Source organism: Chlamydotis macqueenii, chromosome 22, assembly GCF_036417535.1.
Source record: "Chlamydotis macqueenii isolate bChlMac1 chromosome 22, bChlMac1.mat, whole genome shotgun sequence".
Classification (NCBI taxonomy): Eukaryota; Metazoa; Chordata; class Aves; order Otidiformes; family Otididae; genus Chlamydotis; species Chlamydotis macqueenii.
In genome coordinates this window covers 6,727,301-6,852,152 of record NC_141577.1, presented here as the reverse complement: position 1 = coordinate 6,852,152, position 124,852 = coordinate 6,727,301, and the positions used below count along the sequence as shown (strand labels likewise).

General features: G+C 57.9%; 6 protein-coding genes and 1 long non-coding RNA gene across 9 annotated transcripts; 2 read left to right on the top strand and 5 right to left on the bottom strand.

Annotated features, from left to right (window-relative positions):
- Positions 1-3,665: 3,665 nt before the first annotated feature.
- NKAIN1 (sodium/potassium transporting ATPase interacting 1) lies at positions 3,666-36,972 on the bottom strand. Of its 2 annotated transcripts, XM_086765001.1 has the most exons (7): positions 36,720-36,972; positions 13,604-13,741; positions 13,333-13,413; positions 10,978-11,175; positions 10,131-10,191; positions 7,053-7,134; positions 3,666-4,797 (listed from the first exon to the last, which is right to left on the bottom strand). In XM_086765001.1, exons 1-7 carry the CDS (start codon positions 36,771-36,773, stop codon positions 4,788-4,790), a joined length of 624 nt encoding a protein of 207 aa, XP_086621127.1. In that variant the 5' UTR covers positions 36,774-36,972; the 3' UTR covers positions 3,666-4,787. The 2 variants fall into 2 exon arrangements, with proteins under 2 accessions (XP_086621127.1, XP_086621128.1); XM_086765002.1 differs by lacking the exon at positions 13,333-13,413.
- A 2,010-nt stretch (positions 36,973-38,982) lies between these two features.
- Positions 38,983-44,233, bottom strand: LOC147598112 (uncharacterized). The gene is made up of 2 exons (XR_015260928.1): positions 44,111-44,233; positions 38,983-39,117 (listed from the first exon to the last, which is right to left on the bottom strand). It is a non-coding gene; the product is annotated as an uncharacterized LOC147598112 (long non-coding RNA).
- An 825-nt stretch (positions 44,234-45,058) lies between these two features.
- Positions 45,059-55,658, bottom strand: SNRNP40 (small nuclear ribonucleoprotein U5 subunit 40). Its single transcript, XM_086765045.1, has 10 exons — positions 55,380-55,658; positions 54,996-55,125; positions 54,363-54,456; positions 53,575-53,740; positions 52,953-53,075; positions 51,864-51,984; positions 51,042-51,124; positions 50,556-50,617; positions 47,243-47,346; positions 45,059-45,504 (listed from the first exon to the last, which is right to left on the bottom strand). Exons 1-10 carry the CDS (start codon positions 55,644-55,646, stop codon positions 45,455-45,457), a joined length of 1,200 nt encoding a protein of 399 aa, XP_086621171.1. The 5' UTR covers positions 55,647-55,658; the 3' UTR covers positions 45,059-45,454.
- A 297-nt stretch (positions 55,659-55,955) lies between these two features.
- Positions 55,956-72,309, top strand: ZCCHC17 (zinc finger CCHC-type containing 17). Of its 2 annotated transcripts, XM_010121390.2 has the most exons (7): positions 55,956-56,256; positions 56,719-56,776; positions 58,192-58,292; positions 59,876-59,967; positions 60,711-60,811; positions 62,516-62,664; positions 71,513-72,309. In XM_010121390.2, the coding sequence occupies exons 1-7, from the start codon at positions 56,215-56,217 to the stop codon at positions 71,690-71,692; spliced, it is 723 nt and encodes a 240-aa protein (XP_010119692.2). In that variant the 5' UTR covers positions 55,956-56,214; the 3' UTR covers positions 71,693-72,309. The 2 variants fall into 2 exon arrangements, with proteins under 2 accessions (XP_010119692.2, XP_086621285.1); XM_086765159.1 differs by lacking the exons at positions 55,956-56,256; positions 56,719-56,776 and adding an exon at positions 57,163-57,402.
- Positions 72,310-73,225: 916 nt separating this feature from the next.
- Positions 73,226-76,854, bottom strand: FABP3 (fatty acid binding protein 3). Its single transcript, XM_086764919.1, has 4 exons — positions 76,675-76,854; positions 75,785-75,957; positions 73,649-73,750; positions 73,226-73,533 (listed from the first exon to the last, which is right to left on the bottom strand). Exons 1-4 carry the CDS (start codon positions 76,745-76,747, stop codon positions 73,480-73,482), a joined length of 402 nt encoding a protein of 133 aa, XP_086621045.1. The 5' UTR covers positions 76,748-76,854; the 3' UTR covers positions 73,226-73,479.
- A 2,895-nt stretch (positions 76,855-79,749) lies between these two features.
- On the bottom strand, positions 79,750-80,893 carry LOC147598111 (cAMP-dependent protein kinase inhibitor beta-like). Its single transcript, XM_086765124.1, has 3 exons — positions 80,759-80,893; positions 80,302-80,453; positions 79,750-80,223 (listed from the first exon to the last, which is right to left on the bottom strand). Exons 2-3 carry the CDS (start codon positions 80,444-80,446, stop codon positions 80,141-80,143), a joined length of 228 nt encoding a protein of 75 aa, XP_086621250.1. The 5' UTR covers positions 80,447-80,453; positions 80,759-80,893; the 3' UTR covers positions 79,750-80,140.
- Positions 80,894-102,389: 21,496 nt separating this feature from the next.
- SERINC2 (serine incorporator 2) lies at positions 102,390-112,720 on the top strand. The gene is made up of 10 exons (XM_086764998.1): positions 102,390-102,476; positions 108,923-109,084; positions 109,557-109,744; positions 109,846-109,925; positions 110,091-110,228; positions 110,334-110,503; positions 110,594-110,684; positions 110,802-110,937; positions 111,248-111,457; positions 111,949-112,720. The coding sequence occupies exons 1-10, from the start codon at positions 102,438-102,440 to the stop codon at positions 112,085-112,087; spliced, it is 1,353 nt and encodes a 450-aa protein (XP_086621124.1). The 5' UTR covers positions 102,390-102,437; the 3' UTR covers positions 112,088-112,720.
- The last annotated feature ends 12,132 nt before the right edge of the window (positions 112,721-124,852 follow it).

Genomic DNA, 124,852 nt, shown 5'->3' with positions numbered 1-124,852 from the left:
CTTGGGAACGCTGGGAAATAAGGCACTGCCCCCAGCCAGGATGGGTGTTTTGTTTTTTTTTTGCTTTTAAAACAGATTCCCAAGTATTTGTCTTTCTTTTTCTGTGCCGTGGGGATGTTTTGGAGCTGGGGAGCCTCTCCCTCGTGGGGGCTGTGGGCGGGTGGCGGTGGCCGTGGCTTCTGGAGGGGCTGCTAGAAACAACCCCATCCCAGCGCCAGCGAGCCCAGGGCCGCGGGGAGCCATCGCCTTGGGGTCACTTTAGTAACCGCAATAAAATCCCCCCCAGCAAGGTTCCAGAGCCACCCCTCGTGTTTCCCAGTCCCACCAGTGCCACCTTCCCAGTGTGCCCAGATCCCTGCTGGGAGGCAGCTCACCAGCCGTGCCATGGCAGCGTCTGCAGGAAAAACCCCGACACCGGTTCCAGACCCGTTTCTGAATTACTGCCCGTCGCAATCCTCACCCAGCCAGCGTGCGCACGTGAAGCGCTTTTATTTCCCGTACCTGGGGGATGGCTCCCAGCCCCGCAACCGCGTTTCACAGCAACGGCTGCCTCCTCCCCACCCGTGTTGGACAAAGGACAACAAATTTAATGGCCACAAATGCTGGGCCATAAACTGGAAGATGCTTCCCAAAATTAAAGATTTTAGTTGACGAACACTTTAAGATCCCTATTTCAGCCTCCAGTTTGGTGCTCACCTCCCCTTACCAGCCTCCTCCAAGGTGCAGGAGGCAGAACACGGGCGTGGCGAGGCCGAAGGCTGGAGCGCTGTGACCGCCGGAGATTTCCCGGCGCGCTTGGGCGGGCGGCCAGAGCTGGGACGGGGCTGGGTGACAGGAGGGTGTTTTACAAGAGGTAAATCAACGGCTGTGGGCAGGCAAACAGGTTTCCTCCTTCATCCCCAGATGAGGAGGAGTGTGGTGGGATGCTCCAGTAGCATGGCCACCAATGCTCCAGCAGCGTGGCCATGGGATGCTCCGGTGGGACTGTGGGGATGCTGACCCACTTCCCTAGTCCACAGCCATGGGGTCCGATTGGCCTGACTGCTGTCACCCACGGAGGCCTCCATCCCTGCTCACCACCCAAAAAATCCTCCCCCCTTCCTGGGTACCTACAAGGCATGGGATGGCTCTTGTTTGATGGCGCTTCACCGAAACACACGTCACTGCCCACGGAGGTACTGGGTGCCCGTCCCAGCGACTGCACCCACGCTGAGGGGTCCTTTGGGTCCCTTCCCTACGGACTCACTGGAGGCCAAGGGCCGGTCATCTCCCCCCACACTGGGGGAATCCCCCGCGAGCCATTGGGGGTCACCTTCACCCCCCGCACCCCCTGCTTTGGGTGCTGGGACACCCCACCATCCCCATGGCCAGGGATGGCCATGCGCCTGCTCCATCCCTGGACGCCCCCCTAAAATCCATGGATTTTAGGTCTGGAACCCTGCTTTTAGCCTTTTTTAATGAAAAACAGACCACTGGGATGGGGTCCCGCAGCGGAGCTGAGCCAGCAGGGCCTGCGGGTGCCCTGGTGACATCCGCTCAGGGCCACCCACCCTGGCCCAGGGACACCCAGGGCTGCCGGGGCCGGCACCACCACGCTGGGGACAGGAGCATTTGTCCCGGCTGGGGACAGGAGAACCCTTACAGAGACGAAGGCTCGCTTCCCACAGGGACAGAGATTTGGGAACAAATCAAATTGGACACTGTCCCCCGAAAAGCTGGTGACAAAACACCCCGGTTGGAGCTGCTGAGCAGAAGCATTGCGAGGAGCTCAGCCTGGGGCAGAAGGAGCATCCGGCCGCTCTGGTCCTCGACGTCACCGCAGACATCTTATTTGCTGCCCTGGCCTCACCACATTTCCATTTTGATTTGAAAAACAAAATCCAGTTCCATGTTGTTGCCCCCCTCCGTCTCCTGTTTGGCCGGAAAAGGCAGCGAAGGGGGGAAGAACCACAGGCCGAGGTTGGGAGCAGAAGGTGGCCGCCTCTCATTTGGCATCAATTAAAAACAGGGCAAACGAGACGGCTTCAGATGCTTCAAATGGAAGCGCGTGCACAGCAAGCAGTACCCCGAAGGGGCGGTGTTGAACCGAATTAGAATTGTTGCTTTGGTGATGGAAAACGGGAATATCTGGAGGGAGAAGGAAACTTTTCCCACGGGGCTGCGGCCACAACCTGGCACCTCCTGCCAGGGAATCCCTGCTCTCGCCCCTGGCACAGCTGGAAAACTTTGTTTCAGGAGCTCAGTCTGAAAAATACACTCCAGGGGGTCTTCATATTTTTCTTGGGGATTTCTTACTGTTTCTCTTAGGAGAAGGGGGGCTGCAGACCCCGCCGGCTGCCCCCGTGCCCAGGGATGGGATGTGCTGGGCACTGACGCATCCCCCATCGTGGGGTGGGTGGTACCCTCACCCGGCCCGCAGGATGCTGCTTCTCTGAATTTCTGCTTTTTAATTTTTTTTTTTTTCTGTTATTTTGCTACCAGGGAGGAAATCACCTGTGTGGGCAGAGAGGCAGGAGGCAGAATCTCACCCGGGCACCACGGAAAAGCGCTGGGTTATAAGGCAGAGCAAAGCTGGGGGATGCTGAGCCCACGGGAGAGAGCAGGCAGCATGAAGGAGGGGGAAAAAAAGAGCAAAATAAAAATCCCACCACTTTTTAATCGATTCAACTGCACAAGGAAGGGAAATGCCCCAAAACCAGAGTAGCCATCGGATGAAACTTTCCTTCAACTTTTATAATTACAGAATAGAAAAGAAATCCTCAGTTCACGTTACAAATACAGTCTTATATAAAAACAAGCCAACAGAAAAGAAAAAAACAGGTCGCAGAGCGCCGGTGCCTGGCTCCTGCCGAGCTCAGGAGGGAGGGAAGCTCTTTGCAATGAGTTTTAGATGACGGCAAGCTTTTCCTTCTGCTTCCCGCTGGGGTGGAGAACGGCTTCGAGCAGGGGAGTGCCTGCCCATCCCATCCCATCCCATCCCATCCCACGGTGGGTCAGCAAGAGCATCCTTGGTCCTGGAGGAGAAAATAAACCCGGGAGATGCTACTGTCCCCAGGGCTAAGCAGCGTTGGGGGAATTTGTCTGGGGGCACAGCGGGGGATCTGTTGCTTGAAAAACACTGTTTTCCTCGGAAAAAAAAAAGAGTGGAAAGGGTGGAAAAATTATTGCCTGTAAAGTTCGCAGCTTGGCTGGAGGCAGCGGAGGGGCTGGCGGGGGACGCAGCCCGTCCCCCCCGGGGTTTGGGCTCGGGTAGCTTCTGTCGTTGGCACTTCTCGGCGGCTTGATGGGAAGGAGAAAAAAAAAAACCAACAAACAAACACTCAAGGTTGCAAAAAAGATCCCCAAATAACCCCCAGGACTGGAGGAAGAACCCCTGGGAGGCAAAAAATTGCTGCCACCCCAGCCCTGCTCCCAGATGGAAAGGGTGGGCTTGATGCTGACCCAGGAGAAACCGCATCCCACCTCCGGGCAAAAAAAGGAGAAAAAGGAGGCTGGGGGGAGCTGGGATGCTTCGTGACACTGCTTTTTCTCCTTCCAGTTTCTTCCAAGGCTTTCAACGCCCTTGCTCATCTTCGTTTTGCAACGTGATTGCTGCCCAACGGACCTTACGCATCCTCCCACCCCAAAATAATCATTCCCCCCGTGCCGCTGTCACCCCTCCTCTGCCACCGATCCTGGTGGATGGATTTGCCACCGAGACCCCCCATGGATGGAGGGGCTGGGGTGTGTGGGGGGTGAGAGCTGGGTCCCCCCGGGTGAGGGGTTGGGGGGCACCAGGCAGCCCCCAGAGTGAGCAAAGCATTGGGGGGGCGAAGGGCGTGCTCAGCCAGAGTCTACTCAGGCACTTTAAATTAAAAAAAAAAAACAAAACCCCAATAATTTAAAATTAAAAAACAAAAAACCCAACCCAAAACATTCATGAGATTCATTAAAACAGCCAGAAAGGGGCTGTGTCGAAAGCAGCGTCAGTATTGCCAAATTTGAGCAAGACCTCCCCAAAATGTGGGAGGGATGGGGGGGGGGGCTTGCAGGCGGATTTTGGGGTGTTCTGTCCCCTCCATGTCCCCAGATTTGGAGGGGGGGGTCGAGGCAAGATGCTGATGGCCAGATTCAGCTCCTCGAGGGAAGGGGGGCATCCCGGACACTGTCTCATCCAACCAGAGGGGCTGGAAAATTCCTTCTGGGAGCAAAACCCCCATATCTGGGGCCAGCCCGACTCCCAGCCCTGGCGTTTTGGGACGTTGTCCCAGCCCCGTGGAGGAAAAAGCTGCTCTCCGTGCCCTGTTCATCCCCACTCCAGTTCCAGTTTGCTCCAAATCAGCTGGTTTTTGCCCCAGTCTTGCTCCGGGCCCCCACTCCTGTGTGGCACGCTAGGAAAGGCTCCACTGCTCCAAGGAAAAACCAGGCTGGGAGAAACAGAAGAAAACGGTGTCTGGTGAGCGATGCCACCTCCCCGTGCGTCCCCACGTCCCCATCCTGGGGAGGGTGTGGGAGCCCAGGGGGCTGGCACGGCTTGGGGGGGGTCCCGCCATATCCAACCCCCCTGGGTCGGTGGTTTGGCCTTGGAGACATCCAGGGATCCAGGGTGGGAGGGACACGCAGCTTTTGGCTCCGTTTTCAGGGTCTTGTGGGGTACGGGGAGGCAGGAGGGGACCAGGCGGCTCGGCGTTGCATCCCCCACCGTCGCCGGGGGTTGTGTCATCGGGTGTGGGACAGTTCCTTCTAAGGGGGTCCGGTGGCCTCTGGGTCCCACGGCGGGCTGGGGCGGGATCCAGGGCGGGAGGAGGTTATCCGGATCTGGGGAGAGATGGGAGAGGTGAGGCCGAGGTCCGGGCAGCCGTCCCCACCACGTGTCCCCACGTGGGGATAAGGAGCTCACACCCAGATCTAGAAACAAGCCCCCCATCCTCGCAGGACCAAGCATGCAGACCCCCTGCAGACCCCCTGCCACTGCACACTCCTGTCACAACTGCCCAGGTCTCAGCGGCTGGCTCCCAACCTGCATTTCCCACCTTCCTGATGTGCTGCGGGAGGGATTTTGGAGGCGAGGGTCCTCACCGCGGCGTGGGGAACGGTGTGGGTGCCACGGCAGGAGGGACCCAAGGGGAGGAGGAGCGGGCGCTAGCATGGCACATCCTCGTCCTTCCGCTGGGTGGAAACCCTCCCCCGCCCCCGCCGTTAATGCAATTACAGCTAATTGCTGACTGCAGAACAAGCTGTCATTTCTCAGGGTAGGACGGCAGCCCCGCGTGCCCCCTGCCCGGGTGTCCCCTGGGGACATGAGTGGCCCGCTCCGCTCCACCGAGGCAGGACAGCACCCTGTACGTTCTCTCCTGGGTGCCGGGTGGCAGCGAGACCCCTGTGTCCCCCACTGCGATGGCCTTACCGCTGTCCCCCCTGGGTGTCACCGTGCCACTCTGGGACCCAGCGTCTCCCACCTTGGGGCCAGGCTGTGTCCCCCCAGCTCCGTGAACCTGTCCTGCCACCGCCGACAGGGTGACGGAGGCGCCCTGATATAAATTACAGCTGCGTTAATTGGGTGCTGGGTTATTAACAAGCTGCCAGGGTAGGACAGAGGGGGCTGTGGGCAGGGGGGAGCTGGCAGCGCGGTGGCAGGATGCTGGTCGGGACCCTCCCAGGCCCTGCCTGTGGCAGCCCCAGCGAGATTGATTAATTAGGAAGCAATCTAAGGACAAGGAGGGCAGCACCACGGGGTCGTTGCAGGCAGGGAGCGAGGCAGGAGGCTGGACGTGTGCCGGGGAGCCAGGCAGAGCGTCCCCAGCATCACCTCGGGTCGGGATGCTCCGGGTACCTTTACACAGCACACCCCCAGGCGTGCAACTCCAACCCCCCACCCAATCACCCTGAAACAGGGCCTGGGCGGCCGGGGAGCACTGGGTTTTGCAGAGGAGACAGGGCTTGGGTTAAACATCTCCCAGAAAGGCAGGAGAGGGATTTTCCCAGCACCTCTGCACCCACTGGTGTCTCCCCATCCCGGCATCTCAGCGCCAGTTTCTCCACCATCAGCTTCTGGGTCCCCTGTACAGTTAAAACAGATATTCCCCCCACCTGACGTTCCCACTGGTATTCCCAAATGCCCGCAGCAGCCCCCTGTGCCCCCCATGCCGCTGGAGGCCACAGGCAGGAGGGGGTCAGCAGGGCTCCCCCCGCTCCCTGCCTTTCCTGTGGTGGCTTTGCACTGTCCCACCAAGGCAGGTCTGAAGGGGTTCCCTGGGGGACACCATCCATGGGATGTGTCCCACCTGTGGGACAGCGCTCTCCTGGGTCCCCCCAAGGGTGGGCACCTGGGCACCTGGGCACTGTGCCCACCCCACGTCCCTGGGATGTGGGTCCCAGCATCGCACCCACCCTGGAGTGAAATGCCGGTGCCACCCACTGCATCCCCATCCCGGGAAGCTCCCGTCCTGCCAGGGCCCGCTCTCACCTGGGAGGCTCCTGGGGAAGGACCAGCTTGATGCAGGGGGGCACAGCACCCATGGGTGCTCACCGGCACCCGTGCTCCAGCATGGGCACAGGAGGGATGGTGTGTGCCCAAACACCCGGGGAGGGCCGAGCAATAGCGCAAAGCGTTTGTTACACCGCAGCCCCCTCTTTGCATCTCTAATTGCGTGGCGTGCCCTTGAATTTGCATAGACGGCTTAAAATATAATTAATTTTTGGCACCCGGCAAAGCCCGCACGAGGCTAATCCCTTTAGATTCTGCAGCCTTATCTCATTTGAGTGTTTATCTAGTTAAGCTTAATGGCTAAGGGAGAGGGAAAAAAACCTCAGCAGCACTTATCTGGAGAGCTGCTGCTCCCCCCGGGCAGCCCCTGCGCACTGAGGCTCCGCAACAAAAAACAGCAAACAGCAAACCAAGGGCACGATCCCCCTGAAAACTGCCCTGCCTGAGGAAGCCTCTGGGCTTTATATTGAGGCCAAGTGGACCCCCAGCCCCAAATCTTTTGGGTTACGATGGAGCGGTGGGGCACCTTAGAGGGGCTCCTGTGCCCCTGAGCACCCAAGGCTCCCCCGGCCCGGCGCGGACTCACGTGTAGAGCGGCTGTAGCTGTAGGTGTGAGGTCTTCTGTGGCGCCTGGTAGCCGTAGGAGTCAAACCCGCCGATGAAGTCAACTGGAGAGAGTGGGGAGAGCAGCGAGGTGAGCTGGGGAGGGCAGCAGGGCCATTTCCCTGCCTCCCACCACCCCGATGGCACCCGTGGCTCCTGCAGCATCCCAGGTTGGAGCAGCATCATGGGGAGACACAGCATCCTGGGACACCCCAGCAACCCAGGGAAGCGCAGCAACCCAGAGATGTACAGCACAGAATCACAGAGTGGTTTGGGTGGGAAGGGAACTTTCAGGGCCACCCAGTCCACCCCCCCTGCAAGGAGCAGGGACATCTCCAACCAGATCAGGTTGCTCAGAGCCCCGGCCAACCTGGCCTGGAATGTTTCCAGGGATGGGGCACCACCGCCTCTCTGGGCAACCTGGGACAGTGTCCCACCACCCTCAGTGCAAAAATTTTTTTCCTAATGTCTAATCTGAATCTGTCTCCCTCTATCTTAAAACCATGACCCCTCATCCTGTCCCAGCAGGCCCTGCTGAAGCGTCTCTCCCCACCTTTCCTGCAGCCCCCTTTGGGCACTGGGAGCCGCTCTCAGGTCTCCCCAGAGCCTCCTCTTCTCCAGGCTGAACAGCCCCAGCTCTCTCAGCCTGGCCTCACAGCAGAGCTGCTCCAGCCCTCTCAGCATCTGCGTGGCCTCCTCTGGACCCTCTCCAGCAGCTCCACGTCCTTCTGATGTTGGGGGCTCCACAACTGGTTGCTGCAACATCCTGGGACACCATAACATCCCGGGTCATCGCAGCATCCTGGGTTGCCACAGCATCCTGGCTTGCAGCAACATCCCAAGGAAGTGCAGCATCCCAGGTCATGGCAGCATCCCAGGGAAATCCAGCATCCCAGGGCAGTGCAGCATCCCAGGTTGCAGCAGCACCCTGGATTGCTCCAACCTCCCGGGTCCCGGCGGCACCCTGGGCCAGCACAGCGTCCCAGGTTCTCTAGCATCCCAGGAAAGCGCTGGTGAGAAATGGAGGAAAGGAGCTGGTCCGACTGGCAGAGATCCCTACGGCTCTCTTCTCCCCACTGCAACAGCCCTTGAGCTGCAGGTTGTTCAAAGTGGGTAAAATTACCCTGTTATTGTCTCCGGAGTGGGCATTTAAGGAGAATTACGGGGGAATTACATCTCGTTTAAGGCCTGTCATTTAGGGGAATTGCAGACACCAATATATCAGGTTTCACGACTGCGATTTCCATCCGGGCAGTTCCTCCTTCTGTGGCCAGCAGAGCCCTGGGCGCTTGCTGGAGGAACCACGGGGGCAGATCCCAGCCCTGCACCCCGGCTGGAGGCAGCGGGAGTGATGGGTGCCTGGGGTACCCCAGCTTCTCCCACTATCATCCCGCATGCCCCCAGACTGGGACCCTCAGCGGCTGCGCGGCCAGCCCACAAACGGGTGCTGCGCGCAGCCAGGCTGGGGTATCCGAGCCGTTACAGGAGCCGCAGCGCCGCCCGCCTCCCCCAAACCGATGTATCCATCCCCACGGAGCGCGACCCGGGTGGGTTCACACACGGGTGTCCAAGAAACAGCGGGAAGCTCGAAGGGGGAGCCCAGTTTTCCCAGCATATCTATCCTCCTGACTTAATATTGAGCCAGCTCTCAATGTTGACACCATCCACCCATTTCCCAATCTAATAAGATATTCCATTAAAACAGCCGCATCGGAATCTCGGGCTCCAGCAGCATTAATATTGAAAGTATTGAATGCGGAGTTTGTTTGAATGCAAACACGCTTCAAAGCCACCGGCGGGAGATAAACCCCTTTGCCAGCTTCTCGGGTGCAGAAACAAGTTATTACCACAGGCAGCGTCCAATTTCACACGGAGATTTTCCTTTTCCGCTACACCGCTTCCCAGCAGCGGAGGAGGAAAAACGCGGGGATGCTGAACCCCGGCATCTCCTGGGCCGGGCTGTGGCCGTGCCTGCGTGCAGGGACGCTGATCTTGACGCCGCGGGGGGAAGAGCCCGATGCCAAGCGCATGGCGGTGGCTTTCGCCACGCCGGCGGCTGCAGCACATCCCTGCCTGCGGTCGGCTGCCAGGAGCTGCCAGCTGGCACCAATTAATTAACGGCAGATGAACATTTCATGCGGTTGGATGGCTACAGCCTTAACCGCCTGGTGAACTGGGGCCGGGATGCTCAGCGCTTCCGGAGGGGTGTTCGCAGGGATCGCCGTGGGATCGGAAAACACAATGCAGACTGTGTAAAAATTACCCTGGAACTTCGCTGAAATCGCTGGGTTTCCCCCTGCTTTGGCGTGAAAAACCCGGAGGTGGGGAGGAAGACCCTGCCGCCTCGCTGGCCGTGGGGGTGCCGGCCAAGGGGACACAACATTTCCCATCTCATCGTCCCCAAGCTGTGGGCGGCAGGCGATGGCTGGCTCCGGGAGACGTGAGCCGGGGAGGACAGCTCTCCCGCAGCCCCCGCGGGGCCGGATCCGCACCAGCAGGAACATTCGCCGTGAATTTACCAGGGCCTCTGCCCCAGAGGAGATGCTCTGGATTGGGATCAGAGCGGGGAGAGCGGGGAGAGCGATGCTGGCCGCAAATCCTCCCCAAGCATCCCGGCTTCGACGGGAGCCAGGCTAGGTGCCGTGATGCTGGTGCGGGGACTGGGAACTGGGAACCATCTCAGCCGCTTTGTGGGCTGGTGCGGGGACGAATCCCCACCCTGTGCGTTGGATGAAACCGGTCCCGTTCCTGCACCGGGAGGTTGCGAGCGCTGCGGTCCCGTGGGTGAGCTTCGCTGTCCCCGTCCTCATCGTTTCCCAGCCCTGGCCGGGGTGCAGCACTGAGGCTGGAAGAGGGGGACCACGGCTGGCACCGGGTGCCACATTGCACCCCAGCGCATCCGCCTTATTGGGGATGGAAAAATGGGCCAAAAACCCCAACTAAAGGGATCTCTTCACCGGCCTGCAGCCCAGGCATTGCTCCCTCGTCCCCTGCCGTGCCGGGAAGGTGCTGGCCGGCGTCAGGCGAGGCACTGACAGCAACTGACAGCAAAAGCACTTACAGCTGTCTTCTTCCTCCAGGAACACTTTGCTGACGTAGCAGGCGTAGACGAAGCCAAAGAGCTGAGAAGCAAAAAGCAGAGAAATGGGTTATCGAGGCGATGGGCACCACAACCGGCACGGTGTCGGTGGGGGGACGGAGGTGGGCGCTGCAAGGTGGGTGCCGGGGAGCATCCACGGGGGACCCTGGGCAGGATCAGAGCTGCCGCGGTGCTGGAGCCCATCTCCAGTGGGGCCAGGGGCTGCTTTGGGGTGCAGCGGGGTTGGGTGATTTCAGCTGTGCTGGAGGAACAGGGGTGGTGGCTCCAGGGGGGACAGGCTGGCACCACACTGGGATGGCAGCGCAGAGGCGCTGGGTGCCTCTTTGGTGGGTGCATGGCAGCTGCTCTGGACCCCAATTCTCTTTAAAGCCTTGTTTTCTTACAGGCCCTCAAGGCTCCCTAGGAGCTCTGCATCCAGGTATGTCCCCTCCGCACCTTCCCATGGGGTGAGACAGCCGCCAGGAAGGGAGGAGCCCCCTTTCCAGTAAAAGCAGCACATCCCGCCAGCTCACACTCTGGCAACGCAGCGCCTGGGTGCGTTACACCGAGAAATCCACGATTCCTGCAGCACCCAGCCCACGGCCTGCCAGGTTTTGGGGTGGGCAGCACCCCCAGGAGCTCCATCTGCTCCTCTCTCCCCAGCCCTGAGCCAACGCCGCCCTCAATGCTATAACATGGATGTGTGATGGCACGGCGGGACATCTCCAGCTGGACCACGGCAGCTCTGCTGACCCCGGTCCCTGCTGTTGTCCCCTCTCTCACTTCGCAATTTGGGATGGGGAGGAAAGGCACCGGCGGCTGCCCTTACCGCCAGGAATATCTGCGTGGCGCTGCTCACCACCTCGATGTACTGGTAGTCGAGCAGGCAGCCGCTGACGGTGATGACGTGATGGTCCTCGGGCGCCAGGTTGGAGTTCATCACCGGCGTCACCAGGCAGCCTGGCCCGTTCTCCATCCACCACGAGCGGTGCAGTGAGGTATTGAAGGTCATGATGAAGTCTCGGTCCTGCGGGAGGGGACCAGAGGAGGAGGCGAGACCATGGAGAGGGGGCTCTTTGCAGAGCAGGTGGATAGAACATGGGCTTTTCCAACCCAAGGATGCTCCACAAGCATCGCACGCACCCGGACCACGCGGATGCAGTGCAGCCGCCGCCAGCATTCCCGAAGCTTTGCGGCTTCCTCTCACACCAGTGTCATGGACTATTTGGTCAAACAGCACCCAGGTGTGCCACGATGCTCGGGTGACATCACCGATGTCACGGAGCGGTCACCAGTGCGGCAACTTGGCCTTGACGCAGGGAAGCCCTCACTTGCGATGCTGCCAGCCGCGCCCAGCCATCCGAGAGACGGGGCCATGGCATCACCCTGCCAGCGCGGCCCAGGGATGCAGGGCAATCCCCTCTGCCTCCCCCGCTGTTTCGGGCTGTCGGCCCCCGGCCCCGCGGAGCCTTGCGGGGGCCTCGCTCATGCGCGTCCCCTCCTCGCAAGCCCGCTGCCAGGCTGGGGGGCTCTCCCTCTTTCATCTCCGGCAGTTTTTAGGTGGCAGTGCGACAACTTTTAAAGGTCCCTTCCCACCCAAACCATTCTGTGATTCTGTTCTGTGATCCCGGGCGGCACCGCGGCACAAGCGGTGCCAATGCCCCTGCCCGTGGATCCGGCGGAGATGGCAACCGCACGGGTTGGGATGCGGCTGGGTGAGCACCCACCCAGCCCTGGGGTCTGCAGGGAGCTGGGAAACCCGCTGAGCAGCCCTTGTAGGGAATCACAGAGCTGGGATTAAAACAATTTTGTGGGCGGGGGAGAGAAAAATAGAAAGCAAGTGGGTTTTGGTTTCTAAAACCGAAGGATGTGGGTTTAGATGCTGGGAAGCACAAAGAGGGGGTGTCCCGGCACGGCAGCATCACGGAGAGATAGGGATTTCCACTGAAAACCCTTAGTGGGAGCAGATCCTCCGTGCCTGCTGCACATCTCTGGCATTTCAGCTTTTTAGAAAAGCCTCAACCAACCTGCAACAACACGGGAAGGTGATTTTGGCCTTGTGAACCCCGCCGAGAAGCCCTCCTCCCTGCTGCGGGCAGCCACAGAGCGAGCTGGGCCCCGTGTCCCCGAGCACAAGGGAACAGCATCCGCAGCACCCTGGCAGCGGGTGCCCCAGCCGTGGCTGAGGGTGCTCAGACCACCTGGCGATGCTGCATCATTATGTTCGGTTTTGCTCTTTTTTTGTGTAATAATTTAACAGCCCGGGGTAGGGCAGAGAGGCGCGGCCCAGCTCACATCCTCACCCCATCGCCACGGGTGGGTTTCCCAAGCCATTAACGATGTTCAGCTGCTCTTCTGCCACTGCTGGGTGCTCCAGGGCCAAGCGGCACTTGCAGAGCTCTGGGAGACCCCAGAAAATTGGGAATCTGCAGCAGGGGGGTGTCCTCCTCCCACCCCGCTGCCTTGCCCATCCCTGCACCGCCAGCTGAGCTGCTGGAGACCCTGCCCCAAACCCTCCCCTCGTTGCTCATCCCTGGTCCCTGTGTCCCTTCTCCACGTTGTCTCTTTGCCAGCACGTTAGGAACCGGTGCCGTCCCGTTTCTGCACCCTATAAACCCTGGCAGCGCCAGTGACTAACGAGCACTCTGCAATTCCTCGCTTATCAATCAGCCTCATTAATCTGGCTCTTCTGCTTCCCAGCCTCCCCGCCCCGCCTTGACCTGGACTGTCCCTCTGTCCGTCCCCCACACCCCTGGGTGCTCAGTGCTGCAGCCGGGACATACCCCCAGCACCCAAGTGGGTGCTTTGCTGCCAGGGTGGGGATACCCACAGGCTCTAAGTCCCTTTTTGGGGGGCTGAGCTGTGGGGCAGGGGATGGAGGAGGAGGAGGGCAAGCAACAGGAGAGCAGGGAGGATGGAGATGGAGGGAAGGAGGATGGAGGTGGAGGGAGGGAGGATGGAGATGGAGGGAAGGAGGATGGAAATGGAGGGAAGGAGGATGGAGATGGAGGGAAGGACGATGGAGAGATGGAGGGAGGGAGGATGGAGATGGAGGGAAGGAGGATGGAGATGGAGGGAAGGAAGACGGAGAGAGGGAAGGAGGATGGAGATGGAGGGAAGGAGGATGGAGATGGAGGGAAGGAAGGATGGAGGGAGGAAGAAGAGGCAGGCTGGGGGGGTTTACCTGCGACAAGCGTCCGACCTCCAGGTAGAAGCAGATGATGAAGGCATTCCAGCCAACCCACAGCACCAGCCACACCGCGTACTGCCAGGAAGAGAGCAGGTCAGGGCACGCCGTGCCGAACTGACACCCCCCGGTCCATCCCCTCTCTGCCCCATTTGCCAGATCCCACCGGATCCACGGGGATTTGGGTGTGGGTACGGAAGGGGACCTGGGGCTGAGCCATCCCCGGGGGCGGCGATGCACGCGGCACGGCAGCCGTGGCGGTACCTACCATCATGAGGTATTTGGATCTGTACTGGATGGTCCCAAAAATACCCAGAATAACGGCCATGATGTGCAAAAAGTTAGCCAGGATAGGTGCCCACTGGTAGCCCAGGAAATCAAAGATCTGCCTCTCCAGCGCCGCTACCTGCAACAGAGCAAAGGAGGGGAGGCACGGGTCACCGCAGTGGCTCCCGGGACGCTAAAGGCAAAAAGCAGTCGGTAATTAATGGGAAACCCCAGGGATAACGAGTCACAACAGGCTGAAACGGCTGCGGGACGCGTGGGCCAGCGGTGGGCGAACGCGTGGCGGCGAGCGGGGTGTTATCCGAAATAACGGGGGCTGAGAAAGGGAGCGGGGAGGTGCCAGCTTGCTGCCCCACCAGCACCCGCCGTGCCTCAGTTTCCCCAACGCTTAGATCTTGGGCCCTGCCAAAAATCACCCTCAGGCTGGGTTTATCCCTGAGCTCAACTTCTTCAGGGAAAACCTCCCGCTCAGGCCGTGCGTGGGGTCCCCCAGCATCTTGCGAGTGATTTTTCTGCCCGTCCACACCAGCTCGTCGCGTGCCTTCCTATTTAATGCCGTTAGGTTTTGATCGTCGGTATCTTTTGTCGTTCATCGACAAGGACGTGACGCGGCTTAACAAATGGCACAGCGCACAAAACCGGGGATGGCAGCCGGCGTGGTCTGCCCGTTACCTCAGCGCTCATTTACGGCTCCATTTGCCACCGGCCCGGGGTTTGTTCCTCTTCATTCCAGAATCAGCTTAAAGAAAGGGGGTAGCAGAGGTAAGACAGGAGCGCTGGAGGGTTCGCTGATGGTTTTAGGTTAAAAAATGGAGATTTGATGAGGCAATGGTTTTACAGGGAACTTTCAGGGAACTTTGGTGTGCGTTGGACGCCACACTCCCCAAAGGTGCGGGGACAGGGCTGCACCAAGATGTGTCTCCAGCAGCCTTGCAAACAAAAAAAGAACTCTTTACATTTACCTTTTGGACAGCACAGCCCTGTCCCGTTGCTCTCAGATGCCCCAGATTCACCCCATAGACCCTGCGAGCTCCGCGGCCCCACGTCCTCCCCGCGGCACTGTGCCTCAGTTTCCCCTCCTGGCGTAGTGACTCTCATCCTGGCAGAGAAGTGAGAGTTCATCCCGACAAGTGCAGGAGAAAAGGGGCTTTGCATCCCCTCTCCGTTCACCAGCAGCTCCCCCAGTGATCTGGATTTCGGGGAGCTCCCTCCTGGCATTCCCTGAAGCTCCCACGGGTGTAACGGCCGTGGGGCAGCCCCACAGCATCCCTGCCCATCCAGCCTGGCTTAATGTGTCCTAATCACAGGGGGGAAATAAATGAGGTGGCAGAAGTCCTTCCCTAAGTGTTCTGTGAGGATGAGGCACAGCTAACGCATCCGTGTGCGCAACCGCCAGCCGTGTCTCAGTTTCCCCGTCCATAAAGCATCACTCATAGAACTGGCTTAGCGAGGGCTCTAATTAACGCTGGCTTTAGCCCAGCTCTGTCCTGCCAGCTGCAGGAAAGCCAGAGGCAGAGCTGAGGATGAGGATGGTGCTATCCCACCTCCTACCCTGCCCCCTGTGGGGGGGACAGGATCAGCTGGATCCATGCCGGCAGGACCCCAGTTTCAATTAAAGGCAACGGAGCAGCCGAGCCCCTGGACCAAGGCTGTTTGCACTGCAGCTTAATTCACTTCCACGCTGTTTAAACTCTCCGAGGAAACAGCCTTTGGAAATACTTACAAGCGGGCCGTAAATCTCCTAAATTGAGGAATGTAAATAATAAATGATGCAAGGAGCGTGGTGCTCGGGGTTTTGCAGCCACCCATCGATCCGGCGGCTGTTGACAGAGCTGCTCAGCGGGAGCTGGATGCGAAGGTTGCGTGTTTTGGGTACCGGGGAGTCTCCGAGTCGAGGGACGGGGCTGGGAAGAGCCTCCAGGAGCATCCCATGGAGCAGGAGCGACGCGCGTCCACCCGCACGGCTCCTTCATTCCAGTCTGTCAAGCCAGGGCAGGCTGAAGGGGAAGGAGCTGGGAAAAGCCTGGTGGAAATGAATCCTTCATCCCAAGGAGAGGCGAAATTAGGTGCAAACACCGCAGTCTCCCCGCAGATGAGCGAGGGCTGCTAACCGCACCGGAAAGCTTTGCTGGAGCCATCCTGGAAGGATGCCATCCTGTGGGCACCGTTATTCCAGCAAATCCTGGGTTTTTTCAGCCCCATCAGGTCCTGCCTAAGGTTAAGGAAAATTTGGAAACCCAGCACAAAGGCAGTGAGGCTGCGACGCAGCTCCCCCTGCAAAGCGCCAAGGACGGGACGGGAACCTTACGCCCGGTATCACGAGTGGGGAAACTGAGGCACAGCCGCGCTGCAGGGCGAGCCGGGGGCAGAGGCTCCGCAGTCCTGGCGCGGGGCATGGCGGGGCTGGGACAGCGCTGTCTTCGGCTCCGAGTGACGCTCCTGGCTTGCTCCAAGCACTTCTCAGCGCTCGCTCGCTGCCCACCTCAGGCTGGTCCAGCACCCAGAGCATCCCTGCCCACTTCTCTGGGTGTGAGATGTCCCCCAGCAGCAAACTTGGAGACACCCAGGCTTTTCCGCAGCCACCCCAGCCGTTCTTCGTCAACGGTGGCCCTAACGAAACAAGAGCCACGAGCAAGCCCGGCCGCGGCCAAGCGGCTCTGTGAGCTCCCAGCACACTCTGCAAAAAAACCTCCACACAACGTGGGGACCAGCAGCACCCAGCCTCCCCAAATCCAGGTGCCTTGTGGCGCTTCAGAGCGTCCTCCCCAGGCTGTCCTCCTCCTGCCTGGGATATTTCCCATGCTCATAGCAGCTTGTTAGCGACTCACCCTCATTAACACCCTGCTCCCCCCTTTCAGCCCTTACTGCCGCTCTGCCGTCGAAGCCTTGATGCTCCCGGGGCGTGGGGCCGGGAGCAACGCACCACCCCGCTGCTAACGAAGATAAACCCACGGCCAATCAACGCAACGAGTTGTAGGGCTCCCTCTTAATTAAACACGCGCTGGTTTATCGACCGGCCCCAAAAGTTCCCTTTGCAGCAAATCATATCAATTAGTCGGGGCGGCCGCGTGCCAGAGTCCTGCTAATCGGAACGTGGCGCCTGCAATGATTTTATTTTAATCAAGAGATTGAAGTGGGCGAGAGGCGGGGGCCGGGCCGCGGCGGCGCGCGGCAGCCCCAGGGACGGCGGCAGGAGGGGACGGGGAGCTGCGGGGCTCAGCCTGCGGGCTCTGGGCAGGCAGAACCGGTGAGGCAGAGCTGGGGGAAAATGGGAATTTTTAGGAGCGCTGGCAGCAAGTTCGAGTGGGAAGGAGCTCACCTGTCCCCAGATCACCTCTCGGATACAGCACCTTCACCTTCCAGGGACCCATCCCAGTACTCAGTGGGGTGTTCCCAGTCCCTTTTAATCCCCACACCGAGGACAGGAGAGACAAACCCCGCTCCGCCTGTGCCGGGAGGACTGTGCAGACACCAGGGACCACTTTCCCCCTTGTCCCATCCCCACCAAATTTCGTATTTTAAGGTTGGAATTCCCTTCTGCGACCTAGCGAGGCAGCGCTGGGCCCCAGGAAGGGCATTCCCGACCCAGCACCCTCCGGCCCGCTGCAGTATGAAACCAGAAATCTTGCCCAGCAACTGCCACTTTTGCTCTCTTGGAATCAGAGAACCACAGGATGGGGTGGGTTGGCAGGACCTTCAAAGACCATCTAGTCCAGCCCCCCTGCCATGGGTGGGGACATCATCCACTCCATCTGGTTGCTCAAAACCTTGTCCAACCTAACCCCGAACGCTTCCAATACAGAATCATGGAATGGTTTAGGTTGGAAGGGACCTTCAAAGATCATCTAATCCCCCCTCCCCGCCATGGGCACAGACATCTTTTGAACATCTTTCAGGTTGCTCAGAGCCCTGTCCAACCTGACTTTGAGCACTTCCAGGGATGGGGCATCCACAACTTCTCCATAACACCCTCACCATACAGCATTTCTTCCCTCTCCAGCCTAACCCTACCCTCTTTCAGCTTGAAACCATCGCCCTTTGTCTTGTCACCACAGGTCCTGGTAAAAAGACTCTCCATCGTTGTGTAGGCCCCCTTTATATACAGAAAGGCTGCAAGAAGGTCTCCCCGGAGCCTCCTCTTCTCCAGGCTGAACAGCCCCAGCTCTCTCAGCCTGGCCTCACAGCAGAGCTGCTCCAGCCCTCTCAGCATCTGCGTGGCCTCCTCTGGACCCTCTCCAACAGCCCCACGTCCTTCTGATGCTGGGGGCTCCAGAGCTGGACGCAGTGCTGCAGGGGGGTCTCACCAGAGTGGAGCAGAGGGGCAGAATCCCCTCCCTCGCCCTGCTGCCCACGCTGCTGGGGGTGCAGCCCAGGATGCGGTTGGCTTTCTGGGCTGCAAGTGCACATTGCCGGCTCATGTTGAGCTTCTTGTCCACCAGCATTCCCAAGTGCTCAGGCCTGCTCTCAATCCCATTCATCCCCCAGTCTGTACTGGTACTGGGGATTGCTCTGTTCCAGGTGCAGGACCTTGCACTGGGCCTGGTTGAACTTCAGCCCACTCCTCCAGCCTGTCCAGGTCTCTCTGGATGTCATCCTGTCCCTCCAGCGCATCAGCTGCCCCACACAGCTTGGTGCCACCTGCAGACTCGCTGAGGGTGCACTCCACCCCACGGTCCGTGTCAGTGACAAAGACATTAAACAGCACTGGTCCCAGCATGGACCCTTAAGGGAGACCACTCGTTTCCCATCTCCACTCGGACACGGAGCCGCTGACCACAGCTCTTCGGAAGCAGCCATCCAGCCAATTCTTTATCCTTCTAACAGTCCCGCCAAACCCCCCTCTTTCCAATTTAGAGTCCGGGATGTTGGGGGGTGGATGTCTTATTGCATCCCATCATGTGTTTCTGAGATCAAACCAACCCTGCTCCTCTCAGCAACACGGCAGCGAACAGGTTACCTGTGGGGACCAAGGCCTCCCTCTGCCCAGCGAGATGGACACCACGTCCGCAGGGTGGCCGTGAGGTCCCAGCATGGCCCAGGGCCATCCCTCATCCCACCATCCCCACCAGTGAAAGCTGGAGTCCCCCTACTAGCCACGACCCTGTCTGGGATTCATGGAAACGGGATTTGGCAGCGGATCCTCCCATTGTATCTGTCACACCTGATGGCTCTTCGAGTCTTCTCCAAAACTCGCTTAATTGCCACTGAAACCAAGGGGACGCAACAACACGGCCACCTGTGGACACGCGTGACCCCGGGGCACACACGTCCCGGCGCTCAGCACTGGCGGGCGCAGGGATGATTCATCCTCCTCCTCGCGCGGTGACCAGGGGAGGTGACGCTTGCATCACCAGGGCGAGGCCGTTGGCCCGGCTGTGGCCCCCGGTCCCCCCGGGCTCTGTGGGGGAGGCGACGCTGCCCCGTCCCTGCGCTCCATCCTCTCGCCTCGGCGGCGACGGGGGTGACATGTTTGCCGACACAGAACGTTAATATATGATGGTGTTCCCAGAGCCTCACTAATTAACGGGTGGAGAGGGACAGGAGCTCGCTGCGGTGCCGGGGAGGGGGACGATCCCTCCTGCTCCCTCCCGTCTCTCCCTGACCCCCCCAGAGGCGTAGAGCCGCGGCGGCTGGGTGCTGGGTGATGCTCCCGGTGTCGGCGAGGCCGGCTGCTCCTCCGGCTGCCTGCTGCCCTTCATCTCCGTGGCAGCATCTGCACGTCGGGCTGAAATACCCGCCCCGCGCTCCCTCCCGCGCCGCGGGGCTGCGGTACCCCCCGACGGGTTATTATCCGTCAGCTGGGCAATTCCCTCCCGCACACCATATGCCTCGGGCTCGTGGGGATTGAACTTCTCATTTCGCTGCATTTTGCAGAGATTTGGGGGTTCGTACGCCGCCTCGCATTCCCCTCTGGGCTGCGTCCGAAGACGCTGCGGGAGCATCGCGCCCCCTCCGCTGAGCTCACCCTGGCTGTTTGGTGCCAAATGTCCCATTTTGAGGCATTTTGGCCAAAAAACGTCGGGCTTTAGGGAGAAAACATCCCCCGGGCAGGGCGGCAGGGCAGGATCCGGCCCGCTGACGCTGTCAGTCCCCAGAAGCGGAGGGGGTGCAGATGTTTCCCGCAGCAGATGGAGCATTGCTGGGGCTAGCGAAGCGTACTGGGCTCCCAGCATCCAGCACATCCTAGCCCCATTACCAGGAGGGAAAGCCAAGCCCTCTCCCAGCCCAAAAGATGCTACAGGACCCCACATCCCCACCCTAAGCCCCCCACCTAGCACCCACGACCCCCCCTTGGAGGCTCACCCACCCCCCACAGCCTCTCTTTCCGAAGCGATTTCAGGCATTTTGCGGATTTTCCCTCTTCCAGTGCCATCGCTCGCTCCTGGGGAGCCATCAGAGCCACCGGAGGAGTTTTCATCATGCGGCACCTGCGAGGCGCCCAGCTCCACTCGGGGAGATTGGCCGCGATTTAACTGAACAGCGAGCGAGCGCATTGGCTATTAAGAAGGTGCAAACACCGCTGCGAACCCAGGGACTTCATTTAATGACTTGGAAACAAGTTCTTGACCTACTTCCAACTTGCAAAAAGCCTTCGTGAAATCGCAGAGGAAAAGAAATTAAAGGTGCCGGAGCCTTGATCGCTCCCCAGTATCGGGCGGCGATGAGCAGGATGCGGCCCTTGGCCAAGGAGATGCTCTGGAATAAGCAGGAGCAAAAAGGGGGGTGAAAGAGGAACAAATTGGGTCCTTCCCCAGCTGTGGCAACCCCTCCTCAACGCCAGTGGGTTTTGGGGGGCTCCTGGCTTCTGCGCAGCCCCTTTCTGCCCCTCAGCGCCGGCACCGCTGGGTTTAGGAGCTCCCAGCATCCCAGATCTCCAGGATGCAGCTGCGGGTGCTGGGGGCACAGGGAGAGCCTTGGGCGTGCACACCTCCCCATCACCCACCGCCCATCCAATGGGCTTTCCTTCCTCTCGCCTATTCCCCCCCCACCCCCCCACTATTCCCAGTTATTTATTTCATTTCGCCGCATCCGCCGGCGTTGCCATGGGAACGCGGTGGCAGCCCCGGCTGGATGCGCTTGTCTAGACGCTGCGCCCCAGGAGCGCCCCGCCGGCAACCTGCTCCACGGGCTGGATACGGCCCTGGGGGGGGGTGGGTCTGCACCCCTGGGCGCAAGATCCCGCGTGGCACCCATCGCCAGGACCCCCGGGAGCCCACCAGCACCCAGGCGGCTGCGTCCCCTCCAAGTCCTGCAGCCCGGATCCGTGCTCCTGGCTCCATCCAGCCCTGGGGGGCTCCGCTGCTGGGAATGTGGCCTCGGGGCAGCCAATGGCAATAATAATAATAATAATAATAATAATAACAATAATAATAACAACAACAATAATGAAATCCCAGTAACACAGCCCAAGGGTTGCAAAGTGCCCTTTGCACAGGGCAGATCAAACCCAGCCCCCTCCCATTTTGACTCTATTGTGGGGAAGGGAAACTGAGGCACGGCACGGGGAGCCACCCTCAAATCTCTGCTGGGAAAGCCGAAACCCAGGGTGTGCCCCATGGAGAGGGACGCTCCGTCACTGCCCCGGGCTCCTCCTGATTTACACCTCCTATAACAAAGCCCAGAGCCACCGCTGGGCCCGTCGGCTCCCAGAACTGCAGGTTTGGGTGGGTTTGGCTCCCGCCGGCCCTGGTGTCCCCAGCAAGGAGCTGCCGCAGGTCACTACCCCCAGAGGGATTCCAACAGAGTTTTCTTTTCAGGGAAGCATTCCAAATTTCCAATTTCCCCACAAGCAGGACGGTTTAGCCCTAATACAGCATAACATCTCTTTGACCCCAACACAATATCACATCTCTATAACTCGAATTCAGGATCACATCTGTGACCTGCGCCATCCTGTAACCGCTGAGCGAAGCCCTTTTTCCAGCACGGAACCATTTCGATGCTGAGGGAAAGCCGAGGACGTGGAAGCAGCTCGCTCCCCACCTCGCCCATCAGAGACCGGCTCTGGAGCGATGCCCTTCCGCTTTATTCCTGGGAGGAATTGCTTCATCCCCTCCAGAATTGCTCAGGAGCCACAAACCTATGTCAGCATCCTCGCAAATGGAGCTGGGACGATCCCGTTAAACCCCGAGGCCGTGCCGCTCCGCATCCCCCCAGCCTGACCATGCCAATGACCTTGAAAGGGGCCAGGACTCTGGGGTCCCCTCGGTGGGGAGGACACAGGGTGGTGGCACCCGTCAGATGGAGTGCAGAGGTGCCAGCAGTGTCCCTGGGGGAATGTGCACCGGGGACGGCAGCGGTGCCCGAGGAGGCGCTTGTCGTGGAAGGGAAACTGAGGCACGGGGCTGCAACCTCAGCAGGACCCAGCCACCCATTGCCATGGGCTTGAGCAGGGCTGGGGAGGGGCTGATCCTGCACCGCCCGCGTGCTGTGCTCTGCTTTGCCGTGCCTCAGTTTACCTGGAAAATGGGCCAAGTCTTGCCCGGCACCACCCAGGGCAGCGACCTCTTGGTCAGGGTGACCAGTTCCATCAGAGCAGGTCTAACGGGGAAACTGAGGTACGGAGGGATGGGGGAGAAAACACCTCTGAATTACAACTTTCAGCTGAAGTTGTCTCCAAGGGGAGACGTGGGCCACAGCCATTGGCACGGGGCTGCAGGAGGAACGGGCACTGGGGAGCGACAGGAGCCAGGGCAGAGCCTGACCCCGCTGCCTCGGGCAGCCACAAACAGAGCAGTTAGGCTGCAGGCTGGAGCAAATCCATCTGGAAACAGAGGGGGAAGTGAAGGCGCCGTACAGCCCCGTGCCGTGCCCAAGTAACCCAGCTGTGGCTGGGCTGGAGCATCAACGGGGGAGCCTGCTGTCCCACCAGTCCTCTCCATCCCACCCCACCCCATCCGTCCTATCCCTTCCATCCTATCCATCAATTCCATCCATCCCATGCATCCCGTTCATCCCATTGCATCCATTCCATCCCATCCCATTGCATCCATCCCATCCCATCCCATTCATCCAACTTATCCCACCCCATCCAACTCACCATCCATCCAACTCACCATCCATCCCATCCCATCCCATCCCATCCCATCCCATCCCATCCCGTTCCACAGAAAATAACCCCCTGTTCTGGTCCGACACAGATCCCCAGTTGCTGGCTCAGCCTTGAAGGCATTTACTGTCTCCAAACCATTGGCACCATCGCCCCGTGAAAGCCAGCTCCAACCAAACAGCCTTTGGGATAAAGCAAACCGGGATTAATCAAGCCCCTCAATTAGCCACAATGAGCTGTGGCTCATCATCACGCCCGAGACTCGCAGCGGATAGCACATGAGCAGCATGGTCACTGGGAGGCTGAGAATTAATTTAAATGGAGCAAAAAACTAAAAAAAAAAAAACCTCAAAATGAGGAATTGCTCAGAGCGGGGACTTCCTCCCTGCAAGTCTGGAGATGCCAAGCGGAGCCACATCCCTGACCTGGGCAGAGCACCCAGACCGGTCGGCATCTCCTCCGGTGCTGGTTCGCCCGTGGGACGCAGCGAGGAAAGGGACATCCCCCACCGCGCACAGAGACCTCGCCGCCTGCCCAAGCCCGCATCCTGCGGCCGATGGGCGAGGAGGAGCCTTGTAACGCGCGATGCTCAACGGTGATGGAGCCACCAACACACTGCAGGGGAGGACTGGTCCTGCCCCGCATGGCTTGGGTGGGGAGCTGGGGCTTAAACCTGGGGGATCTTGGGTTTTAAATCTGGGGACTCTTGGGTTTCAACCTGGGGGATCTTAGGCTTAAGTTTGAGATATCTTGGGCTTAAATTTGGAGGATGTTGGGCTTAGATCTGGGGGATTAGGGGCTTACATCTGGACGATCTTGGGCTTAAATTTAGGGATCTAGGGCTTAAATCCAGGCAATACCAAGCGTAAATCTGGGGGATCTTTGGCTTAAATCAGGGGATCTTGTTCTTAAATTTGGAGGATTTGGGGCTTAAATTTGGGAGATCTTGGGCTTAAATTTGGGAGATCTTGGGCTTATATTTGGGGGATCTTGGGCTTAAATTTGGGGGGCACACAGGGATGGCAAACAAGATGGGGAACCAGGAGAGATACGGGGAGCCTGACCTCCTAAATAACAAATTCTAGGGATGAAATGCAGACAAACACTGGGGACGGACCGGGATGGGGAGCGAGCAGGAGACGTTCGCTCCAGGAAAAGCAGCTTTGGGCCACGGGAAAAAGGAGAAGTGAGACAACCTGGTCTCCAAAAATTTGCAAAAAAACCCACCAGACGCTGTGCTGGGTGGGACGGGATGGATCCTGGCCGAGATGTCCCTACCAGCCGGCAGTGGCCGAGCCCGTTTGGAGAAGGATTAAGCCCCAGGCAATTTCGATGCTAATTCTCCCGGTTAAGTTCTTTAGCCTGACATCTGCGAGAAGCAAGAGGTAATTTCCCCCGGATCTCAAACGGCGCCTTGAAGACACCGTTAATATAATCCGATAGAGGGGAGGAAAAAAAAATATTAAAAAAAATCCAATTTACTGACTTATTTAGTGACACCTTTCATAATCAATTCTCCTAGGAAAGAAACACTGATTAAAGCCAAGCGCATCGCTATGGCAACTGGCAGTCCCTCCTCCCACGACCCGCAGGCTGGGAAGGAGAAAATCGGGTGAGGAAATCTGCCTGGTAACAACCCCGTTAATGAGCTGGGGAGCAAAAATAATCCCTCAGAGCGAAGCCGCCGTGAAAGGAGCAGCCGGCGGCAGCCGGTGGGGAGGCGAAACCGTGCAAGGCTCCCAAAATATTGATTTTTATGGGAGGGTAGAGCTGTTTCGGAGGAGAAGGGGATGCTCCTGCATCGTGGAGGGATGAAGGAGGCATCTGGAGGTGGTATCCACGGGCGACTGGGTGCACCGACCGAGCCCTGCGAGCGTAGGTGTTTCTTCCAGCACTTATCCAATTTTTTAGCCTTAAAATACAAGATAAAACTGCCCTGAGACGCAGGTTTAAGAGATTCAGCTGCCCAGCAGCCCGTGAGGAGGTAGCTGCCAGCACAAAAGAGATTTACACGACAAACTCGGGGGGTTTCCCTCTCCTCGGGGCGATTCCCCAGCCCACGGGAGCCACGGCACCTGGCGGGTGAGTGATACCCTCATGGGCCAGAGTTTCTTGGAAAATGGGAGATTTATTCTTATTTCTACCCTGAATAACGGCCTAGGGCTCCTGGAGGGGTCGGGGGTCTCCTGCTGGCTCGACGCGTCCCTCACCCCAGCACCCTGCAAGGAGAAGACACTCAGAGCACCCATGGGTGCTGGTGGGACAAAGATAAATCTTCCCATGGGCCGAACACAAAAGGACCCGGACAGGGGGAAGCAGCCGGGGCCAGCAGCCGGGGCCAGCAGCAAGCGGCACAGAAGGGACCCGGCTGTTTCCTCAAGGACCCCACGCTGGTTTTTGGGGTGCTTCACGGAGTGAAGGTCTGTGCAGGGCGTCATTATTGCCACGCGGTATTTACTGAGGGATTTAATACCAATCGCATCCGGCATTTTCCTTAAATTCCCTCCACCAGCCACCATCGCTGTGAGCAGGGGTGGGAGCAGAGCCCCACTGCTCCGGCACCGGGACCGTGGTCCAGCCCAGGGCTGCGATCCCGCGGGAGCGGAGCATCCGCCCGCTCCCACCCCCCTGCATCCCAGGACCATTGCAGACCAGAGTATCGGAGCCAGAGAGGCATCCGAAGGGAGGCACCGGCCTCATAAAACCAGAAACCGGAATATTTTTAACAATTCCTTCAGCGAAAGAGCTGGTGCTGTTAAACCTGCCGACACCTCTCACATTCAGTGTGGCGAGGATTTCATCAGGCGCCGGAGCAGAGCGTGCCGTGACCACCGGCTCATTATTAAACGCAGCGATTAGCAGCTGCTGCGGATGGGAGCTCATTAGAGATTTCTTAAACAGTCATAAAAATTGCTTTTATTAATTGGTTCGGCCTCGTTTGATACCCACTGTGTGTGGGAGAGGGTTGGGGTGGGTTTTCCGAACCCCTTTTTTGCACGGTGGTGGGTGGGGAGCTCCCGTGGCCAGACCCAGCCCTGCCCCGGGGCCGTCCCGCTCTGCTCGGCCGCGCCCTTCGACGCCAGGGCGTGACACCGGGCTGCTGCGACGTGTGACAACGCCGCGGTGGAGCAGGGGCTACAATGCCGGCCCGCACGGCCGTCAGCCCCTCGCATCCCACGGGGATGGGAGCCCATCCCCTTGGTGTCGGGGCTAGCCCAAACCAACATTTTCCCTCAAAATCTGGGGTTTTTTCCCCCTAAAGCACATAGGATGGCTTTGCCAGCTGGGTGATGGGTGCTGCCCCCAAATTCAACACCCACGGGGTGCTGCCCCAAGCCATCTCCCCTTCTGGGTGCACCCACAGGAGGGATGAGGATTTCCGTACCAAAATTTGGGGGAAAAAAATGAGCCCAGCAGCACCCGTGGTGTGCACACATGACTGGGGGGACCCTTGGGGTCCCACCACGGGTCCGGCCATGGAGAATGGGGCTCTGGGGCTCCTCCTGTGTCCTCCTGCTCCATCCCCTCCTCCTTTGGTGGGGGGGCACCAACCCCACCATCCACCCTGCTAACGAGAGCGTCGCTAATTGCAGGGCAGGCGGCGAGCCCGCGCCCCATGTATAATTCAAGCCCGTTCGTTAGGGCTGGGTTTGCTTTGTCTGCCAAGTGTCACCTCTGCCACGCAGCTCCTCCTTTTGAGGGGGGCTTGATTAAAAATAATTAGGGCCTGGAGCTGCCGCGAGGCGGGAGGCGGCAGCGCTAGCGAGGTCGGGGGCGTTAGTGGGGTCGGCATCCCCATCCCGCAGAGGAGGAGATGGAGCAGGGGGACACGGGGAGAGCCCCGGAGCCCCATTTCCCACAAGGGGACCCACATGGGGACTCCAGGCCTATGTCCAGGCCATGGCTGCTGCTGGGATGAGTTTTCCCCCCAAATTTTGGTATGGAAATCCTCACCCCTCCCGTGGGTGCACCCAGAATGGGGTGGGGGTTTAGGGCAGCAGCACCCATCTCTGGGCTGGTAGAGTGAGAGTGCTTGTGGGGTGACAGGGAGGACCTACACCTGATGGGCTGTAAACCAGCCCAAAAATGGGTGAGAGTGTCCCTAAACACCGCCCCTGACACCCACCAGAGACGCAGGCGGACAGCCCGAGTTTACCGCAGCATCGCTGGCCCGCACTTCCCGGACCAGGGGTCCCCAGCACCCTGCCCATCACCCGTCCCGGGCTCAGCCCTGCACCCAGAGCCGACTGCAGGCTGGGCGTGGGGGGCAGCAGCCCTGGGAGGGGCTGCCTCAAAATCCAGCGAGACGCGGCCCAAGGAAGGTGGTGGCCCCGGGGATGGGACAGGGGTGTCCCGGCAGGGATGGCGGGGACCTGCCCAAGCCCAGCCAGCCTCCGCTTGCTGGCACACACGCATCCCGTTGAGCTTCAGGGAAGAAAAAAAAATAAAAAAAAATATATAAATAAAGCCTTTCAGAATCAATCGGTGTTTATCAAGTGGGTCGTAACAATACCAGCCTCCTGTTGGCAAATTAAACCCTGGTTTGGAGTCACCGGGACGTGATGCGAATGCCCAGGAGGGAGTAAAACAGGTCCCAGCACGGATCCTGCTCCCCCGTCCCTCCGGGCCCTGTCCCGTGTCCCTCCCAGGGGAAAGGAGGGGGGGGTGGCACCCTGGGTGGCCCCCAGGAGCAAAGGTGGAGGGGATGTCATCACGTCCAGGGCTGCGGTGGCACGGCCAGGCTGGGCACGGGGACCCCCAGCCCCTGGGACTGTCCCCACCGCCTGCACCCGCTCCCAGCCCCGCAGCGTCGTCCCCACGATGTCCCCACTGCAGCCCGGCTGCGGTACCCCCATTTATGGGGCCCCCAGTGCCAGGGGGATGCTGCCACCGATACGCACGTGCCACCCTCTAGCAAACCCCTAGTGCCACCTCCAGCCCTGGGGAGCGAACAGGCACCCCCAGACCCCCCCAAACCTCACTGCACTCCGACTGCCTCACCAGCTGCCACGTCAGTGGTCCCCGCGCCACTGCAGGGGCTCCATGCCACCCCAGTGCCCCTCACACGGCCCTTGCTCTGTGTGTCCCCCCACCTCCCCGAGCTGAGGGAAAATTGCAGCAGATGCTCCAAAAAAGGGGCCAGGGAAGGACAGCTTCGCCTGAGCGTCTCGGCAGCTGGCGAGGGGAATTGGCAACCGGCCTCCGACGGACTGGGAGTGGCGGCAGAGGAGGGGACAGGAGCGGGACTGGGGGGTCCCTGGAGGCACAGATGGGGACGCCGTGCCCCCAGAGTGGGGAAGGGGGACAGGGCTGGTTCCTGAGTCGAAGTCGGGGGGGGGGAGGAAGACAAAACACAAATTGGAGCCTGCAAAGGGTTTGTGCAAAGCTGCTCACCCCGCGCCCGGCTGCCGCACCCGCAGGATGGGTGCTGGGTCCCTTCTCTGGGGCTGGGGGGCGCGGTTCAAGGCAGCGGGGACCCCACGGCCACGCCAGCACCTCCACACCGCCCGGCCTCCCGCAGGTCCCGGCCGTTTGGTGCAGTGGAGGAGGAGGGGGATGTGTGTGGGGAAGAGATTAGAGGGGACTGGGCCAAGGACGCCCAGCCGGCCGTTTGCGGGCGATAGCTGCGCACCACCGTTCATCTGAGCTGTTAGAGAGTGGGCAGGTTTTCCCATGGGGTCTCGTTAGCCTCCGCGTCCCTCGCTGGGCTGCCCAAGCATCCTCCACTTGCACCCCGAGCATCTTCCTCTCCCACCCCAGCTGTCCTCCACTCTTGCCTCAAGCATCCTCCAGTCCCCCAGCATCCTCAACGATCACCCTGTGCATCCTCCACGGTCACCCTGTGCGTCCCCCACGATCACCCTGTGCCTCCTCCATGGTCACCCTGTGCGTCCCCAACAATCACCCTGTGCGTCCTCCACGATCACCCTGTGTGTCCCCAATGATCACGCTGTGTGTCCTCCATGGTCACCCTGTGCATCCTCAACGATCACCCTGTGTGTCCCCAATGATCACCCTGTGCGTCCTCCACGGTCACCCTGTGTGTCCCCAATGATCACCCTGTGCGTCCTCCATGATGACCCCGAGCACCCTCTGCTCCCACCCTGAGCACCCCCCTCCCCTGGGACGTTTCCCAGTTCGGGGCTTTGTACCTGGGTGTCCCTGGGGCTGGCAGGAGCGTGCCCAGGGGACGAGGTGCCAGGCAGAGATGGACCCCTCCAGTGACACATCCCAGGTTCCCAGCAACCCTCCCCAGCCCCAAACTGGGACAATCTCCAGTGCAGAGCCAGGCCACCCCCAGCGCTTCGGCCTCCCAAATCCCTGCCACCAAAGGCCTTCACGTTGTTCTCCTCCACCAAGAGACCAAGCACGGCTCCTCTCCGGCTCCCCGTGTCCCCGGGACACTGGCTCTGCCCCCTGCACCCGCGGTGACAAAGGGCTGTGCTATTAATCTGGTTATGGGAAGGGACCAGAGTGACCCAGAGTGCTAATTAGCCCTAATCAAGGTAATTGGCCTGAGAGTAAAGCAGCAGGCCAGCCCTGAGCTTGCCCCCTGCCCTGCCTCTGGTTGTGTCCCCTGGCTGCGACCCTCGGCCAGGCACGGTGGCCGTGTCCCCTGCTTGGACAGCACCCAGCCTGGGCAGGGAGGATGATGAGGGTGCTGGGACACGGCCAGGCCACCAGCTTGGCCAGTGCCGGTGGCTTTGCCAGGCCATTGTTGGCACCGCTGGCCCGCTGGGGTGCCCGAGGATGCTCAGGACTGCCGTGCCACCCCCCCGGTGTCCCCCCAAGGGGATGAGCCCCTGCTGACAGGCTGGTGGCCGAGGCGCGTGTGACAAAGGGCTGCATGGGAAGTCCCCTGCTCGGACGATTCCTGAAGCGTCCCCGCCACGGGCTGCAAACAGCCCCCAGCCCAGCCTGGGGGTCCCGCCAGCCCCGGATTCACCGCGGCCCCCCAGATACTTGTGTTTTCTCGCACGCTTTTGGGCGTCTGGGAGGTACACCCCCACAGCCACCCCGTGCCCGCCTGCACCCCTCCTGCTTCCTAAGGCCTCCGCAGCATCGCCAGGACACACCGAGCCCCCCAGCACCCATGCTGAGCCTCCCGGCACCTGTGCCGAACCCCCCGACTGCCCGTGGGCTCCCAGCAGCCGATCCCTGATGGAGGAGGGCTGAGGGTGGTGGGGACGATTTTATTTTGGCGGGGGAGTAGCCCCTGGAAAGCTCTGTGCCCCCACAACTCCATCCAGGCAAAGCAGCGCTCAGGCAATTGGCTTTTTCTCCCCCAAATCTCCTTCTGCTGCAGAGCAAGAACCAAAGACGGGTGAAATTTCCCAGCCCGGCACACGGGAGCCGTTATTAATGTTAGTAATAAGCCGCACAGGGTTTCACGTCCTGTTTAAATACGAGCGGGGCTGTTCTCTGCCAACTTTGCCTTTCCAGTTTTCCAGGCCGTTACGTATATCTTTTGAAAATTGAAACAAATAGCCGCTTTCAAATGGAGGGAATTAAAAAAAGACACCACGGGGCCCACTCTGAGCCCCCCCGCCTCTCCGAGCATCCCCCGGGATTCGGGCAGGATATATTCTCCCCACTCAACCCCAACGCTCCAGCACTTCCAGCCCAAACCTGCGGCAGCTCCCCGATGCGACGGGGACAAGGACATCCCCCGGGAGGACGAGGGATGGGGACACAGCCTGGCCCGCCGGGACGAGAGGGGTCGGAAGCCGCCCACGCCTGCCGCTGGCCCTGGCCGGGCGCCGCAGCGATCAATACGCAATAACCCGCAGCTCGCCGGCTGCCGCCGCAGGAGCTGTTAAGCCGTGCGGGCAGCGTTGATGAGAACGTTTGGGTTTTGGGGGTTTTTCATCCCTGCCGCGTGCCCCTGGCCATTTTCTCCCCTTTCCACAGGGACATCCCCAAGCCTTGGTACCCAGCGACGGCTGCTGCGTCCCAGCGGGGCCCCAGAGCATCAGGAGGATGCCGGTTCCCCTTTGCTGGCACCCAGCATCCTCCCAACAGCCATAACCCACTGCTGTACCCACATTTGGGGGTGAAGCAGGACCAGTGCAGAGCTGGCAGCACTGTGGGCTCAGCACCGGCTCCGAGTCCCACAGAGGAATTGAGTTTTGAACTGTTTGAGCCCCGAACCCTTCCCCCTGCTAAATCACTCAGCCCCTCCACGTCCTCCCTGTGCTTTCTCTCTGGAGAAACTGGGGGGAGAGGAGCCAACAGCTCCACTGTGGGGAGGAGAAAGTGGTGGCAGCCACGGGTGCCTACAGGCCGGGGGGGAGCATCCCCTGGGGCTCCCAGTCTGCAAACAAATAAAGCAGCCAGGAGCTCGGCCGAGATGTCCATCGATCCATGAGCAGCCGGTTCCTGCAGCAAAACCAACCGGTTCGCTGCCGATACGCAACCCAGGGCGCTCGGCACCTCCCGAACGCGGCCGCTCGTCACCGGCGTGGGGACGTTCCCACGGTCCCCTGCGTCCCTCACGGCTGCACAGAGCTGACCGCCGGCATCAAGGCTGGGACAAGCGGGGAGAAGCCATCACATCCAGAGGTTAATCACCCTGGGGGCTAAAAAGCTGCTTTTCTCCCCAAACCCCACTCTCTCTGCCTTATTTCTCCAGCTTTAAGGACTGGGAATCTCTCCCACCTCCCCACCCTCCCTTGGCCCAGCCACAGAGACCCAGCTGCTCAAGAGGCCGCTTTGCCGCACCTTCCAACCTCGGATCTCTTTTCCCGGTCCCCTCCTGACGTCTTGGCAATGTATTTTGGGATGGGAGACCCACGGGCCGGCAGGGACGCGGTACCTGTCCCCGACCCACCTGCCGCTGCCGCTGTCCCGTCAATCCGCGCGTTTTCTCTGGCGATGATTTTATTCCTTCACTTCTCTCTATTACTGAAACGAGCATCATCGATTTTTTATAGTGCTAATTTTGTTCCTAACTGAAAGCCACCTGGGACTAAATCAAACCACTCATCGGCACCTAAACACTGTTGTGGCCGCTGGGTCCCTTCCAGCAGCCAGACCTGGGGTTCAATAGCAGACACGATCCAGTTTGGCCGGACGCGGCTCCTTTCCCGTGAGGCCACTGGCCCCTCGGCTTTGCTCGTCACTCCGTGCATCAGCCTTTCCTCCCCGCGCTGCCACGGCTTCGCTGTGGGGCCAGGCTGCTTTCCAGCTCATCCTCTATTTTCCCTACGACCCAGCCCCCCGAGACATTTATTTTCCGGACCCCATCGCTCCCAGTTCTGTTACAAACCGGTGTGAATGATTTAGAGAGTTCTTCAACCGCGCTCGTTAATACTCTCGGGTGCACATTGGCTGGCCCTGCAAATTTAGACGTACTGCACTTTAATCACGGATTTAATTGCGAGCTGTACGGCTCTGCCTTCCCAAACGCGCACCGACAAACCTTTACAGTGGCTGTCAGGCGGAGCTCTGAGGGGAATGATGCGGATGGGATGCACCGGGGGACGCGCGGTGCTCCGGCCGGGCTGGGACGCTTCCCCACGGCCACCCGCACGCACGGTCCCTCCTGCGGCTCTCGGGGTGCCCACCCGGGGAGGTGACAAGCAGGGCTGGGGTTTTTCAGCCTCTCACACACGCAGTGCACCCCACCCCGGGGCTGCCTCTGGCTGCTGGGCGCACCTCCATCCCTCCACCACAGGCACCCACTGCTCCCACCGCGTCCCCGGGGCGCGGGGGCATCACCACACCCATCGCGCCCCAGCCCCGGAGATGGGGTGCGGGGAGATGGGGTGCGGGGAGACGAGGGGCTCGCCATCCCCGATGCCGCCGCCAGCCCCCCATTTCCATGGCAACCATGCAAATGTGAAAGCTTTCCATAATCATTAGGGAGCGGAGCAGAGCAGCACAAACAGTGCCTGCAGTAGATTACATGCCCATTACGAGCAGTCGCGCCTTCTGAGCGCGGGTAATTACACCTAATTGTGCATTTAATTGTGTAATTGAAAACCCCCACCCAGAGTTCAGCCCGGGCTCCTTCCCCCTTCCCCGGCGGTGGGAAGGCGGCCAGGGGCAGCTCTGGCCCCGCTGTCCCCGCGTTGTCCCCGCACCAGGGCTTGGCCACGATGGGAACCGCACGAGGACAAAAGATGCTGCAGATGTTGGAGGCAGCTGACTTGGTGCCAGAGTCGGAGGGCTGGTGGCCAAAATCAGGCCAACGGGGCTGGGCAGGGCCATGAAGAGCCCAAGGGTGCAGTGGGGTCTTGCTGGGGAAGGAGACGTCACACAGGGCTGGTGGGTCGCTGAGGGACACAGGGGATAGGGCTGTCCTCTCCCTTCGCCCATCCTTCGTGAAGCCAACCCTGTTAGCTCCTTCTCCAGGCTCGGTGACGGGGAAGTCACATCCCAGAGGTTCTCAGTGTCCCGTGCGAACCCCATAGCTCGGGTGGGCAGGATGGGATGGCCCCACAGCCCCTCTCCCTGCACCCCAGCCCCAGGGGGCTGCAAGAGGAAGGATGCCAGTGTGGGTGTGGTGTGGCACTGGTGTGGTGCAGCACAACGTGGCATGGCATGGCATGGCACCGCACGCCAGGCCGGCAGGCTCCGGTAGGCTCAGCCAGGCGGGAGGTGCCAACTGAGCTTTGCTTTTCCAGCCAATTAAAGGAGAGGAGAGGAACAAAGAAGGAAATGAAATCCTGGTTTGGAGTGACAGTGAGCTCTGCCAGGTGGAGGTGGGAGCGCTGAGCGTCTCCTGTCCCCATCCAGCTCTGGGGCTGGAGCCGCATCCCACCCTGTGAGCCCCGTGGCGCAGGGGAAAGCGATGGGGTGACCACTTTCGGATGGAGAAGGAGCCCGCTATGCAAGCCTGTCCTGCGCCAGCGCCTGAGCACGGCCCCAGGGTACAGAGCGGGACGGCTGAGGGGTGTGTGACAGCAGCCAGAGCCCAGCTTCCAGCAGTCCACATCCCAATATCCCATACTGGGATATCCCATACATGCAACCTCTGCCTGCAGCAGCATGGCTGTCCTAATCTGCAACTGACATCACTAGGCTTCAGAGTTAACAAGAGTCGCGGCTCGTGGCTCTCGCAGCCCCGTGCCCGTGCTAGCAGTGGCAAGAGGGGCGGCATCACCTCTGCGTTCATTTCCCATCCACCCACCTCAGCAGCTCCCATCTGCGCGTAAAGAAAAGACAAATCCTCCCGACAGCAGCCATCCTGGAGAAAGGTTTACTAGGCCACCCCAGACAGTTATTCCATTCCCCAGAGGATGGGGAAGACCAGTTTAAACCCAAGAGCTTTGATTTCACCCCACCTCAGCAGCGTAAACACCTCCCGGCTGCCCCTCGCGAGGTGGGGCAGGGCCAGTGGGTGGCAACTGGATCCTGCGGTTTTTCTGGAGAAAAAAAAAAATGGAGGCCAAATTTGGTGGGTGCTGGGTGTCCCCTGGGAACAGAGACACCCAGCCCCGGCAGCACTGCCTCGCCAAGCTGCGGAGGAGCCTGCAGGATATTCGGATGCTCCAAAGAGGCTGCCCAGGCTCCCCACTGTGTCGTGGCCCGAAAACCAGTTTCTCAAACCAGTTTAGGTGCAACCACTGCCACGAGACCCGGGCTCTGTGGGGTGGGGGACTCACCCTAGTACGGGGGACCTTGTGCCCAGCGGGTGCCAGCAGCACCCCGGCACCCCACAGCCGTGGAGCATCCTCTGCCACCGCGAGCATCCCTTGTGTCCGGAGGGGACAAGGGACAGGGGTACATCCCCCAGGACCAGGCTGCAAATATCGGGGGTGTGAGAAGGCACCCATGGGGTGACGGTGGCACCCAGGGAGCTGCGGGAAGGTGGCCCAGCAGCAAGGAACAGCTGGAGATGGTGGCATCACTCCAGGGCAGGCTGCATCTCAGCCACGCTGCTTCAATTAAGGGAAACTGAGGCACGGGCTAGCCGGTGAGGGTCAGCGAGCCAGTGCGCTCGCCGGGTCGCCCCGCTATCGGCACAAGCTGACCCCGCAGCAATAGGGCACGGCTTCCCAGGTGGCCCCAGCACACACCACTCCAATCTCAGCCCCAGTGGCTGGGGTCAGTGGGAGCAGGGCTGTCCCCCCGCCACAGTACAGAGGGCCCAGGACTGGAGCTACCTGGGCAGGGGCACACGAGCCCCGCGGTGCTGTCCCCGTGTCGGGGGTGGCACAGAGCAGCTGAAGAGGAGCAGAGCCTGGATCCGGCGTTATCGCTGCTCTGCATCGTCCCCTCCCAAACCTCCGCACCACCTGACCCAGCCATGCCACCTCGGGGACGTCACCCAAGGGGACACCCTGATGGTACCCAGGGCTGCGGGTGGGCACCCAGACCCCCCCAACCCCCAGGCAGGGCACCCAGTGGCACCTTTTCCCAGTGGGGCGGGTGGGTGCCACCGCTACAGGATGGGGTGCTGGGGGTGGGGGGCAAGCTGCTGTCCACGGAGCTGGGAATGAGCTTGGGAGAGCATCCAGTAGGCTGGGAGAGGATGGGCTGGGACACGAGGTGAGCCTGGGGTGGAAAGGCCACCGGTAAGGGACAGTTTTGGAGCCAAGCCTCTGGAGATGCCAGCAGCACCAGGACACACGGGCAGCGGGGGAGAGGAAAGCCTGACCCCAGTCTGCAGCACAAAGTTTCTCTGGGAGCGAGCAGGAGCTGCTCTCCCAGCCCGGGAGCTCACGTTGATTCAGTTCTTCCCCGAAAATAAAGAGATTAAAACCTCTTGGATATGGGATATCTTCGGGAATAAACACCAACAAACCTTTTTGGGAGCTGAGTGCTAAAAAAATAAAAGCGACCGAAAGCCAGGAAACTCCTACACACCCGGAAAACACCCATCAGGTTTATCCTGGATACGGGGAAAGATGAGCCAAACGCAAAGCAAGACTTTACGGACAGAACTGGGGGACAGCTGGGGACACAACAGGCCATTCCCGCTGGGAACAGTGGGACCTCAGCCTGGGGATGAGCCTCCCGAGGGCTCGGCGGGCCGGCTTCAAAGCGTCCCACTGGGGAAGCCCAGTCCCCCCATCTCTACCCAAAGCTGGGGACCTCTCCGCGCTCGCCGCCTTCCGAAGGACGGTGAATGAAGGAGAGCACCGCTGGGAGGAAAGCGCCCATCGGCAGGATGGCAGCACCAGCTCCCGAGCGGATCCGGAGCCCGTTTCCATCGCTGCCTCCATCGGCCCCATCGCTCCCTCCCCAGGCCCCGAGGACGTACGAGCTGACCGCCGCGCATTTCAGCAACCCCCTCCTCGTCTTCCTCGCCGTGACGAGCCCCGGCATGGACGCAGGGGCAAGTTGTAAGATGCCAATTCTCCGTTATCGAACCACCCGGCCGGGATAATTAATTGCGACCCCGTCGGTGCTGGTTTTAGCAGCAAACCCACTGAATACCCCACGCGCTCCCTTCTCCTGCTCCTCTGGCAGCAGCCTGATGAAGATTGATTCGCGGGCGGAGGCAAACGTGGCACATAATTATTACAAAGACCGACAATCCTATCAAAATTAAACCTCTCCCTCCTCTCTGCCCCAACACCCCGGCGTCCCCACGTCTGCGGGCGGACGGGTCCCGCTCCAAAGCAGGAGAGTTAACAAAGTGCTGGCAGCGGCTGCAAGTTTCCCTCCTGCCCCGATTCGGGGGACTGGTACCCCAAGAAACAGGCACTGGGATGGGAAAGGGCTGGCGGGAGCGAAGTCAGAGGGACGAGCTGGCAGTCGGGAACAAAGCTCACACCTGCTGGAGACGCATCCCCAGGCGCGGACAGCACAGGGAGCTGGTTCGCATCCATCTCCCCCGCCGCAACTCCGGCCAGCGCTGGATTGACTGGATTGAGGCAGGGGATGAGGGTGGCGTTTCGTTCCTCATTGATTATTATTTGTTCTTTTTTTTCCTTTTTTTTTTTTTTTTTTTTTTTAGGGTGGCAGTGAAGCATCCCCGAGCTGGTCGCACAGCAAGGTCACCGCCGAGACGGAGCGGGAGCGGGTAGCGGCCGCAGCCGACGTTTCGCACAAAGCACGACCCGGCATGCTGATGAGCGCAGACGGCCCCTCGCCTTACCAGCTGCAGGCAGCAGAATCCCACCAGCGTACATCTCCCGCTGCATCTCCCCATGGTTTCCCCGCCGGAGCCTCGGATTCGCCCCCACCGTGGCCTCGCGTCGCCGTCCTCCAGCTCCTCACCGGCCTCCCCTTCGCCACCCGGGGAGCATCAGGGGGGGACCAGCAACATGTCCCGCTCTCCAGCCTCCGGCCAGCCCCGGCACTTTCTTCACAGCAGCCCCGCCGGCCCCCGCATCCTGCCAGGTTAGCACAGAGGCGGGCTGGGCTCAGAAAGGGGCATCGCCCCCCTTCTCCGCCTTCCCCGCACCCCGAGCCCCGCTCCCCCCCAGCTCGCTACAGCCCCGTCCCCCGCTGCAGGGACCCCGGGGCCGCGCACACCTCCCCATCCATCCCCGGGGCGCGCAGCTTTGCGCGGAGCCCGCCCGGCCCCTCTATTGTCTCTCCCGCACAGCCGCGCTCCGCGCCCCGGGGGCGGGCGGGGAGGAGGCGGCGGGTGGGGTCGGGGGCGCGCCGGGCAGGGCGGGCCGCGGTTGCCGGAACAAGGCGAGACGCGCTCCCGGCGGGGCCCGGCGGGCGGCGCGGCCGGGGGGGGCGGAGGCGAGGCCGGGGAGGCCGCTCCGCGCCGAGCCCTTGGCGGCTTCCGGGGGCGCCGGGCAGCGCGGCCCCTGCGCCGCAGCCGGGCTCCTGATCGCGCCCGCCTTTCCTTATTGTCAGAATTTGTCTTTTTAATCGCAGGTTTATTATTATTATTATCGTTATCATTATTATTATTGTTGTTGTTGTTATTTTCCCCGCCGGACTGCAGCCAGCCCACCCGGCTTTGAGCTCGCAGGCTGGAATCCAGCGGGCCTGGGCAAGGAGGTGGGTGCAGACAGAGCTGGCAGGGTATGGCCCCTAACCGCCACGCACCCGCCTCGCCTTTGTTCTTTTTTTTTTTTTCACAGCGCACCTTCAGGGGGATCAGCGGGAGCACATCTGCCCAGGAACAACGGGAACGCTGCTTTTCCAGCGCTTGAGAAACCTCCTCCTGAAATGCCACCCAGCAGAAGCACTCGGGAACGGTTCACTGCTTTTCGGATCTGTGATTTCTCAATCCTCAGCCCTGATTTTTCTAAGGAAGCGGCTCCTAAACCAGCCCCGCGCGCTCTTAGGTGTCAGAGCAGCTCTGCACGGGATCCGAGGGGCTGCGACTGTACCGATGCGTTCGTGTGCAAGTGTCCGTCTGGCCGTGGTCTAACCTGGCCCATCCAAGGTTGCAAGGGCCCAGCCAGATCCCACATCCCCACGCGCTGCTGGAAGCAGCACCGACCGCACCTGGAGCTCTTCCTTCGTCCTCCGTGGTGGGAATTTCTCTCCCTCCCAGCTGTTCCCTGCTCCCAAGAGCGTTTTGGGAGGCCCACACGTGGATTAAGGATGGAGCTTTGCAGAAAACGCTTGGCTTCCGTGAATGCAAACCCCAGGGAATTTAGGCACAGCAGAAACATGGAGCAGAGGGACTGGTTTTACCCCACGGGTCAAAAAAAGATGAGGACCCAACTGCCCCATAGCATCTCATTGGCAATGGCCGGGCAAATCCACGTGGGTCAGCCCTTCCCATCAGCTCCAAAAACACCAGAGCAAGGTGAAACGCCCCGATATGAAATCATGAAAACCAATACGATGGTGCCGAGATCCTGCCTGGCTCTCAACCAGGTGGAGTTTCACGAGGAATCAATTTTAGATTAAAAAAGGTCAATATAGCATGTCAAGCGCTTCCCGAGAAGGCGAGGAGATGACTTTATTTCCGAGTGGATGGGAAATGAGCCCAACATTTTGTCTTTTGCTCCGCTCGCAACCCGCCACCCTCCACACCCCACAACCCTTGGCTTTTTTTTTTTTTTCCACCCAAGAAAAAACCCAAATGACCAAAACTACAAAGGAAATATTAAGAGGGAATTAAATCGGGGACACATGATTTTTTTCGTGAGGATGAGAGGGAGCTGTGAAGATCCCTGCTTTGATGGGCACCCGGAGTTGCCACCAAGCCCTGGTGGGCCTCAGTTTCCCCAACACCCACTGCGATGGCAATCGCTTCCCCAGGTACACAAAATCATCACCTTGCACAAGAAAGGGATGTTTTCACTCAAAAAAAATGCCTGGATCCTTATGCTGGGGAGAGATCCCTCTGCCAGGGCTATAAACAGAACACATGGAAATAGGGTTTTTTTCTCTAAACTGATATGTCTATTTTTTTTCTCAAGGAAACCAACACAGAGATTGGGTGGTGGTTTTTTTTTTTTATTTTCTTCCCCTTTTTTCTCTCAAAAAAATTCTGGAACAGAAAGAAGTCACACCACCAGCAAGTTCTGCTCCCTTCCTCGGCCACAGGCAGGGACGTGCCGTGCAGAGCCAGGTACCTGTCGGGACACAGGGACTTTGGACACTTAAATCTGTCACCAGAATTATTCAGTATTTCCAAATGGAGCCCAAAAATAAAATAGACCCTCTCTGGGATGAGCCTCAGCAACGCTCCCAGTGCAGCCAGCAAAGCATTATCTGGGAGAAGGAGAAGCAAAGCGGTGCAGGGCAAACCAGCCTCAAAAAAGGCAAAACCAGGAAAAAAAAGGAGGTTTTGGGTGAATAGAAAACACTCAGGGGACATCACCGTTTCGCAGCCCCGAGCCTTGGCATTGAGGTTGGCTGCTTTTTTTTTTTTTTCCCCTTCTTTTCCTCCTGAGCTCTTGGGGTTGATTTTTTTTTTTGCCTTCTTTTGGGCTGAAACCATTGTCCAGGCCTGGTGATGATTCAGAATGTGAGTTTTTGGGGCAAATTCATAGCGAATCTCTGCTCGGGGATGTCCCCAGGAGAGGCCGGCGGGGATGCGGCAGCCCACAGGAGCTGCGTCGGAGACAAAGCCAAGGGGGCTGGTGAGCCTCTCGCCCGCTCAGGCGGTAATTAACGGCACTATGTAATCAGAACAGGACAAAATGATGATTTTTGGGAAAGAAGTCTTCAAAGGGGCCCCATCGATCTGGGTAACGGTGACAGGGAAAAGATATTTATTTGGATGCATGATGTAAATCAGTGCGGGGTAAACACATGCGAATCATCGGCACGGGTTGCGTGTAATTAAGCCGGTTGGGTAATTCCCCTTAACGGGGAGCAGGGACGGGGTTTGCACTTGGCTCAGGCTGAGTCCCTCCAGAGGCTGATGGGTGGCTGGATTTTGGCTGAAGAGCTGTGGTACGCACACATTTGCTGCTCAAGGGATGAAGGTCTCTGGGATTCATGCTAACGAGCCCCTAATTAACCAGTGGCTGGTGTGGCAGAGCAGTATCAGTGCGAGGGAGAAGGTGAGGAGGTGCAGCCCAGCACCTTGCGATGGGACAGGTGGACACGGCTCCCCTGGGCTGTGCTGGGACAGCCTGGGGACAGGGACAGCCTGGTCCCAGGGTCAGGGACGCTTCGGCTCTGGGTCCAGGGATGTCCGAGCCCTGGGGTCAGGGGTGCTCCATCCCTAGGGTCACAGGTGCTGTGGTCCTGGGGTCAGGGACACTCTGGCCCTGGGATCAGAGATGCTCCAGCCCTGGGGTCAGGGCCATCCTCGGGATGAGGGATGCTTTCTGCAATGGGGAGCCCAAATCTGGGCATCAGGCTGGTGCTGGGGGTGCCCCTCTGCCGCTGGCCTGGACCCTGAGGCCACCCCTCCTCGCTTCCCCTGGGAATGGCCCCAAAGCCCAGCGACTCCCGAGGGACAGCTCGTGTCACCCCCCCGGGCATCCTCCGCCCCCCCAGCCCCGCAGGGACCAAGGGAAGGGCCCCAGCCAAGCAAACCAAACCGAAGCGATTCCCCAACCACCTCCAGCAATAACCACCCATCTATTTAACCAACCTTTCCCCAATTTTAACATAATTAGCCGCCAGCCTGCCAATCAACGTCAGCGCCCGCGGATCGCCGTTAACGGATCGCTGTTCAGCCGGCTGGTATTGAGTCGATACAGAAATTAAAATGCGTTCACGCCATTCTTCCCCAGTTGTCATCTTATCTCGGCGTCTAGCAAGTAGCGCAGCAGATTACGGAATCCATCATCATTTAGCCTTTGTAGCTTGCAAAATTCATAATTAACAAAAAATTCCTATTCACTTGCTCATGTAATTTAATTAGTTTTCCATTAAATAGAGACTAAATATCATCTAATCCCCCAACAGAGCAAATAATTGTTTTCCATTCTTTCAGAAATTATCACTTGCTTATTGTAACTATCAAAATTCATTAGAAGCCTCGGAGCAGCAGTGGGAAAAGGTGGGAAAAGCGCTGGAGGAAGGACAGAGAGGTAATCAGAGGGGTGGCAGGGCCAGGGCGGCTGAGGCGGGCTCTCCCAGTGACACCCCCGTTGTGCCCAGTGCAGGGATCACCAGCACCCAGCGCAGGATCTGGCCCACTGCACCACGCTGGGTACCGCGCCTGCCTCTGGCCGGGATGGCTTGCCGATGCTGGCGTTGCCAAAGGGTCAAGGACCGGGATGGGGACAGCGGTGGGCACAGCCACCCAGGGCCACAGCAGAGGGTCTCTGCCAGCCCCCCCGGTCCCCACCGAGAGACGAGGAAGCAGCCGGCAGCCTCCTGCCAGAGCGGCTCGGTTGCACAGAGGCCATTTATCGGAAGCCCAGGACAGATTTAATTTATAGCGGAAATCTCCGAAGCAAATACGTCCCTCCGAGGAACAACCCTGTTTAAGAAAGCGATTTTCTCTGCGCTTGGATTATGCTTTTGAGGGTTTGCTGCAGCGATGCCCCTGCATCGGACCTGGTGCAGCTTCGGCGCAGGACGGGAGCCAAGAGGGGCCCAGGCTTGTCCGGGTGCAGCCGGGAACCAGGACAGTGTGGGGACAGGTGGATGCGTGTGTGCCTGTGCGTGTGTGCATGTATAAATGCATGTTTGCACCTGTGTGCACGTGAGTGCGTTTGCGTGCGCGCATGTGAGCACGTGGATGCGTGTGTGCATGGGCTTGTGCATACACCCACGCTTGCGTGTGCATGTACGTACACGTATGTACATGCAGGGTGCAGCCTTGCAGTACTCACTTTGCAAGCAAGGACTTGCCACAGTCCTGCGCCAGCCAGCCCCACGGCAGGTGCCAGCCCCACGGCAGGTGCCAGCCCCACAGCGGGTGCCAGCCCCACAGCGGGTGCTAGCCCCACAGCGGGTGCCCCGCTCTCCCGGCAGCCCCCCGGCGCAGCAGCGAGCCCGGGGGAAGGCATGCAGGGCCGGGTGTGCTCTCTCATACCCTGGCTGGGCTCTGCAGAGCACTAAAACTACTCAGCTCCAACGAAGCCCCGTAATAAATGACGTTAAATCCACATTTTCTCCCGACAGGGCCAGTTAGGATCCACCGAACACGTCGCCCGTGAGGAGCAGGTAGGCGCTTCTCCTAAATCACCCTGCAGCTCTCCCTAAGGGCCGGGACATCAGCACAGGGTCCCATCCATCGCCCACTTCCCCAAAACGCAGGCGGGTGGGCATGGATCCGGCCCTACTCGCAGACGGTAATTGGCAGTGGTGACTCAGAGCTGCCCCAGCCCGTGTCTCCCTCCTCACCCTCCATCAGTATCAAACGCTTATTTGATCCGCAAGTTCCTCGGCGCTGAGGAACAGAGATTTCCCTCGCAGCCCTGGCATGGGCACAAGAACTGCCTGGGAAGCGGGGCTGGGTGCTTACTGCTGCGGTGAGTTTGCTAGTGCTCGGGGGGCAGCGGTGCCTGCAGCAGGGAGATGCTCTGGAAGCAAACTGGCCACCTGCCCTGGCGCCGGGCTCGCTCTGCCCCGCTGCTCCCTCTGGACGAGGGGATTTAGCGTTAATCCGGATCAGTTCCCCGATCTGGGTCACAGCTCCACGGACACCCGTGCTGACATGACGGAGGGGTGTCTGGGGGCATAGGGGGTGGCACCTGCTCGCCCCTGGGTGGGCTGCGGATCCATCCAGCCCCCGCTGCCCCATGCTGGGAGCTGCCGGCTGCCGAGCGTCCTGCATGGAACCCCCAGGCTCCGCAGGACCCCCAGGCGCAGCAACCGCTGCCCAACAAAACCCTCCAGGACTCGGAGTAGGGGGAGAGAGACGCCCCTCCCTGGCTTCCCTGCAGGTTCCTGGCCCGGGAATCAGGAAAAAAAAACAAAAACCACCAACTTTTTTTCCTTCTTTTAAACAAGCGAGATTCAGTAAACTGCAGGGCTATCAGCCTGGCACTGCCTGCTGAGCCCTAGAGCCTCTCTTCCCTCTGGCACTTGGCATATATTCAAATAAAACCATAACCCCTCGAGGATTGTAACGGGGTCTAATTAAGCCCTAAATCCACGTGCCGGCACCCTCCTTGCCCGACAGCCCTCAGTGAGGGCACGGGGCTCCCACGCCAGCGGCTCTGGGGAGGGCCATCCTGAATCGCGGCCTCTCGGCTGGAGTCCCAGCTCTCATTTACATGCGTTCCAGGGCACGGTATTTAATACTCTGCGAAGTTAAAAATAAATCTTCCCCCTGTCTCCAAGCTCTCTCCACCTGCCTCTTCAGCGGAAGGGTGATTTGTTTGCGTTCGCATTCATTCATTCACCGTGATGTGGTGATGGGTCTTCTCGTGTCTTCGCAATCGCATCCCCAGTGCCTCGCTCCAGCCGTGCACGGGTCCCCGTGTGGGGACAGATGGCTGTCGGGGGCAGCGACAGCGTCACAGGGATGACCGGGGCTGCAGCAGCCGTTCCTGCAGGCTCCTGCCTGCCGTTCCCACTGGGAACTGGAGGAATGATGGGAGGTGGATGTTGGCAGTAGACCAGGACCAGATCTGCTCTGGTGAAGCTGATCTTCCCTGGCTCTGAACCAGGAGCTCTGCTGAGTGTGAGCACTCAGACCTGATGCTGGCATCCATCAACCCATGGATGGAGGGCATCAGCGAAGGAGGCACAGCTGGGGTCGATGGTTTCCTGACAGTTAAACGCATTCGTGCTCTCCAGCCCGCCCTGTCTGCACCCAAAGTCACTTTGCGATCACCGAGACCAGCTCTGCTCCAGCCCCAAGGGCTCTGAGAGAAACACGTGCTGAGCAAGCTTCCGTGTCCCCGAGGGGTGTGGGCAGCCTGCAGCCATCTGCTGCCAGAAGGACACGGTGCCTGGACAGGAACCATCCCGGGTGATGGGGAGCAGGGACAGTGGCACTCCCCATGCCCAGGAGACAGCACTTTGCCTCCCGGGGAACACGCAGCCACGTTTCCCTGCTGATGAATCTGTGTTGGCCCAAAGTAAGCGTTCTCCACCTTTTCTCTTCTGCCCACAGCAGGGAAAGCATGGACAAGACTCACTCTCAGCTCCCTGCGCTTCTTCCCCTTTCACTGCACAAATTGTACCCATTTCCCAGCTCGTAAGTACCTGGGGGCTGCAGCCAGATTCCTCCTGGTCAAACGCTGGCCAAGACTGCGCAGGACAGCCCTACGGCACGGCACTGCTGGGGTGGGAGCGTCGTGTGTCCGTGCTCCATCGTCCCGGCTGAACTGCAGCCCTGCGATGGGGCAGAAAGGCAGTGAGAGGTGAGAAACGCCCGATACCATTCGAGCCAAGGCAGCAAATGGGGGACAAAAAGCCGGGGGGGGGGAGGGCGGGAAAAAGGATGGAAGCCGAGGTGGACGCATTCAGAAGAGAAATGCAGCACATAGTCTTCATGGCAAGTTAATTAGCGTCAGACAGCGACCTGCGGCATAGGGAATCTCCCCTGGTGTTCTCACAGATCACCTGAGGCTCAGCCTCCAGTCAAGGGCTTGAGGCTCGTTTCAGCAGCCCGTTCCCTTCTGGCCTGAACCCTGGGGCTGGGGCGCCGCAAGCAGAGTCCAGGGCTGCAGGGCAAGATCTGCCATCAAGCATCCCCATAAATCCTCCCCTGAAGCTAAGGCAGGGTGCAAGGACCCTTGCGCTGTCCCAGCAGCTGGCCAGAGGTGTACGAGGTACGGATCTGACCTGCTCAGGGACCTGCCACCACCTCGTGCCACCCTTCCGCCAGCCTAGCGCGGGAGTGGGGACATGCAGGCGGTCCGGTTCCCTCACTGCTGAGCACCCAGTACACGGTGCCTATCACAGAAAACTCACTCCCTTTGCATTTATTTATAGCAGAAGGTTGGATTTTACTCAAAACATGAAAACAGGATTCGGCAGTAGCCCAATAATTATTTCAAGTGTGGTCATTTTTATTGCCATGAATAAAAAATAAAGCTGCTCTTCTGAAGTGAACGTCTACGGTTTCCCCAGGTTATGTACGAGTCAGGGCGCTGATTTAGTACTGTACCATAGAAAAGTAAAACAGAACAATAAATCCCAACCACACAGTTCTTGTAAAAAGCCATCTATTTCAGATTTGACCGTATAAAAAAAACAAAGAGAAACTTGACAGGGAACATACAAGCCACATATGGAATTTAACCAAATTTTACCAATTTCAAGTGACCTGGGTAAGGGTTTAATAGTTGGTGGTACAGCCAAAACCAATTCCTTTCAATCACAAATTTTCCTTCCTCCCCGAGGAGGGGGGCTGGAAAAAAGCTGTACAGCGAGACCACGCAGACATGTCAGCCTGCAAGAGGGCGGCTTGTCACATCAAGCTGCTTCAACCTTTTCCCACCGCCACGAGTGTGAGGGGGGCTGGCACTGGTGAGAAGAAAGTCAACCCGACTTCTGTAAACCAAAGACTGCGCGGGCACGAATCCCACCATCTCCCGGCCGGCGTCACTGGATCTCCCCCATGTACAGTCTTTTGTCGCTGGATGCGGATAGGACTGTGGGAGAGAGAGGGGAGGAAGGATGTGAAAATTAAACACAACGGTTTGAGACCTCCACTAACAACACTCCGTTTGAACTGAACTACTCCTTTTGCTCGCTGTAAGTGATCTAGAAAGCCAGATTTCATTTGCTCCCCAAAAACACTTCACAGAATTACTGCTCTGTCCCCTAATCACACCTATGCGTCGTGGCTGCTGTTCCCCTGTCCCAAGGCAGGCATAAGGGCGTGCTGCCTGTAACGTCTAAGCATTAAAATGGTGAAGGGAGGCACATAAACACGCTGCTAACGCTCTCGAGCATCCTGAAGCGTTATTTTCATTGCAAGCGGCGTTCAAACTGCGAACTGGCTGCCGCTGGCGGGGCTGCACGCCGCTAGAGGGCACAGGCTGGCCGGGAAAGCCTTGCTGGGTCGTTATTATTTCATCAGAACAGGCAAAACGCAGCTGGCACCCGGCTGCAACGCGTCACTGACCCACCTTCACCCAGAAAAGGCTTTCTGGTGGATTCAAGACACAGGGTGCCAAAAGAATGGCCCAGAAGCACTGCTCGTGACACTGACAGCAGTTTCATTCGAGTCTAGGAGAGATGTGAAGGATTTCCACACGAACTCGCAGACTGGTGTCTGTCACCTTGCCACATTTTGGCTGCCCGTGCACCCTCCCGTGCAGGTGAGCATTGTGCAGCGGGTGCAGCGATGTACAACGTTAACCTTCCCAGATGTTAACAGAAATTAGTTGCATAATTCGCATGCAGCGCCTGCGTAGGTTTTTCATTTTTATTTTAAGCCGAGTGATGGATTCACAAAGAGGAGCTCAGCAGAACACAATTGCAAACAAGCCGCTCCAAACTGGAGAGGAGAGAGCGCTCTGCTCTTCCAGCACAGCCTCTGATCTCAAGACACGGCAATGAATAACGAAGGAACAAACTCATAACTCACTGCCCTGCTGCAGAGACCGTCATCCTCGGCACAACCCAGCTCTTGGCTTCACTTCGGAGCTGACTCGTGTCAATTTTTGGCCGGAGCAATGCAGTGACCTGGCCAACGCTGCAAGCGTTTCCATAGGAACAAACAGCACCCTGCAGTCCTGCCGGGGCCGCACGCTGCGCCGAGAAACTGGTCTGAAACCTGCTCCCAGCTAACGCGTGGTGGTTAAACTGGCTCTGCAAAAGCCACCAGTGCGGATACGCGGTGCCATGTGCAGGACACTTCTATAATGGGGACAAAACCCACCGCGCAAAGGGCTGCCTCTGCTTCCTACAGCTTTTGGGTAAGTGAAGAGACCTCAGGCTGGAGATGTGCTCCCAGGTGCTCGCTGTCCGCACGTGACAAACGCGTGGTGATATCGCTGATGTCTGAACTGAGGTACCTCAAAACCTTCTGGCACAGCCTTTGGGAAGCCTGGACAAGCCCTAGGCAGCGGCGGCCAAGCCACAGCTCACGGCCACCCACAGCCCAGACCACCAGCCACCCTGCTGCTGTACGGGTGCCCTCACCGAGGTCTCCCCCCAGGCAGGACACAGAAACAGAGCCCCTGCACTCAGCCCAAGACCCAGGGGCACACCCAACCCAACCCCTGTCTGCAGGAGAGGAGCAGGAAGGAGTTTGCTAGCCCCAAATTTGGCTCTGATACTCAGGACTCTGGGACACAGACAATTTTGGGGCTGTTCACAGATCAGCAGTTCAGCCAGCCTTGAAACTATTTCTCCAGTTGACGTGAGGTGGGGAGGACTTACTAATGGGTTCCTCTGGATGGAAAGCCAGTTCGTTCACCGACCCGGCATGGCCTGGCAGCTTGTACAAAATCCTCCTGGATGTGGTGTCCCACACGTAGACAAACCTACAAGAGAGGCATTATGAGTGCAGGCATCTGAGAAGGGAAAGCAGCTGCCCCCGACACCAACGGCTTCTTCCGGCAGCAGCTCACCGCACGGGCTGGAATAGATGCAGCTCTCGGTGTGGATAAACAAGGAGCTTCTCAGGAGCAAAACGGGACACTGCCAAATCCAGAAGAGCAAACATCTGAGCAGGTAGGAGCTAACGTGTCAGTTCTGTGCCAAAAGCCTCGCTGCCGTCGCAGCACAGCAGCCATTTCACTCCTTGTGGCACGGAGAGGGATTTGGAAGCGTGAGGCCATACAGACCCTCAATGCGGCAGCCACACAGGAGTCTAAGGGAGAAAATCAGCGTTGGGAGTGGAGGGTTCTCACCCTCGCAACCCCTGCCTGCAAGCCCAGCGGTCACCTTTGGTTTGGGCTGGCTGGCAAGCAGCGCGGAGCCCAGGAGCTCCCCCAGCCCCCGCTACGGTGTAATCCCTCACAGCCAACAGCTTTACACATGGATTTCTTCCTGCTGGGCCATTAAAGTCATGACCCACTTCTCAGCATTTACCAGGGGGCCGATCAGATTGCGCTGAGCCCTTTCATTAACCTCCCGCAGGCCTCGCCGCGGGCTCCCACCGCTGGCCGGGTCCTGCCCGAGCACCACACCTTGGCTGAGGGGCAGAAACAAACTGCGGGCACCAGGCATGGTCCCAGAGGGCAGGGGAAACGGTGCCTTGCTGTAAATGACACCGTGCCCAAGATCGCTGCTTGTCCCTCACGCTGTGGACGCTGCCTGCGTGGTGTGGTGGCTGCGCACAAGCTCCACTGGGAAGCAGAGCGACACTTTGACCCCGGTGATGGTGAGCATCTGCAGGAGTGAGTGGGATGTTTTAACATGTCAAAACGGGAAGAGCCCTGAGGAACATCCTACAACCCAGGCAAGGCGATGCTGTACCCCACCTGGACAGGAATGCTGCATCCCTCCCTTCCAAACACCATGGCCCCGCCACACGAAATGGCATTTGTTACAAGGCTCACAGCTCCAGAAAAAAAATGGTGGCTGGGGGGAAGCTGCTAGTTCTGGATTATACTCGCTCTGCCTTCTCATTTTGCTCTTTAGGGAGGTGACTGGCAGCTAAAATGAAATCTCCTGGGGCAGAAAAGGGAAGCTACAGGGCAATAATTGTCCGAGTGTGGTGTGAAGGGCAGCTCTGCTGCCCGCACGCCCCTGGGGCAGCACTATGGCTGTTTACATGGGACTGCAGAGGGTGAGCACATGGGGAACAGCTCGTAAAACATGTGTAAAATCAATCTATTGCATCACACTCCTCCAAAGGAAGGTCGCGGTAAATGCCACTGTGCATCCCCACGTCTCGCCTGCATGAATTCAAACACGCTGGGGATCCACAGCCCTCCCACCAGCCCCGCTCGCAGCCCGAGCTCTGTATGCTAAGGCTGGACCGATCCAGGATATGGCAATGCTACCAACAGTGGGTTCCCCAGCTTCACATTTTCACCTTGCCATTTGTCAGGGCTTTGCAGACCAGATGAAGAACAAGATTTGCTTGTACAATTAGCCTGTCTTTTAGCTGAAATAGAACTGAGCTTCCTTTCCTCCCAAAAAAGCCCTGAATCATTTCTAAACCTTGCTAGGTAGACAGAGAAGACACCGGATACCAACCCAGCGCAGACCTGCTCTGTTAGGAGCATTCATTTTCAGGCTGGTGCTGTTCTTGACTTACTTTCTTGAAACACTTAAACAGAAAAATTCAAGCCTGCAATTTAAGTCACGAATGCTACTTAAAGCAGCATTTCTTCACGCACAACTATTTTATCTAGCAGGCAAGAACTGTATTGAATGCTTTCTCAAAGCAGCCTGATGTTGTGTTTTTCATGTGGTATTGCAAAGCAGGCAAGCACTTTAGGTAGTTGATTTTACTATAACCCTTCTGAAAGGCTCAAGAGCAAAAAAAAATTCTGGGGTTATTGTCCCTCCAACACGCACACACATTCCGCATAATGCGGGAGGAGAGAGCAATCATTGGGGAACTATTCTGTACTCAGACAAATGAAACGTTTGTTTAATCTTGCTCTGCTTTCCCAACAGATCCTCCTCAAAAAAAAATTTAAAAGCTCAGAGACAGCAGAAAGGTTTGAGCGGCCTTGTCTAAGCTGCCCTGGGAGCTGACAGCGTGCTCTTCCCCACCAATGTCACAGGGAAGTCGCTGTCAGACCGGAGTTACATCAGCATCTGCAGAACTAACCTAACAGCCTCAGACCTCCAGCCACGCTCCGCTGCCCAGCGGATCTGGCACACCCTTGCAGGCGTTCCTCCACCATGTGCGCTGCCGTCACGGCCCAGCAGGACTGGAAAGGAGCGTCACCACACAGCCACTTGCTGTGACAGCTGGTCCCACTATATCTGGACAGTGAGAGCTAAAGTTCTCCCTATCCTCTATCAGAAACTCATTAATTTGCTGATTACTACTGCTCCATGCCTTGGACTCCGGCCTGCAGGAATTCCTGTCTCAATGTCACTGAGAGCGCGTTGGTATTTGCTCCAGCGTGGTATCCTTCACGGTGCCCTTCACCGTCTGGCACGGACCCTCTGCTGGCTTCCTCCTGCTACCCGTTCCACTCCTCAGTTGCCTTAGTTTACAGAATATCTCATTTAGAAGTCCAATATCTGCTAATTTAGTCAGATCTTTATTTCTTCTTACTCATTAATTAAAGGAAGGATCAAGAATGATCCTTGGAACACCACTAGTGCCTCCTGCAAGCCGCCATGCAGCAATTTAACGGTATTTGTGGTCCTTGTCAGTATAACCCGTCACTACACATACCTCCCCAGACTCCCTGCTCCTAGAAGGCTCTCACAAGCATCTGGTCCCCCACCAAGCCTGCTCCTGTCATCGGCCGGTCCTAGTGCTGGATCCCGTGATTGAACATCAGCAGTAATGCAGATCTCTACTCAGCTTTTGACAATAATAATAGTATTTTACAACTCTATGGTGCTCCTCTGCTGACACACAGGTAATATAAAGTCAGCACTGTTGTAATCAGGGCAGACCACGCTCACAGAAGGGGGCTGTTCGGGTTTTCACACCTCTACACACAACTCTGAGTCTTCAGATCAGTTTCAGACACGATCCAACACATCTCAGGAGCGCTTGCAAAACTGTTTGGGATTGATGGCAACAGAGAAACACAGCAACAGAAAAACCCACCTGTCAGCTGATCCCCCTGCGATTTTACTCCCATCCGGGGACCACGAGCACCTCAGAAGATTCTAAAATAAAAAAAAAGTGCACAGATCTATTTCCAAAGGAAGATTTAGGTTTCCCCTCTACTGCAATTAAAATCACCATGAGACTTTAAATACCATGAGCACCACTTTAATGATCTCCCTTCAGAAGATGAGATGGTAATTACCGATTTTATTTTGTCACTGGAAACATCCAGTGCCTTGTTATTTTGCACAAAGCAGATAGTAAACGTAGAAAATATTTAATTTACAGCTAATTACAGCTGAGCCGAGCAAAGAAATCTTGTTACTGCAGCTTTAATCGGAATCCCACTTTGTGCATTAATCTTTCTCCGAGTTCTTATTAAAGCTTTTCTGGTTCAAACTTTAATTTAAAAAACAACTTACAGAGAAGTTGAGAGTAGCAGCATTTTACAAACAATCACATTTCAGTCTGCAGTACACTCACCTTTTCAAAATTATGGACGTTCCCCTGGAAAATCTTTACACATCTCTCTTTAGGGGCAAACGGTCGCACATCCCAGATGCGAACTGCAACAGAGAGCTCACAGTAATTAGCTGAAGATGGCAGAGACAAGGGGGCAAAGTCAGCTTCTGGAAACCTTCCTTTTCCTAAGACATGATGCTACTGAGCAAAGGTCATGCTCCCGGTTCTCCTCATGTCTAGGTTTCTCCAGAAGCAAAAGGAAACCAGCAGCTTTCCTCTGTAGAAAGCTTTGATATGAAAATTCAAATGCAGACATTTATAATTACCCCAAGACCACTGCTAACAGGAGGGGAAAAACACAACACAACTATTACACAACCAAGTCACCATCTTCTTACAGGAGCATTGGTGTTATTCTAACACACTCTTCCAATCTACTCTAACACACGCTTCCAATCAGATCAGCGTCGCTGAGCGCCCTCCCACAGGAGACAGGCAGTTTGGAAACTGTGTCATCACTCCCTGCTGCGGGGAGACAGCCAAACCACCCTGACAAGAGCCAGAGCCTTCAACCATCTGGGCAAATAATGTGCGCCACGGCTTGTGTCCTCGCTGCCCTCCGGGAGACGTGACAAACCCTACTGATGCAGCTGCTCCCCCCTGCAAAGGACACAACTGTACCAACAAGAACTCAAGCGTCGCCTCTGGAACCAAACTCCAGCCCAGCCCCACGTCTGGCTCTTGTTTTTCTACGCCGAACAATCTGAGCTATTCTTTTCATGATGCCGTGCAAAGCAAAGAGCAGCACCTGGCAGCTGCGCTCTGGCATCAGGTAGGACCTACCTGTGTTGTCCATCGCATTGGAAAGCAGGTAGGAGCCTTCCGAACTCAGACTGAGGCCCGTCACCGAGTCCGCGTGTCCTCTCATCGTGTAAGTGAGCTTGTTCTGGCGAAGGTCCCACACCTTGCAGACACAACATTGCAATTTATCAAAGGGACAGCCAAGACTGTCAGAACTGCTGCTTCCAAACCACTTCATACTGGTAGCCATCAGTCAACTGGTGACATCAGCTTTTTATTCCAGTTGGCGGGGTCTGAATGGCTAAAACACAATGCTAGAATTTTATGTATGTTGTAGGAAAAATTTGCCCCTTAGAAGACTTCTAACTGAATGTGTTCAGCTACCAAGGAGTTAAATGTCAGCAGCCGCACGCTGCTCCCTCTCTATCTGGCTATAGCTCCCCCAGCTCCCAAATTCCACTGACTGATGGCACACAGCAGCAGTTGTCCAGGCCCCAAAATTTCACGCTGTTCTTTCCCAATTACAGCCCTTCAAGCGGCAGTTGGAAAAGATCTCATGTCAGCGCTACACTTAGCGATGGCCTGCTGACAAGCACATGCTGCCCACACCTAGATAAAGCTGGAGCCGAACCAGCATTATCGTACAGCTACGAGGAGAATCCCAGTTACCTGCTGAATGAAACATGGAGCTCGCTCTTAAATAAGAACTTTCCACACTAGCAGGTGACAAAGTAGGTTGCAAACTGGAGCAGAGGGCAGAGAGTGTGGATGTGTCACCACATTTTCTTTAGTTTACCTCATACGTGGCTCTAGAGCCTCCGGGACAGGCAAAATGCCAAACAAGCCAGCATACCGACTCGGCTCCAGCAGTGAGAGCAGTGCTGAGCGCCTGGCCAGGAACGCCAGGGCGGCCCAGGCAGGCTGTCACACGGCAAACAGCCCTGGAGCAGTTCCCTCAGAGTTTATTGGCCCTGTATCAACAGCGAGGTCGGACACAGCAGGTCCACGTGGTTCTTGCGACTGTAAAATTAACCAGCAGGCTTCCGCATTTGTCCTTCACCAACGCAAGATGTGACGGGATGGAAAAGGTGTGCGTGGTCGGAAAGGCACACGAGGACACCGGCGTCCTACCTTAATATCGTTGTCGATGCCTCCGGATATGATCTGGTCACTGGTGTCATTGAAAGTCACAGCCAAGACCTGGTACGTGTTCTGAAAGGTCTGGACGGCAGCTTTCTTCCTGATATCCCACAGCTGAAAAGACAAGACAGGGCAGTTGTAAAAGTTGCACAGAAATATTTAATGATAAAATTACAGGAAGTTGCACAGATACTTGGCAGAGACTGAGAACACCATCTGAAACCCCCTCTGAGATCTCAGGAGATCTCTATAAAAACACAGTAAGAGGCTGGTGTGGCTGGACCACAGGAGAGTGGGGGAGGGAAGAAGGGGCGAGCATGCAAGATTTCGGTAACAGCTCGCCCTTCTCCTCTTGGTTAATGCAGTTCAGTGGAAAAAGTACAATGAGGCAGATGAATCTTCTTCATCCCCTCCAAAGAACTACAGAAAAACAAGGAGCAGCCAAATTGTATTTCAATTTTTTTTATTTCTGAAATCGAAGTTATTGGATAATGAAATTGTAAGAGTAAGGAAAGGCTGAATTTAGCCCACTTAACTGGGGAGACCCCAAGAATTCTTTGCAAGATCCTATCTTACTTTCACTCCAGACTCTCTCCTTACACAACATACTGACCTTCACTGTCCCATCATCACTGCCCGTACAGACCAGCTGGGGCCCTCGCCTCGCTGGGTAGCAGGAGTTAACGAACGAAGTATGGCCCTTCAGCCTCTTCACTCTCTCTCCGGTCTCGCTGTCCCACACAGCCACGGTTTTGTCTGTGGATGCTGAGAAGAGCATGCTGTGGAGAAAAATTCCAGTGAGGTTTTCAATTTTCGAAACATTTCTCCCCTCCCATCTTTTTTACTCTCAACTTCTGTGATCAAAGCTGGAATATTCAGTGGGAATATGCCACGGAGAACAATCTCCCCCATCTGTCAAGACAGAGGAGGTGTTTCCAAGCAGGGTGGCTGACAGTGGCGCAGCGACACTGGAGGCACTCCCATTAAACCCCATTTCTAGATACATACAGATTGGTTTTATGCCTCCTCAAACACTACTTGGGATGAACGGAGGAAGGAAAACTCCGTGTCAACAGCTCAGATGCAATAGCGGAACGGCCTTTTAAATCAGCAAGTATCTGACTTGTTTTCTTTCCCTCCCCAGTGTCTCCCAGATGATCGACACAAACTTTCCTCTGTTCCTCAAGACTGAAATGAACGGCACTGGTGGGTCACGGGCAACCCCAGATCCTTTTTCTTCATCTCAAGCGCTCCTTATCTGGGAAAGCCACCCTACAAGGATTCGCTGTACGTGGACTGAGCAGGGGCAAAGAGGTGCTCTGAGGGGCTGTGGCCAGCAGAAAGCACCTTCCTTCAGAAAGAGCCGGGTCCGAGGCTGAACGCCGCCCGCACGCCACGCACCTGCCGTCTGTGTTATAGTGCAGCTCCATAACTGCCCCGCTGTGTCCCTTCAGGGTGGCGTAGTTATCGCAGTCACCGTAGACGTTCCACAGCACTGGGGGAAAGGAAGGGAGAGGTAAATGCAGGAAATACAGAAACACCTCCCTGCTGGGGACAGAGCCATCTGCAGGGAATTCAGCAAAACAGTGTACCGTCAACACGATCATCTCCAGTCCGGGATGATGTGTAGCAATAAAGCAGCACTGCATGAGGCCCAGAAGGACACAGAGTTGGTTTGAGCTGATTCACGGTTTTAGATGAAGCTAAGTTTATTAAGAAAAGCAATAACCTTCACCTCAGCAAGCCAAAGCATTAAAAACTGCTTCTGCAGACCGCTGCAGTCGAATGCAGACCGCCGGTAACCTGCGCGAGGGGCCTGGGAGCGCAGGCTGTGACCCTCACCAGCCCGGTCTGAAGGCCAGCAGGCCAGCGACCTGCCAGAGGGGCTGCAAGAAATTTCTTGCTCCCCTCCTGGTGAAGCACTTCACCCTTGGGACCCCCCTGAGACAAAACCCCATCACAGCACAACGGCCTGAAATCGGACGCGCCCCAGCCCCGCGCAGCGCGGCTGGGCCAGCGGCGCGCGGCACTCACGGATGAGCCTGTCGAAGCCAGCGGAGGCGAGGGTGTTGCCGTTGGGGTGGAACTTGCAGCAGTACACCTCTCCTTCGTGCCCCGAGAGCAGCATGATGGGGGCCTGCAGGGAGGAGCAGCGCGGCGGGCCCTGCGGGAGGAAACGGTGCAGCCGGGTGAGGGGACACCACGGAGGGGAGCAAGGGGCAGCCCCGGGGCAGGCCAGCGCGCCAGGACCCCCCCGCGCCCCGCCATCCCCTCCCGGGCCTCTGCCCTCACCCCTTCACCCCCCCCCACTCCTTCCCCCCGTTAAACTCCTCACGGGCCCTCCTCCCGCCGCCCCCTCACGGGCCCTCCCCCGGCCCGGAACCGCGCCGTCCCCTCACGGCCTGGCCCCCCCCGTACCGCCTGCAGCAGGGCCCCTGCGGGGGGCTGCCCGCCGCCCCCGCCGCCCGGCGCCCCCGGCAGCTCATGGCGGGGCCGCTTGGCCGCCACGGGCACAAGCGGGAGGTCGGGACCGGGAGGGGCGGCGGCGGCGGCGGCGGCGGCACCGGGGGCGGGGGCGGCACCGGGGGCGGGGGCGGCGCCGGGGGCGGGGCCGGGAGCGGGGCCGGGGCCGGGGCCGGGAGCGGGGCCGCCGCCCGGGGCCTTCCGCTTCTGCTGCTCGATCATCCCCGCCGGCCGCGCGCGCCCGCCCGCTCCGCCCCGCCCTCCCGCTCCCTCATTGGTCGGTCGCGCCGCTTCCTGCCGCGCCGACTGGCGGAGCGCGGCCGGATGACCCGCCCCCTTTCCCCTTACTTCCGGCGCGTGGGTGACGGAAGAGAGGGGCGGAATGTTGGCGGGCGCGTGGATTGGCTGATGGCGCCGGAGGGAGGGCGCGGTCTAACACGGCTAACGCTTATTGGCTAGAAGCTGCTGCGCGCAACCATTGCACGCGGCGATTGGCGGAGGGAAGAGGCGCCTCAGGGTGAAGGGGGCGTGTGGCGGGAGCAAAATGGCGGCGGCCGGAGGGAGGGAGTGATGGCGGCGGCCGGGTGGTGCCGCGCCGGGCGCTGAGGGGCCCTGGCTTCTCCGCGGCCTCCGGGCAGGGCCCGCTCCGCCTCTCCCGTCCGGGTCGGGTACCGGCACCGCGGCCTCCGGCGCGGGTCCGGCCCAGCCGCCCCCCGCAGCCGGCGGGAGCCGCTGAGCCCCGCGCTGTGAGGGCACAGACCGGGGCGTCCCTCGCCGGGCCCCCGCCGCGATGGAGGCGCTGCCCGAGCTCTACGCCATCTTCCAGGGAGAGGTGTGCGGCCGCGGCCCGGGGACGCGTTCTGGCGTGCAGCGCGCTGCCTCGGCTGTGTTGTGTCGGTTTAGGCGCCGCTTGGTCCAGCAGCGCTCTGGGCAGCTGGCGGCTCCGTTCCGCACACCTACGCGCCTCTCTGTGTGCGTTTGCGCGTTGTGTGCACGCGTACAGGCACATACGCGTGTCGGTGTAGGTGGTGTGTGCGCAGAGGTGAATAACAGCGGAGCGATCCCGCGCTGCCGGGTCTGACCTGCCTTGAAATCTAAAACTGCGGGAAAGCGAGGAGAACCGTGTAGCGCATTTTTCGTGCTAGCTGGGGATGTCCCTGCTCGCCGCAGGGGAGTTGGACTAGATGACCTTTAAAGGTCCGTTCCAACCCAGTCTGTTCTGCCATTCTGTATTCTAATCTGTGGTTTGCAAACGGGTGTTGTGCCTTAGGTGTTGTGTTGATTTTTTTCACAGGTTGCTGCAGTGACAGAATACGGGGCGTTTATCAAAATCCCGGGCTGCAGGAGGCAAGGTTTGTTTCTCTTATTTTGTTCAGGTGTAGTTTCATGTTGGTATTTTTGAGCTAAGCAGTCTTCCTTGAAATCAAAGGCTTGCTGGCTCTTAGAAAGAGCTCAGAAAATGTTGGTGTGTTTTTTTTTTTTTTCTAAATTAGGAAGAAACTGAGGTGCTCGGAAAGTATTTAGAATATAATGGTATGTTTGCACAAATACAAAAAAAAAAAAGATTCAGAGGCCTTTTTGTTAACATCAGGATATTTTAGAGAATCATCTTAAGGTACTGGACAAACTGTAGAAACTTTCTACAGTTAGACAGTTTCCCCAATTTGTTTCTTTTACAGCCAATACAAGTGAATTAAAAAAAAAATAAACTGGAAAAGCTGACTTAAAGCTCTGTCTGTGTCTGTGGGGAAACCTGCAAAGTCAAACTCACTCCTTTTTCAAAAGCAGCAGCTTACAGTGGATGTCCTGGCAGGTGCTGGTAGGCCCAGAAATAACCCTTTCCTGCTCCGCTCCGCTCTGCCGTGCCCAGTCACTGCAGTGCCAGTTGTAATAAAAGTTCTGGGACAGAAGTGTGGCTGCTGGAGGGAAGCCACTTTGAGGCGCGGGAGGGCCCTGGAATCTGAGCTGGAACGGCAAGGTGTGTGTGTATTTATCCTCCCTGGTGTAACCCTGCAGCCCACGTGCCTTTTGTGCAAATTAAAGATGGGATTTTGGGGCTGCGTGACCTTGCAGGGACGGGAGATTGGGGCCGCCGTGGCGTTTCATGCCTTTGATTTTGCCAGCGAGGCATTGTGCCGCTGATGCGTGAAATGGGCTCTTTGTGTTCTGGTCCGTGGAGGACAGGTGGGGAGGGAGACGTGTTCGTGCCTGCTACAGTTTTCTGTACGGTCGCCTGACGTTTTTGAGTCCAAAGACCTTGCTTTGGGACTTGGAGCAGGTCCTGATGAGCTTTTGTGTGTTTGATTGGTGCGAGTAATTGATTCTCACCTGCATAATGTGCTGGAAGAAAGAAGCGCTTAATTCCGCTCAGGGCAGCCGCTGAATCTGTGCCCTGTGTCCCAGAGCAGTGGTCTCCAGGAGTTTTTTTGATTGGGTGCCCCCAGTGCATAATCAGTTAAAACCAGTTAAAAAATTTTTGAGCGCGCATTCCTAATATATGTGTAATTATGTATAAATTATAGACATGTACTGCTGAACTAATGTTCAGTCATTATAAAACATACTCCAAAATAGAAGTTACAAAAGGATGAGCTAGAGATGAAATGAGCACTACTAATTATCTTTAAATTTTATTTGTGAACGGTACAAAAAGAATCGTCCGTCATCCACCTCGCTTTGGAGACTGCTGCACTACAGGGCCAAACTGAGTTCCAGTGGAGACTTATCTGTATTTTTTCCCTTTCTTCTCTTCCAAAATCACGACCAGGCCTTGTTCATAGGACTCACATGTCCTCCTGCCGCGTGGATAAACCCTCAGAGATGGTAGATGTTGGAGACAAAGTGTGGGTGAAGCTTATCGGAAAAGAGGTAACGTTGGTTCCTGTTTCTGTGTGCTGCAAGAGCTCCTGGGCAGAGGCTGTGTCCCTGCGGCTTTGTAGGGATGCGGCCGGTTCTGTGTTACAGCCGGGTGAATTCTCTCTACCTCCAGAGGGGACTTTGGATGCAGGCCTTCCGTGGCTCGCAACACTGCGGTTCAGGAAAAGGGACTTCATAAAAGCAACGAAGCGCTTCCCTTTCCCTGTGCAGCTGTTGGCAGCTTCTGCCCCCTTAGCTGTGTGATTTGGTGGGTGAACGAGGGGTTTGAGAGGAACTCGGGACAAGAGTTGATACAAACACTGTTCATTAGCTGTTTCAGGAGACGAGCCCGTTCTAAGCAGCAGCAGAGATCGTTGGTTGGTTGTTTTCAGGAAGGCAGCAGTGATTTGTCTCGAGGAAATAAAGGGTTTGTTTGTTTTGAAGTAAGAGCATTATATATTTTTTCCGTAGCCGTCTACATGGCTTTTCCTTGTGCAGAAGGTGTGACAGTAGATGTATCTTCTGTACTTAAAGATTACTTGGAGCAGAGACTGAAGACTTTTGCTGTGGTGAGCTGACTGTGTTTTCTTGAGTGAGGTGGAAGCATCCAGTTCAAGGTTGCACAGTATTTGGAGTTTTTGGAGTTAAAAGCTTTTTTTTTTTTTTAAGACGATAATTGGATTGAAGTATAAAACAAGAGTTTTAATTTTGTGTGACGTAAGCGAAATAGATTGAGAAAATTGCTTTTATTTACACAGTATGGAAAAGCAATGTGGAAGTCTATGCATTCTTTTTAGCTGTTTGTGGTGTGTGCTTTTTTAATATCTGTTCTTTGTATAGGTTTTTATTAAGTTTTCTTTACCAGAACACAGTTATTGGGTTCCTGGCTTCTGTGCTGTAGAGGCAAGGGGCAGAAGTGTGTTGGAGAGGTGAACGGTGGAAGAGTTCGCTGTCAGATTGCCTGCAAATAACTGCACAGATGTCAGAAAGAGATAAAACAGAAACACCTTCAGTAGCAGCGTTGGTGAAAATGCAGACAGCCATAAGAAAGGCTTAAAGTAGAGCCTAAACATGCAGCTTCTGCTCTTGCTTCTGAAGTGGTAATGTAGCAATTGAGGACTTACTAGGATTCAGAAAAAAGTAAGCCCCTAATAGAGAAACTTAAAACATTTTTAGTCTTGTAAGAGGGTCAAAATGGGGAAAAAGGGTATAAAGTTTTATTTCTCAAGAGGCAAGCTGGGGGAAGTACTGGTCCAGCAGGAACTCCCTTGGCGGTGGATGACTGGAGAGTTACAGGAAAGCTTCCAAACACACACTTTCTTCTACAGCTCTTGGGTTTGGTCATACTGAAGGCAGAATGTTAACCTGATAGGACCTGTAGTTTGATCTTGCCGTATTAATGAGCTGGATTATTAGCTAGAATACTGTAAATGCAGCTACAAAATAATGTAACACAAGCATTTCCATGTAGTTTCTTTTGTGGTGCCATTCTTTGCTAACCAACAATTTCCTTCCTCCTCTACAGGCCTCCAGACACAATGTTGATTAACATCATTGTCGTTTATTCTTCTCGTTCCCCTGTCTTCCTCTTTCAGATGAAAGATGACAAATTGAAACTCTCCCTCTCCATGAAGGTTGTCAACCAAGGCACAGGAAAAGACCTTGATCCAAACAATGTTTCCCTTGAGTAGGTAAATCTACTGAGCAGAATATAACGCGTCAGACAGGTTGCTACTGCCTGCTTTTCCCTGCCTTGCACTCCTGACTTTCCTGCCATACTTATTCTCTAGGTCCCCCCTCCTTTGGAGGGTGGGGGGGGTCCTTCCTGAGCCCCCCAGCGGTGCGCTGGCTGGATGTTGACTGAGGGCACTCCCCTGGTTATGCTGCCTGGAGGGCTGCAGGGGGTTCCAGCCCTTCCCACCACGGAAGGATTTTCATTCCCATGTTGTGATGGCCGTGCGCTTCTGCTGGAAGGGCTGTTCGTTCCAGCCGGGCGTTTGCCTCACTTTCACATACTGCACAATCAAATCTTAATTGCTCAGATATTGCAGAGCTTCCTTGTCCACCTTTTTTGTGACCCCTCTTGCAGGTCAAATAGAATTGCTTTATTTTCATACTGCGCGAGTACGTATGTGTTTCTATGTTCATGTACGTAACACAGATGTTAGTATAAAGGATGTAACTGCAGCTCCCTGCGTTTGTCCGCTTTGTTAGAGAGCGCTGGGTTAATCTCAAATAGATGCTGAGAGGTAATATGCTGTTAACAGTGTGGTTTGTTCTAACGAGCAGTTGGTCAGCTCTGTTCTTTGGTTTAGCGAAGTGGTGCTTTTAGAACAAAATTTGAAAAAACTTGTTTAGATTGTGCCCATATCAATGTACAGGGTTAAAGAGGAGAGTGGATTGAAAATGCAACTGTCCTTCTCTTTCCAGTCAGGATGAGAGGAAAAAGCGCACGTTCAGAGACTATACCAGTCAGAAGATCACGCTTGAAGCCGTCTTGAACACTGTGTGCAAGAAATGCGGTTGCAAAGGTATGTTCGTGCAGCATTGGCTTGTTCTTTCAGTCTAGCCTGGTTCTAACCAGGTGGTGACCTGTAGGTAGAATTGTATCAACATCCGTCTCATGGTTGTGTGTAGGGACTGAATTTTACTTCCAGATGTCCCTTTTAAAGGAGAACTACATTTTCTATCACTTGTTACGTAAAGGAAGGACTTACCTGAATTCCTTCTGTAAAGGTTTGTTTCTTAAGTCACATCCCTTTGAGCTTCCTGTAAAGAACTGTTGAAGAACCTGTTGGGAACATGACCTTAGCTTGTGAGCAGTGTCTTAGAGCTGAAAACAAGTGTTTGGTTTCTTTTTTTTTTTTTTAACCTGGTGAGATTTTTGTGTTTGCCTACTTTAGCAGTAGGAAGTTGCTTATGTGATGCCTTTTTGCAGGTTGCTGAGGCATAAAGTAGTTTTTTGTGCATTGAATTTCTGCTGCACCCTACTTGTCTTAAGTTATTTAGTCATAGTGTAAATAGTTACCTTGGAGTTAGTGCTGTTCTGGAGGAGGTTAGTAACAGATACAGTCCTCTGTAGTGGTAGATAACTATCTTTAAAATATCATTTAGATAACTATCTTTAAGATGCCATTTTAAAGAACTCCCAAAACTTTAAACTGGATTCTGCGTATTTCCAATCTGCTTTTTAATGATGATGTCTGCTCATAACTGGCAGGCAGATGATATCTGTCTGCAGTTCCCACTACAACTGTTAGTAGGTCAGCTTTGATGCCTCCAGAGTAGAAAGGGTCGAACCAGAGTGGACAGATGTCCTCTATATTTGAGGCTTTGGGCTCATTTACCAGCTGCCTATCTCACCAATTTGCTCCCTTTCCCATGCTGCTTAAGCACTTGTACAGACACATTTCTACCAGTTGCCCTGTTCAGACAAGAGCGTCTTGATTTTTTTGCCTGACTAATCTTTCCAGAATTACCTGACTTGTTTAATCAGGGCATGTTAAACTAGCTGAAATGCTAAGACAAAAAAGGTACAGGGTAGATTCTTTTATTGTGACTAATAATCAGGATATCATTGGCAGCACTTCAGGTATCTGAAATTGTCGTGGTTTAGCCCTAGTCACCACACAGTTGCTCGCTCACCCTCCCCAGTGGGATGGGGGAGAGAACTGGGCAGAAAGGAAAACTCTTGGGTCGAGATGAAGACAGTTTTCTAGAATAGCAAAGGGAAATGACAATAACAACAGAATATAAGGATACTAAAATATACGAAGTGGACAACGTACGATCTCTCACCAGCCGACATCCCAATGACCGATGGAGCCCGTCCTGAGCAGCGGTCATGGAAATGAAACGGAGCAGCAAGCAAAGGAGTGAGAGGGAGAGATCTGTGCCCTGTGCTCCAGGCAACCCCCCCTTATATAGTGAGCACGATGTTTCTGGCACGGAACGCTCTCTCTGGCCAGTTTGGGTCAATTATTCCGGCTGTATCCCTCCCAGCTCCCTGCACCTGCACGTTAGCGAGACCTGGAAAGCCGGACAGTGTCCTTGGTCTCATTCACAACAACTCATAACATCAGGGTGTTTATCAGCGTTCTTCACACATGAAATCCAAAACACAGCAGCTACTGAGAGGAAAATTAACCCCATCCCTGCCAAAACCAGGACAGAAAGGCAGTTATTTAAAAAAAAAAAAAAAAAGGTGGGTTGCTCCTTCAAACACTGTTTTACAGGTCATTTTGCCAAGGAGTGTTTCATGCAGCCTGGAGGTACCAAATATAGCCTCATCCCAGAAGAGGAGGAAGAGGAGGTGGCAGCAGCAGGATATGAAAGAGATAAAAAGACCAGCCTGGCTGACGAGTCTTCAAAAAAAGGGAAAAAGGTATGAAGTGCCCTACTGCTGCCCTGAAAAGTGAGCCAGATAATTTGTTCAGTATGGTTACAGCTGTGATTTACTGCAGTGATGTGGTTATGAGTAGCCAGTTCTGGACTGGGAAAACGGCTCGGTTTTGTGCGCATTCTGTAGCAAAACAGGAACCTCCTCTGCAGACTTGTTAGTAATTCTTATACTTCCTCCCTTTATTCTTGTTAAACTGTCTCTAGGATGGTTTTGTGCTGTAATGCACAGTCCTCAAAAGACACTTCATATACTGAGAAAAGGATTATTCTTTTTTCCTGGTCTTTGTGAGACTCTATAGAAACTGCTTCGGTTTCCTGAATTTCTGTGATTCTTGCCAATAACCCTGTTTCCCCTCCTTTCTCGCTTCTCTTGCCCTAACACCTTTCTCTAATCTGAACTGACCGGCCCGCTGCCTTGCTTTAGCAGGTGTCCTGACCCAGCCAGCGTGATGTGAACTCAGCTTATCCGCACGTGCTGGGGAAGATGGCTGGTTTTATTTGCACAGGGAGTGTACGCCGTTTCCAGGCTCTAAAGCAATTTTTGTCTATGTGAAAATGTCAGGAGATAAGAGACCTTTTATGTCCAGTGTTTGAACTCTGGCTTCTGCGCACACTGGCGTTAAACGCAGGGGAGACCTGAACCCCAAACGGGAACGTTTGGTGGTCAGTCTGTTTATACAGCGATGAGTATTCCAGTTCTGGACTTCAGTCAATAAATTATTTCACCAGCCCCTTCACAAATGGAGTCCCAACTTTTAATTACATTTGCAAAGCCCCCTTTTTTTTTTCCTTTTTCTTTCTCTTTCCAACCCTGTGGCCTGTCTGTATCCCTGGAGAGGGGCAATGGGCAGGAAAGGTGGTGGGTTTCCTTTTACAGGAGAGGGACAAGGATGGTGTAGCAGTTGTGTAGCGAGAACTTAACTTCTGAGAGCTGAGTTCTCCCAGGCTCACTGTGGAGCTAGACTCTCCTACTGTGCTAGTAGGAGAGACTGCAGATGCTGGTGACAGGGAAAAGAGGAGTGTGTTTTGATGGCAGCACTCAGACCAGTCCAGGGTGACCCTAGTAGCTGAAGTCTCTCTTCCAGTCACATTTTTCACTGGTACTGTGGCTTCTGGCACCTCGGTACACTCTTACTTGAGAGAGGAGTAGCTGGGGCTGCTTGTGAGGTTGTCGGTGGTGCCTGCAGAAGAGCCAGGTTTGTCCTGACTTCCCTTGTGTCAGTCCCTGCCCTGGGGCATACCTGTTTCTGCCCTGCAGTCAGTACAAAACCAAGTTAGTGTTAATTGGATGCCTAATTAGCCGTTCTTGCTTGCCCATTAGCACTCTGGGAAGCTCATCCAGTAGCAGGAAGAGGATCTCTCTTGGCTGTAGATCCTGTTGCCTTGTTACATCATGAGATGTGCTTTGCTTCCCCGCTATGTAGGCTCCTATTCAAGAATGCCATGGACTTGTCTGCAGGGTGTTGTTATGCTGTAATAGAAAATGCAAATACTCTTCTTTCTATTCTGATCTCGGAAGCACATGATTGAACTGAGCCGTCTCTCGGATCCCAGGCTAACTGCGACTCTGACCTTTTACAGGTGCCAGATGTCTGACTTCTCTCTTGCCGTGATGTGTGAGCAGCACGTGGGTTATACCTCAGCGGGGCTGGCTTCTCTCTCTCCCCCCCTCTGGCAGTGATGATGGGTTGTCTGGTAAAGGCTCATCTAACTGTTACTTTAATGCTGCGGGAAAAATTACGCTAAGAGATGCGCAAATAGCTCATTATCTTATTAGTGCCCATCCACCAGCTTGGGGACTCCCTGCGAAATCTTGCCCTGCTGCGACTACAGGGTGCGTGGGTCTCTGTCCTGAATTTGTTACTAATTTTTATAGGGTCTGTGGATTAACAGCCTTCCTTTACATCTTGCATGCTCCTTTGATCCTCCTCTCTTCTCAAGGAGGAGATCAAAAGGTTTCAGATCTTTTCCAGTGCTGGAAAAGAAAACTTTGAGCCTTTTGGAGGCAGGATGTGGGATCCTCGAAGTGAATAGCTCCCTTGTCTCGAGTGCCTGCTGTGATCTTGTCTGGGAGCCACCATGTGCTTCCCTGCTTGACTGGAACCCCGGGGGGATTTACACGACGAAGAAGTAGCTCAGTCTACCTAGTAACAGTTGCCTTGCTGACCCCATCCTGTCCGTTGTTTGTAACATAAACGTAGAGTTTATGTTTTTAAATGAGTAGACAGGGAACTACTATCTACCAAGCATCCGTTTAGTGACATAGCAATGGTGTTAACATTTTTGGTTGTTCATGAGCATCACTTTCTGTTTCCTTGATCTGATGCTTCCTTGCAGTTTCTGGGTGCTCTTCACTCTCCCCCAGAGACTGCTCTCCTTACAGAGGTATGCCAGGGTCCTCACCCCCTTGTTTTTCTCTGCTTGCCTTCCCAGTGGTTCCTCAGTTCCTCACTTTCCTCCTGCCTGAGCCCTACAGCGTTTACAGGAGTAAGAGACAGCTGGGGGCTTCAGGTCCCTGCGCTGGCCCGGGCTTCTGGTACGACCGAGGGCACAAGTCTCTCTAGTGACAGATCACCTTGTTAGTACTCTGCACATGAGAGCGCTGTCCTGCCTCCCGTAATCCCTGAGAAAATAAGTGACTTGAGGGAGAAGCGGAGATATTCTGAGGAGCCACTGACAGCTGTGCAGGCACTTGGCTGTGTCCCTTTCACTTTTACTCTTTGGGTCGCAGGGTGAAGGAGCTCCTATGGGAACGCGGCAGTGTGCCTGTGCTGAGCCTGCGTGGGAGGGAGGCGTGCTGAGAATAAATGAACCCTTCTGGTTCTTCTCTCCCATCTGTCTTTCAAGAAAAGATCAGCTGTTTCGACACTGGGAGTAACCCCTTTAATTTGAATTCTACAAAAGCGTCTTGTCTTCTGCTCAGATACGCTACTGACTCGTCCCTGGGATACATTTGTGACACTCATTGGAATTGCATAGCAAATGTGACCTGCGTCGGCTTTTTGGCTGGCTTTGCTCTTTCTCTCACTGTGTAAAAGGTTTCCAGGCAATCTGCTTGCAGATGTTGTCTCTTCATGTAAAAACCACACCTTCCTAATTGTTGTTTTAGTCACCTGTAGTTCATCAAGCCTTAGTCTATCCTCACTTGTAGCTAATACTGGTTTTACTAGTTCTTAAATGGGATTATCTTAGGGCACAGCTCTTCCCACACTATGCTGTTCTCTTACTGTCCTCGTCTGTGCTTTTCTGACCTTTGTTATATTTATTTATTGCCCATAGACTGGATTCTTCTCATTGGATTAATTCTGACTGGCTGTCAAACAAGGCAGGCAACAATACCTTTAGGTTTATGTAATAGATCTCGTTTGGAATTAAACTGGATGGTGGGGTTTAGCCCCCGCCCCGTTGAGAATTAAAAAAGCCCAGAAGAAGTACCAGCACCTCTCTGGACATGTGGAAAGACGCGTATCTGGAAATCCATTCTAATTTTTCATAAGGACAGACATAAAGTCTCTGAATGACACCATAACTTCACAAAATGGTCTGGCAAAAAATATTTAAACCTCTTGGAGAGTTCTGGACACTCCCCTCTTATCTCAAAATCAAATCCCATTAGAAGGAATGCAGAGTTGTAACTTTCTTAAAGCACAGCCCCAAGCACTTTTCCTTGCAGAGGACAGGAGGGAGCCTGGTGTGCTCATGTGGTCCCCTCTTAGTGCCAGCTTTTTAAAAACACAGAGCAGAAGGAGAACTGGCTCTGTCGGGCTGTAGCCGGCCTATTGCTCTTCTGCAGGCCAGCTCCCAACACAAGGTTTTGTAGATGAGAGAGTTTGAAGCAAATTTGTTCTGTTTTGGTAGGGTTGTAATTGTTGAGTAAATAGGGCAGGGCATGCAAGGAACCGTAACGTGCTGCTCTTCTGACTTGTTGGGCCTCTCTGCATCTTCACACTGGGAGCCTGCTTGGGCAAAATCCACTCAAAATGTTTACACAGATGCAGCGTTTGCAGTTCTGGAGTGCTTGGGTGTGCCTGAGAGCGGAGCCAATTGCAGCCATTGGCTCTGGAGCAGTTTAGAGCTCTGGGTGCGGCAGGGCTTTGCTGCTGTCGCTGGAGGCAGAAATCCGGCCTTTGCTTTGGCGCTGCCCTCTGCGATACATAAACTGGAGAGGTGCTCCTGCTTGCACAACTGGTGAGCTGACTGGTAACCAGCTGAGTGCTTGTCTTCCAGCACTGGAATGCTGGAGTTGGAAGGCGTCTGTGGTTTGATAGGAGATTGCTGCTCCTGTGGGGTGATTTCACAGCAGCACTGCCTCCTGCTACAGAATATGTTAAGCTCTTCTGTTGCTGTTTTGCTCCCAGCAGTATTTGCAGTCCAGGACGTGCTTATGCCGTGGTGCTTGCAGTACGGCACTGGAAGTACTCTCTGTGTTGGTGTGAGCAGTTTGGCTTTTAGAAGTCCCCAAAAAGGGAGACTGAGTGGTTTGGTTTATTTTTTTTCAGCCAGCACAATGTCCACATGTGTACTTTTATTTCCCTTGTAGTCCTGAAGGAACGTGTGTGATATCCTGTCCTTTCTTCAGCCTTCACATGCTGAGAAAGTTTCCCAAGCTCTGGAATGAAACTCTGTTGTTAAGGTCCTGTCAAACTTTCTCACCATGTGCACAGGCAGGAAAAGCTTGAGAAAGTTCTCTTTGCTGCATCCCTTTCTCAAGAAGATTTAACTCTTTACTGTCTTCCTCTTCTAAAGACTCTTAGGGTTTGCTTTTGCCCTTCCTCTCTCTGTAGGGGACTTTGTAGTGAGTCTGGTGGTGTCCTACAGAAGAACTTAGCCTGTCAAATTTGGGGTGACACCAATGATCATAGTGCTGTTGTGGAGCTACAAAAAACTGGTAGGTGCCAAGGGTCTGCTAGGTGTGGAGTGAACTCAATCGTTGTTCTCTGTGGAGTCCAGAGGATTCTTTGCTTGATGTTCAGCATTGTCTTTGCTCTTCCACCTCCCTAAAATGGATGTGCTATTTCACATCAAATAAGCTCCCTCCCTTCCATGTCCCTGACTGATAGCTGGTGCTATGACACGCAGTCCCTGCTAAATTGATGTCTTTAGCTGGGCCTTTTGTGGGAGAATATGTGGTTTGTAAATGAAATGTAGACAAACTCAACTTGTCTTCCTGAAGCTGCTTTGCTTTGTTAACCTTCATATGGAAACTGTGCGTGTCTGGAAGTGGCTGAAGCTAATGGAAGAAATGTCTCATGGGGAGGAGGGAGGAACTCAACCTTCTCTCCGCTCTCCACGTTGGGGTCCTTCTTTTCCCCCAGGCAATTTTAAGACAATCAGCCCTTCAGAGGAAGATTGTGGGCTTGGCTGTAACATGCTTGCGTGCCTTGGTGAGCTTACCTGAGCACCTCCAAGCCTACAGCAGAGTGCAGAGACAGGATGTAAAAGTCAGTTACTGCAGGGTTGGTTTTTTTTTTTCCTCCTTCTTTACCTCATTTTTCATGCTGGGCTCAGCAGCTCCTTCTGGTTTTTGTTTTGAACAGACGAGTGCTGGTTTCTTAGCTTGGTGTCCTCTGGGTGAATATGCACAGGCTGCTGTGTGTCCAGCTTCCTTCTGTAAAGCGAGTTTTCTTTACGCGGATGCTTTGCAATCCATTCCCAGCCAGGGTTGTTCTTTTCCCCTGGGTGAGGTGGGTGTGTAACAGGCCTAAGGCAGCACCTGTGGGTGCCTGAGGGAGGAGGGACTATCTCATGCTAGACCTGCAAAACCAGTGTCAGCACTGGGTTCAGATGCTTAGCCCTCATGGCCAGCCCTGTGCAATGCCTGGTTGTGTTGAAGCAGGTGGAAATACTTACCCACACCAATCACTCTGATTTTGTACAGGTATCTCCTGTGTATCTGTGCCTGATGGTCGCTGTTCCCTTCATCCCGTCATGCATTCATTTCCTCTCCCTTGGCTTAGCTTCTAGAGTGGCTGTGGATGTCCGCGGCAGCTGGCCGAGGGGAGTGGCCTCCCCGAGGACGTGTGCTGCCTGCAGTCCTGTCACTAACACAACCGTGCCCTTGGGCTTGCTGCTGCTTTCTGCTTACTCATGAGATGAGTGGGTGGCACTACCAGCCCTGCGCAGGCAAGGGTGGCTTACAGCTGAACCTCTCCCGGTAGAACTCCCTGCAAGCCCAGGGGTGGCCTTGAAGTCATTTGGAATGCTCTTGGCAGAGAAAATAAGTGGAACTGTTGGCCTGGGGGCTCCAGGCTTCTCCCATTACACTCCTTTCCATAGTGGAATGTAAAACCGGTTGGGGTTGTGTTTGGGACTGTCGCTTCACTGCCGTCCATCTCCCATTGTGCTGCTCCCCAGAGCCTGTGCGCAGCCAAGCCATCGTCCAACCTCTTCAAATTGGAGGTGGTGGTGTGGGGAGCCATGGCTTTTTGTCTGGCTTGCCAAGAGTCCTTTTCCTGGGCTGGTGATGCCTGGAAGTGAACGCCCTGGGCTCCCAGCCGTTGGTGCAGGCTCAGCAGACTCCCTGCTGCTGCTAACAGAGTGCTCAGCCCTGCGGAGCTGGTGGCCAGCGTGGGAGGCAGGGCCGTGGCTCCCTGCTCGCACTCTGCTTTGAGAGCTCGCTTTGACCCCAGCTGCAGTGCTGCTGTGCCATCTCAGCGGTGGGGCTTGTTTCTTACAAGCCCAGAATGGCACCAGTTTAAAGCAGAGGCATCCAGCGGAGATAAAGTACGTGTGGAGGGAAAGGAGCTGGGCTACGACTGGGGGATAAAAAAAAAACCCCTAGTTTTAGTCTAGTGCAGCTAGCAGTAGCACGTGTATTGCTGGTGCCTGGCTGCGCAGTTAAATCGTGGAAGAGAATAGGATGCTGGTGTGCAGGAAGTTTGGGAAGGATTGTGCCCTCTCTTATGAGTGCACCATTTCCAGAGCAGCGAGCACAGGTGGATCACCCGGGAAGGTGTAGCTTGCATTCGGGACAGATGTTTAAAAAATGGCTTAGTCACAGCAGCCTCTGCTTGCTTGCACTGCTCGCTGGTGTTGTCCAAGTCTGTTGCAGGCCATCGCATGGGCTTGGGTTGTTTTGCTGGGCAATCTCTGCTTCATGAAACCCCGTTTTGCTTCTTTCCTCAACTCCTCTTTGTGTCCTTGAACAGAATGAGAATCCGTGATAGCCATTTTCACAGGAAGGTCTCTTTGTTGCTGTGACCGTGGATGAGATTGGTGGATCTCCCTTGGAGGCCAGTGCTGCTGGATGTGGATAGAAGGCTGGAACCCTTACTGATTGTAGCAGTCTTCTGCTTATTAAACATGTGCAAAATATTAAAATTACTTTTCTTTTTATGGGCCCTCTTGCCTGCATGCTACTTTCCTTTACTTCCTGGAACTGAAGGATATTGGAGAAAATACCTCACTTTTGCAGGACAGCCATTTATTTTTCAGAGCATCTTCCAAAAATACACTTGAAAAAAAAAATCTTCCGTCTTGTTCTGAGAGTTTTTGCAGGTATTCAGGGAATTAGAAAGGTGAATTGTGCTGGGAGCAGATCTGGGTATTTGTTTATTTGTGCACAAAAGCCAGCCACGCCAGCTGATGCCTCCTGAGCCACTTGCGTTCCTGGCACAGGGGCTGCTAGGGCTGATGGTGGCTGCCCAGTCCGCCTCTGACGTGGGCCCGCTCTGGCTGGAGGGCGGCGGTTTACTGAGCCGTTAGGCTGCCCGGCGCGGGGAGGGCACGGCCGGCTCCTGAGAGCTGCAGTCAGCATTTCTCTTCCGTCTTGCTGGAAGGAGGGTGAAGCAACGGGCGGAGCTGGGCTGTGCACGCTGGCAGCGCAGGCAGATCAGATCCTCTGTCCAGTACCATTGTCTAATTAAATATATACAGATTGCTGTAGTGCAGCGTTAAATAATATTTATCTGCTTTGGGATGCCCTGCCTGATGTGATTCCAGTGGAAAATGTACTGATTTCAGGGTGATCTCTGCCTGCTAGATGCGCCAAAATGGAGGGTTTAGATCCCTTTTGGAGTTCCTCACCAGCTTATTCCAGCACCAGCTGTTCTTATTCCCCGTCTAAATGTCGGGTTCTGGAGCGCTGCGGAGCTGCTGCCTCAGGGCTCTGCAGAAACACAGCCTGGGGGGCTCAGTGCTGCCCCTGGACTCGGCTTGTGCGCGGGGGGAGAGCGTGGGGAGCTGCGAGGGCAGGAGGGTGTGCAATCTGCTTGGAGATTGCGCAAAGAGTTGCTGCTTGCAAAAGGCACTTTCCTCACCCCGGCTCCCCTCCAGGGGCGGCTGCAAGAAACTCTGACTGACGTTTCTAGGGCTTAGGCTCCTGCGAGGAGGAGGGCGTGTTGTCACTGGTGCTCCAGCACGTCAGCGATGGTTTCCTGGCAGTCCGTGGGCTGGTGATGATGCGGGGCCGTGGCGATGGTGCTCGCATCCAGCTGTTTTAGAAACCTGTTTCACTGGCGAAAAGGCTTCATCCTGACAGCCTGGACTGGTAAGGAGTAGCCTTGAATAACGGAGTAGGCTCTGACCGTGGAGGGGTGGCAAGGACTCTCTTCTTGTGATTTCACCAACGGTTTTCAGGCTTGGGCTTCACCCCCTCGCTCTGCTCTGGTGCTGCCGTACCCTGCCCAGTGCAGCTGTGGTGTTTAACTGCTGGCAGCACTGGTTAAATCCTGACTCACTGGGGCAGCAGCTACGCACACCTTCCCTGTCCGAACAGGCTCGTCCCTGTCACGACGTGTAAGGCGCTCATTGTGGAAATTGCCTTGCTCCCCTGGTGAGCACAGTTTTCCCATGTGCAAGGTTTTTTATTATTTTTTTTCTTCATTTGCTAGGAGAAGAAGAAGAAAAAGAAGCACAAGAGTAAGCAGTCCTCTGAGTCGGACTCGGACAGCTCAGACGCGGACAGTGAAGGGGCTCAGCCAGCCAGCAAGAGGACCAAGCATTCGGGGAAGCCCAGCAAGGCTCAGAAGAAGAAGAAGAAAAAGAAGCATAAGAAGAAGCCCCGGGATTGAGCAGGCGGGTGGGGGTACCAGCATTGTGGGGCCCCAGTGCACACCACAAGGAGCGAACGGAACTGAATCAGCGCACCCCATGCTCCAGGGAGAAGGAGTTTCCTTCTAAGAATAACTCTTGGCGTGTGATGTTACAGGTCTTGACTGTTGATACAAGCTGTCCTCTGTTACCTTAGGCGTGGGCTGCCGTTTTTTCCCACTCCTGGCTAATTGCGCCCCTGCATCGGCACCTCTCCCATCCTGTACCCTTGTGTTTTGCTCGATAAGCTGCCCACGCTCGGCGTCTCCCCTGGCCAGTGTGGCCAGTGCTCGGAGCCTGCCTGCCATCAGCCCACATCCAGTTGTCTGTAGAAGGTGGAGCCACGCGGCCACGCTCTCCCTGCCCGTCCGCACTCTGGGACAGGAGTGGGTGGTGCTGGGCCCTGCGGTGGGGCTCTGTCCTCCCAGCCGGTAACAGTGCGGGGCGGCTTTGGTACAAACCCTCCCCAGCCTCATTCCTTTTGTCTGCAAACACTGGGAGTGGAAGAGTAAGAAGCAAAGAGGGGAGTGGAGATATTTTAAGTAAATATTAACTGCAGTGTTGGTAAGTGATGGAAAATAAATCTCTCCGGTCTCCAGTTGTACTTTGTACTGGGTCTTTTCTTTTATATGCTCCGCACTTCACCTTGGTCAGTTAACAGATAGGGCTGGCTGTGTGGGAGGGGATGAGACCTTCAGTAAAGGATTGGGTTTGGTTTTTTTTTTTTTTAAGTCCTGGCTGTTTTCAAAGGTTTCCCGGGGTGGGAAGTGTGTATGTGATGAGGTGGCCCCTATGAGAAACCTGGTGCCTTCTGGTGAGGAGCAACTGGAGCATAAATCTTGTAAGTGGAGCTGAAGGTCAAGGGCGAAGGGATGGCAGAGGGCTGGGCCAGCCAGCGCCGGCTCTGTGGTCATTCTGGGCTGTGGTGACCGCGGAGGAAGTCTGTGGGGAGCAGCTTCTCCCTGCCGGGGTAGATGTGCTGAACGAGGGGAGCTGAGTCCCTGCTGCTCCCTCTGACTACGGGGAAGCGAGTGGGGCTGGCGTGTTGGTGTAGCAGGAGGAGGGCTCGGGGGCTCACTGGGGGCACCCTGCCCCTTCTCCCTGTGCTTTGTCCTTTCCACTGCTTCTTGCTCTGGTTCCCCGTGATTGTCTCCCCAAACCCAGCCGTGATGTTCTCGTGACCTTGATTGCCAGCTCTGCTTGGCCGCTGCCAGCGGATGCTTTGGCAGAGAGCGCCTGCTTACTGGGAGAGATGGCTCCCGCCGGCATGCAGTGTGCCTGGATGCTGGGCGGTTGACGATGTGGTGGGCAGAAAGAAATATTCCCCCTGGAAAAGGGGGGACAACAGCTCAGGGGACCAGCTGAGACAGACTACTGGGATCACTGGTCACTGCCAGGTGTCCCAGCTTTGCCCATCTTGCTGCTTCGCACAGCCTGGCTGAGAGACGCGTGGCTCAACGCTACGAGTGAGCATGTGCCAAAAAAGCCTTTTCCAAATAAACTGATCACAGAGCTGTAACAACATTGCCTTTATTATTTTTCCATGTGGCTTTTCCCATTATTAATAAAAAAAAACCAAACCCATGAAACCAGCACCCAAGCCCCAGGCAGCCCCCTGCGGTGATGGGGACGGGGACAGCCCACGGCCCCGGCGGGTGCAGCGGGCTCCGTGGCCACGGCGAGCTGTGCCCAGCGTGGGGCTGGGATGGAGGCGATGCGAGGGACGAATGTGGCACCAGGTGACGGACGGGGGAGCTGGAGACGGCGTCTATGTCGCCTTCTCGTAGGTGCGGGTGGAGACAACATTGCCCATGGTGAGAGTCTGGTGCAGAAATGGCAGCGGGGGGGTCAGCTGTGCTGAGCCAGCGCAGCCCCCAGCTCGCCCAGTCCTGGGCTGAGCCCCCCCTGCAGTCTAAAAATCTTTTCTCTTTCCTTACCAGAATTAATTTCCCATCCTTCAGCTCCCGGACCAGCAGTGTCTCCTTCCCTTCCCACTTCTGCACATGGGTGAGTTTGCCTCCATCCAGCGTGACCATGGACTGCGGGAGAGAGCAAGACACCGTTATCCTCTCTGGGGTGTCTCAGGTCTGGGGGTAATGCTGCCCTGTGCCCCTCCAATGGAAGGGTGCTGAGCGTCCTTGCGCTCACCCTGGATCCCTGTGGGGCTCAGGGACCAGCTATGGGTGCCCTCCTTGGCTCTGTCAGCCCAGTTCAGCATGGGCCAGATCCTGCTCTGGCCACTGGCTGGGTCACGGCCCCAGCTGCCCCCCAATAACCCCACCGTGGGCACCGTCAGGAGGACCCTGCCCTCCCTGCCCGGGGCCGCATCCTGCTCCGGGGCTGCCGGGACCGGATCCCAGCCGCTCCCACGCGCGGCTTGCTGGCCCTGGTGCCGGAGGGCATCGAAGAGGTGGGGCAGGTGTCGAGGCAGGTATCGGCGCTTTGAACCGGAGCCTTCCTCCATGCCAGAGGGCCCGGCAAGGGCTTTGCGAGGGGCTGATCTGGCAAACACGCCTCTGCTCGCCGGGGCCGCTGTTTGCACAGCCGCTGCTGTTGACTCAGCCCGAAAAGCCCGACTGGTGCCAGGGTTGGTGTGACAGCCGCTGGGCGCGGCCGTGGGGCAGCACGGCGTGGGGTTGTGCTGGGACAGGCAGCTCTGTGCCCCCACCCAGCTCTGAGAGCCGGGTGCTGCCCGGGTTGGGTCTCCCTGCAGCTTGGGTGCCCCTGTGACTTTGCCCTCCCCATGGCTCAGATGCCCCACAGAGCTCAGGTCTCTCCACAGCTGGGATGTCCCCACCACTCAGGTGCCCCAATAGCTTGGGTCCCTGTGTGGTTTGGGTGCTCCACAACCAGGGACTCCGCACACCTTGGGTTCCCCCCACAACTTGGTTTCCTTGCACAGCTCGGGCGCCCCACAGCCCTGCACCCCACACATCTTGGGGTTGGGTGCCCCACGACACTGCGTACCCCACAGCGTGACAGACCCCGCTTGCCCCGTCGTGCAGCCCCGAAGGTTGGGCACCTGCAGGCAGCTGTCCCTGTCCCCTGCCCTGTCGCGTGCCCTCTGGCCAGCAGCCGAGAGCCGCCTGAAGGGCATGTCCCCGGGCTGCGGGCAGGAGCTGGCGGCAGGTCGCACGTCTCTGCTGCTTCAAACATAGTTTCCACCAGCTCCAGCGCGTCCCAGCAGCGGCAGCGCTGCGAGCAGGGATGTGCCCGGCACTGTCACTTTGCTCACACTCATCCCATTTCAGCCCATCCTCGCTTTGCGCCCAGCCCTTGTGCTTGCTGCTTCAGTGCCGGGAAGGGATTTTGTGTCCAAGGAGCCCCAGGGTCCCCCCTGAGGTGCCCTCCGGGCTGGGTGGGGAGCACAGGGCTGCTGGCTGCTCCGTGCACAGCACAGATAATGGTGCATGGGAGCAGCAGCTGGGAAACGAGGAAAAAGCAAGGGCTGGATCAGTCCTGTGAGGGAAAATGTCTCTGCAGGGTGGGAGAGGCCACGAAAGCAGCTCTGACCCGTCTCGAGGTGTTTTTTTGCCTTGCTCTTACGGGGAGGAACAGCCTGACCTAGGTACCAACCACTCCAGGGACCCCCGGGGACGCACAGCCCCTGGAGAGCCCTTGGCCAGGCAAGGTTGCCCAGCAGCTCCGTCCCTGCCTGCAGAGCTGCCTGCGTTGCCGAGCAAGCAAAGAGGGGACTCCAAAGTGGGTCCCGTTCTTCTCCTCACCAGGGAGTGGGGACCACACTGGCCACCACCCCGGCACGTCCCCTCACCGCCTCTTGAGCAAGGCCCAGGGCAGCGGCGTTGGCAAGCCTGGCTCTTGCACAACCTTCCGGCAGCGCCGCAGCCCCGTGCTTCTCCCTGGGGGAAAACCCAGCTGCAAACTGGGGCGAGCAGGGGGGATCGACTGGGTGAGACTGGGCTCGAGCACCAGCCCCGGCGGGCAAAGCGATTTTACCCTTCCAAAGGCAAAAAGGATGGAGGCCCAGAGCTGAGCGCTGATGGCCGGATCCGGCAGAGCCCCCAGACCCATTTTGGGGGATCTGATGTGGGGGGGCAGAGCTGGGAGCTCACCTTGACATGCCTGTCGTCCGCTGTGGTCTCGTCAAATTCCTCGCCCAGCTTGAAGCTGATCTCTGTGTTCTTGAAGGTGCTTTGGGTCTTCACCGTGATCTTGTCGCCCTGCACCTCGATGATGGTGGTGGGTTTGGTGAGGCTGGCCACCTGCCGGGTGGCGAAGCCCACGCCTGCGGGGGGCAAAGTTTTTGGGGGGCTGAGGGTGTGTGGAGGCACAGGATGTGGCCGTCAGCTTCCAGTCCCTGCTGGCATCACCCCATAGCCCTTTCTGCCCAGATGTTGGGGGTTGAACCCCAAAACTGCTCCCCACCCGTGGTCCTGGGGGGTCCTGTGTGTGCCCGCCATGCTTGGGGGGGCCTGGGAATGCTGCCATCGCTTGGGGACAGATCCTGCACCAGCACCCACCAGCTCCGGGGCTGGGCGGGGTCGGGGGGGCATCGGTGTCACCCACCCACCCCTCCCCAGACCGCTCCTGAGCAGGGACCCGCCCTTTCCTGGAGCTGTGCAGGGGCTGGGTGCTGGGGGGCTCGGGCTGAGGGGTAGTGAACGCTGGAGAGGTCCCGGACGGGTGGCTCCCTGCATCCCGGGGGGGGCGGGGGTCATCCCCACCCTCTTCATCCCCACCCTCTGCCAAGGGCTGTCCCCCAGGGGTGCAGGAGAAGGACGAGACCCCCTTAGCCAGCCCAAGCTCCCGGGAACAAAGGTCCAGAGCCCCCCAGAAACCCCCCCGCCCCAGCAGCAGCGAGCCCCCACCGCCTGCAGCCCCCCCTCAGCCAGCGCCCCGCCACGGGGGGGGGGGGCTCTGCTAGGTAAATTGGGGAGGGGGAGAGAAAAAAACCAAGAGGTGATGTCCTGCCCCCAGCCCCCTCCGCAGCCCCCCGGCTTACCCAGCGCCTTCATGTATTCATCAAAATTGGCCGAATCCACCAGCTTCCAGGTGCCCGCGAAAGCATCAACCATGATGAGGGGGTGCGGGGGGGCGGGGGACACCCAGCGACACGCGTGTACGGGGAGGCCTGCGGGTCCGGCTGGCTGTGAGCGTGGCACTGCGCCGCCCAGCTCGCAGCTGCCTGCCGGCCTCGCAGCCTCCTTAAATAATGTCCTCATCACATGATTGGAAAGAGCACCACCGCGCTCCAGAAATACTCCTCGGCAGCGCTGCCAGCGGCCACCTCGGCCCCAGGGCCACCCGTCACCCTGTCACCGGCCACCAAACCTCTTCTCGGACCCCCCCGCTCGTGGAGGGTCAGGCTGGGTCGGGTCAAAGATGGGGAGAGCAGAGTGGGTCAACGGTGTTGTGAGTTGTGTCCGGTCTCTGCGCTGGCCGTGCTGAGTGGCCAAAGGGTGTGGGATGTGGGGAAACTGAGGCAGGGCAGAGCTGGGCATGGCATATGTGTGTCCCCTCTGGCAGCGCCCAGGTGTGGGGGGTGCTGCCCACGGTCTGCAGACAGGGGGGCACAGCCAGGACGCGGGGACACCAGCAGTGGCAGTGTCCTTCAGGGTAACGTGTACTGGGGACAGGGAAATGGAGCTGGGAAACTGAGGCACGGGGAGCAGCGAGAACCAAGGTGGGGAGGTCAGGCATCTGGGGGAGTGTGGGGACACATGTGGCCCTGTCCTGGCCCCATAGGTGTAGGAGGGGGACACACACATGTGTGACCCTGTCCCTGCACCGTGTGTAGGGACATGCATGCGTGTCCCCAGAGATGCTCTGTGTGTGGGACGCTGGGGACAAGGTCAGCCGTGGGGCTGTGGGACCCATGGGGCCGTGTCAAAACCGTGCCTCCACTCGCTTTGGGCTTTGGTGGCAGTGAGGTCAGGGCCAGCACGTCCCCTGCTCCCCTCCCCATGTGCCGGGGTCACCCGCGGCCGTGGGATTCGGTGTCCCCACCCTGGCTCCCTGGGGCTGCACCGTCTCCTGCCCCTGTCCCCGAGCAGCTGAGGGGATCGAGTGTCCCTGAGCCCCATGGCCACAGTGCATCCCCCCATCTTGGGGACATCGGGGTGAAAGTGACCAGGTCTGGGAGGGACACGGGGACACTTTCTCCCTCTCCCTGGCCCCAAGATGTCATCTCAGACACCCAAAAATAGCCGGGAGCTCGTGTTCAGCCTCCTCCGCCGGCACTGCCTCCAGCAGGACCCCCTCGCCTCATGTGCCGGGGGGACGGACAGGCACCCCCCACGTGGGCTGGGTGTCCCCCCGCCCCGGCTGGGATGCCCCACGGGGAGCGGCTCCCCAGGGAAGGTGGATGAGTTGTTCCCCACACAAGGCCCTGGGGAGCCAGAGCCCCCACCCACACCCAGCCCCACGGCGTTCATGTGTACAGCCGCCCATGCACACACATGGTCACGCACACACGTGGGCATCCACACACATGGACATCCATGCTGACAGACACCTGCCATGCACATGGGTACCAATGTACATGAGCACCCATGTGCATGAACACACGTGCACACAACTGTCCATGGACACGGACACCCATGCACAGGAGCACCCACACGCATGGACAGCCACCCGCAGAAGCTCCCATACGTGTGGACACGTATGGTCACAGAGACCCACCATGCACATGGTCACCCACCCACAGGTGCACGTGGACACCCACCCACAGGACCACCCACACATGGACACCCGTGCTGACAGAAACTCACCCACACGCGTGGGTACCGATGCACACAATCATCCATGCACATGCACATGCCTGCAAACACACGGACACCCACGCGCACAGACACCCATGCACAAGAACACGCGTGCAGACAACTGCCTGTACGCACATACAGCCACACACGCAGAGACCCACTCACACGGACACTCACGCACACGGACACTCACATACATGGCCACCCACGCTAACAGACACTTGCCACGCTCATGGCTGGCCATGCACATGAGCAGGTGTGTGCAGGGACACGCATGCACACGGCTGCCCGTGCACACAGACACCCACAGGAGCACCCATGCACGTGGCCACCCGTGTGCACAACACACGCACACAGATGCACAAAGGTGCCTGCACGTGTGGGTGCTCCACGCACACAGACACCCACGCGCATGGATGCCCTCGCACACGCGTGCCCACACATGCGCACATGTCCTGGCCGGGGCTGGCCTCCACGCCAAGGGACGGGCAGCCGGTGAGCCCGGGGACGGTCGGGGCCACCCTGGGGTGCTGGGGACGGGCGCTGCTGGGCGCGGTGGCCCCGCGTGTGGCCCCACGAAGCTCTCCCAGATGCGGCCACCACCCGGCCGGTGGCCAGAGTGGCCCCGGGCTCCGGGATTTCTTAGCTGGTCCCACAGCGACAGCTACGGGTGACCATCGGGGATGGAGCTGGGCCCAGCACGACGTCCGACCGCCCTGCCCCGCTCCAGCCTCCGGCCGGCAAAGCCCAGCCTGGGAAACCAGCCCCCGGCCTGGGCGGGACCTGGGCGGCCCGGAGTCCTTCCCGGCCCCTCGGTGCCTGGGCGGGAGCGCAGGTTTTGGGGAGGGTGGCCAGAACGCGGAAAAGCCCCTTTCCTTTTCCCACACATCCCCAAAGCGCTGCAGGACCCGGCCGGCCCCCTTTGCCGCTGCTTCCCTCTCCCTGGGGCTTCTCCAGGGACGTGGGGGGATCCCAGGGCTGCGGGAGGGGAGCCGGCACGGGGACCCATGGGTGGTCCCAGCGTCGGGGGCTGGGGATGCCCAAAGCAGCGTTGCCCTGCTCACCCCATCCAAAATTACCAGCGTCCCCGCAAGAGGCCGAGCTGCCTCCCTCCCGTGGGGACCTGGGGCCAGCACAGAGGGTGACCCGGGACGAGGAGCCAAGACCCCTGCGCTCCGGGGGCAGGGACCACCCTGGGTCCTCCAGTCCCAGACCCCAGGGCTGGGGGGGGCTGTTGGGGTTGTGCGGTGCTTCCCCCCCAACTTCCTGAAGAAGGCTCCTGGCTCACCCAGGAAGAAAAGGCCGGGAGACGGAGGTGGTACCCAAAACATCACAGTGAACACCACGCTCGGCCAGCAACACCCGCGGGGCTGCTCCTGTGGCCAGGAGAGAGCCCACTCCGGCAAACCCCCTGCGCTCGGCTCTGCCAGATGCCCCAGAAAAAAAATATCCCTCCCTCCGGGGAGGCAAAAATATCCCCCGCCCCGAGTCCTCGCCTGGGGCGCGGGTGGCGATCGCCCCTCCGTCACGGCAGGCCCCCGCCACGCGATGCTCCCCCATGGCGGCGGGGATGCCGCCCGATGTTCTCGCTGCGGTAGCACCGAGGAAGACCCAGCGGACTCCGGCCGTGCCGGGAAAGCTGGGCCGCTGCCTCATGGCCTCCTCTTCCCTCCGCTGGTGAGCAACGTCCCCCGCCGAGGAGCGCGGTTAGGACGTGTCCTTCAGCTCGGGGCTGGGGGGCTGCGGAGGGGGCACCTCCGCCGAGGGCGACTGCATCTCCTGGGCGCTGCCTGTGAGGAGACAGGAGGACGTGAGCAACCCCGCATCCTGCCCGCCCCGCACCAGCCGCCGTCTTCCTCCTCGCCTACCTGCGCTCAGGGACATCTCGGCCAGCTTGAGGGGCAGGTCGGAGGGGCTGACGCCGGCCGGCGAGCCCAGGATGTCAGGCAGGGCATTGCGTCGGCCCGTTCTCCCGGAGGATGCGAAATCCAGGACGGGTTCCACCTCAGTCATGCTAACCCTGGAGAGACACGGTCCCCCATCGCCATCGGCACCAAAGTGGCACCCAGCCCCTGAGCGCCCAGGGTGGCTCTGGTTCGGGGCAGCGCCCCGGGGAGCAGGGCTGAGCCCTCTCCAGCCCCCTCTGCCCACCCCGACCACAGGCTCTCCAGCAGCGAAGGCGGGGGCCATCCTACCCAGGAGATTCCCCCCGTCCCCAGGGCTGGCACCTTTAGGTGCCGTGATCTCTGCTAGGAACCACATTCCCGGAGGAAGGGAGGTCCTCAGGGGTCCCACGACCCCCACTGCCACCCCCAGCAGCCTTACCGGGTGCCCTCCAGCCTGGCCTGGTGCCGCGTCTCCCCCGTGCCTGGGGTCCCACTCTGCTCCCCGGCCTAGAAGTTCCCCCTCTCGAAGTCTCCCAGCCAGGGAGGGACCCCACGGGAGGTGGGGGCTGCGGACTGGGTCCCCTCCGGCTCTGACCTGGGGAGGAGGCAGAGGAGGGGGTCAGCGGTGGCTCCTGGGGCTGCTGCCAGCGGGGTGGGAAGGAGGGAGCGGGAGCAAGCCCAGGGCTGGCAGAGGCCGTGTCCCCGTGCAGGGCACCCCAGAGCACTCAGCACCCAGGGTGGGCTGCGAAGGGCAGGGCCCCCTCGTCCCTGGTGGGCAGGCAGGAGGGGATGGCAGCGCGGGACGGATGGAGAGCAGGGACGGGGACATGGAGGTGACACCCAGCCGAGAGGTGGGACAGCGAGGGAGGCTGAGAGGGCGCAGCAGGACTGACTGCAGCGCCAGGGGACAAGGACACTTCGTCCCCAACCTGGGGACCGCACCGCGTCCCTTGGAGAGCGGCTCAGGCTGAGCCAGGGCAGGCAGCGGTGATGCTGGGGTCCCCCTGGGCGGGTGGGGGGCTCTCCCGGGAAGCCCCCAGCACCGTGCAGATCCCACTGGTGCGGATCCGACCTCGGTGCACGCCGCTGCCGGGACCTCACCGGGCTGTCCACTCAGCTGCGGGCTGGGGTGGCACAGGGCCCCCCCAAACCATTCCCCCAGTAGCCCCAAGTTGGTGGGAGCTGGTCCCGTGGCGGGGCCGTGAACTCACCGGCGTCCCCGTGGGAATCCCTCTGGGACGGAGGACGAGCCCAGGACCCCGCGTCCCTGGGCGCAGGCGCTGTGCGGAGCAGGATGGGTGACCCCGGCTGCGAGGAGGAGAGGTGAATGATTAACTGGGGAGGCGATCGGTCACGGGGCGGCCGCCCTGCCCGCGGCAGCGCCCGGCCCCTTTCAGGTGGGGAAACTGAGGCACAGAGTGAGGCTTGCGGGGGTGGCGAGGGCAGGGTCTGCGGCCCCGTGAGCGGTGGCCGTGCTGCTGAGAGACGCGGTGGAGGCGGAATGCTCCCTGTGCCGGTGAACATGCACCATCCGTGGCACTCTGGGGCTGTGCGCGCTTGTCTGTGCATAGGCACACATGTGTGCATTGGCACATGTACGTGCATGTTTGCGTGCATCACTTCTGGCTGGGCTGTTGTGTGTGAGTGTTCGAGCTGAGCCCCAGGCTGTGCACGCGTGGTGTCCTCTGATGCACATGCGCATGCATGGTGTCCCATGGCACACATATGTGCATGCTTGGCATCCCTTGGCACATGTATGTGTATGCATGCTGCATTGCAGCACATGTGTGTGAATGCATGGCATCCTCTGGCACATGTATGTGCATGTGTGGTGTCCCATGGCACATTTATGTGCACTCATGGCATCCCCTGGCACACATATAGAATGGTTAGGGTTGGAAGGGACCTTCAAAGGTCATCTAGTCCAACCCCCCTGCACAGAGCAGGGACATATGTACATGCATGGTGCATTGTGGCACATGCGTGTTCACGCATGGCACCTCTACGTTGGCGTGCGGGCTGCTGCCAACCCGTGTTAGTGCTGGAGCCGTGTCACCTCCCGGTCACACCCCACACGTTCCAGTTCCCGTCCCTCATCCGGCACCAAGTGCCCCGCAGCAACGCCTGCTCGCCTGGCGGGAGCCCTCGGCCCTCAGCCCCCGCTCTGGGCACCGGGACACGGGCAGGCGGCGTACAGCATCCGTGACGGCACCGCAGCGCCCGCCGGGTCACCCTGGCAACCGGCTGCGAACAGGGACCGGGCAGGGCTCACACGCCAGACCTGCGCGATGGTGTGAGTCTGGGAGCGTGCACAAGCACATGCATGCACGCCCGTGTGAACACTCACGTTCACACACGTGCACGCATGCGTGCAACCATGCGTGTGTGCAGATACACACATAGATGCAGGCGTGCAGGCACGCGTGCACATGTGCATGTCCACATGGATGTACACACGTGCTGCGCACACACGCACACACACGCACGCTTCACGCAGCCCGGCGAGACGGGAGCCCCGCGGGGCTGGATCAAAGCTGCCTGCCCCGCAGCCCCGGCAGCTCCCGCTGCCTCCAGCGCTGGAAAACCAGGCCACAAACAGCCCCTGCTCCTGCTCCTCGCTGTCCCGCAGCCGAGCATCTCCAGGGGCGCTGGGGACCGGGTGCACAGGATGGGGGCAGGGGTTCCACCCCGTACCCTCACCCAGCGCGCCAAAAAGCTGCGCAGAGCCATCGTGCTGGCGCAGCCCGAGAAGCCACTGGGACCCCCCGAGGGGACCTAAACCCCTGGGGCCGGAGGAGCCCTGAGCGCCGCTGGGCCGGGGCATCGCTGTTGCGGGGAGCCCGTCGGGCGTCCCCATCCCTGCGCCCCTGGACTCCCGTGGGAGCAAAGGTTCAAGGTGCCAACGCCTGCCCCGTGCCGAGCGCTGCCGCTTCCTCCCAGTCCCACAGGCAGCAAACCCAACCCCTCACTGGGCAAATAACATTGCGTAAACCCCAAGCCTCCGCCTGGCCAGCGGTGATTTTCCCCTCTAAGCAGGGCCCGTTTTTGGGAGGCTTAATGTGGTCTGAGCTTAGAAAAGCTCCTGGAGTCACACGGAAGGTCCCCGAGGTGGCCGGCTCCCGCTCTAATGCCCCTAATGGGATACAGGAGGGCAGGGCAGAAATAAACCTTAATCCCTCCTGGAGATGGGCTGTGCTGGCAGATACTGGGAAGAGGTGGAGGGAGGACATGGTGCTGGGATTTGTCCCGTCGCCTCAGTTGAGCCCCTCGGGAACTGAGCCAGCCCCACCACGGCAAAAGCTGCCTCTTGCACAGAGGCCACCGGGGGACCAGGTGGAAGGGAGGAAGGTGATGGCCCGGCTGAAGGCCGGCGGGTGAGCTGCAAAGAGATCACGAGATGAAAAAGAGAAAAGCGAGATTTTGCCGTCCCATCGCGGCCGGGATGTGGCGCTCCTCATCACGTCCTGCTGCAGATCCCCACCCCGTGGCCAGTGCCCAGGCTGTCCAGGCACAGGGTCAGGCCTCGCCTGCAGCATACAAGCTCCTTGCAGGATGACCTGCTGCAGGAAACATCTCCTGAGCCCTGTTTTGGGTGCTGCCCCACTGCTCATCTTCAGTGTTCGGAGCCTGGAGCAGCCCAGGGAGCTCCTGCACCTCAGTGGGAGGAAGGGCCCCTGTCCCAGCCCCCGCTCTCTGCTTTTTGCTCCAGACCTCCTCATCCAAGCCCAAAAAAGCCAAAATCCATGGCTTGTGAAGAGGGTGCTACAGCTGGATACTTCTGCTGAGACCCAGAGCGTCAGCCCTGGGAGGGAGAGCGGTGAGGAGCGCCCAACCTCCTTTTCCTCCTCCTTATTTATCATCCTCCTCTCCCAGCCTCGGGCCAGGGAAGCTGCAGGATGGACCCAGCCAAGGGACTGAGCTGTGTTGGAAGTGGCCACCCCCTTCCCTACCACCCGCAGGCAGTGACAGCAGGCGCGGGCTGGATGTGGGCTTTGCCATCAACGGGAAGAAACCAGTCAAGGGCATGAGGAGGAACTGGGTCCTGTGCCGCGAGGGTTTGGGTAGGATGGGCAGCAGGGTTTGGTGGTGGAGGTCTCCCCTTTGACGCGGCATCATTCCTGCTCAAAGGTTTGACCTCATCTCCCGTTTCCCTGGATATAAAAGCCCCGGAGGAAGGAAGGAAAATGCTGAATGGGCAGAGAAAGGCGTGAACAACCCCAGGGATGGAGCAGCTGAAGAGATGGAGGGTTCAGCTCAGGGTCAGACACCTCCATGGGCAGCACATCTGTGAATCCTCCCCGGCGGTCGAGGCAGGGATGTCCCCTCTAACATGACAACTTGGGGTGCTGGGGGTGGGAGGGAGCAGACCACACTCGTGGGCTCACCCACCGTGGTGGTGTTGGGTTGATGGTTAGACTTGATGGTCTTGGAAGCCTTTTCCAACTGTAAAGATTCTATGATTCTATGAAAACATCCTCTGTGGCTGCTGCCAGAGCCCGTGCTCGGATTGTGAGGACCACGGGACATCTCGCTGTCCCCACCGTGGTCACACCATGCTGGGCCAGCTTTGTCAAACACGTTCCCCCTCCCAGGGCACATGAACCAGAAATGCTCTGGGGCGTTTAGGAGCAGGGAGCTGTTACAGCGAGGGCTGTGAAGTTTTGTTAAGGATCCATTTACCCATAGGCATGAGGATTTACTTCTTCAGCTTCTCAGCGGTTGATGGGTCATTAGCCAGTCTGGACGTGTGGGTTTGGGCCATTTAATGTTCTTGGCTTTCTTTCTAAGGGGGCTTCTTCACACTCATCTAATCCAGCATGTCATGGGATCTGTGCTGCGCCACTGACGACAGGCTGGGAAATGCTGCAGCCCTCCGAAAATCCACCAGCAACCCCGCACTGTTGATGCTATTCAGAGATGATGAATGTGATGAAGGATGGGAAGGATTTACCAAGGTGTAACTACAGTGTTCAACGAAACGAGCACTACAAGCCACGGAGAGAAGAGCTTCCTCAGACCAGAAGGAGATGAGAGCATCATCCAAAATGAGCGATGAGTGCGCGCAGGAGGAAAACCGCCCGGGGCTGATTTAACCAGAGACCGACAGCCACCAGACAGAGCAAGCAGCCCCTGAAGCCTGGAACAGCAGATGGCAATAATTAAACACAGGATAAAATCTGGAGTGATGAGAGATCTCCCAGGGAGGCAGCGGGTTTGGTCCCAGCGGTTTCATCTCAAGGGATGCGGCTTCAGGTTCCTGCCCGACGTAGCGGCAGCGCTGCTGGTGCCGGAGCCCAGGGGATGGTGAACAATGCGCTTTGTGGGTCAGCAGCCCACAAACAGCTCCCAGGATCCAGGCGAGAGGGAAAGATGGGAATAAGTATTGTCCCAAACTCATCATCTCCAGGGCAGGGGGGAGAAGGCTACAGGGATGTTGGCTGGTACAGGAATATTTAACGTGGAGATGCAGAACGACGTGGAGAACAAGGTTTGCTCGAAGCCCACAGCCTGAGGAAGTTTCAACCCAAGTGTCTCGAGATGCCGATCCCTCCCGGAAGCGATGCTGGGCGGGACGTGGCCTCCAGCGCCTGCCTGCCAGGGGATGCTGGCACCCCGCCGCCCGCCCTCGGCAGCGACACCTCTCTGGCCACAGACTGGCACTTTTGTCCCTGAATCACCAGGTTTCTAGGTGAGCTGGGAACACACCTGGGCCAGCTTGGATCCCGCCTGGCACCTTCCGAGTGGTGGTCCAGTGGGAAACAGTGCAGGAATCCAAGCAAACCTGGGCCTGGATGCTCGGAGCGTCATCGAGGTCTCTCATGATTTTTTCCCCCCATTTTTCCCTCACAGTGTGGCTCAGCTCCACCCCGAAGCTTTGAGGGACCATCCCAGCAGGTTTCGGGAGGAGGTTACACTGGCAGCTCCCCAGAGCTCTGGCTCAGCCTGAGAGGGCACAGCACATCCCAGTACCCGTGAGACAGGCCCCTCCAGGCAACGCACGTCCCAGCAGACACCACTGCCCGAAAGGCATCCAACACGTGGGCTCCCACCACCTCCCCTCGTCGCTGGGCTGCGGATCTTCCTCGTTAGGCTAATGTACTTACAGCAGTAATTCTCATTACCCCCTAAGCCCCTTCCCGTTGTGTCCTGCTTTGCGCTTTGACCTTCCTCCCTGCTCTCGCTCTGCCACACCCATCCTCGCAGCCTGATCTGCTTTCCCTCTCCTCCACAGCTCTGCTTGCGCTTGGATTGCCCCATCCACCGGTTTTGGAACACGTTGAAATGTCTCTTCCTCCCCACCATCACCCTGACATCCCTCTCCTCATCCTCACATCCCTCTCCTCGTCCTCACATCCCTCTTCTCCCTTTCCCTTGCTCCCTCCCCAGTCCCCATCACTGCCCCGCAGGAGGGTAGGACCCGGTCTAGGCTCAGTCCCATCCCAGCTCACACCCCAGTCCTGGATTATCCCACCCAAACCTCTCCCTGGGTCACAAGGATGCTGTTAAAGCCCACCCTTCACTTGCCTTGATTCACCATCTCTTTCCTTTTTGCATGCTTTAGGGCTGTAGGACTTAGAAATTTCTTTTTAACACTAAAACCTGAGCTGTGTCCTAGCTAACGCTGGCCTAGGCTGAACACCAACGCTTCCCTTCACTGGCTCTGCAGCGGGGCTCTCCCAGGCTTGTTGCGTATCGGTACCTGAACTCCCGTTCAAGGCCCAGAGTGAGAATGAAGGGCTCCGAAATGGGACACCAATAAACTTCACTCCCCGTAATTCCCAGATGCCAACTGGGAATGAGCACAAAAACTGGGTTTTGCTGCCGACAGCCACAGGATGGAGTTGCTGGGAGAAAGGAAGGGTGGGTTATTGCTCCGTCAGTCCCGGTCTCAGCGCGCTCAGGGATGATGGCAGAGTCCAGCTCTGTTTAATACCCTCACAAAAAGCAGGAAAAAAAAAAAAAAATCCAACCTGAGTCTCTCCAGACAGGACTTCAGGCAGTTTGGATAAACTGTCACTTTGGCTTATAACGCTGCAAACACAAATTAGAGCAAGTCCTGCTCGAGGGCCGGAGCGAGCCCGCTCACGCGCCGGCTGACAGCCCAACCCAAAGTTTCCCCCCGCATCTGTGGGACAAACCCAGCCGCTGCAAACCCAAACCTGGGTGCCTCCAGCACCCACCACCGCACCCCACATCATGGCCTGGCTCCCCCAAGGAGTAGTGACAGCAGATAAAATCCCCTTTGGATCCTCCAGGTCTGGATTGGGTCGGGAAAAAGCGCTCTGGAGTACTTGGGCGGTTTAATCCCACCGCAGCCCCGCCGAGCACAGCGTCTCCTACAAGTCCACACATCGAAAAAACCGAGGCATCTTTTCCTGTGGGAGCAGCACGTGGGGCATCCCGGGCAGATGCGAAAGTACCGGGGAAATCTGAACGCGTGACAGCCCCTGGACCATCCCAGTTCCATTCCTGGACCAGCCCGAGTTGCTCTCATTAAAGAGCGAAGCTTGGCAGGCAGGAGCACAAGGACGTGGGCTGAGAGCATCACTCCCAGGCTTTGCCAGGGATTCACCCTGCACCCAAAAGCTCCCAAAACCCCAGCGCAGGAGGGAGGGGGTTGGATAACCTCAGCTGCATGAGCCGTGGGGCGTGCGTCGGGCCCCGCTCACCTGGAGAGGGGATAACCGTATCCCAGGTCGTCTTCTCCATCCTTCCCAGCCCAGCGCACGTCACTGCTTCCCACCCTGCCCAGTCTCCTCTGGGTTCCCAATTCTCCCCGGTGAAATTACAGAGAGGAAAATGAAAAGCACCAAAAAAATCTCTGGTGATACTCCGGTCATGGCTATTTCCTGTGGGGACATGGCAAATCCTTAGGGCCCGCAGCGCTGGCAGCTCCTGGCTTCCCAGGGACGGGGGGAGGTGGCAGTAGTGACCCAGCTCGGCACCGCCAGGCAGGAGGACGCATCCAGCACCAGCACAGCAGCGAGCCAGCCCCCCACCCGCACATCGGTGTGGGTGCAGGTGTGGATCACCCATCAAAGAGCCCGTCCCCTGGCCCGCACCCGTCCCCCTGCCCACGCGCCAGCAGCCTGGACCGCAGGATCCTGTTCTCCTGCCCAAACTTCCCAGCCAGGAGATGCTGTCCCGTATCCCGGGGATGGATGGAGGCATCCCGGGGATGGATGGAGGCATCCCGGGGATGGATGAAGGCATCCCAGGGAGGGATGCAGGGAGGGATCCCACCGCATCCCAGGGAGGGATGGGGGCTGCTCCAGCTGCTCCCAGTTCAGCCCAGTGTCTGCCAGCCTGGGGTCTGTGACAAATTCCAAGACTCCGAGCATCCCTGCCCAGATCCCCATCAGTTAATTCCCTTCCATTGCTGGTGTGGTGAGAGGAGAACAGGAATTTCCCCCGTGGGGTTCGGACACCCATCGAGGACCCCGCAAGGGTGCTGGGTGCTGTATGGGAGGCCTGAGCCCATCTCCCCCATGCTCCTTGCCCCGTGGGTCCTCGCTCAGTCCCAGCGTCTGCATTCAGCTCCTTTTCAAGTCCAAGTGGGGAAACTCAACAGCCCCTTTGGCGCGGGGGAGATGGAAACCCCCCCCCAGCTCCCGTGGAGAGGGACTCACCACTGCGGGTAAATCAGCGCTCGCTCCCGTTGCCAAGGGAGGCGAAGAGGAGCTTCCCCGACCACACATCTCAGTTACAGAGCAGGTGATCTCATGGAAGGTAATTCCGGTGGCTGAGCCCTGGGTAACGCAGCTCCCACCGTAACCTCTAGTTAGCTGCTCCAGTGGCAGCAGAAACTATAATTTTGCATAATAAACATGTCGCCCACAGCTAAATGGGTTTCATTCTTTAGCAGTTTCAGGCTCCTTCATCAGCCTGAGCATCTTGGGTGGGAGCCAACGGACCCGATCTGAGATCGGAGATGGGGACAGGGACGTCCTCGATTCTCCCGGCTGCGGGTACAGAGTGCGTGGGTGAGCGCCACAGAGCAGGGATTGCTGCCAGGGGAAACTCAAGGAGCCCCAAGGATGCTGTGACACAGGCTGGGGGCTGCTCGGGGCAGGGAGGTCTGCTGGGGCATGGGGTGCCAGCTGGGTGCCACCAAGCACACGCCTGACCATGGGTGACATGAAGCACCGGGCATTTCTGAAACGCAGCCGGATGGCCCTGCGCTCGGCCGTGAACCATGGGAGCCTCTTCCCCAGCTTCTCCCATGCCAAGGTTCCTTATCTCCGTCTGCCACCGGTTGGCACCATGAGAGGACGATGGTCCAGCTCCCAGTGATACTGGTCCCACCGCAAAGCCTGGGCCGGTCACACCGAGGAGAGCCCAGTTCAGCGTGCGGGTTCTCCCATATCCCCACAGCAGTGGGGTGCCCCGGGGAAGCAGCACTCAATTGGGAGGAGGCTCCTCGGCTCTGCCAAAGCAGCAGGAGATGCGCAGGCACCCGGATAATTAATTTTGGGAAGCGGAGCCAGCTGACGACTTCACAGGCCACGTGCTGCAGCCGCCACCACCGGCTCCCCAGGGAGCCCCTGCCATGTGCTTCCACCCAGGTCCCTGGCAGCCGGCAGGTTTTCTCCTTCCCGCCGCAACTCATCCCAGAAGGGAGGTGGAAACCTTCCAGGGTGTCCCGCTCCCCGAGTGACACCCCCTCGGGAGGGACCGACGGGCCTCCCCCATGGTGAGGTCTTGCACGGAACTGCTGCAGATGTTTTTCCCGGAGCTGAACCTCAAGGCTTCCCCCAAGGGTGGCCGCAACCGCAGCCAGCGACAGCTGCCCCCCGCAGCATCTCCCGGCTCCCAGCCGCCTCCTCTGCCGTCCAGCCCACCCCTCGCCATCTGCCTGCGGGGACACAGCCCTCCAAGAGCCCCCAAAGCCCCTGGCAGCCCCCGGCGTGGCTGGGAGGGGCTGGGCAGGGACTGGCAGCGCTTTTAGAGCTGCAAAAATCCCAACACCCAGTTTAGACCCTTCGGAGATCTCTCGTGCCAGCCCGGGGTGGGGACAGCTCAGGCACAGGCTCACGGCAGCCCAGCTTGCGAAGAAACGCTGTGGTCCCCCAGTTTAAAAAAGAGAGGAGAACCTGGCTCTGCCCACCAGCCTTCCCCTTCCAAAACCTCCCATGTTTTGGGGGGAGATGCTGACACGGTAAAGGACAGGGACGGTGGCACAGCGGTTCTCCCCTCCCGGTTAGATCTCCCGCCTCTCCTGTCCTGCTGTGACAAGGGGGGACATCCTGGGAGGGGTCCGGGCATCCCCCCGTGACAGCAAGGGCTGAGATGTTCCTCAGCAACAGCCTCAAGGTCATGGGCCCTGAGTATCTGGGGTGAGCAGAGGACATCCTGCCTCTGCCACCTCCTCGGTGGCACTTGCCACCCAGTCAGGGGACAGGAGCCAGCTCTGAGGACCAAAGGGACCCGATCCAAGCATCTGCAGGGGCAACCTGCCAAAATAAGGCCCTGAAGGCAGCAAGGAGGGGTTGTCCCTGGGGAAGTCCCAGAGGATGCCACCCAGGAGGAGGCACAAGATGAGCGTGTCCCCTGCACGGAGCGGTGCTCAGTCCCACACCGGCTCTCCCTGGGTTCTCTCGCTGCCTGGGACCCCCACAGCTTCCCCAGGCCCCAAATCATCTGGGAAGCACTAATCTGGGAAGCCGAGGGCTGGAGCTGGGAGGGTCAGGGTAGCTGAGACAAGGGTGGAAGGTGGAGGGAGCAGTGGTGACCCCAGGAGCTGCCAGGGAGGAGGGGGCCAGGAGCGAGGGTCCAGGGGAGGGTGCCACGAGGGGACAGAGATGCCACCACGGGGGTTGACCAGGAGTGCCCACCCCAAGAACGAAAAGTCTTGCTTGGTGCCCGACCACTGCTCACCCCAATCCTCCCTGGAGCCACCTGCCCTTGCTGGGATGGGCACAGACCCCCCCCCAAATCCCTCGAAAGACACCCCACTGCCCTCCTCAGCACCGCAGCCTGCCGTTAAGTTTCATCCCCCCAAAATCCGTCTGCCCCCCGACGACATCACCATCTCCTGAGCCTCCTGCCTCTCTACCCTTCCTTCGCTCCATGGAGGTGCCCAGGCTGGACTCGTTTCCCAGGGCAGGCACCCTGTCCCCATGATGGGCACCCAGTCCCCAGCACCCATGGGCACATCATCCACCACCACAGCCCGGGGCCTCGCTGCAACCACGTCACCTGCACCCAGCACCCACCGGCTGCTCACCTGGGCTCTGCCGGAGCCAGCGCTAACGTGATAGCGATGCTGATACCGGTGCTGGTGCCGCTGCCGGTGCCGGCGTTGATGTTGATACTGACGCCGATGTCGGGGTCGGCGCTGATGTTGGTGTCGGTGTCGATACTGGTGTCAATACTGGTGCCGGTGTCGGTGTTGATACTGGTGCTGATGTCGGTGCTGGTGCTGATGCCGGTGCCGATACCGGTGCCGACGCCGATGTCGATGTCAGTGCTGATGCCGGTGTCGATGCTGATGTCGGTGCTGCTGCTGATGCCGGTGCCGATACCGGTGCCGGCGCCGATGTCGATGTCAGTGCTGATGCCGGTGTCGATGCCGATTCCGGTGCCGGTGCCGGTGTTGACACCGGTGCTAATGCTGATGTCGGTGCCGGTGCTGATGCCGCTGCCCCTGCCGGTGCCGGGCCGGAGGAAGGATGCCGGGCGCGGGCAGCAGCCCCGGGGAAGGCTCCGCCTCGCCCGCAGCCCTGGGGCACCCGGGGCCGAGCCGCCCGCCGCCGCCGCTCCCCGCCGCTCCCCCCCCCGCGCCCGGCCCACGCTCCGCGCGGGGGGGAACACCCACCCGCACGTCCCCCCGCCGCCCCGCCCCGCCCGCCGCCTCCCCCCACTGCCGGGCCCTGCCCGGGGGCTGCCGGGGCCGCGCCCCCCCCGCCATCACCTCTGCCTGCCCGCCCGCGACCGGCCCTCCCCACCCCCGCCCCGCAGCCCCCCCAGCCCGGGCTGGTCCCGTGTGGGCTGTGCCCCTCTCCGTGTCCCCCCCTCCCTTGTCCCCCCCACGCTGACACATTTGGGCGGGGGCTGTGACATCTCCCCCCATAAGGCTCCATATGACACTGCCCTGCCGTGCGCTGGGAGCCTCCCCAGCCAACTTGGAAAAAAGTGCAAAAAAAAACCAACCCCAAATTTCTTCTGAATCAGGGTCCCTGGCGGCAGCCCTGGGGGAAGGAGCCCCACGGGCCCGGGAAGGCTCTGCTCTGGGACAGCTTGGTCCCAGCCCACACACCTCCCTGCGCATGAAATAAAGCCAAAACCATTACCAGGCTCGAAACTTTTGCAATAAAATTAAAAAAAAAAAAAAAATTGAAAAATATGTGGCGTGTGGTGCCCGGGGGCGTGGGTGGGCTGTGAGACCCTGGATTCACCTGGTCACATCCCAGCCCCATCTTCTGCCCCACACGAGGACTGTCCTCGCACCAGAAGGATGTTGGGCAGAGCGCGGCACAGAGCAGACGCCGCCATCTCAGCAGCCCAGGCTGCTCCTGGCCTGGCACCAGCATCACCCTGACGACGGGACGCGACCCACACCGAGCGCATGCGATGGGGGTTCCCCACCCGCACCCCTGAGCTGGATCAGGGCAGCGAGGGAGGCAGCGACGAACAGAGCCGCCCTGAGCGTGCGTTAAACGCAACTCAAATTTGCGCACAAGAAAAATATCCCCGGGCTGCTGCTGGTGCTCTCGCCTGCGTGTGCAACAGGGAAACAGCACAGTTTTGGTGAGAGGCTCTGAAATGTCCCCTCCTGACTCTTGAGGTGCACGGATGACGTCCCTGGGGCTGGGGAAGCGGGGTGCACCTGGGCGATGGAGCCCCTGTTCCCCTGGCCCTGCGCCGGGATGCTACTCCCAGCAGAAGTGGAGCTTAGAGATGTGTTCCCAAATTCCCAGCTCCGGCCACCCTCCTCTTCCTGCTGACGGCTGGGGGTGATGCTCAGCACCCAGAGCAAGGTGCTCATCCCGTCCCTCCCCCGGGGGAGCTCAGCATCGCTCCTGGGCTGTGGGGAGAAGCCGGCAGCTCAACTGGGCCCAGTAGAGGTTGCTGACCCAGGAAGGGCACTGCTTTCCTGACCTCTGCCCCCGCCAGCAAGGCAAATTCGGATGTCCCTCGCCATGCCGGGGCTGTAGAGGGACAAGAGCCACCGAAGTGGCCAAGGTACCCCTGTACCCCCAACGGCCCGGGGGGGGCTGCAGCGACCCAGCCCTGCCAGCCAGCAGGAGGGACATTCATCCTGCCCGCTCACTCATGCGTGGTGACGGGCGACTGGCAGCTCCCACGCGGCCGGCGGGGAGGGAAGCCTTCGCCAGCCGCTATTTTTAGCTCCTCACGCTCCGTTTTTCTCCTTGACTGTCTTTCCTCTCCGGAGCAGTCTCAGGCTGAGCAGCGGCGATGTTTATCCCGCCTGGCACCCGATCGGATGTGACACTGGCTGTGGCGGGTGAGAGGGACGGCTGCCATCCCTCTGCGCCGGGAGATGTGTGGGAGCAAGGGAGGACATGGTTGGGGGACAGGGAGGGAGAGGAGCGAAGCCCAGGGAGCACCCTGGGGTGAACCTCCCTTTCTCCAGCTCCTGGGTGCCCGCAAGGGATGCTCTGCCCTGGGAGAGCTGCGGGAGAGCTACAGTGTGGTCCCCATTTCCACCCAGGTCCAGCGCTTTCCCCCGCCACTGTGATCGTTTGGGAACGGCTGGACCAGGGGAGCTGGGTAAACTGAGGCACACAAGAGGTTTATGAGTCCCTCTGCATGCAGCCAGTGCATCACTGGCACCCAGTAACCTCTCTGACCCTGCCTGCATTCGGGACACAGTGAGCACCAGGAGTCCAAACTCCAAGCTGAAGCTCACAAAACCCTTGGGTACCAGCCCCAGTGATGCAGAAGAACGTCAGCACGGCGGCTGGGGAGGGAAAACGTGTTCCCTTACCAGGCAGCACCCGTTTGGCGTGGGTACTGGGCCGTGCTGCAGTGCTTGGTGCTGTACTGACATGGGAGCAAAGGTTGCCCTGCTCTTGGGCTTTGCAGACATTAGGATCCCCTTCCCAGAGTATTCCCAGCAGGGTGAGCATCTCTGCTGGTGGGGGCCCTGGAATACACTGTCCGTGCCCTCCCAAGCATCGGGAGAGGCCCTGCTTGATCCATCAGGAAGGTGAAGCCGGTGAGGACGGGGTCAGACCGCTCCGTGCTCTGCCACCCGCTATAAATCCTATTTCCTCCTAAAAAAAAAGAAAAAAAAAGGGTCCAGAAAAGGGAGGGAATAGACTCAGGACAGTCTATTCTCCTTCCGCTGCCAAGCTGCTTTATCCCACTTGCACGGTCTTTAAAAGCCACCGACCCTCGAGTGGCCGTGGGGCTGGGGCAGCCCCCCAGGGACGGGGGCAGCGTCCCCCTGCGCAGGCGTGCAGGTAGGGCAGGGCTGTTTCCCACTCACCTGCCCAGCCCCGTGGGCTCTGATCTGGGCTAAAAGTCACCTCCGCGCGACAGCAGCGCTTTGGTGTTCCTCTTTCAGATGTCTCTTCCTAATTTCCAGTCCAGTTTAGACCCTGATTTCTTGCTGAGTACGTAAGTGACATGGAGGAAAGGTTATTTCTAAGCCGAGCTCGCCCCTGGGCTGCGTCAGTCCCTCCATTAAGGCGCTATTTTGGGACACGGGTCACAGGGTTTGGGGACCTGCAGGTTGCTCCCTGCCTGGGGACAGGGACTTTCCATGGGCCTGGGCAGGACATGGCCCCTGGGCCACCCCTGCCTGGGGGGTACCAGCCCCAGAGTGATGGAGGTGGCTTCCACGGGATGGATCTGCAGGAAAAGTGCATCCCGCTCGTGTCATCTTGGAGGCCAAAGGCAGTGAGAGCATCTCATCGCCAGGAGGATTTAAAACAAGAAGGAAAACGCCAGGGAGGCAATTTGTCACCAGGCAGGGCGGAGCGTCAAGCTGAGAGGAAGGTCTGGACATCGCCGCCGCGGCAGGAGATGTTAAAGCCATGGCAGATAGCTATGACCTTCCCGGGCGTCCTCTTTGCTCCGGGTTCTTGGCCATCTGGACGGGAGCTCGCTGCACCGCCCTTTGCAGGGTCACACAGGACCACCTCCCCCCCAGGCACCAGATGATGGAGGTGGTGGAGACCTTCCCCTCATCGTGCCACGCAACCGAGCAGCCCTGGGGTGCCCTCACAGCCCAGCGCACCCCTTCCGCGATGGGGGACAGCAGCTGCTTTCCGTATTTCTGTTGGTCAAGGCAGCTTGAATACCTGCAAGGAGCTGCACGGGTCCTTGCAACCCAGCTGCAACTTTGTCGTTCCCAGCAGAATGGGAAAATTCAACCAAAATAATGATGACTTTTGGTTTTTTTTTCAGCAGAAGCTCGTTTCTGACCCAAAGGCATCGTGGATCACACAGTCGGATGCAGCCGCAGCTTGGGGCGCATCCTGCAGCCCGTTCATCACGGGAGCTGCGGTCCTGCTGGGGAAACAAGCTCCCCATGGAATGACTGCAAGTGCCGCTCTCGGGGCGCAGCCATTGAAATGTTCATCGCCTGCTCCAACGGACAAGCAGAACATGCGAATTATTTCTGGGACAAAACAGCCACGGTTTGGGAAGCCACCTCTCCTGCGTATTGGCTCTCGTATCGGCTTAAACCCAGCAGTTTCTGGGCAGCAGCCTGGTTTGTACGGGGGTAGGTGAGCCCAGGCCGGGTCAGGTCAGCGCAGGAGAGCCCAGAGCAACACAGGAGGGTTTGGGAAGACTGGGCTGTGGTGGGCTTTGTCCAGTTTTTGCTTTAAAAGACCAGATTAGGGTGTCGAGGTGAGGCTTTGGAAGAAAGGTGTGTCCCAGTTAACCAAGCATGAAGGAAAAATCCTGAAAAGATACCTGCATGGGCAAAAAAAACCCAGCTCAACTGTGTTGTTCATGCTCCAGTAACTTCCAGGTGCCTGGGTGGGGATGCAGGGAGCCTCAGAAACACTTCCCAGCCTCGGGGAGCTGGCTGTGCCTGCCACTGTCCCCCGCCTGTGGAGGGGGATGCCTGCCCACCAAACCCACCAGATTCCAGGCCCCCTTCTCCCCCGGCAGCCCCTCACTCTGCGACCAGTACACCGGGATGCTGTGACCCAGCCAGATCGGCCCAAAACCACCTCACCGCTGGCACCGCACCCAGGAGCCATCGCCCGCTGCCACCCACCCAGGGGAGAGGCGGGCGCTGCCTCCAGCTCCAGCGGCCAGAAGGATTTGTGCAAAGCTCCCAGCGCCTGAGCCGGGCTTTTTTTATCCCTGGCTGCTCTTACGCTGACATTCTTAGCTGTGCCACTGGCTCCGGCGCTGCTCGCTAACCCCTTTTAAGGCAGCTAAATATAGCCCAGGCAGCTAAGCAAAATCTGCTCGGTGGGGCCACACGGGGCTCAGCAGCGCTGCCGCAGCCTCGGCCGGGGCGCGGGGTCTGCCAGAACGTCTGGTCGGGGACGACAGGGTCCTTGCTGGTGGCATCCGTCACCCCTTGGTATCCTGCCCCCACCTTGAGCATCGCCGCCGCCTTGGTGCTCCCAACAGCACCTCATTGCTTCTCCCCGCCTCGCCGGCTCCGTTCCTCTCCCGTGCTGGGGTTTCATGGGATCCTTCCCCCCAGGCTGGGGTATTTCACGCCGAGGAGCATCTGGACTTCATTAGCATCCCTGATCCTACAGAAACATGCCACAAAACCTCCGCTCGCTGCTGTGCTTAATAAAAACCAGCCGCCTGGCTCCGGGCGTCTGCCAAGCACCCAGTGCAGGGCGCAAACCCGAAGGCCGGTGAGGGTTCACCCGCGCCCCACAAAGGGGGGGCATGGCTCCCACCCCACGGCACGCTCGCCAATGGGTGCAGTGCGGTTTCTGCCTCTGCTGTCAAAGACAGATATTTCCGCCGGAGCCATGAACTCATTAAGGAGACACTGATCTAATTGTCTCTGCCCCGGTGCTTGTGGGTTGTTTTTTTTTCCCTTTGATTTTAAACGGCAAGGAAGGAGGCAAAAGGCAGACTGGAGAAATGTAATTGGAATCTCATGGCTCATCAGCCATTTCTCCGAAAGGAAGAATTGCTAAGGCTGAAAATGAACAGGCCGGAAAACCGCCTGCGCCATGCGCAGCTTTCCACTGGCACCCTGAATTTCCAATCCCCCCAGCATCGCCTGGGCTGGGATGCCCGGGTGGCACTGGGGACACCTTGTCACCCAGGGGATTTTGGGAAACTCAGATGAGAGGCTTGGGGAGGCTTGTGCTGGAGTTTGGAGGAAGGCTAGAGCCTTTGGGTGCAGCAAATCGGGGGGCTCAGACCCAAAGCTGGGGTGAGGGGCAAAGCAGAAGCACCCAGCGGTGTGGAGGCTGCAGGCTGGGAATGAAAGAAGAACCAGGTCCTGCTGTGAGGGGAACCAAGGACACCTCTATATGAGGCTCTCATCCTGCTCCTTACTCCCGAATCAGATCCTGGGACCTTGGGGAGGACATTTAGCTCACAGTGGAGTCACCTCCTCCCCAGATTTTCCACCTCATGAGAGACCCAGCAGTTGTGACAGTGCAGAAACTCCTATGTGACATTCCCATCCATCACGAGCCAGGCATCTGGCCGCCACCACGAGAAAGACAAACAGCGTCTGTCCAAACTCAGCGGGGAAATGCTGAAGCTTTTCCAGCTAGCCTCTGCCTCTGGGAGCCCAGGCTAAATCAAGCTTCAAGGACAGAGGATGGCCAGCATTTCTTGGCTCTTCTGGCTGGGAGAGGCTTTGAGGAGAAGACCCTGGCCCATTGGGTAACAAGTGACAGGTTTGGTGATGGCCTGTTACGGAAATCACCGGCCACGTCAGTTCCGCATCACCCCGTTGGCCTTTGAGGCATCCCAAAACAGCAAAAGGTCCTCAGAGGGTCCCAAACGCAGATCCTGAGGCTCAGTGGGTTTCCCAGAAGCGAGGCCAGCAGACGGGATGGGATCACTGGGTTCAGCGGGTTTCCTCGGTCTCCTCTGACGCATTTGAGATGCGTTTGGCTGCTAAGCCCGCAGTGTTGCAGGACGGGAGGGTCCCAGTAAAAGGGACAAAGCAGGAGCTCAAGAGTAGAAGGTTTGCAGGTGCCTGTGGTGACCCTCCGGAAAATCATCCCTTTTATTTCCTCTGGGTTTGGATCCTGGCTCCTGCGACCCTGAGCACCCCGCCTCCGTCTGTAATTAAAGACCAAGCAATCGCCTGTTGCCAGTCCTCCCATCTCTCCCTTTATTACGGAAGAGCTTAGCAGAAAACCAATTCCCTGACTCGAAGGCATCCTTAGACCGGGGGGAGGGAGATCCTTCAATTCCAGGACTTTTCCATCTGTCCTTCCCATCCCAGGCTTTATGCCTGTCTCCCTTCTCTTCTCGGGGCTGGGAGCCCCAGGAGAGGCAGGACAGCTGAGAAAATATACTGGGGGCAGTGAACCGGGCTGTGTTCATCCCTCATCTCCTTGGCCAGTCTCCCCTGCAGCCCGGGCAGGGCAGGGGGACCCCCCACACCTCCCAGCACGGACGAGCAGCACCCTGAGCTCATGGAGCCAATTCCTGAAGCGCCCAAAACACGAGGCTGTGATGTGCTTGCCGGCAGCTGGTGGCCAAGGGGAACCGTCCTGGGTGCCCCAAAAGCCCTGAGCAGGAGCCGGGCCAGCACGCGGGGCGCCGGAGGTGGGACAATCCCACAGAGCAGGGGTTTGTCAAACACTCCTCACCCCAAAAACACACCTTACGGCGTGCCTGCATCTGCCTGCGCTAGATGATGCTTTGGCTGAAGGGTGCTTGATGGGTTTAGCTTGATCAAATATAAACCTGAATATTAATGATTATTAATTACTGTAATGTAGGTTTATCCATGAACAGCATCGCTCGGGCTCAGCAGGATCCCTTCTGGCTGCGCCCACGGCTAAGCTGCTGCTGTCCCAGATACAGTCACGTGAGTTCACTCCTTCTCCCCCCAGGTCCCCGGGCGGGAGGACATCCCTGGCAACAGCGCTTGGCTCCACTCGCCGCCGGCCCTGCAGGCTGGCCCCATAACCCCCCCCGACCCCTAACGCACCAGGCACCGGGAGGGGAAGAAGGAGACGTCCCCAGCCTTGGGGATGCTGAGTGATGCAGGAGAAGGAGCGGCCACGGAGGCAGAGCTGCGGGTGGTGGTAGCGGGGTGGCCTCTGCTCTCCAGCAAAAGTCAGGCGTGGGGACACCCCCCCAACACGCGTGGGGAGTCCTCTGCTTTCCGGCAGCCGGGGCCCAGCTTGGCCACCCAGGAGCGGGGAGGAACGCAGCCCAGCCACTGTCCCCACCATCCAGCAGTGGTGTCCACTGGTCTCATTCCGGCACCGCCATCTGGCAGCATCATCAAAGGGCACGAGGGGACAGCCTGGGGAGCGTTGGTCCCTCCAGGGTCTCTGGAGCCGCTGGGATTTCTGCTCCTGGCCCTGCAAGGCACATGGGGACAGCAAGACCAAGGGGACAACTACCCCTCCAGCCAACGTGCTCTTCCTAGGAGGACGAGGGTTGAAGGACACTGCTGCTGCGGGTGTCACCAGGCTCTGGTACCCAGCCAGGAAGGGATGGGAGCTGCCAGAGCCCCCACCTCCCACCCAGGGGGCTGTGCTGTGATGGCCCCGAGGCCGCTGCCAGACCCGTGCCCGCACACAGCCGGGCCTGGCAGGTCCCCAGCACACACCCCAGCCTCTCCTGAAAGGAAGAGCAACCTGAGATCAGCTGAGATCAGTGAGCAATTTATGGGCACCAACCTCTCTCGTTTCAGGGCTGCAACCAGCTGGCAGCTTTGGGGAGCCCAGGGAGGCTTAGAAAAGCTTGGTTTAATTTGTGCCAACTGCTGATTAGAGGTCAAACCCTGGAGCTTTACCTCTGGAGCAAGAAGCACGACACCCTCCTCTTCCTCAAGGACACAGCAGGCATGTTGTCTCTCCACCTGCCCCAGCCCCATGCCCAACAAAGCCTGCCTGACGTACCTTCCCTGCTGTCTAAATTTAGGGTCTGGAAGCAGGCTAGCACATGCCATTCAGCTCCTGAATTATGCATTCCAGCAGCAGAACAGCAATCGCCACTCTGGGTGGACGTGCCAGACTCCGGCTGGGCAGGCAGAGCACAGAAACCTGCTGCCTGCCTGGCCCCGGCTCCCACCCTCGGCCCCCCTCACCCAGGGTCTGGCCCCACAGAGGGAGTGGATTCAGGCTGGTGGGTCTGCCAGAGCTGGTGGGTCTGCTGGAGCTGGTAAGTGCGTTGTCAAAGCCAGCAAGAAGGGCTGTTATAGGTGACAAAAGGAAGATGAGGGAAAATATGGGTCTATTGCTCCACGAGATGGGGGACCTGGTCTCACAGGATGTGGGAAAGGCTGAGAAACTTAATTCCTTCTTCGCCTCTTGACTTGCAAGATGGATCTTCAGGAAGCCCAGGTGCCAGAGACCATGGGGAAAGGCTGGAGCAAGGAAGACATATCCTCGGTGGAAGGGGATCAGGTCAGGGGATATTTGAGCAAACTGGACATACGTCAGTCCACGGGCCCTGCTGGGATGCACCCACAAGTAGAGATAGATGGTTGATGTCATTGCAAGGCCACTCTCGTCAACCTTGTATTGATCATGGTGACTGGGAAAAAAGCCCGAAGGCTGGAGGAAAGCAAATGTCACTCCTGTCTTCAAGAAGGGTGAGGAGGACCCAGGAAACTATGGGCCCATCAGCCCCTTGATCCCTGGGAAGGTGATGGAGTAGCTAATCCTGGAAACCGTTTCCAGGCACATTGAGGATGAGAAGTCAGCGTGGCTTCACTGAGGGGAAGCTGGGCTTGACCAACTTGAGGAACTTCTACAATGAAAAGACTGGCCTGGTAAATGAGTGGAGAGCCGTGGGTATCGTCTACCTAGACTTCAGGAAGGTCTTTGCTGCCATCCAGAGGGACCTCGACAGGCTGGAGAAATGGGCTGACAGGAACCTCATGAAGCTCAACAGGCGAAAGGGCCAAGTCTTGCCCCCGGAGAAGAACAACCCCAGGCATCAGCACGTGCTGGGGATGCCCTGCTGAAAAGCAGCTCTGTGGAAAAGGACCTGGGTGTCCCCAGGTTGAACATGAGTTAGCAAAGTGTCCTTGCAGCAAAGAAGGTGAAGGGCGTCCTGGTCTGCATTAGGCAAAGAATTGCCAGCAGGTGGATGAAGGTGATCCAGCGATGGATGTGATCCAGTGATCAGCATCAGTTGAGGCCACCCCTGGAGTGCTGTGTCTGGTTCTGGGCTCCCCAGTACAAGAGAGACATGGACATACTGGAGAGAGTCATGAAGATGATTAAGGGACTGGAGCGTCTCACGTGTGAGGAGAGGCTGTGAGAGCTGGGACTGTTCAGCCTGGAGCTGACAAGGCTCAGAGAAGATCTCATCGAGTGCATAAAACCCGAAGGGAGGTGCGCAGGGGACGGATCCAGGCTCTTTCCAGTGGCACCGAGTGACAGGACCACAGGCACACACTGAAACACAGTGGGATCCCTCTGAACGTCAGGAAACACTTTTTGACCGGGAGGGTGATGGAGCACTGGCAGAGGTTGCCCTGGGAGGCTGTGGAGTCTCCATCCTCGGAGATGTTCAAACGTCATCCGGACACGGTCCGGGGCAAGTGGCTCTGGGTGGCCCTGCTTGAGTAGGGGGGTTGGACCAGACGATCTCCAGAGGTCCCTGCCAGCCTCAACCAGTGATGTGATTCTGAGATGGTGGGTGTGCTGGAGCTGGTGGGTGTGCTGAGCAGCCCAACACTCCGCTCTTCCTGGGCCCCGAGCGCCGTCACCGAGCCCGTGTCTCCCCTCGGCGTCGGTGGGGACGGAGACCCCCGGCAGTAGGGCGGGGGGGCCCGGGCAGCTCACGCTGTCGGTGTGTCCCGGGGGCTGCCGCTTGCCCGCTCCGATGGGCTGCGGGGCTGCAAGCGGGGGGTCCCCGCGGTCGAGACCCGCCCCGCAGCCGCAGGGGCCGCCCCGGGGGAGGCGCGGCCCGAGCTGGGTGTCCCGGGGCCGGCCCGGGCGGAGCCAGCGCGGCGGAGGTGCCGGGGGAAGCGCAGCGGCGGGGGTGGCCGCGGCAGCGCCATGGGGGCCTGTCTGGGTGTCTGCTCCCTGCTCGGCTGCGTGAGTGCCCGCCCGGCCAGGGCAGCGCGGGGGGGAGCGGGAGGGGGGCGGGGGGGGGAGCAGCGGCAGGGACGCGGGGCTGCGCCGGCTCCGAGCGCCGCGGCGGCGGGCGCGGCCCGGGGGCTGGGCGGGGGGAGTGGGGGGGGGGGGGGCGGCTGGAGATCCGGAGGAGGGTCCAGGGGACCCCCGGGGAGGTCTGAGGGGGCACCCATGGGGGTACGTCCCGATACAGTCCCCCGATCCCCTGGGGAACACCCCGGCGATGCCCCCCGGTACGACCAGAGCGGGGGGCAGGGGAGACCCGGCTGCAGCCGGGGAGGAGACTCAGAGGGATGCACCCCTCTGTGCCCGGCGGGATGCAGGGACACCCAGGGGGATGCAGGGACAGCCAGGGGGATGCACCCCTCTGTGCCCGGCGGGATGCAGGGACACCCGGGGGGATGCAGGGACAGCCAGGGGGATGCACCCCTCTGTGCCCGGCGGGATGCAGTGACAGGCTGAGCAGAGCACCCCGCTGCCCTCAAGGGGTCCAGGAGACCCAGAGGGTTCACCCCAGGGAGCTCTGGGGCTCCTGAACCTCATGGTCAAGGGGAATGTGGAGCCTGAGGGCACCTGGGGTTGTGCACCCCCATGCACTTGTGGTGTGTGGAGAACTGGAGGAGTGATGCCCTGCTGCACCTAAGGGTGGGGTGTCCTTGCCCCACTGCCCTGATTCACTGGGGGGTCCCATGTTGCTGCACCTGTGCGATGCTGGGGGCTGGGGGTCCTGCCTGGTTCTCACTGCGAGCCCCAATCAGCTGGAGTAAGAGAAGGAGCTGAGATGGTGGGTGCGGGCCCACAAGTGGGGGGCTCTGTGTGGGGTGCCATGGCGCAGGGTGGGTGAGGGTGCGTGATTCGGGGTGCCGTGCCTGCTGACGCAGGGTGCGTGATTCGGGGTGTTGTGCCCGGTGACGCAGGCATGGCCTCACCTGCGGGCGCGGGGCCAAGGCAGGGCTGTGAAACCAACTCCGGAGCCTGGAAACCTGGAAATGGGGTCGGTTTCACAACCTGACCTCAAGGTTTTGGAGGTTTAACGAGCGCCAGCTTTTGAAACACAGGACCGGCCGGAGGGCGGTCTGCAAGGCCTGTAACACGCATCTGGCACTTTTCCTTATGGGCAGGTATCGTAGAGGCCAGGAGTTACTCCGGAGCAAGGCTGGGGAGGTTTCTGGCCTAATTCTGGAATTTTTTTCCCCCAAAAACCTATTCTGGCCCAGACCGTGATAACAGGGTCGCGTTGTTGTATAGGTTTAGTTTTCTTATTTCTTCCAGTGGAGCTGGTTGGTTAAAGGGGTGTTTTAGCTCAAATCTGAACTGAAAAAACACAGCAGGGGAAAAAAAAATCCTCAAAAACAAACAAAACCCCCAATCTTTGTAATTTTTTTTTAATTTTTAATAAGAAAATATGAACTAACTCCTTCTGGTCAGCCTGCACCGTTTGACGGAGAGCAGTGTCAGGTTGCCCAGCCATCTCTTTAGCACTGTCCCACTAAAACTTTCCAGCCTGTTCCCGAGTGAAACTTTGCACCACGCTAGAAACGTTTCCCTTCCTCTGCCAGGCTCTGCCCACCCCAGCCTGTCGTCTCGAGCTGCCTCCTTGGGGTGCAGGGCTGCTGTTTGCCAGCAGAATCCCGCACAAGCCAAAGCGAACCCCAGGGGCGTGTGCGGCCCTCTGGCATGGTTTGGGCACGTAGTACCCGTGCAAGGCCACCCGCCAGACGTGGGAGCCGCCAGCCTCCCAAGCCTGTGCCTCGCCCTGTGGGTTAGGTATTGATTAACCTGCCGGGTCATTGCGTGAACAGGAGATAAAGACTGGTTGCTCGACATTGCTCTTCACTGATTCAGTTTCTGCCTCCCTGCGTTTGCTGGGGCGAGGGCGGCTTGCAGAAGCTGTGTTGTTAGGTTGGTGTTGTTAGGTAGATGTTGTTGAGTTAGAATCACAGAAGGGTTTGGGTTGGAAGGGACCTTTAAAGCCCATCCAGCCCAACCCCCCTGCAAGGAGCAGGGACATCTCCAACCAGATCAGGTTGCTCAGAGCCCCGGCCAACCTGGCCATGAACGTTTCCAGGGATGGGGCATCCACCGCCTCTCTGGGCAACCTGGACCAGTGTCCCACCACCCTCAGCATAAAAACTTTTTTTCCTTATATCCAGTCTGAATCTACCTTCCTCTATTTTAAAACCATTACCCCTCGTCCTATCACAACAGGCCCTGCTGAAGAGTTTCTGCTGTGAGTTGGTGTTGGGCTGGTGGTGTCAGGCTGCTGTTGGGCTGGTGTAGTTGCGTTGGTGATGTTGGGTTGGTGGTGTTGATTTGCTGTAGCTGGGTTGGTGTAGTTGGACTGGCATAGCAGGGGTGTTGTTGGGCTGGTGTAGCTGGGGTGGTGGCGCTGGGCTAGTGTAGCTGGGTTTGTGTTGTTGCGTTTCCCTGGATTGGACTGGGTGGACAGTGCTTGTCCGGCTCCGGCTGCGCTCTCCCAGTCACCAGGCACGGGAGGCAGAGCAGCCCTTACGTGCAAGTCGTGCTGGAGGTGAGCTCGATTTAATGAGGAAGTCGAGAGCGAAACTGGAGAGATTAATCTTTCATCTGCAGCGGCTGAAAACCGATGCTTCCTCGTTAATCCACCGCTCTGACGCTGCAGCCACTTCCCCTCCATTGGCTTTTTCCATCCTGCTGTTTGGCCGTTGGCCACGTTCGTACTTACGAGCATCTTTGCAAGTCTTTGGAAGGAGGTGTATCAGAGCGCACCCCGTGCTGCCGGCGCGTGGGAGGGTTTTCCTTGCTCTTAACCCATTTGCTTTTCAAAGAAAAAGACCGAATTCAAGAGGTGCCCGGGCAGCAGGTCAGGCTAGCGCAAGTCGTCCTTGAAAATAAACCGGCAGGCTCCAGGGGTGCTGTGGGCTCCCAAAAAACCTCGTGCTAGAAGCTACCTCATCTGCCTCCAGCTTTCCCAGAGATCAACCACAGGGTTTGACGCATGGAGCAAGGATTTTCCTTCAGCCTGGCTCCATCGGGGCCCTGTGGACACCCCTTCATCCCCTCCACCCTCACTGAAAATGGGATGGTCAAGGTTGTGCCGCCCACAAGTCTTCGGTGATGCTTGGACGTGGGGCTGAACCCCCAAATCCAACAACCTCCTGAACAAGCACAATCCCCGGGTTTCCAGGCCAGTTGCAGTGGGATTGATGCTTTTTGTTTCAGTTGCCGCTGAAAGGAGAGGAGCTGGAGGTATTGAAGTGCTTAAAGTCAAGGGTGCACAGCAGTGCTTTGCTACATCAGGTCAAATAATGCAGTAATTCTGCATTAAAAGGGATTTTTGTTGTTGTTCTTAGGGTTTTTTTTGTTTAAATTTGAAGGGAAAATGCGGTAGCGCTGGCGCATTTTAAATGCGTTCTTGTTCAAGTGGTTCATTTAATGAGCCTGAAAGGAAGCAATCTGTAATTGAAGGCCATTTTTTTCCTGCTTTCAAGTTGAAAACATGCAGTGGTGTCCCTCGACCAGCTCCTGGAGAGGCAGGGTCCCCGGGGAATGCGGGGGCTCCCTCACCCACCCCGGCTCCCGTGGGTACCGTCAGCCCAGCACAGCCACTGGTAGGGCTGGGACGTGGGGCTGCACTGGGGGTGAAGAGGAATGAATCAAGGAGGAGGTGATTTTTCTCAAATAATGATGTGCTTATGTTTTAAAAAGGAAGTCAAAGCCACCTCTAGTCATTTGGGGGCATCAAAGCGATCGCTCGCGAGCATCCCTGACGAGGGAGCTGCGGGTTTGATGCCCTGCTCACACAGCAGCCCAACCTCTGGTTCTCTTTTCTGCCGTGTCCATTTTTTACACTCATTTTAGCAATGAGAAATGTGTATTTGAGTTGATATTGAGCAATATTTAGTTAGTATTGATAGCTGGGCATAATTAGGAAGCACATAGCCATCATAAACACCCAACGCGTGCATCCCTTAATAGTGGGAGAGGGCTGAACCCTCCTCCTGCTTGCAAGTGCATCTGGCCAGCTGCTGTGTTCCAAGCACAGGAGAGGAAGAGCTGCTCAAAGGGAAGAAATGAAGTGTCGAAAGCGAAATAAATCAACGGCGTTAGCTTGTGAATAGAGGGAAAGTAGTTTGCTGGGGACCAGAGATGGTCACAGGGTTTCCTAGGAAGAAGCTGGCTCTGACATAGGAGTTAAAAACGCCCAGTGCTGTCAGTTTTGAAATAAGTGGATTTGGGAATGCAGTTTATCTGGGAAAAAATATTTGGGAAGTGAAGCAGTAGTATTTAAAACAGTCTCCAAATGTTTAGTTCCCCTTGCTGTCTAGGAAATGCCTGGAGCTGGAAGCTTGGGGATTTCTCATTGTGGATGGGGGAGGCTGTGGGCTTGTGACGGCTTCAGTAAGGCATTGAGAAAAAAAAAAACAAGAAATACCCTGAAGTTTCCCGTTTCAGAGCACTTGGGGCGTACATTGCTGTTGCATTGCTTGGGCTGTCTGACCTGCAAGCCCCGCTGCTCCCGCTCACGCCATGGGGCGTTGCGCAGGGTTGAGAATTTAGTTTTAATTCAGATTTTTGGATCCGTTGAAGTTTTATTTCGTGCTTTAGCCCATCTGTTCATTTACATGGGGTCATCGTTGCCCACTTTACTTTGCTGTGAGATGTTGGTTTTGCTTCCCTGTCGTAGTTCAGCCCCGACGGGGACCAGACTACGCAGTCTCTCTCTCACTCCCCCCACTCTCCGAGAGAATAGGAGGAGATTTGGCAAACAAAAGAAAACCAGAAGAAAAAAAAAAACAACCAAACACGTGGGTTGAGATTGAACAAAAAATAAATTTAACAGTAATGACAGAAGAAAGCAAAACAGTGATGGAACACAAATACAGTACAATAGCTCACAACAGATCTCCACATCCAGTCTCTTCCAAGTGGCAGGGGGCCTCCCTTCAGCACCCTCCTCACTTATATACTGAGCATGATGTCAGATGGGATGGAATAGCCCTTTGGCTAATTTGGGTAAATTAACCCCAGCTGTTAGCTAATTAGTTAACTATCCCAGCCATAGGGGCTACCAGCTTCAGTTCTCCACCCAGCTCAGGTAAATATTAACTCTATCCTGGCCAGAACAAGGACATTCCCCAACCAACCCTGATGATTCCTGAGCATGCAACATCAATAAAAATCTGAAAGACAACTTAATTCCCTGTTTTCCTCTCAAATATTTAACCTTCTGCTCACATAACATAGTGGATTCGTGATACAGAAGTGACTGGCCATCCCAAAAGACTTATTCAATGCTCTTGTCTGAAAATGCCGTATTTATTCTCTAACTTAATGCCCTTTTGGGAAAGTAAGGGACATGGCAGTGAACTGGGACGTCCCGGGGCTGCTGCAGGTGATGAAGAGGCTGAAAATCTTCCCCATCCGGATCCTGGATGCCACAGCCAGGGCTGGCTGTCCTGCGTTGCTGCCCCAGGCATTCCCACACCTTGTAGGTGTTAAATGGGCGGGTAAATATCCAAATTGTTGGACAAGCTGGTGAGAACAGTGTGTACTGGAGCAACGAATCTCAACTGAACTCTCAACTCAACTCAGCCCAGTCCAACTGTTGGGATCCAAACAGCATCTCCCTCATGCTTCGCTAGCAATGGCTTGCAGGAGCCAGGGAAGTCTAAGAATATAGTTTAAAAACAAAAGGAATCCTTTTTCTCCCTGCAAGACTTATTCCATGCAATCCTTGTGTGGGAAACTCCCACCCGTATTTTGCTGGGCGGTAAGGCTGGGTTTTGTTAAGCGGAGGTTTCCTCGGTTCCCCACTCCGCACCCAGCTCTGGCACGGTGATGGGTGGCCCTGGGTGTACCCAGCAGTGCTGCTGGTGCTGGGTTTGAGAAGCCAAGACCCGCCGTGGGCTCCCAGGGATGCTGTGCCTCAGTTTCCCCACCTGTAAAATGGCCTTTGGGGAGAGAGATGGCAGAACGTGTTTCCCTGTGACGCTGGTGTCGGTGTTTTCCTCATCCCATACTGGATTGAAAAGGCAGCCTTAAATTATTTTGCAAACTCATTTTATTTGGTAAAGAGAGGAGGCTCCTGCAGGGCAGTGCTTTTTTTTTGACCAGAGCCTGTTTTGCATGCAATTGCAGATGAGGGTGCCCACAGGACTCTTGGTGTCATCTTCCAAGTTGCTTGGTTTTTGCAGTGAGCCCATTCCCGCAGCTCTTTTGGTTTTCAGCATCTTTTTTGGGGGGGTTGGAGCCATTTCCGTGGGGTCCCGTGGGGTGCAGGTTATGGTGCTGGCTGTCAAGAAGCTCTAAGCAGGGCCCTGGGTGCAGCAGCGTGGGTTCCCGGGCAGATCTCCTTACGGTTCAACCTGGTCACGCGTTTTGGGGCCAATTTTGACCCCTCCTCCGTGGGGATGCTCTCGTTGCAGGTGTCCTGCCTCTGCGGCTCGGCGCCATGCCTGCTCTGTGGCTGCTGCCCTTCGGCCAAGAACTCCACCGTCTCCCGCCTCCTCTTCACCTTCTTCCTCTTCCTCGGCACCCTCGTGTCCATCATTATGATAATCCCCGGGGTGGAGAAGGAGCTGCACAAGGTGAACCGCTCACGGGGGCTGTTGGGTTCGATTGCCGTGGGGAAGAGGTTCAGCTCCTGGTGGGCATGGGAGGGTGAAGCAGAAGGAATTTTTGGAGTGTGATGTTCCTTTTTTTTCTGAGCATCTCAAGGGGAGAGGGAGTTATTAACCCCGGGGGGGACAATGCAGTGTGATCATTGTATGCATTATCTGGTTTTCCCAGATGTGTCCCAGGAAAGTTTCCTACATCCCATTTTTGGGACTTCAGAGGCGGCGAGCTGAGTTCTGTCAGCTGAGCTAACACGAAGGCTGGGCCAGGCTTTTTGGGAAATGCTGCTTTCATCCCAACTTCCCACTCACCTGCAGGGTGGCTTTGGCTGTGTCACCCCACCGCTGTCCCCACGCAGGCCAACTGCGTGCTTCACGGGTGGCGGTGGAGCTGTCACGAGCTGGCTCATCTGTGGTGATGCTCACCCTCCCGTTGCCTTTGCAGCTCCCGGGCTTCTGCGAAGGCAGTGGGTCGATCCTGGGGGTCCAGACCCGTGTTGACTGTGGCAGCTTCCTGGGCCACAAAGCTGTGTACCGCATGGGCTTCGCCATGGCCGCCTTCTTCTTCCTCTTCGCTGTGATCATGGTGTGCGTGCGCAGCAGCAAGGACCCGCGGGCCGCCGTGCAGAACGGGTGAGCGTTCGTCCCTGGGAGGGGGATGCTGGTGGGAGGGCAGACGCCCCTTCCCTGTGGGGCTCCTGCTCGCAGACCATGCCTCCTCTCTCCTCCTGCAGCTTCTGGTTCTTCAAGTTCCTGGTGCTGGTGGGGATCACGGTGGGGGCCTTCTACATTCCCGATGGTGCCTTCACCTCAGGTGAGGAGCTAGCCCTGCTGTCCTGTGCGCCTCTGAGCTGATGCTCAGCACAGGATTAAACCCAGGGCTGGAGTCAGCATCCCGCTGCCGTGTGCCCGTGTGCTTGCCAAATTCCCCTTATCCCTGCTTTTAACTGTTTTTTTTTTTTTTGGTCTTCCCCTCAAGTCTGGTTTTACTTTGGTGTGGTCGGCTCCTTCCTTTTCATCCTCATCCAGCTGGTCCTTCTCATCGACTTCGCCCACTCCTGGAGCCAGCTGTGGCTGCGCAACGCCAGCGAGAGCAACGCCAAGGGCTGGTACGCAGGTGGGTATGGCCGGCACCGCAGAGGGTTTGGGGATGGGGACAGTCATCCTGGCGGTGGGTGGCACTGAGTTGGTGATGCTCTTTCCTTTTCCTTCTCTCCCGCAGCTCTTTGCGTCATCACCTTCATCTTCTATGCCGCCTCCCTTGCGGGCATAGTGCTGCTCTATGTCTACTACACCAAGCCTGAGGGCTGCACAGAGGGCAAGGTCCTCATCAGCATCAACCTCATCCTCTGCCTCATCGTCTCGGCTGTGTCCATCCTGCCCAAGATCCAGGTGAGGCGGCGGGGGGGCACCCGGGAGGCCGGTGGCCATGTTGCCGTGGGGCGCAGGAGCGGCCCTGAGCGCCCGCCGTTGCGTTTGCAGGATGCGCAGCCGCACTCGGGGCTGCTGCAGGCGTCCCTCATCACCCTCTACACCGTCTACGTCACCTGGTCCGCCCTGGCCAACGTACCCAGTAAGCAGGATGCGGCCTTGGGTTTGGGAGGGGGGTGCGTGTGACAGGGCCACATGCTGGGGTGGGTTCTTTGCTGGGGAAAGGTGCTGAACCCCCTGCGTGTCCCCCCCGCCCCAGCCCAGACCTGTAACCCCACGCTGCTGGTGAGGAACAGCACCGACTCGGCGACGGCCGCCCAGCCCCTGACAACCTGGTGGGACGCCCCGAGCATCGTGGGGCTGATCATCTTCATCCTCTGCACCCTCTTCATCAGGTGAGGGCTTGGCTCGCATTCCTGGGGACTGCACCGTTCCTCTGCCTGCCCAGAGCAGGGGGCGTGAGCAGGCTTTTAGGGAATGGCGATGCTGGAGAGGAGGTCACAGCTTGGTCAGGGGTTTTTGTCGCTACGTGCCTCTTGCAAAGCCATCCCAGTGCCCAGGGACACGAGCTGCGTCCCCCAAACTGCCCCGCCTGTCCCAGAGAAGGCATCCTGAGGCGGGTGGGCATGGGGTCTGAGCGTGGGCTGGGGTCAGCCGAGGAGGCAGCGGGTGGCAGCCCTCAGCCCGCCGTCCCTCTGCCCGCAGTGTCCGCTCCTCGGACCACCCGCAGGTCAACAAGCTGATGCTGACAGAAGAAAGCATGGGGACGGGCGGTGAGGCAGCGGCTGCGGAGAGCGAGCTGCACCGCGCCTACGACAATGAGCAGGACGGCGTCTCCTACAACTACACCTTCTTCCACTTCTGCCTCCTCCTCGCTGCCCTCTATATCATGATGACCCTCACCAACTGGTACAGGTGGGCAGAGCTCCTGCGGGGACCGGGTACTGCCCCCCTTCCCCTGCAGCCCCTTCTCCCTGCTCTTGCGCTGGGCAGAGCTGTTCGCTGAGGTACATCTGTGTGCAGGCCCGCTTAATGTGCATCCCAATCAGCGTTAATTATTTTTAGGTAGGATAGGTTGTGCCTGGGCTCGCCAGCTCCCACTGCAGCATCCTTGGTCTGGGGTCCCCTGGGATGTGGGGGGAGCAGGGGCCCCATCCCTGGGGTGCTGTAGGCTGCAGTGGTGGGATCGCATCCCCTGGGCGAGCTGCATGGCTGCGGGGAGCTGCGTGGCTGCAGACACGGGGCTTCTCCGCTCTCCCCTCCATGCTTTTTGCATTGCACCCACAGCTCGGTGCTCACTGCCTCCATCCCTCGCCAGCGCGTTTGCCGCCTGCCGTGCTCCAAGTGGGCAGGGGGATGCCACCCCGCAGGCGCGGTGCAGCGATGGGTGCTGTTTGCTGTTTCAGGCCGGACGAGAGCTTGCAGGTGCTGAGGAGCCCTTGGACAGCCGTGTGGGTGAAGATCAGCTCCAGCTGGGCCGGGCTGCTTCTCTACCTCTGGACCTTGGTGGCTCCGCTGGTGCTGCCGGACCGGGACTTCAGCTGAGGTGGCCCTGGGCATCCCGCTGCCAGTTCAGAGCCGCCGCAGTAATGTCCCTCCAGGCCAGGGACAGCCCCAGCTCTGCCTTGGCCTTGGGTTTTCTGCAGGCAGGACCAGCTGTGCCGGGTGGTGCCTTCTTGTAGGTCTTCTGTTTTAACTTGAAAGGGATGAAGTGCCAAAGTAGGGAAAACCAGCAACAGCTGAGAATGACTTGAGGATGTTTTTGAAGCTTTTATCACCTCCGTGTTTGTCCAGTGCCTTTGGCGGTGCTGCCGTACCCTCTTCTTCTAGTGGAAGCCACCACCTTGCCTTGGGAGGGTTTGCTTTTCACCAGCTGTTGTTGTCTCGTTTGGTGCCCTGGGACCGCGGTGCCTTTTGGAGGGGCCCTGGGGACCAGCTGTTCATCAGGACATGGGTGTCAGCCGGTGTTGCCTCCCCAAACAGACTGGAAGAATCTCGGGCATCTGTGGCTGGAGTCAGGCTGCATCCCCCCAGCTCCCCGCGGGCTCTCCCGCCCAGCTGTCCCTGCGGGAGGACGGGTCCCTGGTCATCGCCGGAGCACGGGTTGGGTTTCCCGCAGGCTGTGCTGGCCTGGCCCCAGCGCTTTGCCTCGTTAATAAACTCTCGTTTGGGATAAACCTGGTGGATTTGTCCTTCTTGAGTCTTTTCTGATGGGTGCGTGGGGTGCGCAGGGGTGGAGGAAGGGGGATGTGTTAAACAGCCCTAAGGCCGGGGTGAGGGCACAGCTGGCTGCTGTGTGGGTGCAGGCGGGGGTGGCATCGCTTTGGTGCACGGAGCCTGGGACCCCGCTGCCGGCCCGTGGCACCCTGAGGGTCACTGCTTGCGGGGCAGGGGGTGGTGGTAAGCGAAGCGGGGGCGCACAAGATGGGGCGCACGGCGTGGTGGGGTGCACACAGCATAGGGGCACACGGGGATGGGGTGAGCACCACGGTTGGGGGTACCCGCTGTGCTGGGACGGGGTGCATCGCATGCTGGGGGGTATCCCGTGCAGGGGTGCACCGCCGCCCACCCCAGCCCTGCGCTCGAGAGGGGCTTCAGCCCGGCACCGGACCGGCGGGGTCCCGCCCGTAGGCAGCGGGGAGCAGCGGGGCCGGGCGGGGCCGGGCAGGGGCGGGCGGTGCCGAGCGGCTCAGCCGCGGCCGGGGATCAGCCACGAGGTGGTGCTGGCAGCACGCGCTGCACCCCGCACCCCTCCGCCTGCACCCCGCACCCTGCCCCCTTCATTCCGCACCCTGCATCCCTCAGCCTGCGCCCTGCATCCTACAACCCGCATCCCTCCGCCTGCACCCCGCACCCTTCATCCTAGACCCTACGTCCTGCACCGTGCCTCTTGCATCCCGCCTCCTGCATCCCTCAGCATGCACCCTTTGTCCCATGCCCTTCATTCTGCACCCTGCCTCCTGCACCCCGCACCTTGCCCCTTTCATTCTGCACCCCGCATTGTGCATCCCTCGGCCTGCATCCTGCATCCCCGCACGCCTGCACCCCTCATCCTGCACCCCTCATCCTGCACCCCTCAGCCTGTGCCCTTCATTCTGCACTCTGCATTGTGCATTCCTCAGCCTGCACCCTGCGTCCTACATCCTCCACTCCTCATCCTGCACCCTGTGTCCTGCATCCTGCCCCCTTCACCCTTCATCCTGTGCTCTGCAGCCCTCATCCTGCACCCTTCAGCCTGTGTCCTGCACCCTGCAAGCTGCAGGCAGCCTGTGCCGAGGTGCCCAGGTGGTGCCGGGCAGGCAGCCTTGGCTGGGGTACGTGGGTGATGCTGGGGTGTGTGGCCAGGGCAGGAACTGAGGGGCAGATGCACTCCCAGCAGTGCATTTGCCGATCCACCCCCCCACCTTTGCTGCTCCAGCCCAGGCTGTGAAGGCGGGGGAGACGCTGGAGCCGCCGCTGCAGACCAGTTGCACTGAGCAGCAATGCACTGGGGAGCTGATGGGCACCTGGGTGATTCCTATGTCCCCATATGCACTTTGGGCAAGTGACACTTGCTAATGCAACACAGTCCCCAGGGCCTGCGGTGACACGCTCAGCCCTTTCCCACGATGAGCTTTGCCTTTTGCGTTTCCCACCCTTCGGGAGAGGAAAGAAAGGACGTGGTCTGTGGTCGCTCCCTGGGCTGTAAGTGCCGGCTGTGGTGCTTCACCCACAGGCAGCTCCTCACGAAATGCCCCACCAGAGCAAGTCCATGGGAGATAAACCTGCCCCTGGCTCCTGGGTGCCATCCCTGGCCATGCTCTGAGAGGATGAGGAGGGCTCCGCAGAGCCAGCAGCACCCACTCGGGTAGCAGTGGCTGGAGGTGACAGTGCTGGGGTGTCCCACTCAGGACAAAGCTCCACCTCCAGCCAGTCTCTAGCTACCCCCACAACGCCTCATCCTGGGGATTTTCTCTGGAACAAGAAATCCTTGTTCTTTCCGTTCAACTCTCCAAACAGCTCCGGCGTGACGCTGCTGGACCAACACAATGGCGAGCGCCGCTGTGCTCCTTCCAGCGCCTTGGCTTGGGGAGGTCTGGATGACACTGAGACTGCTACGAGGTTTATTTTCATGTCACGCCTCCTGTTATTTATTTAAATCAGAATAATCTTTGCTGGCTGATTTGTTCAGGAGACGTTTCACTAGCAAATGCACCTCAATGCAACAACCATCGCAGCCCCAAAACAACCAGGGAAACTGAGGCAGGGCGGGTGACGGTGCCTCCAGCTCCCTTTGATTTTGGGTTTCAGCGGAGAAAAACCTCCCCGCTGTGGGTTATTGCCGGTACGATGCGACTGTCCCGGCTGACCGTATTTATCTGCCTGTGTTTGTTTGGCTGCCGAGCGCCCCGAGCAGGAGTTCAAGGCACGGGGAAGCCTGGCTGCTATTGCAAGCCTCACTTGTATATTTTAATGCAATTAAAAAAAAAAAAAAAGATGTATTGATGGCAAAAAAAAACTTGGTAGCAAGTAAGATCCATTTCTGAGTCCAACTGTCCTGTGGTCTGCAGGCAGGAAGGATGGGAAGCAGCCCCCTGCCAGCTGGGTGTCACCGCTGAGGCCACCCGAGTCGGGGTGTCACCTGTGAAGCTTGTCACCCTCCAGCTCTGGGTGACAGCCTGAGGCACACGCTGCTGGTCAGCCCCGGGTTACGCCTGGGATGCTCCGGCCATGGCTTTGCTTTATGGGTCTGAGGGAAAAGGAGAGCTTGCAAGAGCCGCACAGAGGCAGCGATGGTCTAAAAAAAAAAATCCCTTTTCATGGCAACCATCACTTCCCGACAGAAATGTCCCCACAGCGTGCACGCACCCCGCAGCAGCAGCTGTATTTCTGGAAGGACAGTTGGGTTTTTAAGAGATACATAACGGGGTCTGGCTGCTCCAGCTCTGCCAGTAACGATGAGCTACGGGTTCTCTCCAAAGGGTGTCTGGTTCCGACAGCATCTTTGGCCTCCGGGTCCCGGTGCCTTTGGTAGGCGGTGCATTCGCCGGCTCGGGACAGCCCGTGGCCCCCGCGGCCGCCTCGTTTCACAAGTAGAGTGGCACTTTTCCTTCTCGTTTTCTAGGTGAATAATTCATCAGCAAACATCTGCCACCTTGCGCTCAGCAGAAGGCACAGCTCCGCGTTGGGTCCCCTCCTCCCCATCGTGCACCCGAATTGTGGCCCCAGCCGGGTGAGCAGGGTCAAACCGCACACGGGCCGGGATATCCACACGCGGACACGGGCACTTGCCACTGACGTGGCTTTAATTCCTTAATTTGCTTTCCCCTGGGGACACACCTCAGGGTGATGGATGCAGCAGAATACGGGTAACGCAGGAAACTGAGGAACCCAGGCAAAGTCACTCAGTCATTCGCTTTCCAAAAGATAATTGTGATCGCTGCGTTGCCAGATTGAGCAGAGATGGGGACGGTGCCCTCCTGGAGCCGGTGGGGTCATCAGGGGCTTTGGGACCACCAGGACGGGGGTCCTCCAGCAGTGCCCAGGCCCAGGACAGCGAGGGTGGCCGCCATCCCAAACCGCCGCGGTCTGCAGGCGATGCCAGCGCTGCCAGGGGCTCCGCAGCGTTGTCTTATTCTCTTTAATGCCCGATCTCCCTTGTTTTTTATTTTATTCATGGATTAACACGTCGGGCAGCAGCCGGACTGGCTTTTGCTCAAAAGAGGAGGGGAAAGCATTTACATAATTCATTTAAACGAGGCATCCGGGGAAATCCAAATTGGGCTTCCAGCGTGTTTCCAGTGCCATGCAGAGCCCCCTGATCTGCATCTGGAGTCGTTAATGCCTCCCCGACGGGCTGCAGAGCATGTTTAATTAATTGTGGAGCGAAGCTGTGGCCCAGCCTCTGAAGATAAGGCTCGGAGGCAAAGGCGGCGATGGCCAGCATCATCCTCCTGGGGCTGGATTTATTTCAGCGGGTCTTTCCTCTTCCCCGAGAAGTTCAACCAGCCTTCCTCGGGGTAGGAAGGTGCTGGGGAGATGTGGGGTTGAAGCAGCAGGAGGAAGAAGCTGAGCCGGGCTGCGGAATCGCGGCTGCTTGGCCGGGCTCGTCGCCTGCGAGGGCTCCTGGCCGCGCGGTTGAGGTGAGCAGAGCCCAGCGGCGAAGGGCAGGCGTCAGGGCTGGGCCCTGCCCCGGGGAGGGGGGAAACCCTCTGCAGTGGGGAGCGAAGGGCCAGGACCAGCCAGCCCCAAATATTCTCTTTTCTTTTTCTTTTTTTTTCAGAGGTGTGGGCCCAGCATCCCCTGGCCCCAGGCGTGGGGAGGTTTGCAGCTGGTGGAGGCGCCCAGGGTGCTCCGGGGGACCTGGCCCCACGCTCAGCCCCCTCCCTGCCCTCAGAGAATCTCTCTGCCTGGTTTGTGGGTGAAGCGGGGCCGACACCGCTCCCTTGGGTGCTCTCCAGCTGCAGCACCCGGGGGCAGAGCCCGCTCTGAGCCGGGCCGGCTTCCAGCTGGGATGCGGTGCGGCGGTTTGTGAATTGGTGAGAAGGTGCCTGTGGGCTCGCGCAGGGTCACAGGGCACCTGAGCCCACTCAGACACTTTATTCCTAAAACCCCGGCGTGGGGGGTGACTCCTCTGCCTCCCCACTGGGCTCCAGAGCTGCTTTCTCTGCCTTCAGCATCGCTTTGAAGAGCAGAGGAGGGATGCAAAGGAAGACAGGGACGAAAACCAAAAAATAAAAAGTCAAGCTTGAACCCTGCTGCTAGAGCAACATCTGTATCTATAAATATCCGCCGCTGTGAGTGGGAACAGACTGTATCTCCAGCAGCTCCCCGCGGCAGCGGAGCAGCCTCGCCCCAGCTAACCTTGTTCCAGCACAGGCTCCTGCGATGCACACACGTCGCTGCAGCTCTGCAGGCATTTTTCGGGGATGAAAACTCCGAAAGCAGTCTTCAAAAGAAAAAAAGAAAAAAAATTAGCATTGTCTTCTTGTTTGTAGCATGGTCGCAGGGAGGGTCAGCTGCAGCCCTGAGGATGGTGATAGGCTCTCTGGGGCACAGCGGGGCTGTCCCACTGCCCGCTGGTCCTCTCTGGGACATAGTGTCCTGCTGCAGGTCCCCAGCCTGCTATCACCCCTTTCGATGACCTTCTCCATCACTGCAGCCTGGCTCAGAGGAGCTCACGTCAAGCACAGGCTTGCTTTTTCACCGTGCACAAACCCTCCCGCAGCCACGGCAGCCCTGGGGCAGGGAGATGCTTACCCAGGTGGGAAACCACTGAGCTCACAGGCGGATCCATCCCCACCATGACTCTCCACAGCAGCCCAGCGCCTGCCCCAGGGCAGGCAAGATGGGATGGTGGCCGGGAGGACACAGTCCTCGGTGGGCTCGAGCTGGCCCATGGACAGGCCAGTGCTGAAGAACTTTCTCAGTGGCGATTCGCTTTGCAAGTGCTGACCATCACCGCTCCAGGTTGCTCCCACTGGGGAGATGTCCTTCACTGTCCAGCCTCTCCTGTGAGGCCAGGCTGAGAGAGCTGGGGCTGTTCAGCCTGGAGAAGAGGAGGCTCCGGGGAGACCTTAGAGCGGCCTCCCAGTGCCTAAAGGGGGCTGCGGGAAAGATGGGGAGGGACATTTGACAAAAGCATGTAGTGATAGGACAAGGGGTCATGGCTTTAAACTGGAAGAAAGTCAGTTTAGATCAGACAGAAAGAAGAAATTCTTCACTATGAGGGTGGTGAGGCACTGGCACTGGTTGCCCAGAGAAGCTGTGGATGTTCCATCCCTGGAAGTGTCCAAGGCCAGGTTGGATGGGGCTTTGAACGACCTGGTCTGGTAGTGGTGTCACTGTAGTAAGGGCTTGGAACTGGATGGCCTTTAAGGTCCCATCCAACCCAAACCGTTCTATGATTCTATGATTCTATACGCATGACTTCCTGGTGCCCAAGAGCTGTGGCTACTGGTGCAAGAAAGGGAACGGGGCCTTTCCCTGGCATGGGAGTTGCTGAAGCCTCAGCTGCCAAGAGGTCCCTGCAAGCTCCTGCTGGTGCCGTGGCAGGTGGTGGGTTTCCACTGGTGAGGAACATATCATGCTGAGGTTTTCTGGATCCCAAACTGGAATTAACACTGGGCCCAGAGACACAGAGCCAGCTCTGAACAACCCCAAATCCTTGTTCAGCCCACACGGAATCAGCAAGGTGGGGCGATGAGGTTCCTTGGATTCTGCAGCCCTCCTCGTTGCCCATGCTGCTATTCTGGGGATCAGGGTACAATACAGGGCACCCCAGAATACCTCCAGGTAACAGCCACAGGATCATCCCACATTGCTTATCCCACATAAAGTAAAAGACATCCTTTGTCCCTCCTTGGTGGTAGAACTCTGCGTACACAGTCACTTCAAGAGGTCGTGGGCTGTCTCCATTCCCATCTCCAGCAGAGCTGCCCTCTTCCAGCTCAGTCCTGTGGCCCCACTACCCATCCCGGGGCTGTCTGGCTGCCTGTGACACTCCATGGGGTGGCCACACCAGGTTGCTCTCAGGAGCTGTTTCTCCGAGCCTCAGAGAAAAGCACTACCGTTGTGCTTTTTCCCTGGGTAGATAGAGAACATCATCCTTGTTATCTGTGCCTGGACGGGGGTCACAAGCCCCTCAGCATCCCCTCAAGCTTTGTTGTGAGCGCAGCATCACTTGGCTCACGGAAGCGGAGGGCTGAGCCCCCCAGCTCAGAAGATCCCAGGGGCTGAGCGAGGACTGGAAACATTTGCTCTGACAGACCCTTGCACCTTTAGCTCTTTCAGCTGGGTCCCATTTCCACTTTTATTTTTCTGGCTGCCCTCTTCCAAAGGTGCCGTCGAGGCTCAACGCGTCATGTCCCGGCTTTGCAAGGGCTCAGCTTGCTCCGGGTCCTGGAGAAATCCTGTCCCACAGAGCACCCTCCCGCCCGGCCCGCTGCCGCCTGTCATGTAGGGCTGCCGCAGATGTCAGCGCTGGGGACCCTCGGTGCTGGTGCCTGTGTTGGCGGTGAACGTAACCGTGTGGGAAGCACAGGCTGCCCTTACGTCACCCTTCTCCGTGGCGTCTTCTCAGGAGCACCAGGGCACTTCTGGTTTTGTTTTTTTCCTTTTTTTCTTTTCTTTTTTTTTTTTTTTTTCCCCATCTCCTTGTAACAACCAGGAAGTTTCATGCGCCGCCTCCCTCCCTCTTTTCCTCTCTGACTCATTCCCTTCTGCCCTTGCAGCCGGGATGTGCAGCTCCCCACGTCCCGCGGCAGCGCTCACCCTCTGGCCGGGAGCCGGCAGTGGTGACAACGCAGCCCAAGAGGGGCAATTGCAGGGCGAAGGACAACGAGGGCCTGAATGCCACAAAGTGAACGCTTTCTTCCCTTTTGTACTAATGCTGGCACGAATTTCAATGTAAGAAAGAAACACTTGCTCATCCCAAAGAAGTTTATAAGCAGAAATCCACCCACCCCGCTGGCAGAGGGTCTTTCGTGGAGCATTGATGCAACTGGGAGATGCAGCCAACAAGTCTGGCCACCGAGCCAGCCTGCTGCTCCCGACCATGGTATGATCCCGTGCCGGCCCCGATCGAGTCTCGCTCTCTGGTGAGTCTCCCACTGCAGCACTGTGTCCAGCTCTGGAGCCCCAACCCCTGGTTACAGACTCCTCTTTGAGCATTGCACCCAACCTCACCTCTAATCCCCGTGCCCCACACCAGCCCAGACCCACTAGTGCCATTAAGGGGAGTCCATACTCCATTAAAGGGGGTTAAACAGCCTGGAGTTGCAGAGAAAGCCAGGCCGCCGCTGAGGTTATAAATGACACCCAAAATCCCATGGGACACCCCTCGCTGTTGTAGTGGGGACGCAGGGAACTCTACATGGCACAGGTGGGTCCATGGCTCCACAGTGCTTCAGTCCCATCCTGGCCTCCAAAAGCAGGTAGGCTGTTGATAACCGGCACGAGTTGGGTCAGTAATAAATAAGGTAATGTCACAGCTGGCAGGGCTGTCACGGGAACGCCCGTGGCCTGCAAACAGCCCGCTGTGGGGAACACCCGCAGCACCGTTCCTCCCTGCCGCTGCAGACAGCCCTCGTGCAGATTAGAAGGGAGTTGTTGCAGTTTCAGCAAGTTGGAGGAAATCTGATTAAAGAAAGAAAGTGGCCTTTCAGCTGAAAGGAATCGCTCCGTAGGCAGAGCTCCTGCCAGCCAGGCCTCCCAGGGCAGGGATGGGGTGTGGGCTGGTGGCACCTCCCCATCCCACTGCTCTCCATCATGTGTGGCCCCCCAGGAGCCGGAATCCCCCCAGGCTGCTCCGTGCTGCTGACACTTGCAATCAGATGCAACCTGAGCTTCCACTTAATTAGCACAATTTGTTGCTTGGGCTGGGTAAGGCGATGCCAGGAATCCTTGGGAAGGAGCAGCTGAGCACACACAGCCTCTTGTCCATCTTCTCCCATCACCGGTGGGGCAAAATCCCGTGCAGGTGGCCGGGAGATTGGCAGCTGGTGGAGAACTGCTCTGCCATGGGGATACTGGGCGGCTGTGGAGTGAGAGCAGTGCGTTAGTACCGGAGGTTTGCAGGGACAGGAAGGGAGCAGGCCTGTGCCCATAGACACGGACAGGTTTCTGCTCAGCTCCATGCTTTTCTGTGGTTTATAGAATTGGCGGATTGTTTAAGTTGGGAAAGACCTTTGAGATCACAGAGTCCAACTGTAAACCTAACACTGCCAACTCCACCAACTAAACGCCTACAGGCCTTAAATCCCTCCAGGGATGGTTTGCAGGAGAAAGGGCAGGAGAGCACACAGGCAGGAGCTGAAATCGGTCGGTCTGGACAGTCACATAACGGCATGGAGGCATCCCAGCGCAACGCAGCGACGCTAAACGTGCAACAGCTTTTGGGGGTAAGTGCAGTGGAGTGTTATAGGAAGGAGTTTGATCCCCGTCCATCTGGGGATGTCTTTTTCTGCGCTGAGTTCTTTACCGGCGCTCTGGAGAGGGCGACACTCTGGGCTGTGGGAATATGGAGCCTGGTGCCACCGCAGCGCCCGCTCCTCCGACTGCGGCCTGGATGTGCAGAGGGACTGAAGGGCTTAGCTTCCACTGCTCGGGCACTGGAGTGCCTTTGAGAGCCTGGGCTGGAGGATTTACACACCGTTTGCCACTGTCATTTTGTTGTTTCTGGTAGAAACAGCTGGGAAGTGAGGAGGGACCGGTCTCCCCGTGCAGTGATGCCCGGAGCTCCTGCTCCTGGACTGCGCTGCGGAGGCAGCGATGCCCATGGTCCCTCCTGGGCGGCTGTGAAAAGAGCCCGGACCCGGCTGCTGCTGGCATCGCCTTTGCGTTGCTCTTCCTCGGTGCCAGATTGCGTTGCCTCCTGGATTTCAGAGGAGGAGGACTTTTTGCCAAATTGTTTAAAATCCAACAAACACATTTCTGTGCTAGGGACCATGAAAGGCCCCAGACCTTTGCTGCCGGGGCCCAGCTGGATGGATGCGCAACTGAGCTGCTGCTCGAGGAAATCAGCTGCTGTGGGAGCTGAGGTCCCGGGGGGGTGACACACGCAGTGTCCTGGGGGGTGGCAGCAGCACCTCAGCCTCTGCCGTCCCCCTCCCCTGCCCTGCCACCAGCCCTAGACTGTACTGGGAGGCTGAGGTGGGTGGGGGGATGCATTCCCACCCACGGCAAACCATCTGGGGCTGTGATGAGTGAGGCTCAGCTGATAGCCAGCAACGCTTCCAGTGACTGTGGGAGCGGGGACCAGAGCGAGGATGGCTCGTCTCCACAGCCCCCGCTTACAGCAATGCTGCTGGGGGTAGCTGGGGCTAGGAAATGAGCAGACATGTTTTTTTTTTCCAGGAGATAACAGCTAAGGAGGAGGTAGAGGAAGGTGCTTTATTAGACTGGTTGCTCCAGAGAGAGACCTGAACAGGGAAAGAAATCTGCTGGAAGAGACTCTTCCCTGAGCAGAACGCCTGGTGCCTGTCCCTGCATCTCCCCGGGGACAGCAGCTGCTCAGGCTGCCTCTCCCTTTCTCACAGTCTTGCGCTGTGGTTGTCACGAGGATATCAAAAATAAACGAGTAGCTGAGGCTCTCGCCTGGGGAATTGCAGTCTCCAAGGCTGGATGGGGCCATGGTTGCGCTCCGTCTCTGCGGCTGCCTATGATGCTGGTCCGGCACAGCTGGTGTGGGAGCACCCCAGTGCTGGTGATGGAGCACCCTGAGCGCACCCACACCCGTGGAGCAGAGGGTTCGGCACCCAGAGCTGGTCCTGGATGGTGCCCTGTGTCACTCCAGGGCTGACTACGGATAGAGCAGGCATGGGAGCACTGCGGGAGTGCTGGGTCCCATCCTGCTCCTGCTCAGCTGTCCCAGGACATTACCCAGTGTTTGCTCCAGGAGCTCGGGGGTGTATCCGTAAACCCACATGAGCTCATGATCAACCCTCAATGCATTATTCCTGACAGATGTTTTTCCCTCTGGGCCTTAAACTCCCTGGAGAAACGTTAAATCCCTCTGTCCCTGGGGATGCTGCATCCTCCCCAGGCAGACCTCTCCAGCACCGGCCGTGGTGGAGCTGTGCCCGCAGGCCCCTCGCTGCAGCAGTTGTTCCAGTGCTCCCCATGCACCTCTGCAGGCGGGTGGCACCGTGCGCCTGTGCCCCCTCACCTCCATCACCGATCAGCCCAGCGCCTTTGTCTCTCTTGCAGTTATTTTCCTGTTCAGGTCTCCCAAAGTGCTGCTTATCTGTCTTGACAGCTTGACATGACTGACCCACTCTCAGCGTGTGATGGACTCTAACCCCCAGCTCTTCTCCTTGCTGAGCTCCCACCAGCGCCTCGTGCCATCCTGTGTTTGTCCCATCGAGCAGCTCAGATGGGGAGAAACTCTTCAGCAGGGCCTGTTGTGACAGGACAAGGGGTAATGGTTTCAAAATATAGGGAGGCAGATTCAGATTAGACATTAGGAAAAGATTTTTTCCACTGACGGTGGTGGAGCACTGGCCCAGGTTGGATGCGGTGGATGCCCCGTCCCTGGAAACATTCCAGGCCAGGTTGGATGAGGCTCTGAGCAACCTGATCTGGTTGGAGATGTCCCTGCTCCTTGCAGGGTGGTTGGACTGGGTGGGCTTTAACGGTCCCTTCCCACTCCAAGCATTCCACGATTCTATGATTATTTACAGTCAGAGACAGTGAGGCATCATGACTTTCTCAAGGTCATCGAGGAAGCCTATGTAGAGCAGGAATAGTGTGTTTTGGTCCCAGAGCAATGCTCGGCCCTCTCTCTCCCACTTAGCACTGTGTTTCCTCCTCACCTTCCCACAACTGCACTTCTCAGCCCCAGGTAGGGCCAGAAACCAAATGAAACCTGACCATTGCCTAAGCCTTGAAGGTCTTCTTCTGGCATCCCTCCACCACACAGCTGGGTAAACACAGTTTCCTTATGCAACCCAACTATCAGAGTTCGCTGACGAGAAACGCTCAGCAGCGTGGCAGCCTGGCACAGAAAAGGTGAAGATGGTTTAGCAACTGCATGTTTTTTTCCAGGATTTGCTCTATGCTCTGCCCTATGCTTTGGTAACCAGGTAGCTTCAGGGTGAGCATGTGCTTGTTGATTTTTCCCCGATTTTTATGAACTGAGCAGCTCGATCTGTGCTGAACTGTGGTTTTCCATTTTCCTGGGTGAGTGTTAGCTGTAGTCTCAGTGAACTGCAGTGAATCAGCCCCAGAAACAAACCCCTGGGGCTGTGAGTCTGCAATATTTCTGATGGGCGTTGTTTTTAAACGAAGATGAGGGGGGTCTTAATATAGTTTTGAAAAATGATGCAAGCTGGCAGGTGAGATCGCTGGATCTTTTTTGCAACTGCAGTGAGGACTTTGGGCTGTGCCCTGGGAAGTGACTCTGTGAGAGGGGGTGAACGTGGCCAGAGCAAAGCTGTTCTCCTTTCCAGGGACATCCCCCGGCAGAAGTCCCTTGGCTCAGATGTCTGGTCTGAGGGGAAAAAGACAAGCAAGGTCTTGAGAGCAAAGGAGGCTGGGTGGAAAATGAGCAGAAGTGACTGGGAGGAATCATAGAATCTTTAAGGTTGGAAGAGACCTTCAAGATCATCAAGTCCAACCATCAATCTAACACCACCATGCCTACTAAACCATGTCCTGACGTGCCACGTCTGCATGTTCTTTGAACACCTCCAGGGATGGTGACTCCACCACTGCGCTGGGCAGCCTGTCCCAGTGCCTGACCACTCTTCCAGTGAAGAAGTGTTTCCTAATATCCAACTTAAACCTCCCCTGCTGCAACTTGAGGCCATTTCTTCTCGTCCTAAATGTGAG

Bases quoted from the DNA above. Each gene is read 5' to 3' on its own strand.
- SNRNP40 (XM_086765045.1), bottom strand. From the start codon at position 55,646: ATGATCGAGCAGCAGAAGCGGAAGGCCCCGGGCGGCGGCCCCGCTCCC. The intron at 54,457-54,995 runs GTGAGTGCCGCG...CCTTTCCCCCAG, and splicing joins TGGCTTCGACAGGCTCATCC to TGCTGTGGAACGTCTACGGT. The intron at 50,618-51,041 runs GTGAGTGTACTG...TTTTTATTTTAG, and splicing joins ACGTCCATAATTTTGAAAAG to AATCTTCTGAGGTGCTCGTG.
- ZCCHC17 (XM_010121390.2), top strand. From the start codon at position 56,215: ATGGAGGCGCTGCCCGAGCTCTACGCCATCTTCCAGGGAGAG. The intron at 56,257-56,718 runs GTGTGCGGCCGC...TTTTTTTCACAG, and splicing joins ACGCCATCTTCCAGGGAGAG to GTTGCTGCAGTGACAGAATA. The intron at 62,665-71,512 runs GTATGAAGTGCC...TTCATTTGCTAG, and splicing joins CTTCAAAAAAAGGGAAAAAG to GAGAAGAAGAAGAAAAAGAA.
- SERINC2 (XM_086764998.1), top strand. From the start codon at position 102,438: ATGGGGGCCTGTCTGGGTGTCTGCTCCCTGCTCGGCTGC. The intron at 102,477-108,922 runs GTGAGTGCCCGC...CTCTCGTTGCAG, and splicing joins TCTGCTCCCTGCTCGGCTGC to GTGTCCTGCCTCTGCGGCTC. The intron at 110,938-111,247 runs GTGAGGGCTTGG...CTCTGCCCGCAG, and splicing joins CTCTGCACCCTCTTCATCAG to TGTCCGCTCCTCGGACCACC.
- FABP3 (XM_086764919.1), bottom strand. From the start codon at position 76,747: ATGGTTGATGCTTTCGCGGGCACCTGGAAGCTGGTGGATTCGGCCAAT. The intron at 75,958-76,674 runs GTAAGCCGGGGG...TGCCCCCCGCAG, and splicing joins TGAATACATGAAGGCGCTGG to GCGTGGGCTTCGCCACCCGG. The intron at 73,751-75,784 runs GTGAGCTCCCAG...TCTCTCCCGCAG, and splicing joins CGGACGACAGGCATGTCAAG to TCCATGGTCACGCTGGATGG.
- NKAIN1 (XM_086765001.1), bottom strand. From the start codon at position 36,773: ATGGGGAGATGCAGCGGGAGATGTACGCTGGTGGGATTCTGCTGCCTG. The intron at 11,176-13,332 runs GTAAACCCCCCC...CCCCTCCCGCAG, and splicing joins AGGTCGGACGCTTGTCGCAG to GACCGAGACTTCATCATGAC. The intron at 7,135-10,130 runs GTAAGTGCTTTT...CACTCTCTCCAG, and splicing joins CCTGGAGGAAGAAGACAGCT to TTGACTTCATCGGCGGGTTT.
- LOC147598111 (XM_086765124.1), bottom strand. From the start codon at position 80,446: ATGACTGAGGTGGAACCCGTCCTGGATTTCGCATCCTCCGGGAGAACG. The intron at 80,224-80,301 runs GTAGGCGAGGAG...GTCTCCTCACAG, and splicing joins CGAGATGTCCCTGAGCGCAG to GCAGCGCCCAGGAGATGCAG.